The sequence below is a fragment of the Schistocerca nitens genome, chromosome 4 (genome assembly GCF_023898315.1).
Source record: "Schistocerca nitens isolate TAMUIC-IGC-003100 chromosome 4, iqSchNite1.1, whole genome shotgun sequence".
Taxonomy (NCBI): domain Eukaryota; kingdom Metazoa; phylum Arthropoda; class Insecta; order Orthoptera; family Acrididae; genus Schistocerca; species Schistocerca nitens.
In genome coordinates, this window is record NC_064617.1 from 680951486 (window position 1) to 681095664 (window position 144179).

The window sequence follows — 144179 nt, forward strand, 5'->3', positions numbered from 1 at the left end:
AATGTCACTCGATGCTCTGTCCCTACCACCCGTCCTAAACATCTGAGTGTCCCAGTCTATATCTGGTAAATTGAAATCTCCACCTAAGACTATAACATGCTGAGGAAATTTATGTGAAATGTATTCCAAATTTTCTCTCAGTTGTTCTGCCACTAACGCTGCTGAGTCGGGAGGTCGGTAAAAGGAGCCAATTATTAACCTAGCTCGGTTGTTGAGTGTAACCTCCACCCATAATAATTCACAGGAACTATCCACTTCTACTTCACTACAGGATAAACTACTACTAACAGCGACGAACACTCCACCACCGGTTGCATGCAATCTATCCTTCCTAAACACCGTCTGTACCTTTGTAAAAATTTCGGCAGAATTTATCTCTGGCTTAAGCCAGCTTTCTGTACCTATAACGATTTCAGCTTCGGTGCTTTCTATCAGCGCTTGAAGTTCCGGTACTTTACCAACGCAGCTTCGACAGCTGACAATTACAATACCGATTGCTGCTTGGTCCCCGCATGTCCTGACTTTGCCCCGCACCCGTTGAGGCTGTTGCCCTTTCTGTACTTGCCCAAGGCCATCTAACCTAAAAAACCGCCCAGCCCACGCCACACAACCCCTGCTACCCGTGTAGCCGCTTGTTGCGTGTAGTGGACTCCTGACCTATCCAGCGGAACCCGAAACCCCACCACCCTATGGCTCAAGTCGAGGAATCTGCAGCCCACATGGTCGCAGAACCGTCTCAACCTCTGATTCAGACCCTCCACTCGGCTCTGTACCAAAGGTCCGCAGTCAGTCCTGTCGACGACGCTGCAGATGGTGAGCTCTGCTTTCATCCCGCTAGCGAGACTGGCAGTCTTCACCAAATCATATAGCCGCCGGAAGCCAGAGAGGATTTCCTCCGATCCATAGCGACACACATCATTGGTGCCGACATGAGCGACCACCTGCAGATGGGTGCACCCTGTACCCTTCATGGCATCCGGAAGGACCCTTTCCACATCTGGAATGACTCCCCCCGGTATGCACACGGAGTGCACATTGGTTTTCTTCCCCTCTCTTGCTTCCATTTCCCTAAGGGGCCCCATTACGCGCCTGACGTTGGAGCTCCCAACTACCAGTAAGCCCACCCTCTGCGACCGCCCGGATCTTGCAGACTGAGGGGCAACCTCTGGAACAGGACAAGCAGCCATGTCAGGCCGAAGATCAGTATCAGCCTGAGACAGAGCCTGAAACCGGTTCGTCAGACAAACTGGAGAGGCCTTCCGTTCAGCCCTCCGGAATGTCTTTCGCCCCCGGCCACACCTTGAGACGACCTCCCACTCTACCACAGGTGGGGGATCAGCCTCAATGCGGGCAGTATCCCGGGCAACCACAGTCGTAGTCCGGTCGGGGGATGCGTGGGACGAGCTGGCCGTCCCCGACAAACCCCCATCCGGACCCCCACAGTGATGCCCATTGGCAACAGCCTCAAGCTGTGTGACCGAAGCCAACACTGCCTGAAGCTGGGAGCGAAGGGATGCCAACTCAGCCTGCATCCGAACACAGCAGTTGCAGTCCCTATCCATGCTAAAAACTGTTTTGCAAAGAACTTCTGAACTAATCTACAGAGAGCGCAAACAAATCGACAAAATTTAAACGGTTATTAAAATACAAGATTGCCTAGTAAATGCAGTAGTGCTGCTACTTGCGCACTGCTGACACACTGCTCGACAGCGGAAGGACACTACGCGATTTTACACTATTCAGATACTAAAACGCGATGCTACAACTCTCAAATACTATAATACGCCCGAAATTTATGAATTAAACAATGCAAGTACCAAAAACACGCAAAGAAATTAAGAATTAAACTATGTAACAAATGAGTGAGCTAGGAGTATACGACTTGCTGCTGCAGCTGCTTATCCAACAGCGGCAGGGAGCACACCTTAGAAATTCACACACATTTGAACATTTTTTTAGGGACCACGCTATCACGACCTAAACGTCGAATCCGTAAAACCGAACGTTTGTTTTCCGACCGACTCGCTTAGTAATAATTGTTGACATAGCTGAACGCCATTCTCTGCAAGAATCAGCCTTTAAGAAATTTCCAGTTTGGAAACGGAGTCAGTGTGGGAGCAAAAACGTAGAAGAACACTTCGGCATGAATACACTAAGTAGTTTCAAATTGTTGGTTTCGTCAGTTATTCAGCAGTAGACTAGTATGGAGTTCTCCATCAAACTAGTCTTCGGACTGAAGACCTTAACATCAACATGATGCAACCAAAAACACGTCCGCCTCACACTTCGCATTGTTGAGTAAAGATGTAAATGCAGTTTTTAAAAATAACGATTGATTCAAGGCCTCAGTAGAAAAACGTAATATTATGATTCCTGAAGTGAAATATTCACAATATGCATTTTGTAACTCTCCGATTTCTTGAAACAATTATTGTATACACTAACGCACAATAAAAAAGAATACTTGGGTAGAAAATCCAGTTTTTGCACGGAGTACTCACAGATATACAGTCTTGTATTGTAGATTGACTAGCGACCGCGGCCACGGGGAGAGGGCGCGCGGTTTGAGGCGCCATGTCACGAATCGGGCGGCCTCTCCTGCCGGAGGTTGGAGTCCTCTCTCGGCCATGGGTGTGTGTGTTGTCTTTAGCGTAAGTTAGTTTAAGCAGTAAGTCTAGGGACCGATGACCTCAGCAGTTTGGTCCCTTAGAAATTCACACACATTTGAACATTTTTTTAGGGACCACGCTATCACGACCTAAACGTCGAATCCGTAAAACCGAACGTTTGTTTTCCGACCGACTCGCTTAGTAATTATTGTTGATATAGCTGAACGCCATCCAACAGCATATTTTGTGCTGTTAATTAAATTTCAGCGCAGACGTGTTGCGGGTCTATGAGAGGATGAAGGGTCTTACCATAAGCTTGATCCAGCTCTTTGACTTGAAATATCAGGTGTACATCTGGTTTTTGTGATCCAATGACGGTGCACGTTCTGAGGATACATCCCTATAATAATGACCGTCATGGCTGAAATAAGTGACAGGCATAAATGTTAAGTAAGACTGAACTCAATAAAAACTGAATCAGACTGGGTACAGAGAAGCCAGTAACTTGGTTATAAAGGCAAAAATAAGACGAATACGAGAATAAAACGCTTCCTCGACGATGAAAGTAGTTTGTAAGTAAAACCAAATTCTAAAATTAATTTCTTGACAACGTGTGAAGGGGTTCTCACAAATTATGTTTCTATATTTCTACCGCTAGGTCTCAATGAGCACTATTGGAATATCATAGAAGATTTCTTATAAACATTACATTTTTTAAATTACAAGCCGGATTGTGCATTCCATGCGTAAAAACCTGATTTTTCACGTTAATAATAAGTTAGATGACGATCGGTTCGGCTTTAGGAAAGGTATAGGCATCAGTAAGGCAGTTCTGACGTTGTGGTTGATAATGGAAGCAAGACTGAAAAAAACAAGACACGTCCATAGGATATGTCGATGTGAAAAAAGTCTTCGACAATATAAAATGGTGCAGCATCTTCGACATTCTGAGAAAAACAGGGGTAATCTGTAAGGAAAGAAGGGTAATATTCAGTTTGTACAAGAACAAAGAGGGAACAATAAGAATGGAAGACCAAGAACGAAGCTCTCGGACTGAAAAGGGTGCAGGACAGGCATGCAGTCCTTCGCTCTTACTGTTCCAGATATACGTCGAGGAATCAATAACGGAAATAAAAAGTTCAAAAGTGGAATTAAAATTCAGGATGAAATGATAACAATGATAAGATTAGTTGATGACATTGCTATCCACAGTGAAAGTGAAGAAGAATTACAGGAGGTATTGAATAGAATGAACGTTCTAATGAGTATAGAATATGCACTGAAAGTAAACCGAAGAAAGACAAAAGTACAGAGAGGTAGCAGGATGAGAACATCGAAAAACTTATATCAGAATTGGTGGACACAAATTAGATGAAGTTAAGGTATTCTGCTGCCTAGGCAGCAACATAACCCAGACGAAGGAGCAAGGAGAACATAAAAAGCAGACTGGTACTGGGAAAGAGGACATTCTTGACCAAAAGAAATCTACTGGTCTCAAACATAGGCCTTTCTTTGAAGAAGCAATTTCTGAGAATGCACGTTTGCAGCACAGCATTGAATTTTCTACCTGTGGGGTGCGTTTGTTTACATTTTATGAATGAAATTTCTGTGACACTGCGCGTAAGGGCATGCTACAAGATTGGAGTACATCCAGCAAATAATTGAGGACGTAAGCTGCAAGTGCTACTTTGAGATGAAAAACTGGGCGCAAGAGAGGAATTTGGGGCAGGTCACATCAACCAGTCGGAAGACTAATAACTTGAAAAGTTGAAAGTAGCAGCAGCATTACGAAATAAATGTAGATAGGAAGAAATTAATGTACTTAATTTTAATTGTTTATAACAGTTAGCTTCAAAACATTGTAAGGTATGTTTACCTTATCAAAATCGTAATTATTAAATGAACTATGTAACCTGTGAAAAACATTAACAGCAGTGGAAAGATGAGGAAATTTTCATACAAACTGATATATGACAGATGTGTATAATACAAAATTCATAGTTTTAAATATGATCCGGGAATCGGAAGTGTGTGAGGTTGATTCACAACCGACCGAGAGCTTAAATAGCTGGCAGCCTTCTTGCTCAGAGCAGTTGATCCACCGGCTGATAATAATCGACCGCGATTATTATCAGTCTGTGGATCGATGCTTTCACGAGCAGTCGATCGGTAGTCGTCTTTCGGGAGAGTGCAGTAGACTTGAGCGACAGCAGATAGCGTCTAGAGTGTGACGAGATTTTTCTACGTGTTGAATTACGTGTTGCTAACAAACACTCTGTAATATCTTCAGTTGTGGGGAACTTTGAATATTTCACGTTAGACGAACTAGTCTGAGCCCTGAGACTTTACCGCGGCTATTTGCGTGTGATCTCAACTTGTAACTTTAACTAGATCGCTGTAGTGGCACATTAGCTTTAAACTCGTGCTGAACTTTGAGTTATCCTCCAAGATTTTTTCGGAAGTTTAAGTGATACGTACTGCGAGATACTACTCCGGTTTCGTTGAAGCGCTCGCTCAGACAATCATTAATTCAGTGCTAGATATCTGTTAACCTGTGTTAAATGTCAAAGAAAAATTAATGAACACAGTTTTGTTAGGTCATAAAATCACTTTGAGCAGTGAACATTCTTTTTCACCGCAAGTTCCTGCCTGTACATATTGTAACTTTGCTAGATTTTTAGGCTAAGTACAGCAGATGAATTGATTGGCCGCTAGACTTAGTGTAGCCTGCTTAGAATTCCGAACATGCATTTGGAGGCCCTATGAACAGTGACTTACAGCTGAATTTCAGTTTATCATTCGTCCAACTGCACTTGGGAGCTCACGAGATAAATTCTGCAGCACAGTTTCTTGGCAACAACAGATTTGTTTCCAAGCAACAACTTATCGACAGTGATATTATCCATGCAGTCGCAACATTTCATTCGACGAAGTTCTGAGCAGCAGCATCGTACAGGTTAGAGTTCGACTTTCACATTGCACGAGCAGCCATCAGAGACCTCACAGCGAACTCAGTATAAATTAGGACCGATGTTGCATGAAGATGGTCAGCCGAAACGCCCTGCTAAACTCGCAGGACAGGACAGGCAGTTTAGGTTGTGGAAAGGGGTCAAAATAAGCAGCTGTCAGTTACACTCGAAGAGACAACGTTTTATTTGATCAAACATTACAAGAGCCAAGAAAAATTTTAAAAACACACAGCTTTAGTTTTGGAATGCTGAATGCGCCATACAAACTCATGCCTTAAGGGCAAGACCACTTTAATTTAAAAACGGCTGAAAGCCAATAACTAAAAGCTCAATCAAAATCAGAAATTTAAAAGGCAAAGCCTTAACTTAAAACAGTTCCTTAATTAGGCTGAAGGCCCAGAGAACTGAAGAAAACAACTTAAATTCAAAATCGGCTGAATGCCCAACACTTAAAATTCAATAACATTTATTTTAAAAATGCCAAAGGTTTTACGTAAAACAGTTCTTAAATTAGGCTGATGGCCCAAACCATCTGACGCCTTAAAGGCAAAACAAATTTAATCTAAAAGTCGGCTAGAGGCCATACAAGTGCAAATAACAAGAACAAACAAGAAAAGGCAGTAAACCCAAGGGCGCTCAGAAGTTCCGAGTGTCGGCTTGAAATTCAAACTCGAACGTTCGCTTACGTGAGACAGGTAGTCGGCCCACCATTGTCGATCCGACGACAACCCAACCGACAAACAGTCAATGGACGCACCAACAAGATAACCTCCGCCTCACTCGACCAGCACACAACAGAGAGTTCAATGGAACAACTTAGAAGGTACTGGCGCCCACAAACAATTACACATTCAGCTGTCAAACTACACACCGTGGTGGACAGCGACAACACGATGAGGAAAATACACTGCCTAAATTTACGTCAATGGCCAGGGCAGGTAATCGGAACGATAACGGCCGCAAGGCAGAGGATTCCGGTGATGGACTTCAATTCAAATAGCCAAGTACAGTTAAACTCCACCGGAGGGTGGCTAAAATTTTCCAACTTCAAAACACATGTTGCTGCTCGCGGGAATATCCCAACAGCCGACAACGAACTCCTAAGGACACAATGTGAACAGTCGTGACTTGCTGGTAGATTAACTCAAAACTCAACTTCCACGTCCAGGATCGGTGAGCCACGAACCTCGTAGCAATGGGAACAGCACCACACACTACAACACCGCATAGAGGCCGCAAGCGCGCCCAGCCAAACTACACGCCGCGGAGATTTCCTCGCTGCTCCACGCCAACCTAACGACCAACCAACGGTCGTCCGTTCCAATCTCCCTCCATCGGACAGTTCATGTGTGTCGCCAGCGGTCGGCGAGCACTGGCTGTCATCGCCTCCCCGGCGCTCCGTCCCCGACTTCACTGCTGCTGCGTCCTGACTGCACTGCTGGAACGTCTCCAACTGACTGTCAGACACACGACGACCTGGAAATACTATCGGTCGCTCCAGAGATGGTACGACAGTGCCCTTAACGATACGCGTTGCTGCGCCGCTCATGGGCAAGTAAGGCAGGGAGTTAGTGACGCCAGTAAATATAATAAGAAAACGAGGCGGCAGTACCGTAATAGAGGATGACAAACAATAAATGGGATAAACGCAAGCCGTGCACAGCTCAAAGACCATTAGAAACTGTATAGTGGTACCTGAGCTACGAGCAGTGATCGTCCACTTTTGGTGTTGAAGGAACAATGAACAAAGTAGGACATGTCCAGCTCATCATTCATCCAATGCTGTTATCATCATTTATATGTTTCTGGTGGTTTTTTCCTGTAGGACAGCCCACGTGCACTTACTATTTGCGTTACGCAATAAGTCTACAAATTACTTGTTACCTACCAGCTCGAGTATCATACTGGTCCCCTATGGAGCATATGTCAGATGTAATGGGATTTCCCACATCTTATCGCCAACGTGTGTCCATCAACTCCCATGAAAAGTGGAAGTGTCTTGGAACACTGTCTCCCTAAAAAACATTAAATGCTTCCATGAAAGTCCCTGTGCACGAGTACAGGACTTCAACAAAAATGTACGGGACAAATTGCAGGACACATTCCTCACACATAGACGAAGATACGCTTTGTTTCCATAATACAACTCATTTTCTCCGGGTTTCAACGAGATCATGTATATTCTCACAACCGGGATGTAACGGCAGACGTCAGTGATCACACAACTGCTGAAGAAAGTCATCAGCAAAGATTTTATGTCAATCTTTGGGCCGGAATTGGACTGGACTGATTTGGGGGAAGAGACCAAACAGCGAGGTCATCGGTCACATTGGATTAGGGAAGGAAGTCGCCCGTGCCCTGTCAAAGGAACCATCTCGGCATTCACCTGAAGTGATTTAGGGAAATCATGGCAAACTTAAATAAGGATGGCCGGACGCGGGATTGAACCGTCGTCCTCCCGAATGCGAGTCCAGTGTACTAGCCACTGCGCCACCTCGCTCGGTGGAGGACATTGTTGGTGACTGTATGGTAGGGCCTCACGCCACCCAGGCTCAACGGACAGAGCTACCATAATTTCGTAGAGAATGCTTTGCGTGATATGTTAGCATGTTAGCAGATGAATCTTCAGCTGTGAGACAAAACTTGTACTTCGTGCACGATGGTGCATCTCCTCATTACGGTTTTAATGTCCGTCGGCTTCTAAATAACAGATTCGGCGACAGTAGGATCGATAGCGACGTGCCAGTTGCCTGGCCTCCATGCTCTCCGGACCTAAGCTCATTGGACTTTTATTTGTGGGTGCATTTGAAATATCTTGTCTATGGAACCCCAGTACAAGATGTTCAGAGTCTCCGTGCCCGTATTATGGAAGGCTGCGAAACCATACGCAATACTTTGGGGATACATCAGTGCAGATAAGTGTATTGAACATGCCGGCCCTTGTGGCCGAGCGGTTCTAGGCGCTTCAGTCTGAACCGCGCGACCGTTACGGTCGCAGGTTCGAATCCTGCATCGGGCACAAATGTGTGTGATGTCCTTAGGTTAGTTAGGTTTAAGTAGTTCTAAGTTCCAGGGGACTGATGACCTCAGATGTTAAGATGTCAAGTCCCGTAGTGGTCAGAGCCATTTGAACCATTTGTATTGAACATCTTCTGTGAAAGAGTCGCATCTGGTATGCTGAGGTGTTCTGTTCGCGTGTATTTCCCACGATTAAAGTTGGAGAAAATGAGTTGTAACTTGGAAACAAAGAGTTTCCAGACCCATGTTCATATAACATATTTCTTCGTCCACGTGTGAGAACTATGTGTTGCAATTTGTGCCGTATGTTTTGTTACACTCTGTAGAGCGCAAGCTACCTGTCCTAAACAATCTGTACATAGGGGCTTTTACCCCGGTTATTATGATACTAAACAGAGCATTGAAAGGCATAAGAAGAGGAGGACGGGTAGCCGAGAGCTTTAATGTTCTGCTTTCGGGTTCTGGGAGGCCAGCGTGCCCGGAAATAATCCTATTCAGGGATTAACAACAAAGGCTGGTAGGCTGATCAACCTGGATGTGGTTTTTCGGTGGTTCCCTACATCCAACTAGGTAAATGCCCTGACCAGCCTGGATGTGGTTTTAGGCTGTTTCCCACATCCAGCTAGGTAAACACCGGGTGGTTACCAACGTCCCACTTCAGATGTATACTACGCAAACGTTTGGAAAATGGTCTCTCAGTGAAACATGAGATTTCATATAGACACAGAGAGATGGGGTGCGCAAATTCCGTCCCGGGGGATGGAGGGGGTGGGGGAGGGGTAAGAGGATGTCTGGCCACCATCTGTCACATTTCTTCAACCCACATAACTATGCCGATTTCACAGAGAAAGCGAACAGGCAAAAAAGAAGAAGAAGAATTGCAACGCGTAATTCGAAACAAGGCACCTGGCGCAGACAAAATTTCCTCATAATTATTTAGGTCAATGGAGGAGTCACCGATGACGACACTGTTCCATCTGCTATTGAAAATATCAGAGATATGTCAAATAATGGTCTGAAGAAGAATGTAATAGATACAGTTCCAAATATGGCAGGTGCTGATAAGTGCAAATGGTTCAAATGGCTCTGAGCACTATGGGAGTTAACTGCTGCGGTCATCAGTCCCCTATAACTTAGAACTACTTAAACCTAACTAACCTAAGGACATCACACACATCCATACCCGAGGCAGGATTCGAACCTGCGACCGTAGCGGTCGCGTGGTTCCAGACTGTAGCGTTTAGAACCGCTCGGCCACTACGGCCGGCGCTGATAGGTGCATTTATCTAAAGATTTAATAAGTAGTAGTTACAGAATACTGAAGAGAATTATACGGGAAAATTGAAAGAGTGGTGGAAGCTGACGGCGGGGAAGATCAGTGTGGATCTTGGACAGATGTAGGAATAGGTGAGGCAATACTAACACTACGACTGATCTTAGGAGGAGGATAGGAGAAAATCAAACTTACGATTAAACCATTTCTACAGTTAACTAAAGCTTTTGACAATCCTGAGTGAAGCATTCTCGTCGACATTCTAAAGGGAATGAAAAGTAGTCAGCACGCGGGACGCTGACGTTTTCTACGAGATTTGTGACATCACAACTTGCCATTTCACGTTGAGGAACCGTTTCGTCACGTGAAACACTAAATAAGTTCTGCGTCTGCGATATTACGCCAATGTGTCAAGTAAAGTAGAAGCAGTAAGAAGCAAGATCGCTCCCTACGTCACAAGCAGAATGTGTGAGGCCCACAGAAGGCAAGACGCCATATTGTATTTGTCGTGTTCAATTGAATCGCAAATTCGGTGGGTTTTATGATACACCTTACATTTTATGTTACACTTTATGTTTTATGTTTCACCTTACATTGAATGTTACATGTTACACCTTACACTGAATGTCTCGAGAACGAATCGTTATTGGCAGGTTTGTTGTAATAAAACGACGGCAAACGTCACAATGGTGGTTAAAAATTTTTCATGTTTAGCTATTATCACGTTGCAACTCACATGTTATGAGAGCATGCCGTTTTAAGGCAGCGGCACAGTGAAGATTCATGAAAAACCTGTCTTCTTGTTAGGATTTGGTATTATTAAATGTAAATTAATGACATTTCAGCGATTAACGTTTATAAAAGACCGTAATATTGAATTTAAACACATATAACGAGGCTGTATCCTAGTGTAGTGGGTAGGATCACCACCTTCAGAGTAGAAGTGAAAACGACAGATGGTTCGAGTAATGCTGGACCAACTTCTTTTTTTCGCCTTCGCGTTTTCAAAAAGGTTGTTAGACTTTCTTACGAAATTAGTAGAAATAATTTCAGTAACACTTGATGTCATTTAAATATAATACGTTCTCTAACAACAGTGTGCCTTTTCGATTTGGTGGACTTTCATAACCTAATGTGCTTATTGACTGGGCAAGTACCTTTCCTTTTTGTCTTATTACCTGTTCACGGATATTACGGTTTTTATTTACGTATACCACAGGCAGAACAAAATGACTAGAGATAATGTAGGAATCTTATATGTATAAATTTTTGTGAACAAATTGTATGGTTTGAGAGCCAAATAATGCCGACAACTGCCTCTGGAGAGCGCTGAGAGTGCAAAAACATGTTAACCAGGTCATTCCGTGTGCCGACGGCGCTGTGTCACGTAACGCTGGATATCTCGTCTGCGTGCAAGTCAATGTTACCTGCGTTATTCCGTGTGCCGACGGCTAAAGTTTATGTCAATTCATACAGAAACCGTTCTGCAGTTGTACGAGGCAAAAGACATTGAAAGAGTAGTCGAGAAGGGAGTGGGGCAAGTTTGCGCTTTATCCCTGACGTCCTTCTGTCTGTACACTGAACAAGCTGTGTATGTGTGTGTGTGTGTGTGTTTGTGTGTGTGTGTGTGTGTGTGTGTGTAGTGTTTACGGGCGCTCAACTGCGAGGTCATCAGCACCCTTACTCAAATTAAAAGTAACAATTGTGAAGAAAAGTAATAAAATGTGGCCATACACGTTAAGACAACGGGAAAGAATAAAAGATGTTCTACAGGAGACTAAGACACAAGTAAAACAACAATGGCGTTAAAAGGATGACACAGGAAAATGTCACTGGCTGACTATTTACGTAAAATATCGGCTAGCCAGTCACCCCGTGAATATATTAGAACCATCTCTCTAAAATCTTAATAATAACGTTGGACAATGCACAGTACTTTAAAACTCGAACCTTATTGGTTTTCCTATTACCTAAAATAGACTGCAGATCCGTCGGCAAATCAGCCGCGACCCGCTGGTCCGAAAATAAAATGCAGTCTAATAAAATATGGCGCACAGTGATCTGTACGCCCCAAGCGCTACGCATTGGAGAGTCCTGTCGGCGGAGCATGAAGCCATGAGTCGTAGGGCTGTGGCATATGTGAAGGCGAGTCCTGTCGACGTGACTGGAAGGAGATATCCCGGGCCTAGTTGTGGGCTTTGCGAAACGGAGCCTATTGTCGGCCGCTTCCAGCCACTCATTCTCCCACCGACGCAAGACACTGGAGCTCAATAGCGAGGTTCAAATGTTCAAATGTGTGTGTGAATTTCTAAGGGACCAAACTGCTGAGGCCATCGGTCCCTAAACTTACACACTACTTAAACTAACTTATGCTAAGAACAACACACACACACACACACACACCCATGCCCGAGGGAGGACTCCAACAGCGAGGTCATGGCGTACAGGAGGATCGCACAGAAATACCTGAGGACCAAGACTCCCCCCTCCTCCCCCCCTCCTTGGCTGCTAGATCCGTCTTTCCCCACAATTCCCACGTGCCCTGGTACCCAGCAGAAAGACACCTCCTTCCCCAGCCGTTGTAGGTGGAGGAGGCTATCCTCGATAGTGTGGACTACTTTATGTGCTGGGTACAAACATTCCAGAGAGTGAAGAGCACTCAGAAAATTGGAACAGACAAGAAATTTAGCACTTGAAGAAAGTCTGATCTGTTCTACTGCCTACAAGATTGCATATTATTCTGCATCAAAGACAGTAAAGGGTTGAGGCAGTCGAACCTTGAGAACACAGTAGGGAAAACCATAGAGCAACCAACAGAATCCCCCTGTTTCTTCCCATCCGTAAAAACAGCGACATAGTCGTGGTGCTCAGATAAAATTTCAGAAAATATCGCATTAGAAACGGAAGCAGGAGTGCTATCTTCTACCGCAAATCTAAAATCACTCTGTGTCTCTCCAGTAACGAGGGCGGCAGACGGTTAAAACCCAGGATTTGGGGTCGTACTGTCTCTACACCAAGTGACTTCAGTATCCAGTACATGCTGCACGCGAAACAAAAACGGTATTGTGCCTCGTGGACGGTTGGAAAAAAGGCGCTCCAGAGGCGGACGAGCAATAGCATGGTGAGTGGGTGAAGTGGGAGCTGCGAGGAACTTACACGCTTGATCCATCATGAGGAACTGGCGCCGGAAGGTAAGTGGCGAAACAAGCTGTGAGGGAAACCAAACAGAAATTTGTAAAGCGAAATAAAATTGAGGAACAAGAAACAGAAACTTTGAAGTTTGCCGATGACATTGTAATTCTGCCAGAGACGGCAAAAGGCAGTGCCCTGAAAACAGGTTATAACATTATCAACAGTAAGACAAGTGTAATGGAATGTTGTCCAATTATATCAGGCAATGCTTAGGGAATTTGGTTAGGAAATGAAGCACTCGAAGTAGTAAAGTGGTTGTGGTATTTGGCAGCAAAATATGTAACGATCGTCCAAATGGAGAGGATACATACTGCAGACTCAAAATAGCACGAAAAGGTAAAATGCGGACTGTAAATAGCAATAAAACGAGGTTGACTAACATTTATTATAAAGTTAAGTGTGAGAATTTTTGTGAGAGTAGGCTTGTACATAAAGTACAACGAGAGAATACAGGTTTCTTAAATGTGATGCTACAGAAGAATGCTGTAGATTACACAGCAGACCGAATAACTAACGAAGTTTTTCTTTTTTTTTTTATCTATCTTGGTGCTATCTGGTACGTATTTATCTCCTATGTGAACCACTTCGTCCCAAAGTAGAAATCGCTTTCTAAGTTCTCAGCTATTTGCTGGATGTTTTCAATCTCTGACTTCCCCTGCAGTTTTTACCCTCTACAGTTTCCTTTAGCACCATAATGGAAATTATTACTTGATGTCTTAACACTTGCCGCATCAGCCTGTCCCTTTCCACACGTCTCTCTCCTTCACAGTTCTTTCACTGAGGATAGGAATGTCATCATCGAATTTCACCATTTGATAGCCTTTCACCCTGGATGTTTATCTCACTCCTGGGTCTTTTTTTTTTTTTTTTCAGTGATGGCTTCTTCGATGTACACTTTGAACAGTACGGGCCAATGATTCCTTGCGTTAGCTTTACCCTTTATAATGAGAGAATCTCGTTTGATTGTCAAGTTTCTTGTACATACTGTATATGACCCCTCTATCTCTTAAGCTTACACCCACTTTCCTGAGAATGTCGAGCATCTTGCATCATTTAACATTGTCGAACGCTTTTCCCAGGTACTGAAGCGAAGTGGGCACAAAATAAAGTTTTCGCACAATTTAACTAAAACAGGGGACTAGTTAACAGAATACATCCTGAGGCGTAAGAGATGAATGAGTTTCTTAATGTAGAGCAGAGAGTGGGTGTAAAACCTGTAGACTAACACCAAAAGTTGACTACAGTAAGTGGGATCAAATGGATGTAGGTTGCGGAAGTTAGGTGCGTCAACCGACCTTAGGACTCAAGACCGTGACAACAGTGTGTAAAACCAATGTAATCCCTGAATAAAACTTTTGTGTGGGAATATTGCCTCAAAGTGAACATCTTTCATTTTTCACTGTTCTGTTAGAAAAATTTATTGGTTATAAACTGTAGATAAAACTCAAGAAACTGCAAAAAGGTAAGAAATTAAGGAGATGGAACCTGGATAACTTGAAAGAACCAGGAGTTGTTGAGGGTTTCAGAGGGAGCATTAGGCAACGACTGACAAGAACATGGGAAAGGAATATAGTGAAAGACGAATGGCTAGCTTTGAGAGATGAAATGGTGAAGGCAGCAGAAGCTACAATAGGTAAAAAGAAAAGGTCTAGATGAAATCCTGAGATAACACAGGAGACGCCGAATTTAATTGATGAAAGGACAAAATATAAAAATGAAGTAAATGAAGGAGGCGAAAGGGAAAAACTAGATTGACAGGAAGTGCAAAATAGCTAAGCAGCGATGTCTAGAGGACAAATGAAAGGATTTAGAAGCATTTATCGCTCGGGGAAAGATTGATACCACCTACATGAAAATTAAAGGGGCCTTTGGAGAAAAGAGAAGCAAATATTTAAATATCAAGGGCTATGATGGGAAACCAGTCCTGAGCAAAGAAGGGAAAAATGAAAGGTAAAAAGAGTATATAGAGGGTGTAACCAGGGAAATTTACCCGAAATCATTGTTACAGAAATGGATGAGCACATAGATGAAGATGAGAAGGAAGTTGTGATACTGCGAAAAGAATCTGTACTGAAAGACCTAAGCCCATGCAAGGCTCCAGAAGTAGACGACATTACGTCACAGCTACTGATTGCCTTGGCAGAGCCAGCCATGACAGAGACATGTCAGAGACAGCTAAGGACTTGCAAGAACAGTTGAACGGAGTGGACACTGTCTTGAAAGGAGGATATAATATGAAGACCGACAAAACCAGAACAAGGATAACGGACTGTAGTGGGATCAAATCAGTTGATGCTGAGGAAATTAGAGTGGGAAATGAGACTCTGAAAGTAGAAGATGAGATTTGCTGTTTGGGCAGCCTATAACTCATGATGGCGGAAATAGAGAAGATGCAAGTTTAAAATTGGCAGTGGCAAGTAAAGCTTTTCCAAACAAGAAAAAATTGTTAACATTGAATATAGACTTATGTGTTAGGAAGACTTTTCTGAGAGTATTTGTAAAGAGTGTGGCCATGTATGGATGTGAAAAATAGGCTTAAACAGTTTAGACAAGAAAAGAATAACAGCTTTTGAAATGTCGTGCTACAGAAGACCGCTCAAAATTAGATAGGTAGAAAATATAACTAATGAGGAGGTACTCAGCATAACTGGAGAGAAAAGAAATTTGTGGCACAATCTGACTAGAAGAAGGGATCAGTTGATAGGACACATTATGAGACATCAACGATCACCAATTTAGCATTAGAGGGAAGTGTGGGGTAAAAATCATAGAGAGAGAGATCTAAAGATGAAAACGGTTTGCAGTTTCAGAAGGTTGCAGGATGTGGTAGTTACTCTGAGATGAAGAGGCTTGTTCAGTATATAGCGTGGTCCATTGATCGTGACCGGGCCATATATTTCACGAAGTAAGAGTCAAACGAAAAAACTTCAACGAACGAAAGTTGTCTAGCTTGAAGGGGGAAACCAGATGGCACTATGGTTGGCCCGCTAGATTGCGCTTCGCTGCCATAGGTCAAACGAATATCAACTGCGTTGTTTGAAATAGGAACCCCCGTTTTTTATTACACATTCGTGTAGTACGTCAAGAAATATGAATGTTTTAGTTGGACCACTTTTTTCGCTTTGTGATAGATGGCGCTGTAATAGTCACAAACATATGACTCACAATTTTAGACGAACAGTTGGTAACAGATAGGTTTTTTAAATTAAAATACAGTAAGTAGGTACGTTTGAACATTTTATTTCGGTTGTTCCAATGTGATGCATGTACCTTCGTGAACTTATCATTTCTGAGAACGCATGCTGTTACAGCATCGTGGATTTTCCGTTGCCCAATAGTGCATATTATGCCGGTTTACGTTACCGCTGCTGGTGAATGACGCTTCGTCGCTAAATAGAACGCGTGCAAAAAATCTGTCATCTTCCCGTAATTTCCTTGTGCCCAGTGGCAGAACTGTACACGAGGTTCAAAGTCGTCGCCATGCTATTTCTGGTGTATAGAAATATGGTACGGGTGCAATCGATGTTGATGTAGCATTCTAAAAAAAATGGTTCAAATGGCTCTGAGCACTACGCGACTTAACTTCTGAGGTCATCAGTACCCTAGAACTTAGAACTACTTAAACCTAACCAACCTAAGGACATCACACACATCCATGCCCGAGGCAGGATTCGAACCTGCGACCGTAGCTTTCGCTCGGTTCCAGACTGTAGCGCCTAGAACCGCACGGCCACTCCGATCTGGCGAACAAAAATGGCTCTGAGCACTATGGGACTTAACATCTTAGGTCATCAGTCCCGTAGAACTTAGAACTAGTTAAACCTAACTAACCTAAGGACATCACACACATCCATGCCCGAGGCAGGATTCGAGCTTGCGACCGTAGCAGTCGCGCGGTTCCGGACTGCGCGCCTAGAACCGCGAGACCACCGCGGCCGGCATCTGGCGAACAGTCTGGACTCTTGGATGATGTCGTCCTGGATACTGACAAGGGAACCTCCCCATCGCACCCCCCTCAGATTTAGTTATAAGTTGGCACAGTGGATAGGCCTTGAAAAACTGAACACAGATCAATCGAGAAAACAGGAAGAAGTTGTGTGGAACTATGAAAAAAATTAGTAAAATATACAAACTGAGTAGTCCATGCGCAACATAGGTAACATCAAGGAGAATGTGGGCTCAGGATCGCCGTGGACACGTGGTTAGCTTGAGTAACTGCGGAACGAGAGGGTCTTGGTTCAAGTCTTCCCTCGACTGAAAATTTTACTTTCTTTATTTTCGCAAAGTTATGATCTGTCCGTTCGTTCATTGACGTCTGTGTTCACTGTAATAAGTTTAGTGTGTGTGTTTTGCGACCGCACCGCAAAACCGTGCCATTAGTAAATGAAAGGACGTGCCTCTCCAATGGGAACCGAAAACATTTGATCGCAAAGTCATAGATCAACCGATTCCTCCACAGGAAAACAGATCTGATATATTCTATACGATACTGGTGACGGCATGTGCGTCACATGACAGGAATATGTTGTCGACCCACCTAACTTGTACAATTGGCGAATGGGTAAAAAGATTCTTCTACCTTGCCCGATTTAGGTTTTCTTGTGGATGTGATAATTACTCCCAAAAAAGTGATGAAAACATAAGAGTTTCTCACATAAACTGAAAATAAAAAATTAAACTTTTCACTCGAGGGAAGACTTGAACCTAGGACCTCTTGTTTCGTAGTTGCTCTCGCTAACCACGGGACCACGGCGCTCCTGTAGTCCCATTGCCCTTGATGTTGCCTATCTTCGCATGGACTACTAAGTTTGTATATTCTACTAATTTTTTTTCGTAGTTCCACACAATTTCTTCCTGTTTTCTCGATTGATACGTGTTCAGTTTTTCAAGGCCTATCCACTGTGCCAACTTATAACTAAATCTGAGGGGGGTGCGATGGGGAGGTTCCCTTGTGAGCAGCATACATAGCACACGCCCGTTGGGCATTTTGATCACAACAACCATACATCAACACGATATCGACCTTTTCCGCAATTGGTAAACGGTCCATTTTAACACGGGTAATGTATCGCGAAGCAAATACCGTCCGCACTGGCGGAATGTTACATGATACGACGTACTTATACGTTTGTGACTATTACAGCGCCATCTCTCACCAAGCGAAAAAGTGGTCCAACTAAAACATTCGTGTTTTTTGAGGTACTACACGAATATGTAATAAAAATGGTGGTTGCTATTAAAAAAAATGCAGTTGATATCCGTTTGAACTATGGCAGCGCCATCTAGCGGGCCAACCATAGCGCCATCTGGTTTCCCCCTTGAAGCTAGACGATTTTCGTTCTTTGTAGTTTTTTGATTTGATGCTTATTTCGTGAGATATTTGGCCCGGTGACTATCAATGGACCACCCTGTAGAGTAACATGGAGAGCTGCATCAACCAGTCTTCGTGCTGAAGACCAAATAACACATTATTAGAAAAATACTGCTGTATGTTTGGGTGGAAAATTCGTCAAGAATTTTGGCAGGAATATCGCCGAACAGCGAGTTTGAGCAGTGGCGTATCCAAAGCAGCAGTGGTGTGGCCCTGCCCGGCCCGTGCTGTAGGCAGATACGGCGGGCAGACGACACTTGGCGTGCGTTTCGCTGAGTGCGCAGGCGGCCCGGCCGCCGCCGCCGCCGCCGCCGCCGTGGCACACGAGTCGTTGGCCGGCGAGCGTTCACCCTCCCACGCGCCGCCGCAGCCTGCCTCCGCCGCTCTGGGAAGAGCAGGCTCGGGCGCCCACGCCGCCGTCTTCCTCGTTCCGCGCCACGAGCGCTCCGCCGGACGCGCGGCTCCCTGCACGCACTCTCACTTTCAGCGCGCGTCTCCGCGCACATACGTATTCCGCGCGCACAGCTGTTTACTGACCGTAACAACAACAAACGCAAATCGATATGACAGACGTAGGGGATCCAGTCAGAGTTAAACACAGCTTTGAAAGACTTGTGATCAAATGAGACAGGGAGCATATCTAAAGCTGTCGGCACACGGACCGTGCTGTCGAACCTTAACGCTGAGCGTGCCAAGTTCAGCGTGCTGCTGAACGCTCAGGAACGAAGCGACTTGTGCATACGGTACGTGGGCCCCAGCGTGGTATTCGCGATCGCAACGCACTCCGGCGGCAGTTGAGGGAAGTTTCTAGTTCGTAAATCACACTGTTTACTCAACGGGCGTGCGTAAAATTCCCACGTTAGCCCTATTGAGCCGCGCGGGATTAGCCGAGCGGTCTGAGGCGCTGCAGTCATGGACTGTGCGGCTGGTCCCGGCGGAGTTTCGAGTCCTCCCTCGCGCATGGGTGTGTGTGTGTTTGTCCTTAGGATATTTAGGTTAAGTAGTGTGTAAGCTTAGGGACTGATGACCTTAGCAGTTAAGTCCCACAAGATTTCAAACATATTTGAACATTTTTAGCCCTATTACAACGCACATTTCCTCCTTCGTTCACGAAAAGGGAAGTACCATTTCCAATCAATAAGGACACAGGCTTATAAAAGTTCCATTACAAACAGCGCGGTACAAATTTGGAATACTTCTCGGCATAAGATAAACATTATTTCATCATTCCCACATGTTAGTAAAACCCCAAGGTCAGTCTTACTTGATCACTGTTCCTACCCAGTAGCAGAATCTTTGTAACATGTGAATTACGAAGAGTAAAAGAAAAGTGAGCAAATTATCTTTGTACAAGTAGAGCAAACTGTCCTCAAAAATAAACCACCCTTCAAAATGGGGTGAACTTATATTTACATAAGATCAAATATTACAGTATATACCTATATTGAACTAATAATAAAGTATCAGAACCTAATAAAAACGCGAATGTGAGGAAAAAAAATTTGGAAGTGTCAAGACGCGAACCACCGCCCCAACCAACCACTCAATTCAGAATAGTGACGCTACTCATTACGATTTTTTTTTCGTTTTGTTCGTTGTTGATCGTTGTGTTTGGTGGTTGCGAACGTCACATGACATCCGTTCAAGTTCGTTTTTTGATCCTTCCACTCAGTTTTTTTTATTTTATTTTTTATTGTTATTACAGAGGCCAACCGGCTCAATTTTTTTTTGTTGTTGATCTTATTTTGTTCTACATTCTTCGTTGAATTTGTTCGTGGCGGACGTCCGAAGACACTCGTTCCGGTTGTTCGTTGATCCGTTCACTCAGTTTCTTTTTTATTACAGAGGGTAGTTAAACCCTGTGACCGAACACGCTGAGCTTACGTCCCGTCTTTATTTTTTTATTTTTTATTTTTTTTATCTGCTCGGGGCAGACGTCGCAAGACACCCGTTTCAGTTCGTCGTTGACCCATTAACTCAGTTTTTTTATTACAGAGGGCAGCTAACCCTCTGACCGAACACACTGAGTTACCGTGCCGGCTACGATAAATCAACAACCCACACATTGCATCTAATCATATTATGCTACCCCTTGCTGAAAACCTTAATCGTAGATATGTTACTAAATGAAATTTAATTATAACAAATTGTACCAAGAACAATGCGTTTTGGGTGGATATTCGGTGTGGTAGCTGCCTTCAAACAGCCTGCTCTCATAATACGCAAATTACAATAATTCTTTTGCCACGAATATGATGTTTCTCATTATTTTATTGGAACGAATCACACAGTTAACAACGGGTTTTCGTATGATTCTCAATTTGCTGGTGTTCAGAAACGGCATATATACATATAGGCTTGAACTGAATGCCAATATGGCGCCTCACAACACTGTACTGAGGGGAGACGGCGTGCGTGTGACGTAGGTGACGTTGTGCCATCTCATTGGTCAGCGCTCAGACGCACGCTCAGAATATCTGACATGGCAGATATTGCTCTGCTATTCCACGCTATGACGTCAGAAACTCGGCACGCTCAATGCTCGAATGCACGGTCCTTGTGCCGACGGCTTAACGTTCCTTGGGAATTATCAGTGATAAAATCACCAGTGGTAAAACGCCCGTATCGTAGCACAGAAAAGGCCAAGAATTTTTTTTTTTTTTAGATTGTGACAGAAAAGTGGGGAAACAGCTGCCACAATCCTCATTCTAGATACCTCAACAAAAATGTTAGTACTCGAACATATTTGTTCTCTTTTAACACTGAACATTCTGTATGCTTTTACCCAGTCCCTCTAGCAGTTTAGTCTTCGTACTCAGCCGGCCGCGGTGGATTCGCGGTTCTAGGCGCGCAGTCCGGAACCGTGCGACTGCTACGGTCGCAGGTTCGCATCCTGCCTCGGGCATGGATGTGTGTGATGTCCTTAGGTTAGTTAGGTTTAAGTAGTTCTAAGTTCTAGGGGACTGATGACCACAGCAGTTGAGTCCCATAGTGCTCAGAGCCATTTGAACCATTTCTTCGTACTCAGCATCTCCCTGTCACTGGCACTGTCTACATACACTTACGTCATGGGACACCTCCTAATATCGTGTCGGATTTCCTTTTGCCCGGAGTAGTGCAGCAATTCGACGTGGCATGGACTCAGCAATACTGAAGTGCACTGCAGAAAAAAATGTTCAAATGTGTGTGAAATGGTATGGAACTTAACTGCTAACGTCGTCAGTCCCTAAGCTTACACAGTACTTAACGTAAATTATCCTAAGGACAAAAACACACACAACCATGCTTGAGGAAGGACTCGAACCTCCGCCGGGACCAGCCGCACAGTGCATGACTGTAGCGCCCCAAACCACTCGGATAATCCCGCTCAGCGCACTGCAGAAATGTTGGGGTTTGCTACCTCTATAGCTGAATTGCGAAAGAGTTGCTGGTGCAAGATTTTGTGCACGAAATGGCCTCTTGACAGTGTCCAACATATTTCCGATGGGATTGTTGGGGAACTGGGTGGCCAAATGATTCGCTCGAACTGTCCAGAAGGTTCTTCAAACCAATCGCGAACAACTGTGGCCGGCGACATGGCGCATCGTAATCCATTAAATTCCATAGTTTTTTTTTAATCATGAAATCCACGAATGGCTGCGTAATCACTTCCAGTCGGGTTCATTTGGACCAGAAGACCCAGTCCATACCATATAAACACAGCCCAGTCGTCTAGGGTCCAACGGGTATGATCACGGGTCCAAGAGGGACGCTGCAGGCGATGTCGTGCTCTTAGTAAAAGCACTCGCGTTCGTCGTCTGCTGCCGTAGTCCATAAATACCATACTTCGCCGCATTGTACTTAAGGATACTCCATCGTACGTTCCACATCGATTTCTGCGGTTATTTCACGCAGTCTTTGTGGTGTCACCGCCAGACACCACACTTGCTAGGTGGTAGCTTTAAATCGGCCGCGGTCCATTAGTACATGTCGGACCCGCGTGTCGCCACTGACAGTGATCGCAGACCGAGCGCCACCACACGGCAGGTCTCGAGAGACTTACTAGCACTCGCCCCCGTTGTACGGACGACGTAGCTAGCGATGCACACTGACGAAGCCTCGCTCATTTGCAGAGCAGATAGTTAGAATAGCCTTCAGCTAACTCAATGCCTACGACCTAGCAAGGCGCCATTAGCATTACATAGCTTTTATCTAAAGAGTCTCACTTGTATCGTCAAGAGCGATGTACCACAAGGATGGATTAAAGTTAAGTATTCCAGGAGCTGCGTACTTTTCTTTATAGCATTCATTACGTATCCTGTTTCAGACCTATCTACTAGCCTGCGTGAGTTAACGCGTGCCTTTCGGCTACTTCAGAGTGGCGTGGCTGTCTTGTTACGCCACAACAGTGTTGCTTGTATGTTAGCACTGGCAACTCCTACAAAACGCCACTGCTCTCGATCGTTAAGCGAAGGCCGCCGGCCACTGCGTTGACCGTTGTAAGAGGCAATGCTTGAAATGAAATGTGGAGTTCTCGGCACACTCTTGTCACTGTGGATCTCGGAATACTGAATTTCCTAACGATTTCCGAAATGGAATGTCCCATGCGTTTAGCTCCAACTACAATTCCTCGTTCAAAGTCTGTTAATTCCCGTCGTGGGAGATAATGACATCGGAAACCTTTCCACAGGAATCACCTGAGATGAAATGACAGGCTCACCAATGCACTGCCCGTTTGTAGCTTGTGTACGCTATATTATGACCATCTCAATATGTGCGTATCGCTGTCCCATTTTTTTCCACTTCAGTGTATGTCTCTGTCCCACTGTCTCCTTTTCCTCCCATTGATTTACGACATATCCCACTGCCACTGACTACTCTCTCATTTACACTGTCTCCATTTATCTTTCTTTCCCACTGCCACTGTCACCACCACAAAAAAATGGTTCAAATGGCTCTGAGCACTATGGGACTCAACTGCTGTGGTCATAAGTCCCCTAGAACTTTGAACTACTTAAACCTAACTAACCTAAGGACAGCACACAACACCCAGCCATCACGAGGCAGAGAAAATCCCTGACCCCGCCGGGAATCGAACCCGGGAACCCGGGCGTGGGAAGCGAGAACGCTACCGCACGACCACGAGATGCGGGCTGTCACCACCACATCTCGGCGTCTCAAAACTTCTAGGAGGTCTAACTTAATTTTTTTCTCTATAATCACATGTTCAGAATTTCGGTCTAAAATGCGCCCTCACCTGTATCTACGAGTTAAACCTCGTTGGTCTGTTAGTGTGCAGATGCAAGACCTACGTGTGGTCTCCACTCACCTGTATTTTGTATTTCCACTGTCTCCTCTCTCTCTCTCTCTCTTTTTCTCCCACTGATTCTGTCTCCATCCATCTCTCTTTCTCTTTTACTACCACTGACCGTCAACATTTCCTGACGTTTAATACTCACTGCTATTGACTTCACCGTCTCCCTCTGTCCCTTTGATTGCCACTTTATCTCCCACCATCACTATGTCCTCTCTTCTCTCTCTTCCACCGTCGCTGCCTCTCTGCTACTCCTTCTCAAAACGTACAGACCGCCTGATTACCTGAGTGGTAACGTGTTTGCCTACCATGCAGCAGCCCCGGATTCGATTCCCGGCCTGATTGGACATTACCTCCGCTCATGCGCTGGGTGTTATATTGCCCTCATCACCGTCTCATCATCACCGATACGCAAGTCTCCTAACGTGACGTCACCTGAAATAAGACTGGCAACTCAGCGGCCGAACTTCCCCGGATGGGGCCTCCCGACTTACAATGCCACACATGTTCACGTGAGCATTTTTCCTCTGGTTCCCTTCTTTTGTCTACTGCACCAGGTTGTGCTACTTATACAAAACGAATGCTACAGGTAAGTAAAATTTTGACCGTTTATTTATACACTTAGACACACTTGTATACTTTGAAACTTAAAAGCTACAGATAAGTACGTATAAAAGAAGGCTAACATAAAGTCGTTTGCTTTACAATTTTTTCTGTATACTTGTTCATTAATCGCAATTCATTGAAAATGATACGTATCTTAAAAGAGTAAAAATTGTATTAAAAACATAATTCTGAATTTTCAGTCTTTCCAGTTTTACATAATTTTTAGAAGCCATTTTAAGTTATTTTCAGGCATATACACACCGTTTTTGGCCCGTTCTTTTGTCACTGCAGTTCCACTTAGCGTATTTTTGTTTAGGCATGAAGTTCTCATTGTTATAGAGAGACGGTGGTTCATAATGTTTAATTGGTGAAAACTGCTGCCTAGAAACATAGTTTGGTGGCCCCAGAACCCTTGCGATGACCCTGGAATCCTTGCCATGTTTTCACCACGTCAGTTAGAACTACATTTACGCCCCCAGACCGGATATCACGTGCATCTCTTTATATCAGTAACGGAATATCGGAAAAAGGTATCAATATTCCCCGAGAAATTCATCGTAAGATCATGTAAAAATTTCGCTGATTTTCCATGAGAAGAAATTATGCACCTGGCCGTCTTCCCAACTGAGACTTCAGGTATCCAAAAATCATATATCTTGGTAGTGGATATGCATTTTCGAAAACGAGAGAATTGAGTTTCCAGATGAATGTCTAACGAATGTACTCTTAAAATGTGAGCCACTTGCTACGATTAATTATTTAGAGAATTGCGGCCCAAGGTGTAATGACGGCAAAAACCGGTTTTCACAATTTTCTGTGTAGGTACGGTAACTTCGAACTTCTCTATCCTGGTAACGGATAATGATATCGAAAGAAGTTTCAACGTTCCCCGACAATATCATCTTAAGAACATATGGTAAAAAATTCGACTACCTGCCATGAATAGAAAAACCAGCCATCCCAACAACTGGTACTTTCTTCATGGCCAAATGTCGTATTTTTTCGGGGTTTTCTCAGGAACCCGCCCATGAACAAATTGTGCTTTTATAAGCCGCGTTATGTCTAACTTAGATCACAACTAATGCAAAAGAACCAACCGATTTTCTCAATTTGGCTTGGCTGGAGGAGGCGAGTAATGTTTAAATTTTGACCCTGACCTGTAGGCTAGCTACAGTACGCCCGTTCTTCCGACAGGTATACAAACGGTCGCTAGGCCAAAAGCTATCCACAGCACTTGGCCGCTTATCTCTGTGATCAATAGGTCCCGAGATATGACGCGTTTTCACGAGCCACTTTTTGGAACATTGGCACCGTTCACCGACCAATTGGAGAAGTGAAACCTAGACCACTACTCAATGCCATGAATCCTCTGCTGCAACTAGCTCGTTTGCCTGTTCAGAGACGAAGGAGCCTTGAGTCTTGATGGTGATAACTAGTTTCGGAAGAGACGTGGATTTTGGGAAGTGGAATGTACTGGATTATTACTGGTTGTCAAAGAAATAACTTTAAACACTTTATTTGACACTCAGCAGCCCAACATAAGTACAGCACTACTGAAAAGTTTAGCCGTTCTCTACCACGTCACTATTACTGCCCATAACTTTTAATGAATTTAATTTGATACCTTACATAGTGCACTAACCTTGGACTACGCAGATGCATGAGAAACTACTAAACCTCACTACACAACTGCCATCACATAAAACTAGCAAACTTCACATACACAAAAACCTTTTCATAATGAAAAATTTATTGAACTGATTTATCTGTCTTTTTTAAAATATGGAAGTTGAAAATATTTTTAAGAAATGAACTCAAAACAAACACATTTATTGTTACTATACAACAGAATATTCGATAATGATTTTTGTTACTGATAGGCTTATGCCCAATGTCAATACATACATATACATTCTGCCTTTAGCCTTAACTTATGCAATAAAAAATTAAAAAGCACTCCGTCTTCAGGACACGAGTGGCCACCGGGACCATCCGACCACCGTGTCATCCTCAATGGAGGATACGGATAGGAGGGGCGTGGGATCAGCACACCGCTCTCACGGTCGTTATGATGGTATTCTTGACCGAAGCCGAAACTATTCTGTCGAGTAGCTCCTCAATTGGCATCACGAGGCTGAGTGCACCCCGAAAAATGGCAACAGTGCATGGGGGCCTGGATGGTCACCCATCCAAGTGGCGACCACACCCGACAGCGCTTAACATCGGTGATCTCACGGGAACCGGTGTATCTACTGCGGCAAGGCAGTTGCCCAATAAAACATTAACGTGGCCTATTAATACCTACCGCCGGCCGGGGTGGCCGAGCGGTTCCAGGCGCTACAGTCTGGAACCGCGCGACCGCTACGCTCGCAGGTTCGAATCCTGCCTCGGGCATGGGTGTGTGTATTGTCCTTAGGTTAGTTAGGTTTAAGTAGTTCTAAGTTCTAGGGGACTGATGACCTAAGAATTAAGTCCCATAGTGCTCAGAGACATTTTTTATTAATATCTACCTTCCCTTTTCGATCGGTCAGGTTCCCGACGGTTCTAGTTTCGTTTCTCTCTGATCTTAGCATTAACGAGGCATAGTAGTGGAAAGAACCAATGTTCAGAGTAAGTCACCTTACTACCTGTTAATTATTATTAGATCGAGCGCCTTAATTCTTTGTCAGCTATGTTACTTTTATACGAAAACAAGCCCGTAATCCAATCAGTTATGTTCTCGAACGTCCATATTCCTACTAGCGTTGTGTAACAGCGATACGCTTGCTTTAAATCTTCAGAACGCCTTAAGAAAGATTCCCATGGTTAACATACCGTTTGATTACGCAGACTAGTCGATCACCGCTGCAGTGCTCATCATTCATGGTGGATGCATTCCGAATCCATGCACTGTAGCATAGACCGGTGACCACAGTCACTTCCAGACCTTCACCTCTCATGGACTACCCGTCTCTGTCTAACTCAGTGACTGTCCTCCACCTCTTAATCTGTCCAGCGATTGTATATTATGCAGTCATATTAATGTGGCCACCTGTCAAAAGCCTGAGTAACCACCTTTTGCTGCCGGACCGCTGTGACACGTGCAGAAAGGGAATCAATGACGTTCTGAAAGGTACCGAAAGAGATCTGGAGCCATGCCGAATTCCAGTGCCGCAGCTACCTGCGCTAGGTTTCTCGGTTGAGTATTCATGGCGCGAACAGCCTGATTGAGGAGGTCTCACAGATTCTCGATTGGATTTAAGTCCGGAGAATTTGTGGCCAGCGCATTACGCTAAACTAATCCTGATGCTCATCGAAGCCGCGCACGTACACTGCGAGCCGTGTCACACGTTGCGTTGTTCTGCTGGTAGATGCCATCGTGCCGGAGAACAACATACTGCACGTGGGGATGGACATGCTCTCCAAGGATAGATGCCTACTTGTATTGATTCGTTGTGGCTTCCAGAATTACGAAGTCTCCCAAGGAATGTGTTCCACCCTGGACCGTCCAGCGATTGTCGAAGAGTGTTTACTTTCAGACGTTTCACACCAAACACACCAACGACCATCTGTTCGATGGTGCATAAAACGTGGTTCACCCGGAAAGGCCACTTCTTGCCACTCAATGGACGTCCAGTTGCGATATTTAGGTGCAAATTCCAGCTTCCGTCGCCGGTGAACAGGAGTCAGCATGGGTGCATGACCCAGGCGTCTGCTGAGAAGACCCATATGCAGCAACGTTCGCTGAAAGGCCGTTGAAGAGCACGGTTGGTAGACATTTGGTTCATCTGGGCAGTGAGTTGCTCACGTCTATTCGGTCTTACACATCTCCGCAGGTGACGTTCACTCCTTTCATGTACGTCGTGGTGCACTATTGTTGTCTCGGTGCTGATTTTGGGTAGCGTCATTTTGCCCACTCTAACCATGACGGAGACCTAACAGTTTAGACACTGATGGTAGTCTCTTGTTTGGGCGGTCAGTTACTCAACAGTTGCACGCCTATTCGCCCACACACTTCTCTGCAGTCGGCGTTCACCCCTGCTATCTGCGACTGGTTGTGGACCGCAGTTGCGTCGGCGCCGGTTTTGGGTAGTGCCACTTTGCCGGGCACAATTTGTATCAACGGCAACACGTAAACAGTTTACAAACGGAAATTGTTCCATAACCATACAGAATTCGAATTGGCCGGCCGGGGTGGCCGAGCGGTTCTAGGCGCTACAGTCTGGAACCGCGCGACCGCTACGGTCGCAGGTTCGAATCCTGCCTCGGGGACGGATGTGTGTGATGTCCTTAGGTTAATTAGTTTTAAGTAGTTCTAAGTTCTAGGGGACTGATGACCTCGGAAGTTAAGTCCCATAGTGCTCAGAGCCATTTTTTTAGAATTCGAATTGCAATAAGCCTTTCATGATGATGATAAACAAGGACGTGTAGAGATACGTGAATTCATTATAGGCATGGAGATGTAAGATAACAAAAGTTCTTCACGTTTTGTGTTTAGAGAAGAGGCTATGTTCCTTTTAAGTGGAAAAGTGAACCATTGCAGCGTACTAACATGGGGAACGCAAAGGCCACATACCGTAGCCAAGCACGAGGGAACTTCTCCAAAGCTTTGTGTGATTTGTGACTTTCCCGAGAATCTATTTGTGGTCCGTACCTTTTTGCAGAAATGGCGGTTCCAGGAATCACGTACTCGGATATTTTACAGGTCTCAGTATTTTCACAATTGTTAGAACACGCCGAAAATTTTATTTGTCCACATGACGGAACACTATGCACTGCTCCGCATGTAAGAGCGGTTCTTAACATCGAGCTATCTCAGCATTGGATCGATCGTAATTGGCATACGGATCGCCGAAGGTCTCCTTATCTCAAGGTAACCTTTTCTTTTTTTTTTTTTTGTCAGACTGTAGAAGACTGTAATTACATGCACCCTTTTTCAACAACTTTGGTTGAAACGCGGTGCCGCATAGCGAATGCAACGAATGCACTAACTCAAGACATGCTCGCAAAAGTATGAGACGAGTGTGACTATCGTCTAGGTGTGTACCTTGGCCCTGGTCAAGGGTACCGTGACTATTTGTGAAAGGTAGGAAACAATTTTGATCCTAAAAGTAATCGTAAGAAATACCCCAACATTATACGTGCCTGCCTGTAACTGATATACTCTTCTCAACTGTGGTGGTTCTGCTCAAAATAAATAAAAAAATTTAACTCGAAGTTTCTATTTTCATTGGAGTAGAAGAAATCGATCGAATTTTTCGGAAATACGGTTTTGTATGGTAGCTTCCATTGTTTTGAAGTTCTTCTAGTACTCAAAAGATCTTAAATTCTCCTTGGATTTTTCCATTTCGGGTGTGATCCAGCCTCTTACAAGTGTTCCTTTCCTTCCAAACAATTTCTGCTGCTTGAATCCTGCTTCTGTCGCTAGCCTTTCGCAACCTTACTTTACTGCCATACAGAAAAGTTGCGAAAGCCATTACGTTGAAAAAGTCAACCGAGTCTCTGTATGGTAGGTTTTCCATATAGTTCAACTGACAGAGCCACACTCACCCGAGAAACGAATCACTTTCCTCTCGATATCTCGGTCGTATTCTTAATTGACACGCCGACTGAGTAATTAAAATCTGACATTTGTTAGAGGCAGAACCCATATTAGTATATTTTTTGATACAATTTATTTTCGCTTAAAGATCGTAGATTTAGTTTTAGGTTTCGAGGTGCCCCAGTTCCTCTTTTTTTTTCTTTTGTTTCTATGTTATGCTGAAGGTGGACTGCTTTTCGCATATTCAGAGGAGGCGATAGCAGCTTGGTCATCGACAAAACGTAAGGTATTAAGAGCATTATGCTTTTGGATCTGAAACCTGCTGGATTTGAAGAAAATCAGTTTTGTAGCCATCACCTGTACACATTCAACTTATGTATATGTTGTCAAGAAGAACTAGCAATCCTGCAGTAGTTGCACACTACAGAAACTACTCAAAATTACTAAGAAAAGTTATTAAAAAAACAAGGAATTTAGTGAAACGAGAGACGTCAGGTAAATCACTCCGTTTCCACATTACGACAACCATTGCACTCTTTCTGGCGTCCCCCCGACACGCTTTATATATCCTTCACTGCTAGTGCTGCCACCTGCCGTCTGTGAATGGTTATTGTTGCACCGCGTAGTTCCCGTGAAAATTATTTTTGTTGGTTACCTCAGCTCAGGGTCCATAAATCCTGAATATGGCTTGCAGGGTATATTGACCTTATGCAGCATAGAAGGTCCCTAGTGTAACTGATCCACGTGACAGCGTCAGGGAAAAGTTGAAAAAACCGGGGCTTGTATATGCCAGAAAATAGGCCGTGAAAGCCTACTTATTAAATTTTAGTAACCAAAATTGTGGAATATTACAATCGTCTACGTACCGCTTCGGTAGGGATCCCAAAAAAAAGATTCGACTAATTACGGCACGCTCATGGGCACTGATGCACAAATTCTTCTCGACTGTATAGGCAAATGAAACGAAGAAAAGGAATATTAGGATTTAACACGTTCTGTCGACATCACGGTCGATAAAGATGGAACACAAGCTCGGGTTACTAAAAGAAATCGACCATGCCCTTTTCAAAGGAACCATCCAGGCATTTGCTTGGAGCGGTTCAGGGAAACCTCGAGAAACCTAAATCTGGATGGCCGGATGGAGACTTCCACCGTCGTTCTCCCGAATGCGAGTCCAGTCTGCTAACCATTGCACCACGTCGCTCGGCGCGAATGAGAGGGAAAGGAACTCTTAAGCGAGGTACCGTGGAAAGAAACCTCTGATACGCACATCAGAGGTTTTATAGAGTATGGTTACAGCTGTAGCACCGAATAACGTCTTTGTAATGTAAATTATTTTTGGATTGGGTCGTTTGCCTCGCTTTAACTCGTAAGAAGACACGACTCTGACACGGCAGAACACAAGGAAAGCAAAGGAAAGACACGGATTTTTGTTCGATGGCTCTACGATGAATTCTAGTTAACAGAGGGGCTAACTGAGCCTCAAGCTGGGTATAGAGTGTGGTGGGCATTCCATCGGTTCCTGGGCTAGTCGCCAGTGGTGGCGTAGTATTTATTGCACGAAAGAATTCGACATACCTAGCGAGGTTATCACTTATTCCGAATGTGAATTAAGCAGGGGGAAGTTAAGCATTAAAGATCGGTCAAAAATGATAAACGGGTAGTTCTATTGACTGGTTTGATCAGGAGCTGTAGTGATAGAGCACTTCAGAGAGATCTTGCTAAATGCGCTACTCGCCATTAAAATGGCTGCACCACGAAGATGACGTGCTACAGACGCGAAATTTAACCGACAGGAAGAAAATGCTGTGATATGCAAATAATTAGCTTTTCAGAGCATTCAAACAAGATTGGCGCCGATGGCGACACCTACAACGTGCTGACATCAGGAAAGTTTCCAACCAATTTCTCATACTCAAACAGCAGTTGACCGGCGTTGTCTGGTGAAACGTTGTTGTGATGCCTCGTGTAAGGAGGAGAAATGCGTACCATCACGTTTCCGACTTTGATAAAGGTCGGATTGTAGCCTATCGCGATTGCGGTTTATCGTATCGCAACACTGCTGCTCTCGTTGGTCGAGATACAATGACTGATAGCAGAATATGGAATCGGTGGGTTCAGGAGGGTAATACGGAACGCCGTGCTGGATCCCAACGGCCTCGCATCACTAGCAGTCGAGATGACAGGAATCTTATTCGCATCGCTGTAACGGATCGTGCTGCCGCGTCTCGATCCCTGGGTCAACAGATGGGGACGTTTGCAAGACAACCACCATCTGCACGAACAGTTCGACGACGTTTACAGCAGCATAGACTATCAGCTCGGAGACCACGGCTGCGGTTACCCTTGACGCTGCATCACAGACAGGAGCGCCTGCGATGGTGTACTCAACGACGAACCTGGATGCACAAATGGAAAAACGTCATTTTTCGGATGAATCCAGGTTCTGTTTACAGCATCATGATGGTTGCATCCGTGTTTGGCGACATCGCGGTGAACGCACATTGGAAGCATGTATTCGTCATCACCCGGCGTGATAGTATGAGGTGCCATTGGTTACACGTCTCGGTCACCTCTTGTTCACACTGACGGCACTTTGAGTAGTGGACGTTACATTTCAGATGTGTTACGACCCGTGGCTCTACCCTTCACTCGATCCCTGCGAAACCCTACATTTCAGCACGATAATGTACGACCGCATGTTGCAGGTCCTGTACGGACCATTCTGGATACAAATAATGTTCGACTGCTGCCCTGGCCAGCACGTTCTTCAGATCTCTCACCAATTGAAAACGTCTGGTCAATGGTGGCCGAGCAACTGGCTCGTCACAATACGCCAGTCACTACTCTTGATGAACTGTGGTATTGTGTTGAAGCTGCATGGGCAGCTGTACCTGTACACGCCATCCAAGCTCTGTTTGACTCAATGCCCAGGCGTATCAAGGCCGTTATTACGGCCAGAGGTGGTTGTTCTGGGTACTGATTTCTCAGGGTCAATGCACCCAAATTGCGTGAAAATGTAATCACATGTCAGTTCTAGTATAATATATTTGTCCACTGAATACCCGTTTATCATCTACATTTCTTCTTGGTGTAGCAATTTTAATGGCCATTAGTGTATCATTAACAATCACAAATGTTGATTATTTACATTACTTAACTTTTCACAGTTGATGAGCTATTTTTTATGTTTAACTACAAACGAGTTGTTTCTCGAAAGTGATAACCTTCCTACCAATGTATTTGTGAAATTCATATTCGTAAATAAACATTGACGTACAAGGATTTCAGTAGCTACAACATTTAACGTAGATAAAATATACATCTAACAAGGCCGCAGTGTTACGTTAAATACAGAATAATATTTTCAAATTATGTTATAGCTACAGCCTAGACAATATTTTACATGTATGATACACATTATATTATTCTACAGTCCATCACGAGTAATATATTAACAACAGAAGAGATCACTTACACAGTAAGATTAGAAAATGAACAAATGTTTGCATACATTGATCAATACGTCCACGTTACTAAAAAATATCCTTTTCAGTTTCTGGCTTGGTTTCCTTCATTGGGTCACTGTCTGCAGTTGTGTTATGTTCTGAAATGCAGCTTCGTTTCCTGCTGTTACACGAAAAAGGGTGAAATTCTCCGCCAAATAAACATACGATTGTGTAGGCACATTCCTATTAGGTCAATGCAGTCTTCTCTGCTGTTGCTTTTTGGCAGCTTCTAAATAACCACCAACAATTCACTAGCTGACAAATGTATCATTATATCACATCATATGAGAAACAGCACCTAGCGTGTGTTTAAGAGAACAGTACCAAGTAAACTAAACAGTAACCCGCCCGGTTAGCCGCGCGGTCTAACGCACTGCTTTCCTGGCGGGAAGGCGTGCCGTTCCCCGGCACGAATCCGCGCGGTGGAGTAGTGTCGAGGACCGGTGTGCCGGCCAGTCTGTGGATGGTTTTTAAGGCGGTTTCCCATCTGCCTCGGTGAATGCGGGCTGGTTCCCCTTATTCTGCCTCAGTTACACTATGTCGGCGATTGCTGCGCAAACACTGTCTCCAGGTACGTGTACACGACAATTACCACCCAAACAGTTGGGGTTTCTCAAGTCTGGTGTGAGACGGGGGGGCATTCCACTTGGTGCCTGGTGCCGAACCCTGGGTTCGGTGTGGGGCGGCGGTGGGGTGACTGGACTGCTGTAGCCTGTTGTAGGGTTGTGAACCACTGAGGGCTACGGCGGGGACGAAGCCTCTCCGTCGTTTCTAGCTCCCCAGTTCAATACAATACAAACTAAACAACTAAATTAAACTTCAGTGGATGTTTGATTAAAACCATTTAAATTACGTTGAGCATATTTTACTTTTGATCCCAATAAAAGCGCTTTCTTACCTGAATATCAAGAAAGGTGGAGCAACAGCATACGTCTCACATTAATGTCAATATGCACTGCTACAATAGCTAGCCAATGCCAGTTCCCCTCGAAGATCAACCAGCACAGACAGACTTGGTATCTACTCTCATACGATACGTAATTTTGATCTAACTTAAGAGTGCCTGTTTGCGGTAAGGTCACTTCTGACTGAAATAACTTGTGCTGATTCAAATTGACACATTGATTTAGTACATTTCAGTTTCTGATCTCGACCACAAATCGTATCCAACTGTTCCTCTGTATTATTAATTTCGAATCCTACGCTTCACACGTTACGTGCACCTTGCCATACTTGACAAAATTTCTTTCGTTTATGATTTTTCCTTGATGGGTACCAGTGCGCCAGTATATGCACATGTGAAATGCATCTTGTGGGAAATAGGAAACAGAAGTGAAGCTACAGCTGAATAAATGATCGAATGTGCTGTCCTCAAGGCGTGTCACACTCCACTTTACGCTACGTGTCCCCATTAGCGACCTGTACTGTAAATCTCTGGGCTGACTGCGAACTCGTCCACCGTGTGCCGCAGTTAAGCTGTTAGTCTCGGCGTGAAGTTAACAGAGATCTAGCACATTATAATTTAATGTACGTACATAGAACTCTAACGTCAGTTAATTATGCTGCGACATTATGAAACACTAAAACAATTATAAAACTGCCTTTTTCTTCAAAACTGCAGCGATCCGCTTCAGGGCGACTCAAATGAGTTTACCTGCCATGAAGAAGATCGCTGGAAACACTGTCGGAACGTCCGTCTTGCAGTAGCTTTTTAGCGTTTCACAATAAGACGGTTTAGCACACAAAATATTTTTGTTCCAATTTTAAATTAAATTTTTTAAAGTTTGACTCTCAATAAATGCAGAACCCCGAGAAAACTCGTGGTAAGTTCACCACAAGTTCTAAAAAAAACCTTACAAAAAGTCAGCTACGTAATCCAGAGGACATTCCTTTCGAAATTAGACGAAGCGCTGAAGCGTGTGTGTGCTGTACACCGAGAGTGTTTCCTGAACAGATGCAGAAAAATACGGGTTTCATTTGTAAGTTCCAGGTGACAGGCAGTTACAGATACACAAATACACAAAATATTGGACGCAGTTAGCACCCGAAAGAATTTGTTTTTCACTTTAAAAAGTACAACTTATTGTATCTTCTTTGTTTGGTAAACGTTGGCATTTAAATGAGTTTCCGATGCTCCATAGCTGAAATTTTCTTTTGGTGAAATTTTAGGAATGATAGACGTAGACGAAATAAGCAAAGAAGAAACAAATACCTCAAATCATGAGTTTGAAATCAACGTGCACGATGCTTCAGTTTTCTCGACTTTCCTGTTGCAAGTGTTTTCCCAATTACTGATACATTGTCTGATATAAGGAATTATGAAATACAGATCGTGACGTTCACCATCCTGTTAATTAAGTGAATGAATTCAAAGAAATGATGCTGTGCAACTACTATTCAATTTCAAGAAGTGTGGGAACATGTCAGTCGCGAACTAAATGCAGATGAACTAACCCGCCGTGAAATTCTTGATAGAATGAGAGGACGGTTACACAGCTAGGGATCACGTATACTCCTGCAAAAATACTTCCAGAAATTGACATTTACCTGGTTGAGAAGCGATATGAACATAGGATGGTTCATTTCTGAGTGGTTTAGCTGAGAGGGTCTTTTCAGCATTAACATGTAGGTCTTAAAATCTTTATTAGCAGTCGACAGAATCTTCTACAGCGGTTGAAAACAGAACCTATGACCTGGTGATATAGACAAGTCCAATACAAAGAAAAAAAATTTGCTTCCTTGTGAACAAAACAATTTCACATTTTTAAACAAATACGAGGGTTGACCGAAAAGTAATGCCTCCACCTTCGTAACTCTTCAACAGTTGGCAGCATTGGTATGCGGCATGTACTGGCTTGTTCCGTAGCCTCTTCTCTACAGCTCCACATGGCGAGAAGCCTTAGCATTGAAGGCTTGTATTGTTAAAGTGTAAAGAACGGAACCCCGCGCAGACTGTCGGTCAATGCGATTTAAGCAACGTGCAGTCATTGAATTCCTGACAGCAGAAGGTGTCACCCCAGAGGAGGTTAATCAGAGAATGAAAGGAGTTTATGGTGATTGTGTTGATGTGAGTACTGTGCGTCGTTGGGCGAGTAAGTTTAAAGATGTTGAGGCGGGAACATCTGACCTGCGTGACAAACAAAGAGTTGGACGTCCTGTGACAGCAAGGACCAAGTTTCACAAGCAAAATGTTGACAGATTGATTCAGGACGATCGTCGTATCACTCGGGGAGAAATTGCAAGCACAATCGGCATTTCACAAGAACTTGTGCGTCACCTTATTGCTTTGCTTGGCTATCGGAAGATCTGTCCACGATGGGTACCCCGGATGCTGACTCCTGAAATGAAAGCGCACAAATTTGAAATTTGCTAGGAACTCCTCTCACGTTACGAGAATGAAGGTGACGCCTTTCCCCATTCAATTGTGACACCAGACGAAACGTGGGTGCACCACTACGACCCGGAGACGACACGTCGGTCTATGGAATACCGACACAAAGACTCGCCCCAAAAAAGAAATTCAAGACCCAGCCCTCAGCTGTATGGCCACAGTGTTCTGGGACGCAGAGGGTGTTATCCATGTTGATTTCCTTGATCGCGGAACAACAGTAAATTACATCACAACGATGCGAATTCTGAAACGACGGTTAACAAGGGTCCGAAAGGAAGAGGCAAATGTTTTCCTGCAGCATGGCAATGCCACCACAGCACAACTTCAGAGACTGAATCTCTCCACCGTACGGCATACTCCATACAGTCCAGATTTTGCACCGTCTGACTTCCATCTGTTCCCGATAATTAAATACGATCTGCGGGGACATCATTATGCTTCTGATGAAGACGTTGAGAGAACCATGGAACTGTGGTTGCGGAAACAGAGTGTCGACTTCTTCCGTGACGGCTTCAGAAAACTTGTTCATTGTTGGCAGAAATGTATCCGATTGGCTGGTGATTATGTGGAAAAGTGAATACTAGTAATTAAAGATCACATTATTTCTGCGTTTGATTTATTAAAATATTCCCATCTAAACCGAATTAAAGAAGGTGGAGGCATTACTTTTCATTCAACTCTCGTAATATTTTTATTGCTTACAGTTAAAATTTTTAATTCGTGCCTTTGCTCCCTTTCAGTGCCTAACGCACATGTGGGTATGAAATGTGTAGTAAATTTACGTCGGTGGAGTAAGCTGCGGTGTGTAAGAGGCAGACATCCTTTCCCATTTTTAATGTGGTGCAGCATACGGCAGTTTAATTACAGAAAAATTCATAGCACACCTTGTGGATCAATCGATCCCATCGTTTTTTGTAAATGACTTACTTCTATCAGAAGTTACAGAGCAAGTTGGGTGAACTGGCAGTCAAACGTAACAACTAACGTAGCATTTTGTGTCTAAGATTTTACGATGCGCGCGTTGACTCCATAAAGGAAAAAAAAATTACTGCACATGACTGCTGACATTCATATAGCTCACCAGCGTTAAAGATACGAAAGTGACGTTTCACACAACGAATAACCACTTTCTAGTTTGTAGGACTCTTAATATTCTACCTATTATATTTGTACGCTTGCAAGTCAGCTACTAGCCACAGTAAAGATACAGTCATTTACTTTAACTGTCCTTACAATATTTTCAGTGGTTAAACGGCTCATATACGTATATAACTGTTGCTGTGGGGTCTTCAGCCCGAAGACTGATTTGATGAGGCTTTTGCCCCAGTCCATCCTGTGCAAGTTTCCTCACCTCTACTTAACTACTGCAATCAACAGGGGGTGGATAATAGTATGGAAACACCAATAACACACCAGATTATCATGCATGGTACGGTGCAGGGAGCCCTTAGGCGTTCAAAACAGTTTCCAGTCGTCTCCGACTGGATAAATACCGGTCCTGTATGGTTTTTAAGGGAACCGTATACCATTCTTCGAGCAAAACAAGCGGAAAATTCAGGTAACGATGATGGAAGTGCGTAGCGATCACGCACACCCCACACTCCAAGTTAGAGTGCAAAGGCTCAATGATATTGAGATCTGGTGATTGTGGTAGCCAGGGGACATACAACAATTCATCCTCGCGTGCGCAGAACCAGTCCTGAAAGATGCGAAATGAGTGAACAGTGGCCCTGTCACCTTGGAAGACAGATATATAACTGCGGCACAAACTTTTCACAGTAGAATAGACCTGATCAGCCAAAACGGTCACTTAATCCTCGGCTGTAATGCGACCTTGTAATGTAACCATGGGCTCAAAAAATAACACGATACAGCTGCCCAAATGATCGTCGACCCCTGCAATGTTTCACTCTTAGGATGTGAACTTGGCCAAAAGTGAACAGTGTGAAACAAGACTCTTACGATCAAATGACTTTCTTCCATTGCTTCATAGCACACGTTTTATGGCTTCGGCATTATGTTTCCCTATAGCGGTGATTTGCATCACTCATGTTTATGGAATTCCACCTCGATCAGCAATTCCCTGCCTATGGAGCTCCCTTTGTGTTCTCTTGGTGGCGATAGGGTTCGCGAGTTTGACATCTACACTCATGCTCATAAATTAGAGATACTGCTGATACATGGTGAAACAACGCTCTGGTGGGCGGTGTCGCGGTATGACCATGCTGTGCATTTGACCTGCGGTCCTCGCACAATGCCGCTGGCAGCAGTCAACATATGCAGAGGTGTGTTGGTGCATATCAGAGTACGTGCAGCGAGTACGTGTGCAGGCGTTTTCAGACGTGCTAATGGTGACTGTGTGTTGAAAATGGCTCAAAGAACACATATTCATGACGTTATGAGGGGTAGAATACTAGGGCGACTGGAGGCTGGCCAAACGCAGCAGGTCGTAGCACGGGCCCTCCGTGTGCCACAAGTGTGATCTCAAGGTTATGGCAAGGATTCCAGCAGACAGGAAACGTGTCCAGGCGCTACAGTACGGGACGTCCACAGTGTACAACACCACAAGAAGACCGATATCTCACCATCAGAGCCCGTAGACTGCAGGTAGCCTTGCTCGGGACCTTACCGCAGCCACTGGAACAGTTGTCTCCAGACACACAGTCTACAGACGACTGAACAGACTTGGTTTATTCGCCCGGAGACCTGCAAGGTGCATTCCACTGACCCCTGGTCACAGGAGAGACTGTAAAGCCTGTTGTCAAGAACACAGTAGATGGTCAATGGAATATTGGTCCCAGGTTATTTTCACGGACGAGTCCAGGTATAGTCTGAACAGTGATTCTCGCAACTGGCGTGAACCAGGAACCAGATACCAACCCCTTAATATCCTTGAAAGGGGCCTGTATGGAGATCGTGGTTTGATGGTGTAGGGTGGGATTATGATTGGTGTACGTACACCCCACCATGTCTCTGACAGAGGAACTGTAACAGGTCAGGAGTATCAGGACGTCATTTTGCACATGTCTGCCTTTTCAGGGGTGCCTTGGGTCCCACCTTCCTCCTGATGGATGATAACGCACGGCCCACCGAGCTGCCATCGTGGAGGAGTACCTTGAAACAAAAGAATCAGGTGAATGGAGTGGTCTGCCTGTTCTCCAGACCTAAACTCCATCGAGCACGTCTGGGATGCTCTCGGTCCACGTATCGCTGCACGTCTTCAAACCCCTAGGACACTTCGGATCTCTGACAGGGATTGGTGCTAGAATGGGTGGCTATACCCGAGCAGCTGCTCGACCACCTGATCCAGAGTATGCCAACTCGTTGTGCGGCCTGTGCACGTATGCATGGTGGTCGTATCCCATATTGATGGCGTGCATGTCCAGGAAACAGTGGCATTTTGTAGCACATATGTTTTGGGTCGGTTTTCTCAACCTATCACCAATACCGTGGACATACAAATCTGTGTCATGTGTATTCCCTATGTTCCTATGCTATTAGCGCCAGTTTTGTGTAGTGCCACGTTGTGTGGCACCACATTCTGCAACTATCCTTAATTTATGAGCATGAGTGTAGTTCTGCAGTGACTTTTGCTGTTGTTGTCCTCTTCTTTTCCGCCACAATCCTCTTCAGTGGCGCCGGCCGGAATGGCCGTGCGGTTCTAGGCGCTACAGTCTGGAGCCGAGCGACCGCTACGTCGCAGGTTCGCATCCTGCCTCGGGCATGGATGTGTGTGATGTCCTTAGGTTAGTTAGGTTTAATTAGTTCTAAGTTCTAGGCGACTGATGACCTCAGAAGTTAAGTCGCATAGTGCTCAGAGCCATTTGAACCTCTTCAGTGCCCGTCAGAATAACACAGAACACATTTCTGTTCACGCTTTGGCTCAGGGGGTGATGTTTTTATGTTTTTCCTGTATGCTGTATAAATCATCGATACGGTGCCACCATTTCAGCTACCTAGATTGCGGAAGCACCCAACATACGAGCGCCAAAAATTTACCCAAGCACAACTCACTTGGGTCCGACATAATGCAATGATCAGAAAACTATTTTGATCACGTCTGACACTTGGAACGTAATTAGGATATTGCTCAAGTGCCGTTCCTCGTCAGATACAATAGATCAACCTCATGCTTGGCTAGTATCTGCATTTATGTTCACGCGTCCATTTCGCATGGTATTTCGGTATTTTTATCCAATCACTGTACTAAAATTTGAGAGTGGCTAATGTATTCCAACCCGCGTCTTCCTCTACAGTTTTACACCCCTCCAATAAACACACAAGCTCCGTGCGGAGTAGACGCGTGGTCTAGGGCGCCTTGTCACGATTCGCGCGGCTCCCCCTGTTGGAGGTTCGAGTCCTCCCTCAGGCATGGGTGTGTGTGGTGTACTTTGCGTCAGTTAGTTTAAGTTAGATTAAGTAGTGCGTAAATTTAGGAACTGATGACCTCAGCAGTTTGGTCCCATAGAAACTTACCACAGATTTCCAAAAATTTTCCGAACACACAAGCACATACACGCTTCCCTCCAGTACCGAAATAATAATTATTTATACTTTGATGCAGCATGGTGAGTTCTATCAACCGTTCTCTTGTCAGTCAAATTCCACAATAACACTCTTTTCTCTCTGACTCGATTCAGTGCATCTTCTAGAGCTTTTCTATGTACATAGCCAATTTTCAGCTTTCTTCTGTAGTACCATGTTTCAAAAGCTTCTATTCTCTTCTCGTCCGTACTCTTTATCATCCACGTTTCACTTTCTTATTAGGCTACATTCCAGGCAAGTTCTTTCAAAAACACTCTCTAAGACATTTTTACTGGAAATTAACATATTTTTCTCTTCAAGTAATTTTTTTTTTCAGTTACAACTCTGCGTTTAATGTCATTATTCCTGACATCGAAAATTATTTCCTTCCCTAAATATCTATACGCTCTGCTACTTTCAGGGTCTAATTACCGAATTTATCTAATTCGACTGGACCGAATTACATTACCTTCGTTTTACTCCTGTCATTCTTCATTTTATAATTTCTTTTCAAGACACTGCACATTCGATTCAGCTGATTTTCCTAGTCCTTTACTACCACTGAACAGTATTATGATGTTGAACTTTAACTCCGTTTCTAAATTTCTCCTTAGTTTCCTTTACTGCTTGTTCAGTGAATGGATGCAGAAGCCGGCCGCGGTGGTCTAGCGGTTCTAGGCGCTCAGTCAGGAACCGCGCGACTGCTACGGTCGCAGGTTCGAATCCTGCCTCGGGCATGGATGTGTGTGATGTCCTTAGGTTGGTTAGGTTTAAGTAGTTCTAAGTTCTAGGGGACTTATGACCACAGATGTTGAGTCCCATAGTGCTCAGAGCCATTTGAACCAGTTTTTTAGATGCAGAAACGTGGAGGATAAGCTAAAACCCCGTCTCGCTCCATTCTCTACTACTTCTCATGTCATAAGAGCTGCAGTCTGATTTCTGTACAACTTATAGATAACCTTTCGCTCCTGTATTTTATCCTTTATACCTTCACAGTGTCAAAGAGAATATTCTAATGAACGTTGTCAAAATCTTTCCGTAAACATACAAATGGACTTCAGTAATGAATCATGTAGCCTTTCTCAGAAGGAACAACGTGAAATAAGTAAGTACTACGGAATTGATTCTTACGGGTGTGATTTACTTTCACAGCGAAAGAATCACATAGCTCTGTGGCTACATAGTTATTTTGGAAACTTTGTTGTACGGAAAAAGAACTGTACAGCATCGAGACATATAGATCCATATTAAAGTGTATCACTCAATTCAGTTTCAATTTATTGCCACGAATTTCTGACTTGTTATATTGAAGCTCAAAACAGGTCTTATACACTCCTGGAAATTGAAATAAGAACACCGTGAATTCATTGTCCCAGGAAGGGGAAACTTTATTGACACATTCCTGGGGTCAGATACATCACATGATCACACTGACAGAACCACAGGCACATAGACACAGGCAACAGAGCATGCACAATGTCGGCACTAGTACAGTGTATATCCACCTTTCGCAGCAATGCAGGCTGCTAGTCTCCCATGGAGACGATCGTAGAGATGCTGGATGTAGTCCTGTGGAACGGCTTGCCATGCCATTTCCACCTGGCGCCTCAGTTGGACCAGCGTTCGTGCTGGACGTGCAGACCGCGTGAGACGACGCTTCATCCAGTCCCAAACATGCTCACTGGGGGACAGATCCGGAGATCTTGCTGGCCAGGGTAGTTGACTTACACCTTCTAGAGCACGTTAGGTGGCACGGGATACATGCGGACGTGCATTGTCCTGTTGGAACAGCAAGTTCCCTTGCCGGTCTAGGAATGGTAGAACGATGGGTTCGATGACGGTTTGGATGTACCGTGCACTATTCAGTGTCCCCTCGACGATCACCAGTGGTGTACGGCCAGTGTAGGAGATCGCTCCCCACACCATGATGCCGGGTGTTGGCCCTGTGTGCCTCGGTCGTATGCAGTCCTGATTGTGGCGCTCACCTGCACGGCGCCAAACACGCATACGACCATCATTGGCACCAAGGCAGAAGCGACTCTCATCGCTGAAGACGACACGTCTCCATTCGTCCCTCCATTCACGCCTGTCGCGACAATATATAAGTCATTGTATGTCAGCATGATTATTGAATATACACTCCTGGAAATGGAAAAAAGAACACATTGACACCGGTGTGTCAGACCCACCATACTTGCTCCGGACACTGCGAGAGGGCTGTACAAGCAATGATCACACGCACGGCACAGCGGACACACCAGGAACCGCGGTGTTGGCCGTCGAATGGCGCTAGCTGCGCAGCATTTGTGCACCGCCGCCGTCAGTGTCAGCCAGTTTGCCGTGGCATACGGAGCTGCATCGCAGTCTTTAACACTGGTAGCATGCCGCGACAGCGTGGACGTGAACCGTATGTGCAGTTGACGGACTTTGAGCGAGGGCGTATAGTGGGCATGCGGGAGGCCGGGTGGACGTACCGCCGAATTACTCAACACGTGGGGCGTGAGGTCTCCACAGTACATCGATGTTGTCGCCAGTGGTCGGCGGAAGGTGCACGTGCCCGTCGACCTGGGACCGGACCGCAGCGACGCACGGATGCACGCCAAGACCGTAGGATCCTACGCAGTGCCGTAGGGGACCGCACCGCCACTTCCCAGCAAATTAGGGACACTGTTGCTCCTGGGGTATCGGCGAGGACCATTCGCAACCGTCTCCATGAAGCTGGGCTACGGTCCCGCACACCGTTAGGCCGTCTTCCACTCACGCCCCAACATCGTGCAGCCCGCCTCCAGTGGTGTCGCGACAGGCGTGAATGGAGGGACGAATGGAGACGTGTCGTCTTCAGCGATGAGAGTCGCTTCTGCCTTGGTGCCAATGATGGTCGTATGCGTGTTTGGCGCCGTGCAGGTGAGCGCCACAATCAGGACTGCATACGACCGAGGCACACAGGGCCAACACCCGGCATCATGGTGTGGGGAGCGATCTCCTACACTGGCCGTACACCACTGGTGATCGTCGAGGGGACACTGAATAGTGCACGGTACATCCAAACCGTCATCGAACCCATCGTTCTACCATTCCTAGACCGGCAAGGGAACTTGCTGTTCCAACAGGACAATGCACGTCCGCATGTATCCCGTGCCACCTAACGTGCTCTAGAAGGTGTAAGTCAACTACCCTGGCCAGCAAGATCTCCGGATCTGTTCCCCATTGAGCATGTTTGGGACTGGATGAAGCGTCGTCTCACGCGGTCTGCACGTCCAGCACGAATGCTGGTCCAACTGAGGCGCCAGGTGGAAATGGCATGGCAAGCCGTTCCACAGGACTACATCCAGCATCTCTACGATCGTCTCCATGGGAGAATAGCAGCCTGCATTGCTGCGAAAGGTGGATATACACTGTACTAGTGCCGACATTGTGCATGCTCTGTTGCCTGTGTCTATGTGCCTGTGGTTCTGTCAGTGTGATCATGTGATGTATCTGACCCCAGGAATGTGTCAATAAAGTTTCCCCTTCCTGGGACAATGAATTCTCGGTGTTCTTTTTTCAATTTCCAGGAGTGTATTTTTTCCTGTCGAAATCATGTTTCGCTTCACAAGCACCGGAGTGAAATTACAGGAAAAGATTACAAGAACAATTTCAATAATACTTAAAGAAATTATTTCTAGAAGGTTGAAATAGTATAATGCAATAATAGTCATCAAATCAGAGCACAAAGACCGCACTGTAATTGTGAACACCAGTAGACTCTTGAGACATCCATGAGTTTGATGTAGCGCATATAATTCATGTCAGTTGAATTACATCGAATTGGGTGACTTCTCTTGATGATCTTTTATGGCATATTTTCACTGTCTTGTGTACGTGAATGAATTGTCATTAACTGTTTAATAATTTCAATGTAAATGCAACTGGCATATCCTTTTATGGATTCATAAAATTCAGTACTTTTGGTACATTTGAATACTTCGCACCGCATGACTGAAATGGCAATAAAGAAGAGGTAGAAATTGAATGTTTGTCATTGATGCCTAACATCACGGAAGTTCAGGGTTTGATTCCTGGTGGCCACCTTATGTTTATCTTTGATGGATAAGTCAAGGAAGACGTTCACTCAGCCTCGTGAAGTGAAATGAAAGGCTGTTTGAACTAAACAAACAGCGAAACGGACACGCATGCGGCCGAAATGGTTGTTGTTGTTGTGGTCTTCAGTCCTGAGACTGGTTTGATGCAGCTCTCCATGCTACTCTATCCTGTGCAAGCTTCTTCATCTCCCAGTACCCACTGCAACCTACATCCTTCTGAATCTGCTGGGCTCGTGGTCGTGCGGTAGCGTTCTCGCTTCCCGCGCCCGGGTTCGATTCCCGGCGGGGTCAGGGATTTTCTCTGCCTCGTGATGACTGGGTGTTGTGTGCTGTCTTTAGGTTAGTTAGGTGTAAGTAGTTCTCAGTTCTAGGGGACTGATGACCATAGATGTTCAGTCCCATAGTGCTCAGAGCCATTTGAACCATGTTTTTGAATCTGCTGGGTGTATTCATCTCTTGGTCTCCCTCTACGATTTTTACCTTCCACGCTACCCTCCAGTACTAAGTTGGTGATCCCTTGACGCCTCAGAACATGTTCTACCAACCGATCCCTACTTATAGTCAAGTTGTGCCACAAACTTCTCTTCTCCCCAATCCTATACAACACGTCCTCATTAGTTATGTGATCTACCCATCTAATCTTCAGCATTCTTCTGTAGCACCACACTTCGAAAGCTTCTATTCTCTTCTTGTCTAAACTATTTATCGTCCATGTTTCACTTCCATACATGGCTACACTCCATACAAATACTTTCAGAAACTACTTCCTGACATTTACTTTTTACAGTTGAATCACTGACAAAACGCGTCTGTTGTTCTGATGAATGTGTTTGCTTTTGTATGGAGCACAGTGTGGGGTCACTCACTCACACACACACACACACACACACACACACACACACACCGCCTTTAGAAGGCTGTGTCTGATACTAACATGTACGTAGAGCAATTGTCATAAAAGAGAACCGACTGTGTGGTAAACCCAAGAGGCAAGTGCACCGCCCTTTCATTCTAGCCACTAGTCACACAATCAGTAACAGAAGTAATCGCAGTACATTTTTGACATTTGATACCACTTTTTTACTTGAGAACCTTCCAAAATTTCCCCTCATTAATATCTCATAAATGAAGGACTTTCGGAAGCCGGCCGCGGTGGTCTAGCGGTTCTAGGCGCTCAGTCCGGAACCGCGGGACTGCTACGGTCGCAGGTTCGAATCCTGCCTCGGGCATGGATGTGTGTGATGTCCTTAGGTTAGTTAGGTTCAAGTAGTTCTAAGTTCTAGGGGACTGATGACCATAGATGTTAAGTCCCATAGTGCTCCGAGCCATTTGAACCATTTGAACTTTCGGCCATGTATTTATCCGTTTTTACCTTACTCTGGTATTTTGTCATACACCTTGTACATAAGTCTCACGTAGAATGTCAGGCTGATCAAAAGGGACACAAAGAGAGGGAATATGAAGGATCTGAAATTAATAATATCTACAGAACTAAAATATGTGGTACGGATGTGAGAAGCTACTATTGCAGATTAAATGTCAAGGAAACTATTCGTGCTGTGTAATGATGTATTTGACGCCGTCTGCACGATCTGTAAATAATAAGAAAAATCCTAAGACAGTCTCGAACTGGCTTTCCAAGTAAATTGTGCGATCATAAGAGTGAGCATGTGAGAGGTACTACACACTGTATATGCTGAATACTCATAGCTTAAGTGAATGAGCCATTTAGGAATGATTGGGTAAAAAAATGTGTGCTATAAAGGAGGGACTACAGAGAGAAAAAATTTATTTGTCGTGCTTGTGGTACAGTTGATATCTCTCTGCAGAGGTTCGTAGAATTTTATGGTGGCATTATTCACTTACATGTAGTTATAAATGGAGACGTTTAAACTATGGTGATGTGGAGCTGCTATATCCAGAGGCAGCTGTAGCAGCCTCGTGGGAGAAACAAATTCCGCCAACCAGATTTAACCAACATGATATCAAGAAACGATGTCACGTACGTACTTCACACACCAAGTTGCGTATCAATGGACTAAATCAAACTCCGATGAACGAGGAAAAAGAAAGAAAGAAAAGAGTAGGCGTGGTTTTTCCTCTCGGTATTTATTTCCTTTACTCTTATATTCGCTCGAAGAATCACAGCTGTAACTTTTAACGCAAACATACTGCAGTGGTCCACGCTATACATTCAGACATTTCACGAATTTCCCTATCGTCACTCGTATCGTATACAATATTTGAGTCTTGTCACGAGAACTGCAAGACTGGATCTTGCGTTAATAAATACATCAAAAAACGTTTTTCATCATCCCGGTTCCAAAAATGGTTCAAATGGCTCTGAGCACTATGGGACTTAACATCTGAGATCATCAGTCCCCTAGAACTTAGAACTACTTAAACCTAACTAACTTAAGGACTTCACACACATCCATACCGGAGGCAGGAACCTGTGACCGTAGCAGTCGCGCGGTTCCGGACTGAAGCGTCTAGAACCGCTCGGTCACCGCGGCCGGCTACCCCGGTTCCCTGAACTCCTGAAGATGGACATTGACTGTGGATATTGTATCACAGACACAGTCCCTTTGACTGTTCAGAGATGTCACGAAACCCACCCAAAGGTGTCAACAACCATGCTTGAGCAGCGCCTATTAGACTGAGGGGGTCCGACACACCAAGAAAGAGGTACACGGCTCGTGTTGTCTGTAGTTCAACCGTGCCTAGACGGTCAACGCCGCATTTCGATCGCATCCGCTTTTTTACTTTGTGCCAAGAAGGGCTCTCAACAAGGGAAGTGTCTAGGCGTCTCGGAGCGAACAGAAGCGATGTTGTTCAGAAAGGGAGGAGATACACAGAGACAGGAACTGTTGATGACATGCCTCGCTCAGGCCGCCCAAAGGGTACTGCTGAAGTGGATGACCGCTACCTACGGATTATGGCTCGGAGGAACCCTGACAGCAACGCCACCATGTTGAATAATGCTTTTCGTGCAGCCATAGGACGTCGTGTTACGACTCAAACTGTGTGCAGTAGGCTGCATCATGCGCAAATTCATCCCCGACGTCCATAGCGAGGTACAACTTTGCAACCACGACACCATGCAGCGCGATAGAGATGGGCCCAACAACATGCCGAATGGACTGCTCAGGATTGGCATCATGTTCTCTTCAGCGATGAGTGTCGCATATGCTTTCACCCAGAAAATCTTCGAAGACGTGTTTGGAGGCAACCCGGTCAGAATGAACGCTTTAGACACACTGTCCAGGGAGTGCAGTAATGTCGAGGTTCCCTGCTGTTTTGGTGTGGCATTATGTGAGGCCGACGCACGCCACTGCTGGTCATGGAAGGCTCCGTAACGGCTGTACGATACGTGAATGCCATCCTCTGACCGATAGTGCAACCATATCGGCAGTATACTGGCGAGGCATTCGTTTTCATGGACGGCAATTCGCGCCTCTATCGTGCACGTTTTGTAAATGACTTCCTTCAGGGTAACGACATCACTCAACGTGCCTGGGATAGACTGAAAATGGCTGTTTAGTGAAGACGTGACCCACCAACCACTCTGATGGGTCTATGCCGAATCGCCGTTGAGGAGTGGGATAATCTGGACCAACAGTACCTTGATGAAAATGTGGATAGTATGCCACGACGACATGCATCAATGCACGAGGACTGGGTGTTAGAGGTACCGGTGTGTACAGCAATCTGGACCACCACCTCCGCTGTGTGGTGGTACAACATGGAATGTGTGGTTTACATGAGCAAAAATAAATAAATAAATAAAAAATAAAAAAAATAAAAAATTGCTTACATGATGTTTTTGTTGATCTCTATTCCAATTTTCTGTACAGGTTCCGGAACTTTCGGAACCGAGGTGTTGCAAAACTTCTTTTGTTGTTTGTAGTAAAGTTTGTACGAATCCCTCAGTGCGTAAGTCCTACCCACATTAATCTGAATTTTTTTTTTTTTTTTTTTTGCAGACACCTTTTTGTGTTAGGGACTAAGGCCTTCCATCCCCGTCACAGTACGATCATTTATGAATGTAGTAAACTGTTAATAGCTCATACCTGGTCATGAATGCTCCTAAAGAGGACCGACGTTCTGCACGAGAAGATTTATACGTGATCGTGGGCGACACAAAGACTTGTAACGTTAGAGGCTGTGCGGTGTCTTTTCTTCCGTAATCAGAAGAGGTGGGAAGTAACGCGATGCAGCAGAGGCGCCAGTGAGTGGCTTCAACACGGCGGCTGTCACCTAGCGCTGGCCAGCCGCACTCACTTAGCACGTTACGCCCCCTGCACTGTGATTTGGCGGCAGGTGGGCTGCGGGCCACGGCACATGCAGTAGGCGCCGTATCCGTCTTGTTCACACGCGCTCATTGTCCGCCCGGCACACGCCCCTTCCCCGCTCGTCGTTTCGAGTCACCGCTCCTTTCCTTCCTTTTTATCTGCGCCTGTTGCTGTGGCGGGAGCAACGAACCCGTATTTTGGAGGCGCCGATACGGCCATTACAGGAAGCGGCGCCGAGACTGCGCCTGCGCAGTCCGGCACAGTCATAGCCACTTCCCAGCGCCGGGCGGCTCTCCGGCCTCCCTCCGCACACACACACACACACACACACACACACACACACCTGACGCGTGCTAAACTTGACAGCACAAAACTTTTCTGCGGAGATGAGTGACTCTCTGTGACTTTATGTTATTTCAAAGTAATGCCTTCCACGTACTGGGCTATGGCTAGTAAATGAGTATCTGGTCTGTTGCGTGTAAAAGAGTGGGAACAGAAAAGACCACCGTCGTGCATTTCTTTTGTAACGGGTCTGATTAGCGCAGGTCGCTGAAAATCTACCAGCAGACTGCCTGACCACAGAAAAGGTGCCACTGGATGCGTCTGCGTCGTTGACACACTATGTGATCAAAAATATCTGGACACCCCCAAAAACATACGTTTTCCGTATGAGGTGCACTGTGCTGCCACCTACTGCCAGGTAATCCATATCAGCCAACTCAGTAGTCATTAGACATCGTGAGAATGCAGAATGGGGCGCTCTGAGGAACTCACGGACTTTGAACGTGGTCAGGTGATAGGGTGTCACTTGTGTCATACGTCTGCACGCGAGATTTCAACACTTCTAAACATCCGTAGGTCCACTGTTTCCGATGTGATAGTGAAGTGGAAACGTGGAAGGACACATACATCACAAAAGCTTACGGGCTGAACATGTCTGTTGAATGACAGTTGAAGAGGGTCGTAATGTGTAATAGACAGACTTCTATCCACATCATCGCACAGGAATGCAAACTTCATCACGATCCACTGCAGGTACTATGACAGTTAGGCGGGAGATGAGAAAACTTGGATTTCAAGGTCGAGCGGCTGCTCATAAGCCACACATCACACCGGTAAATGCCAAACGACGCTTCGCTTGGTGTAAAGCGCGTAAAAATTGGACGACTGAACAATGGAAAAACATTGTGTGGAGTGAAGAATCACGGTACACAATGTGGCGATCCGATGGTAGTGTGTGGGTATGACGAATGCCCGGTGAACGTCATTTGCCAGCGTGTGTAGTGCCAAAAGTAAAATTCGGAGGCGGTGGTGTTATGGTGTGGTCGTGTTTTTCATGGAGGGGGCTGACACACCTATTGTTTGCGTGGCACTATCACAGCGCAGGCTTACATTGATGTTTTAAACAGCTTCTTGTTTCCCACTGTTGGAGAGCAATTCTGGGATGGCGACTGCATCCTTCAACACGATCGAGCACCTGTTCATAATGCACGGCCTGTGGCGGAGTGGCTACACGACAATAACATCCCTGTAATGGACTGACCTGCAGAGAGTCCTGAAAGGAATCCTATAGAACACCTTTGGGATGTTTTGGAACGCTGACTTCGTGCCAGGTCTCATCGACCGACATCGATACTTCTCCTCAGTGAAACACTCCGTGAAGAATAGGCTGCCATTCCCCAAGAAACCTTCCATCACCTAATTGAACGTATGCCTTCGAGAGTGGAAGCTGTCATCAAGATTAAGGGTGGACCAACACCATACTGAATTCCAGCATAATCGCGAACTTGCAAGTCATTTTCAGCGAGTAGTTCGGATACTTTTGATCACATAGTGTATCTACTTATTGTACGTTATCAGAGAAAATAGAAATGAATATTTTTGTACCTAAATTTTTGTGAGATTGTGCCCAACTCTCAAGTCTTTTTCATCTACTCCCATCATCGAATTAATTTATACTGCCAGACTGTATACAGCACAGTGGTTAGCACTAGAGCTCTGCATTTCGATGAAAACAACCGCTCGAGCATTTCCCATTTCGTGCCGCTGCGATACGGCTGTGGCCGTCTAATGCGCCATGTGGCCGGTTGTCCTCCACCTCTCGGTTATCGGTTGGACTGTCGAGCACTGCCGGCCGCTCGAGCGTACTCACAATCTCGGCCGGTGACAGTACAACCGCCGCGCGCTCTATAGTGCCGAATCGCATTAGAAACCGTGTGTAAACGCAGCTGACGACCTGGCTCTGAGCAGCGCAGACAGCGTTATGGACAAACCAAGTATACGTGGTAAACGTTCCATTCATGAAACGAAGAGAACTATTATGGAGAGAATGAGGAGCGGCTCATTAGTCCTGAAGAAGAAAGACATAGCGCAAGAGGAGGCGAAAAGTGAAGCTTGGAAGTCGTTTGCACTTGTAGTGGATCCTGTCACGCAGGCTTCTACTGGTTTCGTGCAATGTACCACATGTGATACCATACTTTCGTACCAGTCAAGCACAACAGGTATGATTCGGCACTGCAAAAGTAAATGCGGAGCAGAAGTCCACCGGCCACTTGCAGTACCAAGTAGCATAAATAAAGTTGTTGATAGGTTGGTCGATATGAGTGGAATAGATTTGCTACCGTTAAATACTTGTAGTAAGATGGCTTCAAGAATTATTCGCAGGAGCTCATCAATGTTGGCGCCACTTACGGCAAAGTCAGTATAGAAGATGTTCTTCCACACCCTACCAGTGTATCGCGGCATATTAAAGAAAAGGCAGACAAAATATGGGTGACAATGGTGCCCAAGCTAATATGTGCCTTAGGAACAAAATGTGCGCTTTAGACGCTGATCTGTGGTCTGATAACTACAAGAAGAGAAATGTTTTGACTGTGACGTCGCATTATGTGAATGATGAGTGGCAGCTAGAAACGCTTGTTTTGATAACAGCCGAGTTTCCGGACGTACCTAAGACAGGAGAGAACATACGGCACGAAATCGAAGAGCGGATGCTTGAGTTAGGAATTAACAAGAAATGTTACTTTGTCACCGACCAAGGAGCTAATATGAATAAGGCACTTGAATCTTACGACCGTTTGCCTTGCTTTGATCACTGCTTGATGACTGCGCTTCGTCACACATTTCAAGAGACGTTTTTAGAAGACGAAGCCCCTGAAATACTGTCGTGTCTACTATCAGCAGGAGCTATAGTAGGCTATTTGAAGAGATCAGGTCACTCGGGGCGTCTGCGGCACTCTGTGAAGCAAGAAGCTGTAACTCGGTGGAACAGTGTACTGTTAATGCTCAATTCCGTCATAAGTCAAATCGACGATATTCGAGATCTACTAGAATCCCGGGGGCAATCGACACCCTTAGAAACCTTCCAATAAGGATTCGTACGAGACGTTGTCGCTTTTCTAACCCCCTTTAAAGAAGCGAGTTTGGACTTGGAAACTCCAAAGGTAACAACGCTGGAACGTGTGCTGCCGTGGTACAAGAGTCAGTTATATCATTGTGAACCAATAGACAGTGACAACGAGGTAAGAAAACTTTCTATAGGTTACGGTCCTTTATACAACTGTTGAATTATCAGAGTGCAGTTATGTATATTGGGTTTCCTTTTCAGCTCATGGCGAAAATAAAAAGGAGAGCAGCATACTTCATCACAGAGAAGTGCAAAATTGAGGCTATCCATTACGTTGCCACGGTTCTATGGCCATCACGGCGTCATTTGAAGAAACTCACAGCAGACGAAAAGCAAGCCGCGTATTCTGAAGTTCGACGAATGTACTCGGAACTGCCCGTAAATGGTAAGGTTCATTCACAGAAACCAATTAGTAAACGAATGGTTATATGTCTAATCTGCCATCTTTCGTTAGATCAACATTTATTACGACTACAATGTGATATTCGGGAAAGGTGTCGCAGCTTAAACATTCCACAATGCGTTTTGCTGTAATTTGTGCGATATATATATAAAATATCACCGTAAATATAGTCGTTTAGTAACCAGTAATTCTAACTACGGTGTATACATATTGGAAGGTGACAGGAATATCTTACGGATGTTTTCATTCGTGTTTAGAGTCCATTCAAGCAAACAGTGACCAAGTTATTCCCATGAAAAAGTCCAAGATGGATTGGAGTTCGGATGAAGACGACGAAGATGGACACACAGTTACTACCAATGAACTCGACAGGTACCTCTCGCTCTCCAAATCCGACTGTAGCTGTGCCGAAGGACAAATTTTGCAGTGGTGGAAAACGAACGCGGGGTTATTTCCAAGGCTGTCGGTAGTAGCCAGAAGAGTTCTCTGTATTCCTGCCACCAGTGCTGCCAGCGAGAGAAATTGTAGCCAGGCCGGTCACCTGCTGTCCAGCAAAAGATCGTGCCTGGTATAAGACAAGGTAGATCTCTTATTGACCCATCACAATTACGTAAGTATTCACAACATACCACGTAATCAAGAGGAAGGAAACATTCCTCAAACTCTATAAATGTATGGTTCCACTTTCATTGACTTCACAGGAAGAAGTTCAAACCGCCAGCTGTAGTAATAGCTCCAGGAACACAAATGACGCCTGTGTATCAGGGAGCACCAATGACGAAAAACGAATTGTATAGTCATGATTCACCTGTAACGTTATTTACAGGTCATAATTTGTTCAGAAATTAACGTTTGTGCAACAAAATTTCCTCAGTATTACTTTTAACTCCGTCATTCCTTCCCGATCCTGCATTCAATGTTAGTACAACGTATACGTGGACGAGTTTGGAGATAGGCTACACATAGTCCATGATTAGACTACTGTGTTCCCGTTTATCCACCGAACGGAGCAAAATACTAAATAAAGACATTACAGTTTTTAACGTTACAATTACTGGAATACATGATAACCTCAAAGGCGAAACTCCAGTAGTCTTCAACATATTAACAAACATCAAATATGACATATACAAGTGTATTTCTTAGGTCATAGAACTGGTAGTAAACAACGAAAGACATTTGTAGAAGAAATAAGTGAGTGGCTAATGTGAAGCGGTGGCCTCTGATCTGAAGGAGTGTGACGTAGCGCCGCTCGCTGGCACTGAGTCCACCGGTTACTGGCGACCGGCCGAGGGTTTGGTGCACTCGGCCGAGCGCTGGCAATCGGCTGCCCACAGCCGGCGGAAGAGGACGCTCGGCCGCGTACTCCCGAGAGCCAGAGGGGCGAGCGGGACTCGCCGGTAAAAATCGGAGATAATGCAGACCTCTAGTTAGCACACTGTATCCGCTTTCACAAGGTCGGTGGTTCAAACCCACGTCCGGCCATCCAGACTAAGGTTTTCTGTGATTTATCTAAATCGCTCCAGGCGTATGCCGATATGGTTCCCTTGAAAGGGCACGGCCGATTTCCTACCCCGTCCTTGACATCATCCGAGCTTGTGTTCCGCCTCTTATGACCTTGATGTCGACGGGACCTTAAATCCAGTCTTCCTTCCTTCCTTCTTAGAGTGTGTAGCGCACGAGCAGTACTTCAGTATATGTGAAGAGGAAGACGCAATTCTCAACCATTTTCAGAAAAACTGAGTCTGAAAATTTTAGGTGTTTCTGTATACTCGCACTTTGCATGGTCGCTAAAATTGAAGGCGTCCGCAGCCGAGCCAATAAGCGCATAATTTCGTAAGCGCGAAGTATTTATATCGAATCGCGATGCTGGTGCTCTTTTTCGTTTCCATATAATTCTAGCAAAGGGTTTGTTATGATTATTCAGTGTCAGTTTCTAATCAATCATTTATTATTTTCATAATCTTCATTCAGTAAAAAGGAGAAAAAAGTTGGAAGTAGATTGGACATAAGGAAAAGGATACACTAGAACTTTCATACAGATCACTATGATAATTTTATTTATATTATTGTACCTACATTTGAGACAAACATAGTGACTTTAATTGAATCAGCTGTGGGTTCTTGGTGGAACATAGTAAATTAACTAAACATGCACTGTTTTTTGCTTGTTTCACACATTTTATTATGGTTACTGCACAACCCAGGCTTCGGGTTATAAGCCTATTTTCAAACACATTACTGATTCCAAAGATGATAAAGCAGAGATGAACATGACCATAAGGCAAAGATAAAGTCTCTACTTCTTAATGTATCGATCCCGGGCTTTATGTAAAATTATTTCAATGGTCATTTAAAAAAAAATTACATATGGAATTACACCATTCGGCAATTACACTAACATGGCTTAACATATCTAGGAATAAAGTTATGCATCAGACTAGAACTTTTTATCTACGGAATGGGGCCCAAGGTCTTACTTCTATCTAGGAGTTGAAATATCTTCTAAAAGAGATGAATAATTGAATTGGGTTAGCTCATTTAATAATGGATGTGGGGTTCACACATCGGTTTTTTTAATTTCTAAAATTTCTAACTGGCTGACTTTTTCCCCGTTTTCCTCTGCATGTAAGACATCTACACCTATTACGTATTTATGGTTTTTGTCAAGACAATGTTGCACAATGGCCGGATAAAGCTTCTTCAAACTCCGTCTTCTATGATGATGTCAACGCCTGGTGGAAACTGACGTCCCAGTCTGTCCAGTGTAGCAAGATTGAGACTCCTGGCATATGATGTTATAAATCCCACTTTTTGTGATGGCTGGTTAGTTGTCTTTTGCATTGAACAATAACTACCTGTTGTCTGAGGGATACAGAAAAGCACAGAGAAACCCTTTGGCTTCAAAATTTTACGTATCGTGTTTGACGTTTTCCCTATAAAAGGAAAACTGCACCATTTCTTTGCCAGCTTGTCTGTGTTGTTCATTGGGGACATTAGACACCTGGCATGCTTCTTCATATTTTTACTTGGAATTTAGTCTAGGATGTTGAGGTCAAATTCATTACTTGTAGCTATTGTTTGTATTGTATTAAGTTCCTGGTCAAAGCCCTCGCGGGACATGGGGATAGAAAGGAGACGATGGATCATGTGGTGCAGATTGGGAAGTGAGTTGCGCAACAGTTGCACGTCTATTCCGCCTTCTGATAATAACTTCTCTTCTTGTTCTGAAAGGGTTAATGGGTGTAAATTCACAATTCTGTCTGTAATCTGAATCTGCGTTTTTGGGGTTAGGGTTCTGTCATTCGGTGATAATAACTGTTCTGACTTCTTCTTTTGACACAAAAACGAATTATAAATGATATCAGAAACTGTTTCTCTCAGAGTATTGTCCAACCACATAAATTAACATGAATGTAGCATGTGAGTAAGTGCATATGTACTAGTTTCAGGTGCATACTAACATTATCACGAATTCTGTACCAATTAGACACTGTTTAGTTTTTCCGCTGCCTTCTTCACATGTCTCGTGGAAGCTGAGTACTCTTTGATACTGATGATAGCGTATTTTTGTGTTATTTCGTAATTTAGGCACTGCTTATTAAACCAAACATGTTGCTGTGACATTGCCTTCTTGGTTAGCAATCGTCTCTAAAGCACAATTGACGTTGCTTCGCTTGCATTCTATATCATTTTAATTGAATCAACTGTGGGTTCTTGGTGAAGCATTGTAAACTGGTGAAATATCGTAAATAAACTAAACAAACCCTGTTTTTTACCTTGTTTGACAAATTTTACTATGGTTACTGCACAACCTAAATTTCTGGTTATAAGCCCGTTTTCAAGTTCATTATTGATTCCAAAGATGATAAAGAAAGATATACATGATGATATGTCAAAGATAAACATCTCAGTTCCTTAATGTATCGATCCTTAATGTAAAATTACTTCAATGACCGTTTTTAAACAAATTTCATATGGAATTATACATTTCAGTAACCATAATAAAATTTGTGGAAGAAGGCAAAAAACAGTGTTTGTTTAGTTAATTAACAAACAGAATGTGTACAATGTGTAGCCTATGGAGCCTAGCACGAATCAGTGTGATACTGATCGTGGAAAAATGGATAAAATTATTTTGGCAGTACGCAGTACAGGAAATGAACGCCGAATTTTTCCGTTTGCTTGGTTTTTTCATTGTGTCTATCGCTGATAGACGGTTTCAGTCATCACACGGTTTTGCAGGGTACAACGCATAACAAAGCATATTACCGGATATTGGTGCAGACAAATGAAGGCGTACGATTGATGAAATCTTTACGCAGACTTCTCTAGAAGGTATCTTTCTATTCTGTTTGATGATGTACGCGCAATTTTGTAGCCGTTTTATAAGGTTCTTCACGTGCCTGTAAAAAACAAACTTCAGAAGGTTGCACCTGCGGAGTGCTTTTTCGAGGAATTACTTCAATACTACACGCTGGCGGACCATCTCCATTTTGAAGGGTATACGTCGGAACGAAAAACAAAAATACTACCAGCAGCGAGATACCACAGAGACACCGGGGCATTATGAAATTTAGCGCCTACTCTCTCGGCTCCGTATGATTGAATTCTAACGACTATAAAAAAGAACATAAGCAAGCCTAAAATTTTCAGATTCGACTTTCTCGAAAACGGTTGAGAGTTTCGCCTTCCTGTTTACATATGTTGAAATTCTAGTCGTGTTCTACACACCCTGTCAACAAGAATCATATCGCTGAGAGGAAAATCGTACCGTCGCTTGTAAGCTGTTTGCGACACTGAAAGTGCTATATTTTGTTACGACAGAAAGTATTGTCGTGTGTGTGTGTGTGTGTGTGTGTGTGTGTGTGTAGTGAGAGAAATTACTTCTGAAGAATGTAATGAAGTTGATTAACAGGATTTTTTTAGTATATACAATGAGTGAAAGAAGTGTCTGAAGTTACTTAAAAACGTATTAGAGAAGAAGTCGGAAGGCTATTATTTAACTTCTGTGGAGAAATGATTTACCGTAAACTGACATGAACACTGAAATAATTTTGCAGCGATTAAAGCTGTTTCAACCAAAGACTGGTAGTGCTAGTCTTAGTTGTACATTGTTCCCTGTTCACTTTGACGGAGATACATGCGAATTTCACAATACGTAACAAAATTTTATAAGCCCTATTTCAGTAGTAATATGTCGGCTAATTTACGCGATCTACAGAATATCCCGGGAGAAACAACATCAGAGAAAAGCTTGAAGTTTTCATAGCTGCACAAAACTCAGTCTGAGGAAAAGAAAATTTTTAAGGCCAAGTAGCGTTCTCCTCCTGTTTTCTTAATTCTGCGAGGCCTAAGAAGGAAAAGGAACCTGTAAGGACGTGTCAAGAGAAACACAGATACAGATATGAAGAAAATTTGCGGAAAATATATCTCCAAATGGTGATCACTTCGAACAAACGTACTGAACACAAGAAGGGCGTATGAATCAACTTCCACTGCATTTACTCGCTCAGTGCTACTGCATTGCGCGGGGGCCTGACGGCAACCTAGAACGAGACATTACAACACACATGAGTGACCTGCGACGCAGTTCGTCTCTCTTCGCTGTCCACAAGACACAGAATGGCTGTACAACTCTTAGTGCACGAAATTTTAAAACCGCGCAAATTTCGCTGCAAAGCAAAAGTTTCATTCTGAGTAAATTAAATCAATTTTCAGCACAGAAAAGACTATTGTATACTAGTCCCAAACTGAAAGTGCACTGTGGCTACAAGTCTCGAGAATGTACTTCGTGCGACGTCAGACTGCACATCCTGTGGTATGTAAGCAGAGGCACAATGTGCCATACTCGCACGCTTCTTTTCTGCCAGAATGAAGCAATGGAGAACAGTCGTTGAGTACCAGAGGGAACTTGGTGTCTGGGCCGATAAGTACGAGCATTCCGTCACACTAATTTCACGGAAGTTGCAAACGCCAAGATTCGTAGTAGTGATGTCATTATGAAGTAGAACTAAGAAATAACATGTAGCCAGTAGATAGTGTGTTCCTTGACTTTCTAAAGACATTCGATAAAGCTTCGCACTGTCGCCTAACGAATAAAATACTAGCGTCCGGAACAGCAGACCAGGTGTGTGACTAGGTTGAAAAATCCTAGGAGACAGAATAGGGTATGCCGTTTTTAACGGAGAAAAATCTTTAGATGTAAAAAGAACTTCGGGATTTCCCAAATGGAGTGTTGTAGGAGCACTAGTTGAGCGCCGGCCGCTTCGCTTCGCATGGTTTCTGGTTTTCTTTATTCGATTTTTTATGTTGTTTACAAGCTGCAACACCTTCTAGACTTTTCACAGCTAATTAAGGTCACATAAGAATAGTGTTTTCCGAATGTCCTACTGACCGAAATGCGATTCTGCTAGCTGGAGTCCAAGGTTTTGTTAACATGACTTCGTGTTGTTACGGTGATATTTCCATAGAAATTTTCATCTCATACGACATATTTCTTTACATCTATCCGAGAAGTGAAATACCAGTTTTCATAGATTTAGAGCCGCGCGGTTAGAGGCACCATGTCACGAACTGCGCGGCCCCTCCGCCATAGGTTCGGGTCCTCCCTCGGGCATGGATGTGTATGTATTGTCCTTAGCGTAAGTTACTTTAAGTAGTGTATAAGTCTAGGGACCGATGACCTCAGCAGTTTGGTCCTATAGGAATTCACACACACACAGATTTAGCTTTATAGGGTTTGTAATGTAACGAAATATATACTTAAAAATTTTCATCCCCTATTTCATCCTCTCAGGGGTTCTGTTTCCAAAAAACAGTGAAACACGTCATTTTTTTACTTCTAACACAGACAATAAATACATGTTTTCATAAATCTAGCTTTGAAAATGCTTTCATAATGAAATTATTTCATAAAACTTTTCGTCCTCTATTTCACTCCTTTACGGGGTTGATTTTCCAAAAACAATAAGTATTTTTTTAAATTTTTAACCGAGAAGTGAAATACCAGTTTTCATAGACGTAGCTTTAAAAATGGTTTGGTAATTCTTTAACAACGGTTTATTTTCAAAAAAACTTGCACTTCTACTTTATCCGTTTAGTGGTTGAATTACTAAAACTACTGAAACACGTATTTTAATTTGTAATTGATAAGCCAAATACCAATTTTCGTAGTTCTAGCTCAAAAATTGTCTTAAAAGCAACATATTTTCAAAAAGTATTTCATCCCTTATTTTACATCATTTGAATGGAATTTCGAACTATCTCTTCTTAAGCGATGCCAACAGTGTGAGATCAACAGCGTCTCCAAATTGCAAGTTTCTTTAAGTATTTTGGGTGGACGATGATGAGACAGTGAATCATTCTGGCCCTATTTCACCCCCTTCACTTTTCGAACAGCAGACATAGAATGTTAAGCTGTCGTGACACAGCTCGTGCATTTCCTTGAAGTTCACGCATTGCGTCCAACATCGTCAGCGATGGCAACAGTAACTTCTTCAACAATTTGCGGCGCATTTGGCCTTCGACCTCTCCCAGGAGCAAGCACAATCATTGACCGACCATTAAAACTGCGTAACCACCACCACCAGATTTCAACGCTCTCACGAGGAAATTGAAATGTGCTTATTTCAGCGGTTTGTTCATTATTTCTCTTCCGAATGTCATTCATTACAAACGTTTCTACAAAGCTTCATTGCTATACAATCACTTGTTTTTCATAAGGGCCATCTCAAGTAGCTAAAGTTTAATTACAACCACCTTTTATATAAACGACTTTGTGGATAACAACGCAAGTTCCATGAGGCTTTTAGCGTATGATGCTGTTAAACAGAGATGAGCTGCAACGATAGAAAATTGTATCGACAGGCCGGAAGAAATGTAAAAGATCGAATCTTTGTGTAGGAATTGGCAGTTGGTCCTCAGCATACACAAATGTAACATATTACCCATACACAGGCAGAATGATGACTACAAATAAAGCACCAGAAGCAGTCACATCCAAAAATATCTGGGAATATACATACGGAGTGATTTCAAATGGAACGACTACCGCATAAAATTAATAGCAGATAAAACAGATCCCGGACAGAAATTCATCGGAAGAACCCTCAGCAATTGTGATGTCTCCACGAAGAAGATAGCTTGCCGAAACATCGTTCGTCTAATACTTGAATGTTGCTAGTCAGCCTGGGATCCATAGTAAACAGGACTGACAGAGGGAATAGAGAAGATCCAAGGCACAGATACACGTTTCGTCGCAGGCTCAGTCAGTACGCGCGAAAGCAAGACGAAAATGATCTTTCAGCTACAATGGCAGAACTTGAAGAGAGTCGTGCATCGCGGTGTGGTTTACTGCTAAAATTCCGACAGCGTACTTCCCTGGAAAAGTCGGCCAGTGTATTTCTTCCTCCTACGTCACAAAAAGTCAATGATTGCAGAATTGGAGACTCTGGTGCACACCGAGGCCCACCAACTATCGTTCTTACCACGACTGGGGCAGGAAAGAGGAATGATACTACAGAAACTATCTCACGCCACGCACTATAAGGTAACTTGAGGAACACACATGGATCCAGTCACATTAATGCGACCACCGCCTATGTTCGACATCAACATGCAATAACCACCCGCAAACGGCAGGTGGCAACACTAGCAGTGGAGGATAAATAAAGCGAGATTTATTCGACGTTCAAAACGCCATGATCATTAGGTGTCGAGCTATTGGTGGAAGCATTTCCGAAACTTCCAAATCTGTAAACGATTAGGGTTCCGTCACTGTTACAGTGGGCAAAATGACGCTACCCAAAATCAGCACTGAGGCAACAGTAGTGCACCACAACATAGGTGACAGGGGTGAACGTCACCTGCGGAGATGTGTAAGGCGGAATAGACGTGCAACTGTTGCGCAACTCACTTCCCAGATGAACCAAGAGACTACCAACCGTGCCGGCCAGAGTGACCGAGCGGTTCTAGGCTCTTCAGTCTGGAACCGCGCGACCGCTACGGTCGCAGGTTCGCATCCTGCCTCGGGCATGGATGTGTGTGATGTACTTAGGATAGTTAGGTTTAAGTAGTTCTAAGTTCTAGGGGACTGATGACCTCAGATGTTGAGTCCCATAGTGCTCAGACCCATTTGAACCATTTTTTTCTTCACCCCAATGCCGCAGCTGCACGTCCACTAAGTGGCGTTTTCAGATGAACAACGTTTTATGCTCCATCGGACAGATGGCATGTTTTACGAACACGCACTAGGCCGAAAATACATTATACTTGGCCCAGACGTTCCCACGTACATGCCTACACAGGCCCGACACAGGCCAGACGTGATAGACATAGCCCTCATCAAGAGCATCACATGCACACTCAGCCTTATGGCTAAAAACTTTCTGGACTCATGCCACATGCCTGTAATATTACATACGGAAGAAACACTGCACGACACAGAACCACGAAAGATACTGCACTACAAGAGCGCAAGTTGGACACTGTTCAAGGAAACGCTTGATAGTCGTATTCTGGACAACCACGAAATTAACAACACGCAACAAATTGATGAGGCTGTGGAGGCTCTTACTACTACCGTCCAAGACGCAGTGACTGACGCCATTCTATGCACAACACCAAAACAACACTTGACGGCCCTGCCTCAGGAAATCCTGGGCCTTATTTCAATGAGGAACTGCCTCAGGAGATGCTGGCAGCGTACCAGGGGCCCGTTCTATAAATTGCGTGTGAACAGAGTCCAGGGTATAATGGGTATGATAAGGGACAAAATACAAACATTCCGAAACGAACAGTGGGGACAGAAACTCGGAAGGCTAGATACCACACGTTCTGGCGTGTGGAAGCCAGACCCTTCACCAGGGAGAAACATTATATTCCCACTCTACAAGGACCAGGCGGCCCAGATTAATCTGCGACAGAGAAGGTAGAGCTTATGGCCACAACATCTGCAGCGTCTTTCATGCCGAATATCACTCCTTCAGATCCAGTATTCACACTTGAAACGGACCACGAAGTTACACGACTGGTAGCCCAGCCCTCGCGCGACAAAATTAGACGCACTAGTACAAACGAATTTACATGGGCTATCGAGCATACCAACGCTAGGAAAGCATCTGGGCCTGAAGGCATTCAAAACAGTGTCCTCCAGGAGTTCATGGATAGAGCCGTAGAATACCTTGCAGACATAACGAATGCCATCCTAAAACACCAACACTTTCCTGACTTTTGGAAGGCGGCCAAGGTCCTGATGTTCAGGAAGCCAGGGAAAGATCACTCCCGCCCACAAAATTGCCGACCCATGAGCCAGCTGTGTTCGGTCAGCGAGATTGTTGAGAAGGTAATACTAAAACACATCACTAGGCACTGCATCGCCAATGACACCATAAGACCGGAGAAAGTCGGCTTTAGGAAAAACCACTCAACAAATTAACAACTCCTCTGCGTAGTCGAACATATAACACACGGCAACAACATGAACAGAGGCACAGGGGCCGTCTTCCTGGTCATCGAAAAAGCTTTCGACCGTCTTTGACACAACGGCCTTATACGCAAACTAAGCGAAGCTGGTTTCCTGGACGGACTCGTACGTCTGATACACTCATATCTCACGAACAGATGTTTCAACACTGACGCCCACGGCAAACAATCGACACAACACGGTATCCAAGCTGGAGTACTCCAAGGAAGCATCCTAGGGCCCACCTTGTTCAACCTGTACATTAATGACTTCTCAGCAACACAAAACACGACGTTAGCAATCTACGTGGATGACACAGCAATCCTTGCGCAAGATTTGAAACCGTAGAACATTAATTCACGAATACAGACGGCACTCAGAACTGCCGAGCATTGGTTGGAACGATGGCATATTAAAGTGAACGTCAACAAGTGCGAAGCAGTTCTGTTCACACGCAGACCGAAACTAGTGCGCAAACATCAACGCTGTAGACAGATAACACTACACACACGCCCAATACGTTCCCGAGAGAAAATCAGATATCTTGGTGTCTGGCGGGACCACATCGAATACGTTGCCAACAGAGCGCACGCGAGCCTCAAACTACCCAATGCTCATCAGGGAAAGTACACTGAATAGGAGGGTGTCGAGGCCCATATTCATGACACTGATTAGACCTCTGATGACGTACGTAGCTTCCGTCTGGGGATATGCAGCTCATGCACGCCAGCGCCGCCTGCAGATCATACAGAAGAAAGTGCTACGCATCATTAGCAACGCTACACGCTACACAGGCACCGTGGATCCTCACAATGAATACCACCTTGAAACCCTCAAGGAAATATGCAAGAAACATGCCACACGATTATACAGGAACTCTAGAACCTCGAACAATCCTTTCATCCTTACTCTGGGAAACTGTGATCACAGCCATAGGTGGGAGCATAAGCGTTCAAAGCCGGCCGGAATGACCGAGCGGTTCTAGGCGCTACAGTCTGGAACCGCGCGACCACTACGGTTGCAGGTTTCAATCCTGCTTCGGCATGGACGTGTGTGATGCCCTTAGGTTAGTTAGGTTTAAGTAGTTCTAAGTTCTATGGGACTGATAACCTCAGAAGTTAAGTCCAATAGTGCTCAGAGCCATTTGAAACCATAAGCGTTCAAAAACAATACTAGTTAGGGCATAACCACCTATGGCAAGCTAACATACACCAACTAGCGACAAACGTCGGCGAGCCCCTGCATATTAGCAATGTTGACTGGATATGCGAGCTGCTAATAAAGCCTTGCTACAACAAGGAAGCCGGCCGCTGGTGGCCGAGCGGTTCTGGCGCTACAGTCTGGAACCGCGCGACCGCTACGGTCGCAGGTTCGAATCCTGCCTCGGGCATGGATGTGTGTGTTGTCCTTAGGTTAGTTAGGTTTAAGTAGTTCTAAGTTCTAGGGGACTTATGACCTCAGCAGTTGTGTCCCATAGCGCTCAGAGCCATTTTACAACAAGGAAACCGATGAGCTCGGACACTGACGCTCAAACAAATCGCCAACAGCACCCTACACTGTGCATCTGATATATGACCTGTTGTTGTTGTGGTCTTCAGTCCTGAGACTGGTTTGATGCAGCTCTCCATGCCACTCTATCCTGTGCAAGCCTGAATCTGCTTAGTGTATTGATCTCTTGGTCTCCCTCTACGATTTTTACCCACTACGCTGCCCTCCAATGCTAAATTTGTGATCCCTTGATGCCTCAAAACATGTCCTACCAACCGATCCCTTCTTCTAGTCAAGTTGTGCCACAAACTTCTCTTCTCCCCAATCCTATTCAATACCTCCTCATTAGTTACGTGATCTACCCACCTTATCTTCAGCATTCTTCTGTAGCACCACATTTCGAAAGCTTCTATTCTCTTCTTGTTCAAACTATTTATCGTCCATGTTTCACTTCCATACATGGCTACACTCCATACAAATACTTTCAGAAACGACTTCCTGACACTTAAATCTATACTCGATGTTGACAAATTTCTCTTCTTCAGAAACGATTTCCTTGCCATTGCCAGTCTACATTTTATATCCTCTCTACTTCGACCATCATCAGTTATTTTACTCCCTAAATAGCAAAACTCCTTTACTACTTTAAGTGTCTCATTTCCTAATCTAATCCCCTCAGCATCACCCGATTTAATTTGACTACATTCCATTACCCTCGTTTTGCTTTTGTTGATGTTCATCTTATATCCTCCTTTCAAGACACTGTCCATTCCGTTCAACTGCTCTTCCAAGTCCTTTGCTGTCTCTGACAGAATTACAATGTCATCGGCGAACCTCAAAGTTTTTACTTCTTCTCCATGAAGTTTAATACCTACTCCGAATTTTTCTTTTGTTTCCTTTACTGCTTTCTCAATATACAGATTGAATAACATCGGGGAGAGGCTACAACCCTGTCTCACTCCTTTCCCAACCACTGCTTCCGTTTCATGCCCCTCGACTCTTATAACTGCCATCTGGTTTCTGTACAAATTGTAAATAGCCTTTCGCTCCTTGTATTTTACCCCTGCCACCTTCAGAATTTGAAAGAGGGTATTCCAGTTAACGTTGTCAAAAGCTTTCTCTAAGTCTACAAATGCTAGAAACGTAGGTTTGCCTTTTCTTAATCTTTCTTCTAAGATAAGTTGTAAGGTTAGTATTGCCTCACGTGTTCCAACATTTCTACGGAATCCGAACTGATCTTCCCCGAGGTCCGCTTCTACCAGTTTTTCCATTCGTCTGTAAAGAATTCGCGTTAGTATTTTGCAGCTGTGACTTATTAAACTGATAGTTCGGGAATTTTCACATCTGTCAACACCTGCTTTCTTTGGGATTGGAATTATTATATTCTTCTTGAAGTCTGTGGGTATTTCGCCTGTCTCATACATCTTGCTCACCAGATGGTAGAGTTTTGTCAGGACTGGCTCTCCCAAGGCCATCAGTAGATCTAATGGAATGTTGTCTACTCCCGGGGCCTTGTTTCGACTCAGGTCTTTCAGTGCTCTGTCAAACTCTTCACGCAGTATCTTATCTCCCATTCCATCTTCATCTACATCCTCTTCCATTTCCATAATATTGTCCTCAAGTACATCGCCCTTGTATAAACCCTCTATATACTCCTTCCACCTTTCTGCCTTCCCTTCTTTGCCTAGAACTGGGTTGCCATCTGAGCTCTTGATATTGATACAAGTGGTTCTCTTCTCTCCAAAGGTCTGTTTAATTTTCCTGTAGGCAGTATCCATCTTACCCCTAGTGAGACAAGCCTCTACATCCTTACATTTGTCCTCTAGCCATCTCTGCTTAGCCATTTTGCACTTCCTGTCGATCTCATTTTTGAGACGTATGTATTCCTTTTTGCCTGCTTCATTTACTGCATTTTTATATTTTCTCCTTTCATCAATTAAATTCAATATTTCTTCTGTTACCCAAGGATTTCTATTAGCCCTCGTCTTTTTACCTACTTGATCCTCTGCTGCCTTCACTACTTCATCCCTCAGAGCTACCCCTTCTTCTTCTACTGTATTTCTTTCCCCCATTCCTGTCAATTGTTCCCTTATGCTCTCCCTGAAACTCTCTTCAACCTCTGGTTCTTTCAGTTTATCCAGGTCCCATCTCCTTAAATTCCCACCTTTTTGCAGTTTCTTCAGTTTCAATCTGCAGTTCATAACCAATAGATTGTGGTCAGAATCCACATCTGCCCCTGGAAATGTCTTACAATTTAAAAACCTGGTTCCTAAATCTCTGTCTTACCATTATATAATCTATCTGATACCTTTTAGTATCTCCAGGATTCTTCCAGGTATACAACCTTCTTTTGTGATTCTTGAACCAAGTGTTAGCTATGATTAAGTTATGCTCTGTGCAAAATTCTACAAGGCGGCTTCCTCTTTCATTTCTTCCCCCCAATCCATATTCACCTATGTTTCCTTCTCTCCCTTTTCCTACTGACGAATTCCAGTCACCCATGACTATTAAATTTTCGTCTCCCTTCACTACCTGAATAATTTCTTTTATCTCGTCATACATTTCATCAATTTCTTCATCATCTGCAGAGCTAGTTGGCATATAAACCTGTACTACTGTAGTAGGCATGGGCTTTGTGTCCATCTTGGCCACAATAATGCGTTCACTATGCTGTTTGTAGTAGCTAACCCGCACTCCTATTTTTTTATTCATTATTAAACCTACTCCTGCATTACCCCTATTTGATTTTGTATTTATAACCCTGTAATCACCTGACCAAAAGTCTTGTTCCTCCTGCCACCGAACTTCACTAATTCCCACTATATCTAACTTTAACCTATCCATTTCCCTTTTTAAATTTTCTAACCTACCTGCCCGATTAAGGGATCTGACATTCCACGCTCCGATCCGTAGAATGCCAGTTTTCTTTCTCCTGATAACGACGTCCTCTTGAGTAGTCACCGCCCGGAGATCCGAATGGGGGACTATTTTACCTCCGGAATATTTTACCCAAGAGGACGCCATCATCATTTAATCATACAGTAAAGCTGCATGTCCTCGGGAAAAATTACGGCTGTAGTTTCCCCTTGCTTTCAGCCGTTCGCAGTACCAGCACAGCAAGGCCGTTTTGGTTAATGTTACAAGGCCAGATCAGTCAATCATCCAGACTGTTGCCCCTGCAACTACTGAAAAGGCTGCTGCCCCTCTTCAGGAACCACATGTTTGTCTGGCCTCTCAACAGATACCCCTCCGTTGTGGTTGCACCTACGGTACGGCCATCTGTATCGCTGAGGCACGCAAGCCTCCCCACCAACGGCAAGGTCCATGGTTCATGGGGGAAGATCTATCGGACACAAAACGATGATGGACGTAACTGTTACAGGTATGCTGACGCTGACAGAGAAATCAACACCGGCAGCAAGCGGCGGCCACCGAGCAACAGCACCGTACAACGTTAAAGGTATCGACCTGCATGATACCCACTACTAACAAAGCCTACCCTTGCATGACCTATCGCAGGCAGCAAGACATCCGCTACTGCTCTTACTACCCGACCTAACTATCGCAGAGGTTTTTTTCCCTTAGCCTTGGCACTTTTTTCCCTTCTGCACTGTAAACCGCTACCCTTCTTTCGACTTTCGACCCAATCTATCACTAGATGAGCGAGTATTAATGGTTAACCTTAACCAGACGTATGCAAACGTCGCAGTACCCACATCCTGCGACACCTCACTTTAGTGAAAACTAACCCTTATGCAGATATAGCAGTAGACCTTTTGAGTTGGCCGTTATGCCGGTGTGGGCGTGGAGGGGCTCCACTTCATTAAAAAAAGATGGGATGTTCGGAGTGAAACGTCTGAAATCAAACCCTCTGCGACAATCACTCGATGTTTCCAGGCTGGAAGTCATTCCCTAGGTATATCGTCATCCTGGAAGCCACAACAGGTTAACACAAGTAGGCAGGCATCTATGCCTGGGGACCACGTACATACCTATATGCAGCATGTTTTTCCTCGACACGGTGGCATCTACCAGCAGGACAATGCAACGTACCACACGGCTCATAGTGTACGTGCGCGGATTCGAAGAGCACTAGGATGAATTTATCGTACTCCCTCGGTCACCAAACTCTCCGGATTTAAACCCAATCGAGAATCTGTGGGATCACATCAATCGCCATGGATGCTCAACTGAGAAACCTGGCGCAGCTGGTTACGGCACTGGAATTCGGCATGGCTCCAGATCTCTTTCGGTACTTTTCAGAACCTCATTGATTCCCTTCCTGCGCGTTTCACAGCGGTACGGCTGCAAAAGGTGGTTATTCAGGCTTCTGACAGGTGGTCACATTAATGTGAGTGGACAGTAAACTCATACACGGAGATGTAGTCGAATGTTTGTGAACGTTAGGGAATTTCCATAGTTTTTACTGTCAGAAATCTCACTTCCTACTTTCGTTGTATAGATATATTGACAACCGGTTGGAAGTAGATGAGATAGCCACATACACAGTGTCACGTTACGCGGTCAGCGCCGACAGTTGGCACCAGTTTTGATGATTTTGCGAATTGTAGGCCTGTGGCTGTGTAATATGACTCTGTCCGTAACGAAAGTCTGCCTGTTGCTGTATAGTTAAGTCTGTAGATGTGTAATAGATAAGACATCGGAATACGGCTGCTGTTGGCGGGTGTGATTATTCCAGATACATAATTTAACACTTACGAACGGTAAGAGCCAGCAGGGTTACAAATAAACAAGAGAGAGGTGGGGGGGGGGGGGGGGGGAATCGGTACTAGATTCATATAAATAGATATATCCCTTAGATAATTACGTGTTTTAAATGAATCTTCAAGCACATGAAAGTAGGTAAAGGTTCTAATACGTAATCTATGATCTTGCAACTTCCAAACACTGGTATCAAGAACAATGTCGATCATTTTTGCCTATTATCGATATTGATATCCACAAAATACCAGCGCCATGGATTACACGATTTTATTTCAATAATACAAATGTGACATAAAGTCACGCAGGAAGCAGGAGACCATTTATCATTAGTTCCTCATTCGGACTGACTGGCTCGCAATGGTAAAAGTCAAACATCAAGCAATGAATGACTTCATTGCTTGTCTGCGAATATTTCTCTCAGATCAATTTGAAACGCCATATCTACGTGCTGCAATCGCTCCTGTATATCTAATGATGGATAAATTCCAAAACGCGCCATACGAGCAATAAAGTCGTTCATTGCCTGATGTTTGACTTTAGCATTGCGGCGCAGTCAGAGTAAATGCAGAACTGCTGATTGTTTCTTTAATATCAAGTTTGACGTCGGATAACGCATGATAAAATAAATATGTTTTTCGTTTAATATAGCAACAAATTAACAGTTTTCCGATTTCTCCTTTACTTGTGTTGTGAAACTTTGCTTCTTGCCAAGTCTCATTATTATATGACTCTGAGCACTATGGGACTCAACATCTTAGGTCATAAGTCCCCTAGAACTTAGAACTACTTAAACCTAACTAACCTAAGGACATCACACACACCCATGCCCGAGGCAGGATTCGAACCTGCGACCGTAGCAGTCCCGCGGTTCCGGACTGCAGCGCCAGAACCGCTAGACCACCGCGGCCGGCCTCATTATTATAGTTCAAGGGAAAGTACCCTACAGGTTTTGATGAGTGAGTTTGGCAGTATCACGTTATATGACAACGCCGTATCTTTTGACTGCTTTGACTTAAAGTCTTCAATTTTATAGACCGCCAAGAGATCGTGGGCTTTAGAATGTGACATAAATTTCAGCTTAATCCGCCTCCCTACTCCAAAGAAAAAAGGTTTTTAACAGTCGGATAGACACACAGACAGACAGACACACAACAAAACGATTCTATAAGGGTTCCGTTTCTTCTGATTGAGGTATGGAACCCTAAAAAATAATTTAAGTTCGTAAGTTTCCGCTTTTAGTGTCAATATGAATAAAATGCTTTTGGATGTCAGGCTGCGTCGTTACGGAGCGCTAAAATAACTACACAACCGACGTTTCTTCGCAGTAATTACCTTCAGAGCCATTGAAGAACTGGGTTATGGGGATTGTTTTCCCTGTGTATACCGATGTCACATTCCGCTATGTCACTGTACCGCTAGAAGACAAGAGACTGTGGAGGGTTGGCTGCATGTTGGGTTAGTGCCTGCTACGTAACAGAGAACCGACACCTTTTACCCAAGGCCAGCGTTTTCCTGCAGCAACACGTCAATACTCCCAGGTAGTTCTCTTGTGGTCGCTTGTTTATGCTGTTGAACGTGAATATCGTGGAGCTACTGCATGGTGAATGCACGCAGCCCGTTGAACTGGAATTGCTGGCTGCCAGGTCATCAATAATAACATGTAACCAGCCTCCCTGTTCATGCTGTTTTTTTTGGGAGGGGGGGGGAGGAGGGGAGGATTTATGACTTGAATAGCCTCACTTATTTTCCGCAGCTTCACGTATGGCTGCCAAGAAAGTACACGAGAGTCTTGAAAACTGATAGATCGACAGTAGTTCTGAAGGTGTTCCACTATTGCTGATTTGCACTGTTGTCACAGTCTTATGCAGCTCTCGTTCCCCGACACGCTGGTGCTGACTGGTCTCCTGGTTTCACTAACATAACCTTTACCGCATTCACATTCATGTTCCCCAACGCCTACAGCGTGGAGGCTATCTACTGAATCCTTAGTAGGCCTTGATAATTGAAGCCGCTCTGGTATGTAGGCTTAATTTTTCATAGCATCTTGGCTACCTGATCACTGACACATCTCCCGAAAGGTAAGCGAATAACATGAACATCACCTCCAGCACCCGAATGACGAAGAGGTACGTTCTTATCTAGGGTTTTATTTCTGTTATTATTATTATATAATAACTTTTTTATTATTATTATTCTAGATATGATGGTACCTTTTCGTTAGAAATACAGCGTCAGAGGCAGCTGACCATGTAGCGAACCGGCAGTTTTCCCTTTAGTGCATGAAATTCGATAGCTATCTTTGCATAAATGCTTTGAGGCAGAAATACTAACTGTACAGATGAATTTACCATAATTGGCGCATATTATACTAAAATGACAACAATAATGAGATACCTCCCAATATCGTGTCGGAACTCTTTTTTCCCGGCGCAGTGCAGCAATTCGACTCGGCATGGACTCAACAAGTCCTTGGAAGTCCCCTGCAGAATTAAAGCGCGAAGCTGCCTCTATAGCCGCCCCTACCGGTTCATGATTTTGTGCACAAACAGATCTCTAGATTAAGTCCCATAAATGTTTGATGGGATTCATGTCGGGTGATTTGGGCGGCCCAATCATTCGCTCGAACTGTCCAGAATGTTCCTCAAACCAATCACGAACAATTTTGGCCTGATGACATCACATCGTTGTTTGGGCACATGAGGCCCATGAGTGACTGAAAATGGTCGTCAAGTGAAGGCCGTCGGCCACAATGTTGTCCGTGATGAGAGATAATTCCTTAAATGTGGCATTCCCGGCACACTCTTGGTACTGTGGATCGCGGAATATTGAATTCCTTAACGGTTTCCGAGAGGGAATGTCCGATGCCTGTAGCTCCAACTACCATTCCGCATACAAAGTGTGTTAATTCCCGTGGTGAGGCCATAATGCACTGCCCGTTTGCATCTTGTGTAGTGGTACTACCGCCATCTTTATATCTGCATATCGATATCCCGTGACTTTTGTCACCTCACTGTATGCGGGGATGTGACAGACTGCGTTATTTGGATCGAGATTGGTATTATATTGAGAATAGACAGTAGGGAACCGGCAGTGACGTCACGCTAAATACAGGGGGTAGACACCCATTATATGGAAACACATTACCATTCCTAACACGGCGTAGGAAACCGTTGGCACCAAAAACGTATTCCAGTTGACTCGGAATGGGTAAATACTGGTCCTGTATGGCTTTAAAATGAATCCTATACCATTCTTCCTGCAACATTGAGAAAAGTACAGGGAACGATGATTTCGGTGGATAGCGATCGCGTGTACTTCTCACCAAAGCAGACCACAAAGGCTCAATAGCATGGAGTTCTGGAGACTGTCGTGGCCAGGGAAGATCATTCTCCTGCTCACAAAACCAGACCTAGACGATGCGAGCTGTGCGAACAGGATGCCTGTCAACTTGGATCGCAGCGTCATCATTGGAGAACTAATATACTTGGCGTAGGATCTGACCAGCCGAAATGGTCATAATCCTAGGCAGTAACGTGGCCTTGCAAACTGGGGCCCGCGAAATACGAGGTCGAGTCAAATGAAAACCTTACACATTTTTTAAAATATTATTTATTGTGCAGAAGTGGTACAAAGCTGTATCACTTTTCAACGTAATCTCCCCCAAGCTCAATGCAAGTCCTCCAGCGCTTACAAAGTGTATAAATTCCTTTAGAAAAAATTCTTTTGGTAGTCCACGCAATCACTCATGCACCGCGTGGCCTACCTTTTCATCAGAACGGAACTTCTTTCCTCCCATTGCGTGTTTGAGTGGTCGAACAATATGGAACTCACTTGAGGCAAGGTCTGGGAATATGGTGGATGAGGAAGAAAAAATGCAGGTCTGTGATTGTGGAAACTGCTGTACGGGCAGTGTGGGGCCTTGCATTGTCATGTTGCAAAAGGACACCTGCTAACAGCAATCCACTTCGCTTTGATTTGATGGCAGGCCGCAGATGATTTTTTAGGAGTTCTGTGTATGATGCACTGGTGACAGTGGTCCCTCTAGGCATGTAATGCTCCAAAATGACGCATTTTTCGTCCCAAAAGAGAGTCAGCATAACCTCCCCTGCTGATGGTTCTGTTCGAAATTTCTTTGCTTTTGGTGATGCGGAATGGCGCCATTCCTTGTTCGCTCTCTTCGTTTCCAGTTGGTGGAAGTGAACCCAGGTTTCGCCCCAGTAAGGATTCTTGCAAGGAAGCCATCACCTTCTCTTTCAAAGCGCCGAAGAACTTCTTCACAAGCATCAACACGTCGTTCTCTCATTTCAGGAGTCAGCTGCCGTGGCACCCATCTTGCAGACACTTTGTGAATCTGGAGCACATCAAGTACAATGTGTGGTTCAAAATGGATCAAATTGCTCTGAGCACTATGCGACTTAACTTCTGAGGCCATCAGTCGCCTAGAACTTAGAACTAATTAAACCTAACTAACCTAAGGACATCACACACATCCATGCCCGAGGCAGGATTCGAACCTGCGACCGTAGCGGTCGCTCGGATCCAGACTGTAGCGCCTAGAACCGCACGGCCACTCCGGCCGGCCACAATGTGTGGTGCTGACCCATGACTAATTTGTAAACATGCTGCAATGTCATTCAGAGTCACTCGGTGGTTTTCCTTCACTATGGTTTCAACTGCTGCAATGTTCTGTGGAGTCACAACTCGTGCCTGACCAGGACGAGGAGCATCTTAAACTGAAGTCACACATTTTGCGAACTTGCTACTCCATTCGTAGACTTGCTGCTGTGACAAACATGCATCACATTACTGAACCTTCATTCGTCGACGAATTTCTGTAAGTTTCACACCTTCACTCCGCAAAATGCTAATAACAGAATGCTGTTCTTCCCTGGTGCAAGTCGCAAGTGGTGCGGCCATCTTTATACTGTTACTGCGACGGTATGTGCACATCTGCACTATTCTGCCACCTACAGGCCATTCTGCACGCTGTTTGTAGCACGCTTACCAACTTACAGGATGTTGTTGTTGTGGTCTTCAGTCCTGAGACTGGTTTGATATAGCTCTCCAAGCTACTCTATCCTGTGCAAGCTTCTACATCTGCCAGTACCTACTACAACCTACATCCTTCTGAATCTGTTTAGTGTATTCATCTCTTGGTCTCCCTCTACGATTTTTACCCTCCACGCTGCTCTCCAATTCTAAATTGGTGATCCCTTGATGCCTCAGAACATGTCCTACCAACCGATCCCTTCTTCTAGTTAAGTTGTGCCACAAACTTCTCTTCTCCCCAATCCTATTCAATACCTCCTCATTAGTTATATGATCTACCCATGTAATCTTCAGCATTCTTCTGTAGCACCACATTCGAAAGCTTCTATTCTCTTCTTGTCCAAACTAGTTATCGTCCATGTTTCACTTCCATACATGGCTACACACTTCTCTTCTTCAGAAACGCTTTCCTTGCCATTGCCAGTCTACATTTGATATCCTCTCTTCTTCGACCATCATCAGTTATTTTGCTCCCCAAATAGCGAAACTCATTTACTACTTTAAGTGTCTCATTTCCTAATCTAATTCCCTCAGCATCACTCGACTTAATTCGACTACATTCCATTATCCTCGTTTTGCGTTTGTTGATGTTCATCTTATACCCTCCTTTCATGACACTGTCCATTCCGTTCAACTGCTCTTCCAAGTCCTTTGCTGTCTCCGACAGAATTAGAATGTCATCGGCGAACCTCAAAGTTTTTATTTCTTCTCCATGGATTTTAATTCCTACTCCGAATTTTTCTTTTGTTTCCTTCACTGCTTGCTCAATGTGTAGATTGAATAACATCGGGGAGAGGCTACAACCCTGTCTCACTCCCTTCCCAATCACTGCTCCCCTTTCATGTCCTTCCACTCATATAACTGCCATCTGGTGTGTGTATAAATTGTAAACAGCCCTTCGCTCCCTGTGTTTTACCCCTGCCACCTTCAGAATTTGAAAGAGTATTCCAGTCAACATTGTCAAAAGCTGTCTCTATGTCTACAAGTGCTAGAAACGTGGGTTTGCCTTTCCTTAACCTAGCTTCTAAGATAAGTCGTAGGGTCAGTATTGCCTCACGTGTTCCAATATTTCTACGGAATCCAAACTGATCTTCCCCGAGGTTAGCTTCTACCAGTTTTTCCATTCGTCTGTAGGATAACGGAACGAAATTTCGATTTGTAAGTACAAATTTAAGATTTTCATTTGACTCACCCTCGTACCATGATATGGCTGCCCAAATCATCATGGAACCCCTCCACGTTTCACTCTTCGTAGCATGAAATCTGCATCCTAGGCTTTGAAATAGTGTGAAACGGGACTCATCCAACCAAAGGACTTTCTTCTAATGTTCGTTAGTACACGTTTACGGCTTCGGCACCACGCTTTTCCTGTAACGGTTATTTGTATCAATGATCATGGAATTCCAGCTCGCCCTGTAATTCTCAGCTTATGGAGCTCTCTTCTAGTGTAGACAGGGTTTGCGAGTGCGTCGTTCTTTTCTGTAGTGAATTTTGCAGCTCTTATCTCTCGTTACAGTCCTACTCAATGACCGTATGTCTCCGACTCGATCACTCAACGCACACTTTGGACGGCGTTGTGACTTGCCGGATGACATTTCTCTGTTTTTCCTCAATGCGGTATAGAGGATTTTGATTGTAAACTTAGTTAATTAAGAAAAATTTGTTGCTCATGGCAAGTCCAATGGACTCACCATCGCTGCCAAATTTTTGCCCCCCCCCCCCCCCCCCCCCCCCAGTGGAGGGTTATGAAAGACGTATGCGTCGCCAGCGATGGGCGAGGCATGGCAGAGTCTCTGACCAGAGTTGTTGCTTGTCGCGAGTCGGCGTCAGTCGGCTTTAGTAGTCAGTCGGCTTTAGTCTTCTGTCCGTGCTAGTAGTCGGTAGGAGTCTGCACTTGCATGCGCGGTCAGGACTCTGAAGGATGAGTATTGTTGTAGAAGGTAAAGAAGCAGCCTAGCGCATATCTAGTAATGTATATTAATTGTCATGTAATTTTGTTCAAAAAAATGCCCCAATAATAATTTTTACAATATAAAGTAACTTTTTTAAAGAAAAGCATTCATTTCAATTTAAAGAATATTTCCAATGCATGATCATTCCTTCTAAGAATCAGAAAAAAATATACGCCAGCATTGCACGAAGCTGTGTCGAAAAATTTCTACATAAGAGCAGATATATTTGCAGTTTTTATTGAGGTAAGAACTTTTTGCTTTTTTATTCAGAATACAGGGCCGAAGGGCAGCGCTGCTGTCCTCATAAAATTTACCAGGTTACTAAATTTTGTTATTATTTCCGGGTTTACGAATTGAATTTTGAGGTTACATTAAATGTGAATGCATTTCAGCATAGAGATCATAAATGGGAACTAATTTTGTTCAGAGGTTACAATAGTTTAAAAAAATTCATTTATTATTATTTTTGTGGGAACGTTACACCAGGTTCGTGGTTTCCTAATTAAATATATTTTGAGCGGAGTTTACGCTTGGTTCATGGTCCATTTTCATTATTATTTTTCTGCGGGGAGGTTACAATATAAATCAGCAAGCAGCTACACGGAAGCTAAAGCGAAATGGGTGAACGTAAAATGTGCAGAAGTCGACAGATTCAGCAAAAAGAAGAGCCAAAATAACTTTTGATGAGTTTATGAAATAATGATTCCAGATCGATACTGCTTTAATACACACGTCAAAAAAAGTTTTGCTACGCACCGGTTTCCAGAAATAATGAAGACAGACGTTGACTGTGGATACTGTATCAAAAACACAGTCTTGACTGTTCAGAGATGTCACTAAACCCGCCCAAAGATATAAAGAACCATGCATGAGCACGGGAGAGGGTCCGACAGCCGATCAGCCAGTCATTCCACCAGGAAGGAGGTACACTACTCGTGTTGTCTGTAGCTCAACCATGCCTAGAGGGCCAGCACCGCGGTTCGACCACGTCCACATTGTTACTTTATACCAGAAGGGCTCTCAACAAGGGATGTGTCCAGGCGTCTCGGAGTGAACCAAAGCGATGTTGTTCGGACATGGACGAGATACAGAGAGACAGGAACTGTCTATGACATGCCTCGCCCAGGCCGCCCAAGGGCTGCTACTGCCGTGTATGACCCCTACATACGGATTATGGCACGGAGGAACCCTGACAGCAACGACAACTTGTTGAATAATGCTTTTCGTGAAGCCACCGGAGATCGTGTAATGACTCGAACTATGCGCAGTGGGCTGCATGATACGCAGCGTCACTCCCGACGTCCGTGGCGAGGTCCATCTTTGCAACCACAACACCATGCAGCGCGGTACAAATGGGCCCAACAACATGCCGAATGGTCCGTTCAGCATTGGCATCACGTACTCTTCACCGATGAGTATCGTATATGCCTTCAACCAGACAATCGTCGGAGACGTGTTTAGAGGTAACTCGGTCAGGCTGAACGCCTTAGACACACTGTCCAGCGAGTGCAGCAATGTCGAGGTTCCCTGCTGTTTTGGGGTAGCATTATGTGGGCCCCGACTTGTGCCGCTGTTTGTTATGGAAGGTGCCGTAACGGCTATACGATACGTGAATGCCATCCTCCGACCGATAGTACAAAAATATCGGCAGCATATTGGCGAGGCATTCGTCATCATGGACAACAATTCGCGCTCCCATCGTGCACATCTTGTGAATGACTTTCTTCAGCATAACCGCATCGCTCGACTAGAGTGTCCATCATGTTCTCCAGACATTAACCCTATCAAACATGCCTGGGATAGATTGAAAAGGGCTGTTTATGGACGACGTGACCCACCAACCACTCTGAGGGATCTACGCCAAATCGCCGATGAGGAGGGGACAATCTGGACCAACAGTGCCTTGATGAACTTGTGGATAGTGTGCCACGACGGATACAGGCACGCATCAATGCTAGAGGACGTGCTACTGGGTATTAGAAGTACCGATGTGTACAGCAATGTGGACCAACACCTCTGAAGGTCTCGCTGTATGGTTGTACATCACTCAATGTGTGGTTTTCAGGAGCAATAAAAAGGGCGGAAATGATGTTTATGTTGATCTCTATTCCAGTTTTCCGTACAGGTTCCGGAACTCTCGGAACCGAGGCGATGCAAAACGTTTTTGATGTGTGTTTTGTGCTGTCAAGTGTGACATTTCTCGTGGGTCATGCCCATTTTCAAGCTCCTTTGGCTGACCATGAAGACGTACAGGAGTTGTACAGGAATAGGGAAACCCAGAGATAATTGCATACTTGAACATAAATGCAGATTCTAGCCAAGCCTGCAGGTGGCGCTGTTGTATTTGACCACACACGACACGTTGCCGCAACTAGACTGCGCCAGTCGTCGTGAGAACAGCCTCCTGTGTGTAGTTGTGGGTGTTTGCCGGAGCCAAGTGACTTAAAACGCGGGCAACTTATTGGTGCTCAGATGGTGGGTGCTTCCGTAACAAAATTAGCAGAACTGTTTAGTGTTTCAAGAGGCACCGCATCGAAGAGGATAGACAGGACAAACGGATATTGCAGTAATTTCTGGTAATTAGGTCAGAAGGTGAAGGACATTAAGTCACATAGTAGTCTTCATTGAGAATTACACTAGTCTAACAACTGATTTGAGTAATTGGTGGCACTCATCGCCCAGTTACTGAACATTTCTGTACCATGTATGAAGTATTACAGAATAATGTTCACAAGTAATCTGTTTACAGAGAACATTGGCACTCATTGACCATTTACAAACCATCAGAAATCATCATTCAAAACAGGAGCTAATGAATGGCATAGTATTAACATAATTCACTTAGTTATAGTAATCATTGGCACTCATTGGCCAGCTACAAAACATATATCAAGTATTGAATAGTACAAAACATTTTTCATCATTCAAGTGACACACGACATATTTAAAATAATTATTGGCACTCATTGGCTAGTTACAAAACATATAGCAAGTATTGAATAGTGCAAAACATTTTTCATCATTCAAGTGACATACGACATATTTAAAATAATTATTGGCATTCATTAACCAGTTACAAAACATATAGCAAGTATTGAATAGTACAAAACATTTTTCATCATTCAAGTGACATACGACATATTTAAAATAATTATTGGCATTCATTGACCAGTTACAAACCATCAGAAGTCATCATTCAAAACAGGAGCTAATGAATGGCATAGCATTAACATAATTCACTTAGTTATAGTAATCATTGGCACTCATTAGCCAGTTACCAAGTATTCGTATATTTTTATAAAACCTTATTCAGTATTATTCAGAAGTTATCATTCAAATTGAGAGTCAATTATTGGCATAGCATTTATAGAGTATAACAAAATATTATTTACAGAAATTATGGGCATAGTATTTATGCATTATTACAAAGCATCATTCAGTATTACTCAGAACTGATCACTCCAGTGACATAGGACATATTGAAAATGTAACATACTGTAACTATTATTCAAGGTCTGTGACTAGAAAACATTATTCAGTATTACTCAGAATTCTCTCCCTTTCTTTTGTGCTAGCAATGCATTGCGTTGAGATCGATAATTAATTACTGGGGCATAACAATATTTGCTTTTGAGTTATTGCTGCAAATGAATATGTGTAACGTCATTCGTCATGAGTCAGCTGTAGCAAGGTTATGAAACAAATTGAGTATATGTGATCACATTTATGAATGACACAGGTTTAATGGCCAACTGCTTATATCACATTAATTTCATGAATAATTTCTCCTGCAAAAAATACAAAATGGATTATTAAACTGAAAGAAGAAACGCATATTATGCTGAAAAGTAGTGAACTTCGAATTAACAAGAAGTGAAATGTGTATAAAATATATATGTTCTCTAGCTGTCCTTTCCAAAACCTTCAGTCATCATACCATGCGACATAAGACATACTGTCAAAACGAACTGCCACAAATACTTAAATAACTACATAGCATAAATACATAAACTTCAACATTATCCTCATCTGCAAAGAAAACCTTCATTATCCATATCATCATAACTCCATTATTATCATCACCTGTAAAGAAAAACTTCATTATCCATATTAGCATATTCTTCATCATTATTCATCACCATTCATTATCATCTGCAAAAAAGTCATTTCATTATTCATTATACAACTATTCCATATTCCTAGCATATTTCATCACTAAAACTAAGATGTGTAGTTCTGTCTGACAGCCTGCATCAATCGCCTCGTATTCTGAAAGAAAAAATTAGTTAACACTGCTATTCTACGATGTGTATAGTATATTCTTGTTAATGCTTGTTAATTCTGATCCATTTACTCTTCGTGACGAGGTATTGCATCTTCTTTCGTTCATTCTACGATGTGTATAGTATATTCTTGTTAATGCTTGTTAATTCTGATCCATTTACTCTTCGTGACGAGGTATTGCATCTTCTTTCGTTCATTCCGAAGGTGAAATTCCCATTTCTGTTTAATTTATTTCTTTTACACGTTATTGCTTTCTGAAAATGATGAACAAAGATTAATGTCTTGCATTTAAATCATATACCCACTAAATAAAAACTGGTTTATAGTAACATAACTGAGCATACAGCATAGCATGACAGAAAACGTAATATGTCAAAAACATAGACAGTGTGCAGGTGCAAAAATGTACACAGAGTATCACAATGTAGCAGCAATAAAAAATAAATATAAAAATAGGCACGATGTTGAGATATCATAAGGCAAAAATGTCAAAGTCAACTGGTGTTTGTTATATCTTAAATATTTGATAGTGCATACAAACAAAACAGGAAAACAATCATACATACATGAAAAATGGAAAATATGCACGGTCTGATATATGACAAGAAATGTGACCTTCTTTGTGTTCAGCTTATATGTTGTGTAGTTAATAGAGGCGAGAATTGAAGACTTTAATGGAAAGTGAATTTAATAAAATTAATATGTCACTAGATAGAATTGCATAATTATTCATAAAATACGTAAGTTTATCTGGAAAAATGTGCACGGTTTGATGTGTAACGACAAGAAAAGCGACCTGCTAACCTTACCTTACCGGGCACTTGCCAAGAAAAAATACGACAATCATCAGTAAGTAATCACATAAATATAATTGCATAAGTGGTCATAAAATGTGTAAGTTCATCTGGAAAAATATGCACGGTCTGATGTGTAACGACAAGAAAAGCGACCTGCTAACATTACCTTGCCGGGCATTTGCCTAGAAAAAATACGATAATCATCAGTAAGTCTTCATGTCAATATATTTGCAGAAGTGGTGATAAAAAGAAATTAGGAAATGGCATTACAGTGTGATAAATCATAAAGTATGTTCATTCAATAAAAGGTTTCACGTTGGAGACGTGGTGGTTCCCTTTGGTTTTTCTGGTTCTCAAAGTTTCGACGTGTACTACATTGGGGTGAGGAATGCTGCGAATTCGATATGGACCTGCGTATAGAAGCTCAAATTTACTGCATCTACTCTTTCCTTTGTTGGATAAATAATGTGTACGTACTAATATCTTCTGTCCAATGTGAAAGTCACGGCGTATACAAACCTGTTTTTGCTGTCTTCTCCGGCGCTCTGCGGCACGTATGATGTTGTTCAGCGCAATGGCAATTATTTCATGGTGTCGTAGTCGACGAGATGTAGGAAAGGTTACTAATTCTTTAATTTTGTTAGGTGGTTCAACATTTTTCAGTATAACAGACGGAGATAGCATAGTAGATTCATTTGGTATGGAATTAATTACATCCTGGAATGAGAGTATGTGTGTGTCCCAATCAATATGTCTTTTATGGCAGTATATTCTACACAGTTTACCAATTTCTTTCATTAATCGTTCACAAGGGTTCGAAGAAGCATGGTACCTGGATATATAGATCGGAGAAATGTTTCTAGCTCGTAACATACGTGACCATATAGCAGATCGAAACTCCGATCCATTGTCGGAAATTACTTTCAACACATGCCCTACATGAAATAGAAAATGTTTTACAAATGCTTTCCAAACAGTTTTAGCAGTAGCTTTGCGTAACGGAGTGAAGGAAACAAATTTTGAAGTGAGTTCACAGCTACAAAGATGTAGCAAAAACCTCTATTAGTTCTAGGAATCGGACCAAAAATGTCTACAGCGGCCATGTGTCTCAGTTTAACAGGTACAATGGGATGTAATTGAGGAATATGTGAAGTCGTGTCTGATTTAGCTTTCTGGCAGATTTTACATGACGCTAAAACTCGTCGAATACGTTTCTCCATGTTGGTAAAATAACAGTTCTGTCTCAGTATAAGAAAACATTTTCTGGCTCCGTAATGTGCGTAACTTAAATGAGTATACCAGGTTAATTTGTTAACAAGTTCGTCAGGAATGCATAATAACCAATTGTTGCTGTCAGGGCGAGAGCGGCGAAACAGAATATTATTGCATACAGTGTAATAGTTTCTAATGGTAGCATTATTCCTATCTTGCCAAAGGTGTTTAATTTCTTTCCACACGTTGTCTTTACTCTGCTCTTGTGCTATGTCTTGTAATGACGACGAAATGAAGTTTTCAGATGCAACTTGTTGAATGTACATCACGCTGAAATTTGCTTTGCAGAAGTTGGTTGCGATGTCTTGCTGATCGTTGCTGAGAGAACGGGATAGTGCGTCTGCTACAATATTTTGTGTGCCGGGAATGTGAACAATTGTAAAATTAAATTCCTGCATATAAAGTTTCCATCTACTTAATCTGTCGTGTGTAAATTTAGCCGAAAGTAAAAACTGTATCGCTCTATGGTCTGTGTAAACGGTAGTATGTCTTCCATAAAGAAAATGCCTAACTCTGGTAAATGCCCATACAACACATAATGTTTCAAGTTCTGTAACAGAATAATTTCGTTCAGCAGGTGACAGAATGCGACTTGCAAAAGCGATGTTTTTAATTACTGTACAACCATCTTCTTCAATTTCCTGAAAAATATGTACGCCTAAAGCGGTGTTAGAACTGTCGGTGGCAATGGAAAAGTTTCTAGTAAGATCTGGGTGTGATAGAAGTGGTGCATTCAACAAGGCATGTTTCAAATAACATTTTCGTGAACAAGATTCTGTGTATCTGAAATATTGCTTACGTCACTGGAAGATGCAACCTGTACTGTATCTAGTCAAATTCTTTATGACGTGCTATTATTTTCGGGAGGATGCTGTGGCATTTCCACTATTTGTACTGTTCTGTTATTTCTTCCTGACGTATTACGTTCGGGATGATATCTACTGTATGGTTCATTCATGATAATATGTTGTTGCGGATGATTCTGCTGCTGGTAAGACCGACTGTTATTAAATGTACGCTGAAAATTGTGCTCATTATTTTTACATCTGTCATGATAGTCATTTCCATACGGTGTATTGCGATAGGAATTGAAATAGTGTGTTGTCTGTACGTACTGATTTCCTTGTTGCTGTGCAGTACTATTTGTTGGAGCTGATGCTATACGTGCACGCGGCGAAACATCAAAGCTTGGTTGACCTTGTGCTTTACATTGTTGGTTAGGTATGCTACCCGGTTGGTTTTGTTGCTGTTGCGGAGAAAAACCTCTATTGTTACTAAAATGTGGTTCCTGTTGCTGAAAATTTTGACGATTGCTGAAAATGCTGTACATACTGGTGATTAAAATTTTCTCTGATATTTAAATTACGCTGGTAGTTGTCATTTCGGGAGTGTCTAATGAAAAATTGTCACTTTCGGTAAAACTTGTCTTATCGGGTTCTCTTTACTCATTCTCAATCCTAGATAGAGCGATAGTTGAAGAGCTGTTTTAATAGATATAAAGGATAGTAGAAGAGAAGGCAGCAGTGCAGAAAACTAAAGATGAAATAGCACTACTACGGCTCGGGGCCCTGTGCACGCTACGGCACATATTCATTAAAGCGTAATGAATCCCCTGAGGTTAATTACGCGCTACAAATAAATTTTAGCTTCTGCGTTACAGGCAATGCCGGTAAAAAATCAAAAGCAAATTGTTGCATCCATGCCAATTCTAGTTTCTGCATTACAGGCCAAGCTGGTGAAAGTACAAAAATAAATCGACGTATCCAGTTCAAAGCGTGTATCTGTGCTGTGTCATTTTTAAATACTTTAAATTTTCTCACGGATAGAAAATGCTTGTAATCAAAATTATCGTCTCGGAATGCTTGAACAGGTTCAGGATTGTATGAAAATCTATTTGTCTGTGACTGTTCGGAATCTAACTCACGTACTCTCTGTAAATTACCTAAATTATACTGGCTGTGTGAGTGTGACAAATGTTCGGAATGTGCCGCATGCTGTGACGTGTTATTGACTGAAATGTTTTTTATCTCTGTCACCTCTTGCTGTAAAGTCGACAATTTTCTACGTAATGTATTATTGGACGAATCTATCTCACTGATCGTCTGCTGTAAATTTTGGAACTCAGGTGTTTGATTAAACGAAATCGGTGAAGTATCGTCTGATTTGCTGTCATTATTACATTCGATAACGTCAATACGACTGGCCAATTCATCATATTTTTCAGTCAGTATTTTTACCTGATCATCGTTTTTAGTGTCACAAGTATTAATTTGTTTTTGTATTTTACGTGTGGTTTCGTTCAATTTTTTAACGTCTGCTTTGATGGCATCGGAATCCTGTATTAGTTCTAATTGTTCAAGTTTGTCGGTCACTGTCTGAAAGTCTACTGTGTGTGTATCTGTTTTTGATTTGAGATCGGAAATTTCATCACGCAATTCGGCGTTCAACTGTTTGATTGTATTAATTTCGTCTGATACAGTAGCAATATTGTTGTCTACGTATGTTTTTGCTTTCGTAAATAATTTGCGTTTATCTTCCTGTCTCTGTGCGGTAATTGTTTCCATGACCTGTCGTTTTACTTTATTTTGTTCCTGTATGAATTTACGGTAACGCGTTTCACTGTTTTGTAGGTGATGATTAAAACGTTCGTCAATTTGGCTGTTCTGTTGGTCGAATTTCGCGTCTACTTTTGCATCCAGTGTGCGCGATAGTTCTGCTGACATTAATTTAAACTCGTCGCGTAACTGTGTTGCGTTTTCAGAGCATTGTTTACCGACTGCACTAATTTCGTCTCTAAGTGATTCTGTTGTAGCTGCTTGCATATTCCTTAATTCTTGAGCAACAGATCTAATTTATTCACTACTTTTCCTAGCACAAGCCTTAATTTCCTCACGTAATTGTTCTTTAGTATCATGACATTGCGCAGCAACGGCTGTAATCTGTTCGCTAAGCTGTCTGGAATTGTTGTCTAATTTTTCATGAAGGGTGTCATGTTTTTCATTAAGTTGTTTGTTCTGTTCACTAAGTTGTTTGAAGTTTTCATTAAGGTTGTCTTGTTTTTCATTAAGTTATTTGAAATTTTCGTTAAGGTTGTCTTGTTTTTCATTAAGTTGTTTGAAATTTTCATTCTTAAACTGTAGCAATACTGCCATAATTTGATCGAAGCCAAAATTAGCAACTCTATTTTCTATGCTGTGTGCTGGTGTATCTGCATTTGTCACGTTTTCTGTAACCATTTGGTCATTCTGTGATTCTCGAAAAGGTTTCTCAGTCGGATGTGCACTGTTAGTCACTACCTCAGAATCAAATAAATCTGTCCTACTTTGAGTATACTGTTCATTTTCGTTAGAAAAATTTGTCTGTTCATTACGTAAATTTTGCAAACCGGGTGTGTCGAGCTGGGCAGCGTTCATTGTAACAGAACGTACCGCGTCATCAATTGTCGTTAAATTAACAGACGACACAATTGAATTTGTTTGCTCATCACTTGGATAAAAATCAATACTAGTGGTCAGTACGCACTGATTGTAAATGGAGGATTGTCATCATTACACTAAGTGTCGCAAGTACTATCGGTCAAATTATTTGAGTCGGCTATTTCACTCATTACACATTGCGATGTACTGCTAACAGTTTTTCGCGGCATTTTTACACAAATCAAAATTATTCACAAATGAAACAAAGACAATGCAAAATGCCACAAACACAATTACAACAAAGAGCAACAAATTGCCGATGATCTGTGAAAGAAAGAGTGACAAATTAGTAAATGCGTTGCGCCAGATGCAAACTACATTTAACTAAATAAGAGCAGATATATGACTACTTCTCAGAAGATTCACAAAGAAATACGATCCTGGCCGGACGTCGCCAAGTGTAACCTCCCCGCAGAAAAATAATAATGAAAATGGACCATGAACCAAGCGTAAACTCCGCACAAAATATATTTAATTAGGAAATCACGAACCTGGTGTAACGTTCCCACAAAAATAATAATAAATGAATTTTTTTAAACTATTGTAACCTCTGAACAAAATTAGTTCCCATTTATGATCTCTATGCTGAAATGCATTCACATTTAATGTAACCTCAAAATTCAATTCGTAAACCCGGAAATAATAACAAAATTTAGTAACCTGGTAAATTTTATGAGGACAGCAGCGCTGCCCTTCGGCCCTGTATTCTGAATAAAAAAGCAAAAAAATTCTTACCTCAATAAAAAAAGCAAATATATCTGCTCATATGTAGAAATTTTTCGACACAGCTTCGTGCAATGCTGCCGTATATTTTTTTCTGATTCTTAGAAGGAATGATCATGCATTAGAAACATTCTTTAAATTGAAATGAATGCTTTTCTTTAAAAAAGTTACTTTATATTGTAAAAATTATTATTAGGGCATTTTTTTGAACAAAATTACATGACAATTAATATACATTACTAGATATGCGCTAGGCTGCTTCTTTACCTTCTACAACAATACCCATCCTCCAGAGTCCTGACCGCGCATGCAAGCGCAGACTCCTACCGACTACTAGCACGGACAGAAGACTAAAGCCGATTGACTACTAAAGCCGACTGACGCCGACTCGCGACAAGCAACAACTCTGGTCAGAGACTCTGCCATGCCTCGCCCATCGCCGGCGACGCATACGTCTTTCAATATTAGTGTACTCCTGGACATTTTTAATTTCGTTCCATCGTCCGTTAATTGAAACTCGAGGACTGCCACCTTACTGCGGTGAGAAGGTTAGCGCGTCCCATTACGCCCTGAGAGCCATGTTGGCGAGAGCTGAACCTCCTGACAGTGTCACCCAAACCAGGCAGGTCGAAGTGCTGGGACCATACGAAGAGTACATAACGAGATCCCTGCAGACTTCATATTAGACGGCCTCCAGGAGGTCTCAGACATAGGGCAGGAAAGGCTCTTAGACATGGTGAAGTCAACCTTCCTATCGGAAATAGCACCGAAGAAAAATTAAACAGCTGCTGCCTTGCAATTAGATGATTTGCTTACGAAAGGCTAAAATGTTGTCAAGTCATGTGTCCAAAAGGTGGCACCCCCACCACCCTGACTACGGGGTGGCTTCCCGTACCATGGATTTGAATTTACTCATAATCTTCAAAGAAACCACATGGGTGGGTTAAATAGAAGACAACCCAAGCAAGAAAACACAAATGATTTGGAATAGTGGAAAAGCCCAACATTGCGACTTGCAATGGGAGAAGCCTACAGAACTATATAAAGAGCTGAAACAAAGAAACATTAATATTGCAACCATTTCAGAAATAAAGAAAAAGCTGAGAGCAACTGTAGATTTAGATGAATACCGAATGATCTACAGCGGTGTAGGAAGTGACAAAAGGGCTAGTAGTGGAGTAGCTATATTAGTAGATAATACATTGAAATCTAAAATCAAAGATTGTAGTTACGTAAATGGCAGAGTCATGGCACCGACAATCACAATAAATCCAGGGCATCTGACAGCGATTGGTATGTATGCTCCTGAAGATGGAAAAAGAAGGGGATGAAGCATTTTATGAAACCCTACAAAGAGAAGTAGACAAATACAATAAAACGGACCACCTATTAGTCTGCGGAAATTTAAATGTCGCCATAGTAAATAATCCAGTACCTCTTGCAGTGGGAACTTTTGGCGAACAACACATAAAAGATAACGGACCTTTTTTAATACATTTTGCCTCAAGTAATGGACAGAAAATTATTAATTCTCTTTTTAGGAAGACAGACGTACATAAGTACGCCTGCAGTATGAGGGGACTGAGATCAATAATAGATTACGTGATAGCTGACAGTAAAATATGCAAGCAAGTTCACTATTTTCATGTTTTAAGAGGTAGTGACATTTACTCGGACCTAACAGCAGTAAAGAAGATGGACAAGGAGACAAAGAGAGTTGAGACAGGAACCTGAAAGAAGGCTTTAAGGTCTATCTATTACAGGATGACAGCATACAACATCTATACCAAAACAGTCTGAGTCATTGCCTAAACCAGACAGACACAAGTGACAGTTTAAAAACCTAATGCAAAACGTAAATCTATATGTCGAATAGGCCGCAAATGACTCATTAGGAAAAAAGAATAAGAAAAGAAGTAAAGAGGGGCTTAGAGCACGAAACGATATCAAATATATTTACAGGTGTGACCGAGCGGTTCTAGGCGCTTCAGTCTGGACCCGCGCGACCGCTATGGTCGCAGGTTCGAATCCTGCCGCGGGCATGGATGTGTGTGATGTCCTTGGGTTATTTAGGTTTAAGTATTTCTAGGTTCTAGGAGACTAATGACCTCAGATGTTAAGTCCAATAGTGCTCAGAACCATTTGAACCATATGAGCCATAAACGCAAAGTTACCAAAATAAGGGGGATTATTTTTAAAGCATAGACTTCTTCATTTATACATATGTGTTGACGAAGACGACAAACCCTAAAACAATGTACAAATTGCAGATGTCATATCAATCCTTAAAGAAAGGTAAACGAAATGAATTCAATAATTACCGTAGTATATCAATGGTGGACACAATCTATAACATTTACGCCAATATACTAAATCAACGTCTACAAATTATTGCCGAAAATGTATTATCGCAAGAACAAAATAGTTTCAGAAAAGCAGGCTCCTGTTAAAATGATGTTTCCACTCGTAAACAATAGGGAAACACACATCGCATTTATAGGCTTAGAGAGAGCCTTACGTAGGAAAATCTTATGGAACATATTATACAAGAATGGATATTCTCAGCAAATAATAAATGTTATAGAAAGCGTATATAGACTTAAAAAATAAGAATAGAGACTAACCGTGCTATATTAGAAGAAATATCGACAAACCAAGAGGTTCGAGGAGCGTGTAGTTATCGCCCACACTATATATATATATATATATATATATATATATATATATATATATATATATATATATATACTGACGATATGGCTGAAACATGGACCCAAAAAATTGATCCGGGCTTTAGAGTGTCACATGATATATTTTTTAATACTATGTTTTTGCAGACTACTTTGTAATAGTACATGATAGCGAAACTTCGCTACAAAAGAAGTTCATGCACTGACTGAGCCTAATCTCTAAAGAATGTGATATGAAAATATCCATTCCTAAAACAAAGGTGCTGCCTTTCAAAGGGACAAAATTGTTGATGTCTGAGATCATAATAGGAAGCAAAACTACTGAACAAGTTAGTCACTTACTTACCTGGAAAATATTATAAACCACTCAACATTACCAACAAACTGCAAAAATATCAAATTATGTGCGGGACAATCAATAGAATATTGAGAAATAAAGTGAGAAAAGACACACAAATCAACTTTTGTAAGATAGTGTCCGCCCACACATTCCTGTTTCGAAGTGAAATTTGGACAACTGCTAAAAAGCAAGAAAGTACTATCCAAGTGGGAGAAATGAAATTTCTGAGAGGAGTTAAGGGCTGTACAAGATTAGATAGACTGAGAAACGAAAGACATAAGAACAGGGCTTGGCATATATACTATGAATGAGAAGATAAATTCTAATCAGCAAAGCTGGGTAGAACATCTACAAAGAATTCCAGATTCAAGATTACCAAAGCAAGCTTTAAATTTCAGCCCCTTAGGTATAAGACCAATAGGAAGACCAAGAAAAAGATGGCTGGATACACAGAAGACGGAACAGGCCTATTCCCTAATAATGATGAAAGAAGAAGAGGAACTGAAGCAGTTTGCTGTCAACGAATGTTGCAGTCACAAAATACTATTGGCATCAAACGTAAATGCGGAGGAAGGCAGCCCCATACCAGCTAAACCAGTTGCTGTTATTGAGGTGGGTTGCTTGTTCGCAGCAACTATACAGCCGTACTATGGACAAGCAGGTTTAGCAAAAATATGACAAAACAGAAAGCAACACAAATGAGGAACTATTTAAAATGATTTTAGTAACAGAAACGGTAAAGTAAATATCTTGAATGTGTAGTTGATGCGTAGCAATGTTGTTAAGATTTCATTTTCACTCATACAACTTTTAACATTGCTCCATTCCTGAATCCAGGGAACGAAAGCTACGCTCACTTGTAAAACGTCTAGCGGGCTCGTCTGGGATGTAAGTGTAGATAAATCCTGATGCTGTCTTTTGGCACTGCATTGATACTGTCCAACTACCTGTTGATATACATTGTCTGAGTACATTTATATTCGCCTTTGGCCGATGAGTGTTCACTTTTTAAGGAATATCTATTCCTTCTCAACTGACTGCCTACTAAGCATTCGTTACTGCAGTAACTACAGTTTTAGAGAACTTTAAAAACACGCCGTTGTTCCTCAGTGCTTCAACACACCACTTTCTTATGCATTGATTCAAACTGACTATTTCTGTCAACTTCACTCTATCTTCCTAATTAGTAATTTGTGATCTCAGTCTTTATATACTTTTGGGCATCCTTTGAAATCCTATAGCTGATTTCGGAATCTCTCTACATGTCGCGAACCAGTCGCAAACTTCTTGTGTTTGCGGGCCTTTCCCAAGTACACTTTTTCCTCTTGTTATTCTTTAACAGTGTACTTGCTACTAACTGACGTATCCTACAGCGAATAATTTTCTTGTGTTAACGACAAGAGCTTCAATCGTGAACAGAGGATTACCACTGAAGCCACTCTTATACTACCATAAGCCATGATTTTAAATAATTTCGTTAATATTTTTTATAATTGTGTATTATTTTAGAATAACCATTTCAAAAGAATAAGCAGTGCACTAAGAACTTCTTGATGTAAGAAGTTATAGTTACGTCAACTTTTGTTTCGTGTAAATCTGTAAATCGTCAAGACAATAGCGTCGCGCTGTCATTCTGTCATTTTGTCCCAGCTAATCTTGTCTCATGTTGTCTGTATTGTGTTATCTCGTGTGAACGCTTACAACTTATAATTGTGAAAATATATAGAGTGAAAGTGTTTAAAATTTTACTGTCGGAAGTACTTTCCACTGTCTCTGAAAGTAATTATCTTTGTGAGAGGGAAAAGTTTTATTAAGATATTATAAAGAACTGACAACTTTTTAGGTGACGTAAGGGAAGTGAGATAGGGAGTTTCAGTGGACATTAATTAATTCAAAGCTAAATCTGTGAGAGCTTTAATTATTTTCGATCACTGCGCAGCGCAGTGATCGTCATTTTTTCATCAAATCGAACGAAAGTTAACATAAGCATATGATCTTTGAGATCTTTGACTGCCAGCATTAATGAACATTGACGTTATAATAACTCGCAAAAATTACTTTTGACGTGAATTTTATTCACTTGCAAGAGTGTAAAAATTAATGTGGACTGGACTTGCTTTAAGATTATCGTCTTTACTCATTGATTAATCCATCGAAGAGAGAAAGATACCACGAAACATTCAGTTTCACTACAAACTCTGTTTTACGACGAATTTTGAAGACAGTAAATTGTGGCGCCTAGAGGTCAGAAGGAAACCAACATTAACGACGACTAACCAATAACAACTAATCAAAGAATATCAAGATTACGAAATCCGCCACACTATACTGTCTTGCTTCTCAGTATGAACAAGTCTCGTTACTCACTCGCCCCCAGATGATACTTTGTAGAAGGCACCTACACACGAACGCCGAAGAAAGGTCTGTGTAATAGCCGTGGTCTCCTCCGGGATGACTTTACTGGCAGGGACATCGTAAATGTGTGGCCTCCAGAGGTCACATGTATATTCAACTCCGCCTCACGACCTCTGTTTCAAATACCTTCTAGAACAATCAACGGAAGCAGAGTGAAGGAAATGTGCGTTTTGTACTCTGTAGCAACAAAGATTTAGAGGTGCCTACAGCGCATAAACACATCGATGTGTGTGAGCTTTACTCCCAGTCATTCTTAGAATCTCGACATTATTATTAGCTTTTGTTGGTGGCGGTTCGCTTATTATCGCGTCTCGACAGAAGTCGCAATCAACCGGAGGTATGAAGTACAGATAACTAAGTGATTTAACTACAGTCGTCAGAACGTGTGGTACATAATAGCCTTTACCTACTCATATAATCTTAACATACACATTTTCTGGGTCTTGACATATGTCGCACTTTGAAGGTGACAGCTCATAAAATAGTTTTCGCGTTAATGATTTGTCGCTCGCTTTTAGAGCCCACCCACAAACAGTGCAGACGTGACGAGCTGTAAATGGTCGTCCGTGTAATCACGGCTGCAAGTGAAATGTATTACGATCTTCACCCCGTGGTATTCGACGAACAGTACTTTGTTCCAAGAAACTGTTAGCCAGAAGATAAACACACCGGACTTGAAGTTATCCCCAGGAGACATCACGCTAACACCGTTTACCACCGCCTCTAGTCTTGATAACGGCTCCAGTTCGGCGCGGAAGAGGCTGCACAAGTTTGTTCAGGTATGCCATATCCCGCTATAGCCGCTCCTCGATTATCAGATGCCGTGAAGCTACCAAACTGCGGGGATACAGACAGTTATATTTTACTCGCTTTTCGAAATACACTGCTTCTCATAAATGGTGATTCGACTCACAATCAAAATCAGCTATTCGAGTCAAAATTACAAAGAACTTTGCAGCATGAGCCGAGTTATCAGTATGACGTTGACCCCATTTGGGCTGGATGCATGCACTGATTAGATTGGGGAGGGAGTCATGAAGTCGCTGTTTTCTGTCCTGAGACCAGCTGTCCCACAACTGCTGTAGCTGGTCCTTTAAATCCTCGATGTTGGCACTGGGACGCTCTTGACGTCCGAGTTGGTACTGAACATGTTCCATTGAGAGATCTTACTGGCCAGGGAGTACCTCACGGAGACAGTTCATAAAGACATGTGTCATTTGTGGATGAGCATTCAAAAATGTTTCAAATGGCTCCGTTCACTATGGGACTTAACATCTGAGGTCATCAGTCCCCTAGAACTTAGAACTACTTAAACCTAACTAACCTAAGGACATCACACACATCCATGCCCGAGGCAGGATTCGTACCTGCGACCGTAGCGGTCGCGCGGTTCCAGACTGGAGGGCCTAGAACCGCACGGCCAGACCGGTCGGCTGGACGAGCATTGTCCTGCTGAATAAGGGCACTACGATTCCGTCGTATGAGTGGTAGACATGACGATTCAGGGTCCAGAAGGAACACGCTCTGTCTCCCCAAAACTGTGTCGCCGCCTTACTCGCCGAGGACGTTTATACAGTGTAGAGCAGAAACGCGTTTCATCGCTTAACGCAGTGTGACGTCACTGACAAGCAGTCCATGTGTTCCAGTTACGGCACCACTCAAAAAGCAGCCGTTTGTGTTGCTGCTTGCGCATGGGACAATAATTCCACAGGGGCTGCTGCTAGTTTCCGACCAATGGTGCAGGACGACATATAATGTTTCAGGGAGCTTATCAAGTTTCTCTGGTTGAAGACGCAGAATTGACCAGGAATGGTATGCTTGGTGCACAATACCGAAATTCTCCCTTTTGCTGATCCGACTTGGCCGACTGGCACCACAACGACGAGTTTGCCTGCCTTCACATTCCGCTGCGTCCCACATCAGGCCGGTGTCACATCCGAATCCCCACAAAGCTGGATATTACACGACTTGACCAAACCCACAGTGAGTCCCCTTCCAATCTCTGTCAGATGCTGATAAAACTGTCTCACATGAGTGCACCCATCTCCGTGCCCTTCATAGTGCTAACTCAATATCCGGCACTGTTGATGGCCCTTATGCGCAATCGAGGCACACTAATGAGACAGCCGCCCATGTTGGACTTCAACGTGAAATAACCACTCACAGATGCCAGGTGGCAACACTAGCAGTGGAGGGAATATAAACCATGTGGAGGGGGGCGGGACGCGGAAAACAGTATAATCGCTGTCATGATGAGGAAAAGGAGCAATTTACCTATACCAGAATGAGATTTTCACTCTGCAGCGGAGTGTGCGCTGATATGAAACTTCCTGGCAGATTGAAACTGTGTGACCGACCGAGACTCGAACTCAGGACTTTTGCCTTTTGCGGGCAAGTGCTCTACCAACTGAGCTACCGAAGCACGACTCACGCCCGGTACTCACAGCTTCACTTCTGCCAGTACCTCGTCTCCTACCTTCCAAACTTCACAGAAGCTCTCCTGCGAACCTTGTAGAACTAGCACTCCTGAAAGAAAGGATACTGCGGAGACATGGCTTAGCCGCAGCCTGGGGGATGTTTCCAGAATGAGATTTTCACTCTGCAGCGGAGTGTGCGCTGATATGAAACTTCCTGGCAGATTAAAACTGTGTGACCGACCGAGACTCGAACTCAGGACTTTTGCCTTTTGCGGGCAAGTGCTCTACCAACTGTGCTACCGAAGCACGACTCACGCCCGGTACTCACAGCTTCACTTCTGCCAGTACCTCGTCTCCTACCTTCCAAACTTTACAGAAGCTCTCCTGCGAAACGTGTAGAACTAGCACTCCTGAAAGAAAGGATACTGCGGAGACATGGCTTAGTCACAGCCTGGGGGATGTTTCCAGAATGAGATTTTCACTCTGCAGCGGAGTGTGCGCTGATATGAAACTTCCTGGCAGATTAAAACTGTGTGCCCGTCCGAAACTCGATCTCGGGACCTTTGCCTTTCGTGGGCAAGTGCTCTACCAACTGAGCTACCGAAGCACGACTCACGCCCGGTACTCACAGCTTCACTTCTGCCAGTACCTCGTCTCCTACCTTCCAAACTTTACAGAGGCTCTCCTGCGAACCTTGCAGAACTTCATATCAGCGCACACTCCGCTGCAGAGTGAAAATCTCATTCTGGAGACATCCCCCAGGCTGTGGCTAAGCCATGTCTCCGTAATATCCTTTCTTTCAGGAGTGCTAGTTCTGCAAGGTTCGCAGGAGAGCTTCTGTAAAGTTTGGAAGTTAGGAGACGAGGTACTGGCAGAAGTAAAGCTGTGAGTACCGGGCGTGAGTCGTGCTTCGGTAGCTCAGTTGGTAGAGCACTTGCCCGCGAAAGGCAAAGGTCCCAATTTACCTAATGTCCAAAAGGGCGTGATCATTTTCGGGGCAAAGGGTGGAAGCATTTCCAAAACGGCTGAGGTTGTACACTCTTTGCTTGCCGCCGTGGTTAAGGTATATCGTGCATGGCTGAAGGGCGTTATCCAATGCCGGCGCCGGGGCAACTGTGGTACAGCACGGGCCACGGATGGCAAGGGTGAACAACGGCTGCGGAGTGTGTATGGGCGAATACACGTGCAACAGTTGAGCAACTTACTGCCCAGATGAAGCCAGGGGCTACCAACCGTGTTTCCTCAATGACCGTTAGGTGAACACTGCTCCATATGGGCCACCGCACCATGTGTGTGTTACATGCATACATGCCCACTTCTGTTTACCGGCGACGGAGACAGGAATCTGCACGGCAATTCCGGAAATGGAGGTCCACTGAGTGGCACCAGGTGGCTTTTTGAGATGAATTTTGACAGAGGGTCGCATTAACGTGAATGGGCAGTGTATATCCTACAGCGCCTGGTAACATAGCAACACTAAACACGAACAACATTATTGCATTCTGATGGCCGTTCAACCTGTCACAGAGAATTGCAACTCAGTCATTTATGCACCCTCCTACATTGTTTACGTGTACGATGTTATTCATATCCGACTATGCTTTCTTTTTAATAGGCATTGTAGGCCCAGATATATTACTCTCTGAATATGATCAGGTGATTTAGCGGGCCGGTCGATTGATTGAGTATTCATTAAGCTGGGAACGTATGCGTGCAAAGCCTTGTCGTCTTGGAAGGTGAGATTGTCCACGGCATGATCACCAACAAGATGTAGGAGAAAGGACGTTACTTTCCCACGGGAAAATGGTGAAATAAACTTCCTAGGTCATATTCGCAGTAAGAAGACTCAGTGTGCCCAAGTTATGGTATGACAGACATCCGCAAAATATCACAATACTACCACCGGTACCTCTGCCTCCACCCCCCCTCCCCCTCCCCCACTAACCATCTGCATATTGTGGATTAAACTTCTCATTGGGCTGCTGGTTTACTCAACATTTGCATCATTTAAAAATGGGCAAAATCGTTTCTCTTCGGGGCAGACTGCACACCTCCAGTCAGCCACTCCCGGCACTGTCTTGCCCACTGAATACGTGCAGCTATGAGCGTTGGAATTTTGCTCATTACCAGACTCTAACTCTCCAATGTATGCTGTTACTTTCGAAATACTCACCCGGAAACAAGATGGACGCGCAGCCATTCCTGACGCGTATGAGACTGACTGTCTCTGACGATGCGTGACACATACCTCTGGTACTTGTCGCATAAGATCACTTCACGACCGTGGTTCTTACGAAGTGTTTCATGGGTTCTTGTGTTACACCGTTCCTTGTGGGTACACTGGATGCATCATATATTGAAAAACTTCATTGATAGTACAGTCATTGGCAAATCCACATCGGTCCATTTAGGCTGATCCCGCTGATGCCTTGTAAATGACTGCTACACACACACTAGTACAGCGTCCGTGAGTTATGTCGGCAGTGAAGAGCCACATGCGTCCCTCCATAGCGATCTGTGTGCCCTTCTGATAATGTGGATAAAATTAAGGGGCTAATATTACGTGCAGTTAGCTTATGTACGTACGTGCAGCCTTCTGCGTACGGAAGGAAGACAGATTAGCATTTAACATCTCTTCCCTTACGTGGTCATTGGATAATGATCACATATCTGGACAGGAAAGCACGAAAAATCTGAATCAGGATGATAGGAAAGGTATTTGAATTCCGCTCTGCCAGACTGCGAACCCACTTCTATTAATCACTGTTATTTTCGTAAGGACTGAAAGAAGTGAAAGTGTTAATGAGTTTCTTTTCCGTGTACCCGCAGTCCAGTCAACAACAGTATTCGCCGACGGGGCGCTGTGATCAAGTTGCGTCTCTCACTCAAGAGAAGCGAAACTGAAATTCCCGTCCAGTCACTTTTACGTCAGGCAAGCCATGGTTTGCCAAAGTAGAGGAATCCGAATGCTAGCGTGGTTTCATTGATACGGCCACTGCCTTTCTTAATATATGGCCAATCCAATTTCTTTTTCTTCTCTTTATTACACCTAGTAGCTGTCTTTTCTCTACCACTCTTCTCAGTACCTCTTCATTTTTTACTCTGTCCATCCAACTTATTCTTTCCAGCCTCCGCCATGTCCAGATCTCAAAAGCCTCCAGCCTTTCTAATGACCTCGACTTGTACCACTCAGGACACTCCTGCGCCATCTAGCATCTAATGAAATACATGTAACTCATCGCGGAAATTACTCTGCACACGGCCGAGCGAGGAGCTCTGTAGTTGAAACACTGGTCTCACATTGGAGAGGAACAGGGTTCAGTTCTCCGTCCGGTTACCCAGAAGTAAATTTTCCTTCGTGTCTCTAAATCGTCGAAGGGAAATGCCCGGATGATTCCTGAGAAAAGGGCACGGTCAGCTTCCTTTCCCAAACTCAGCTTAAACCTAATCTTCCATATTGCGGAAATAATCTAGCCTCTACAATAGTTCAGCATTTACCTTTGAAAGAGGCACTTGGTTTACAGTAGTTGAGTATCTGCGGTGTTCCTCCCATGATGATGCAGCAGTGAAAACCACGTTCTTCATAACCTTGTACCTTTGTTTGTAGTTTTATTTACAATTCTCAACCCTAAAGGCTGTTTGATTTCCACCATAGTTTAATAGAAATTTCCCACGTAAAGCGAATGTCAGTATTTGCATGAACTTAGCTTCTCTGAAAAGTCTTGGCCCAGTTTACACATCGAGCCGAAGTCACAGAGAAAAAGCGAAAAAATAAGAAATCTCACGAAACAGTGCGATCACTTTTTTCATTGTAGCTTGTTGCCCCTTTTGTCTTAATAAAGATAAGTTGTTCATTCAAATTTCGAACATTTTCAGATCAATTGTAGTTTCAGACCAACTCATCAGTTCTATGAGCTTTGCGTAGCTTTCACAGGTCACTAATCACTGAATAATGACTTATGGAAGTTGAGCTCAGCACGTAGAACTGACTGGTTGGTCTGCAACTACAGCTGATCTGAAAATATTCGAACCATTATTAAAACAACGGTGACAGGGGATTACAATAAAAAATATTATAATAATAATCAGTGTCAGTGCGGTCACTAATTTTGCATTATGTCTATGACAGGAATCAGAAGACCCCCATACGGTACCACAGCCTAATTCCTCCTGTCTTTACATAACCTAAACCATTAGAAGCCCGAACGTCTTACAGATAGTAAAATCTAGTACAGCAACAGAGATCCCGCCAGTAAATAATCGGATTTGGAATGGAGCGGTGACAGAGCAGGGCATACGGCAGCCAGTGAATCATGAAGCACAGTTGTGCTACTGCTCTTTCGCTGTTGACAGTAGAGCAGGAATGTTAAGTAACCTTAAAACAGGCTAGTGGCTCGTCAAATGGATAAGATACTCCTCGCAAGGTCTGTTTAAAAGAAGTGAGCCGGTTGTTCAATTTCTTACTCAAACTGTACTATAGTTACTTTAACTACGTCTAGACATTCAAGCGATATCAGAGCAGAAGACGAAGATACATTTCTGCACTTCAAGAGTTTCAAGTAATAAGATCTGCAAAGCTTGACAGCACCTGCGAGGACAACTATGCAGCTCTGAGCGTAAACGCAACTCCATAATTCCTGCGAAGATTAATGAGATACAACACAGCTGACGTAACTTAGGAGAGAGAGGTCAGACAGATGTGGTTTGATGTCAAACTCGAGACTCGCGATAATAGAAAAGTGCTCATTATCTGCAAAAGTATCACCTGGAGTCGGTTCAGCAGTCGACAGACAGCGCCAGGAAACCAGCTGCTCTAAAATTACAGCTAGTACCTGATGAAGATTAAATAATACGTGCGTAACATGATTTGTAGCTGCTGTGCTCGTCTAGACCTCGTATCTGTTGACGTCAGTCTCAACACGGCAGCAATGCGCGAGCATCCCAATGTGTCAGACGGAAACTTCAGTGTTTTAAATAAGTTCTCTCGGACAGGCTCAAGTACACCGGCAGTACGACCATCGATACGTGGGAACAACAAATCACATGGTAACCAGGCATCTCGAGTCAATATGAGGCTATCAAGGTCGTACTTACAATGGACTTCCCCTAGATCCAAGCGACAACACAGCATATGAGTATTTGTTTTGCACTATCTATCCTCCGACACCGGTTTTCTCTATTACGTAATTGCATATTTATTACATGCTTGCATGTCGTGTTGCACAAACTTTGATGAATGACAGCAATTGATGAATTAGGTGGAAAGCGGCTTGAAAACAGCGCAGGCTTTTCCCGTGTGACAGTACAACAAATTGAGATCGTGGTCGTACTCGGCTAGATGAAGACGTATAAAGCACTCGGCTTTCCCGGAAAGTGAGTTCGCCGAAACGGCGCGACGTTCTGATGAGTGTCACTCCCCTTATCTTCTGGCGGACTGATGGGAGCGACACTCATTGAAAAGTGGCGCAATTCTCGTTCTAAGTGGTTTGCTTAGCTACACCAAAGAGTGTTAGCCTATGTACGCGAGTTCCGCACAGTTATTTGATGAAATAGAGACAGCTATTATAAAAGACTTTTTCTCGACGCAGTACTGACGGCATTCGATTACCTCCACGCTGCAGAAGTCTATGAAGTGACGTGTATGTAGGCGAAATTGGAAGGATGATAAACGAGTGTATCAAAGAACACGAACACCACTCGCGATTAATACAGTGTGTGAGATATGCGGAAGCGAATCACCAGGAGAAATGCGGCCAGACATAAAGGAGATGGACAGAAATAACGAAGCAACAAAAATGGTTGAAATGGCTCTAAGCACTATGGGACTTAACATCAGAGGTCATCAGTCCCCTAGACTGAGAACTACTTAAACCTAACAAACCTAAGGACTTCACACACATCCATGCCTGAGGCAGGATTCAAACCTGCAACCATAGCAGCAGCACGGTTCAGAACTGAAGTGCCTAGAACCGCTCGGTCACAGCAGCCTGCGTCCAGCAGCGTCAATAGATTAAAATTACTCGAGCTTTCGGCCAAGCACTCGTTGGCCATTGTCAGGAGGTATGAGTGCCTTCCTTATATACACTAGCTGTCGGCTGTGACGTCACTGGTGCTTGCGGCATCGCCCTATAAGAGCACACGTTGACTCGGCGTTCGAGGTGCCCGCTTCAGCCACGCGACCGCTGGATCCCACGCCGTGCTTAGCTGTAGGCCACCTTGTCTATTTAGTGTGTTGTCGTTGATTTATATTTCAATGACTCCTTTAATTACACAATCCAACAAGCCGTTAGTACGAGCCACGATGGATGTTTCGTCAAATTGTATCCAGTATCCGTTTTCTAAAGCGTGCTCAGCGATAGCAGATTTGTCGGGGTAGCGTAGGAGTAAAAAAAACGATCACCGGTTAAAATTTGATGACATATCAGTCGTGGCTCGCAACCAACGGCTGCCTGTGAATCACATGACAGGCAGCTACAATTCTGGCAACTAATTCCATCTCCATATCCACTGGCGCAGCGTCACAGCTTAGGTTCCCCATACACAAGGTACTCGTCATTGATTTCTGCAAAACTGTACCGGTGCTGCTCCATCGTATTGTACTGTATGTCTCTGAATAGCATGGACTAATGCGTGGGTATGTCGTTGATTCGTTGCACGTTCTGTCATGGGACAATGTAAATGCGATACAACAGAGCCACCTTACGGACCAGTGTAGGGAGCAAAACCTGCGTCATGATTTTCTAGTAATCAGGCTCGTCCTCCATGTTTCCTTGCAGGAAGTAAAGAATGTACATGTTAAGTAGACAGCTCAGTACGTGTAAACTTGTGCGCACGTTAGTTGTAAATAAGCTGGAAAACAGTGGTTCTAGACAAAGCGGTAGACTAGTTTACATATCTCCCTAAGCTGGCTTCTCCGACCCCATGTTCCCTACGTCTTATTGTTCAGTGAAGCATTCTCTATGTCCTGTTACATTTTTGCACGCTCTTACGGAAACCCCGTGTGTAATAGGCTCGTCCGCGAATAACCTCACGTTGCTTCAGACGTTATTTACTAGGTAATTTCTTTACTGATGAGCGGAAAACCAGAGCATTACAGATATTCGTAGGAGCTTGCAGAATGTCTACGGGGACCTGGAAGTGAAACAAAACGGAGAGTTGTTGAGTGAGGCATCTGTCATCATCGCATAAAGGTCGCGTAAACCTCTCCGATCTCCCGCTAGTCGGTGGACACTCTCATTCGAGGTGATCGACGGATCACAATCAGGCACCTCGCTGCGCAACTGAACGTCTCTATTGGTAGTGGTGACACACCCGTCCACCAATTGGGGTATTCAGAAGCGTGTGCCTGCTGGGTTCCCCGCAGCCTAACGAGGGACCGTCTGTGCAGGATTTACTGCGCGTAAAGAGACTGATCGTGGCAATTTTTTGTCCAACGTAGATACAGGCGATGAAACAAGGGTTCATCACTTCTAAAACTTCTAAACGGAAACAAAACTATCGCCTCGCTTCCGAACAAAAAGTTCAAAGGCGGTAGAAAAAAATGGTTCAAATGGCTCTGAGCACTATGGGACTTAACATCTTATGTCATCAGTCCCCTAAAACTTAGAACTACTTAAACCTAACTAACCTAAGGACATCACACACATCCAAGCCCGAGGCAGGATTCGAACCTGCGACCGTAACAGTCCCGCGGTTCCAGACTGCAGCGACTAGAACCGCACGGCCACCGCCGCCGGCAAAGCCGGTAGAGTCACCGCGACAGTCTTCTGAAGGGTTACTTCGTTTGATGTCATCCCTGATAGTGCAACAATCAGCTTGGAGTGTATTGTGCTACCCTCAGAAAATTGAAGAAACGACTGCAGTATGCTCGTCGCCACAAAAATCCAAACAAACTTCTTTTTCTCCATGACAACACAAGGCTTCGCAGAAGTCTACACACGCGAGAGGAGTTCCCAAAACTTCATTGGACTGTTCTTCCTCATCCACCATACAGCCCGGATCTCGCAGCCTCCAACTTCCATCTGTTTGACACAACGAGGAATTAACTGCGTGGGAAGCCGTACATGGATGATGGGGAGGTTACTGATGCTGGTTTCGACGTCGACCAGTGGAGTGCTACTGTGCGGGCGTACAGGCTGTAACGTCCTTCGGATCTTCGGTCTTGGTTAACAAAAAAAATGGCTCAAATGGCTCTGAGCACTATGGGACTTAACAGCTATGGTCATCAGTCCCCTAGAACTTAGAACTACTTAAACCTAACCAACCTAAGGACATCACACAACACCCAGCCATCACGAGGCAGAGAAAATCCCTGACCCCGCCGGGAATGGAACCCGGGAACCCGGGCGTGGGAAGCGAGAACGCTACCGCACGACCACGAGATGCGGGCGGTCTTGGCTAACACTCAGCGGTAGAGCAATGAGATTGTTATTTCTTATGTATCGGTATCGACGTTACAAACAGAACATTGATGAACTGAACTCGCGACTTGTGCGAGATATTTACTTCACCAAATGTCGTAATTAAATCGTTTGTAATCGATGGTTTAGCAGTTGCTATTTAAATATTAATGATAAGTTCAAATTAGTTCCAGCGACACCAGAATCCCTATAGACTGGTTGTAATCTCAAATCTACAATCAGTCGTAACAGTGTTATTAATTCCTAACGTCAAGGAGTTTCTATATAAGCGCAGAGCGCTTAAGTCAAATAATATCGCAGCACGTTATCTCTAGAATAATATTGTAAAACTTGAATGATAAATGCGTGAATTGACACGATATGCTGGTTTATTACACAATATTAGTCACTTCCTAACAGAGCCGTGAGGAAGAAGCTTTCCCAGGTGTTGGAGGAAATCATAAATTATATGCTTTGTAACTATCGCCAAGTTCGATAGTCCATGGAATTTGGAACTTGTTTTGGGGAAATCTTTGGGAATTTTGAAGCTAATTTTTTATTATCATTTCTCGTCCGAGGAAGTGGCATTTCAAGGCCCTCCTACTAAGATGGCGCAATGCCGTCGCATGAACGGAGATTATTTTCAAAATAGGTTTTGTAGCCATAAGAGTGGGGGACAGTATGTTGTACTGGACTCCTAAATGAAACCAAGCTGCTTCCAAAAAAAGAAAAACACAAAAAAAAAAACGCTCAGTGTGCCGAATGATAGGCGAAATTTTCGAGTGTCGTACAGACCCAGCGAGCTATCAGACGACATTACATCGATAGCTATGCCCCATTACATCGAGACATTGTTAAATAGTGCAACATATTCTTGCAAAATGGACAGCGGAAGCCTGATACAGGCGGAAGGCAGCATGACAGAGAAGGAGGAAATTATTCGATACGCTATGACTCAGAGTCCACGAAAGTCACTCCTCCGCTTATCGGCTGAGCTGAACACACCATACGCACCACGTCATAGGATAGTTAGACGGTACCTAAATACGTCACCATGTCGTATTCAGTGCAAGCAAGCAGTGACACAGCTGTTACGCTCTTTAAGCACGACTCCATTTTGTTTTGATGATGGGTCAGCGGCAGGAGGAAGCAGACGATGAAAGTTCAAATCAATAGACATTCACGAACGAAATCAAATTTAGTCGTCAAGTCAATACGCATAACTGCTTCATTTGGGAAACCGAGAATTCACGTGTCAAATAACTATCTCGAAAGAGCCAGCCCTAAAGTGAATCTGTGGTGCAGAGAGACCCATGAGAAAGTCTTCCACCTGTGCGACGAGACCCTTAGTACCGTCGATTACCTTGAAACGATCGAGCAATATGTGGTCCCGTAATTACAGCAAGATGAGATACCGGTTACCATACATATCAATATTACGGTGCACCTCCGCATTGGGTTCACATAGTGTGGGAATAATTAAACCAGATATTCAACGGTCGCTGATACGGCCGCGATGGACCTATCCCATGGTCCCCTAACAGCTCCGAGCTAACCTGTGCAGATCTTCTTTTGTGTGGGGCTACGTCAGGCCAACAGTGTGTGCACAAAGACCACAGAAACCGGCCGACCTATGGAGGCAGATTACAGCTGCCGTCCATCAAATCACCCCAGAAATGCTGTGCGCCACGTGGCGCAAACTGGACGCGACGTATGATATGGCCGCATTAGGTACTGTCGACATGTTAAGTACTAATGTGTTGTGACACAAACTCCAGACTCTCATACAAATTTATCTAATGTTAACAAGCAATAAGTTTGAATAGTTTCTTCTATGAAGTGTTTTACTTTTTTGAAAAATATAATATTCTTACTAAAGAAGTTTTGTTAAATATATTGATATATCGAAGAGTCCACCTCAGTTCCGCAAATTTTCTGGTCTTCAGCAGGTTTCGGCTAAATTAATCTAGCCTTCTTCAGAAGCATAAAATTACTATAACCTGTCAGAGTAAGGCACCGTCAACATTAAAATTAAAACCTATAGTACCTTAATACCATGTCGAATTAAAACTTTTAAGAAGGCTGTTTAGGTTTTTATGTTGGTAACGCCACGTAGCGCTCTGTACGAAAAGCACTGACTGTGCTGTGTGCAGTCTATGGCTGGTAAGGCACCGTCAACATTAAAATTAAAACCTATAGTACCTTAATACCATGTCGAATTAAAACTTTTAAGAAGGCTGTTTAGGTTTTTATGTTGGTAACGCCACGCAGCGCTCTGTATGAAAATCACTGACTGTGCTGTGTGCAGTCTATGGCTGGTTTGCATTGTTGGAATTCTTGCTATTGTAGTGTTTGGCAGTTGGATGTGAACAGTGCGTAGCGTTGCGCAGTTGGAGGTGAGCCGCCAGCAGTGGTGGAAGTGGGGAGAGAGATGGCAGAATTTTGAGAGCGGACGATCTGGACGTGTGTCCATCAGAAAGAGTAAATTTGTAATACTGTGCCGGCCGGTGTGGCCGTGCGGTTAAAGGCGCTTCAGTCTGGAACCGCATGACCGATACGGTCGCAGGTTCGAATCCTGCCTCGGGCATGGATGTGTGTGATGTCCTTAGGTTAGTTAGGTTTAATTAGTTCTAAGTTCTAGGCGACTCATGACCTCAGAAGTTAAGTCGCATAGTGCTCAGAGCCATTTGAACCATTTTTTTTGTAATACTGTATATCACGAACTGATATATATGTGATGACTTTTGAATATTATTAAGGTAAATACATTGTTTGTTCTCTGTCAAAACCTTTCATTTGCTATCTATGCCTATCAGTAGTTAGTGCCTTCAGTAGTTAGAATCTTTTATTAAGCTGGCAGTATTGGCGCTCGCTGTATTGCAGTAGTTCGAGTAACGAAGATTTTTGTGAGGTAAGTAAGTGATTCATGAAAGGTATAGGTTATTGTTAGTCAGGGCCATTCTTTTGTAGGGAATATTGAAAGTCAGATTGCGTTGCGCTAAAAATATCGTGTGTCAGTTTAGTGTTGATCAGAATAAGTAAAGAGAGAAATGTTTGAGTACATTCAGTTCTGCACAGCTGCTTGAAAATCAAATAACGTAAGAGGTTTATCAGCACAGTAATTCATAAATTTTCCTAAGGGGAGGTTTCAAACTTCTTAACTGAAGTCTAGCCGCGGCATCTCTTCAGCAAGCGGTCAGTTGGCAGCGGCAGCTACGTTGGCACTCAGCTGTAGGTTTTAATTTCAATGTTGACTGTGCCTTACTCCGGCATGTTATAGTAATTTCATGCTTCTGAAAAAGGCTACATTAATTTAGCCGATACCTGGTAAAGACCAGAAAATTTGCGCAACTGAGGCGGACTTTAATAGATTAGACTATCACAGTTGCTGACGGGGCTGCAATATGCTGGAAATTCTTAGAAGTTTTATTTGCCCAGATCGCAATAAATACGTGTGTTGACAACTAGCTTCGCCATTTTAAATTTCCATCTGCATTGTGATAGTCAGTGAGTTGCATTGTCATCTAGTCATAAGCATGTTTGGGAGCATCTGTAAAATAAGTAAAAACTCTGCCTCCGAACAGGCCCGGGAAGGCCCAACGGTACCGACCGGCCGCCGTGTCGTCCTCCGCCCACAGGCGTCACTGGATGCGGATATGAAGGGGCATGTGGTCAGCACACTGCTCTCCCGGCCGTATTTCAGTTTACGAGACCGGAGCCGCCACTTCTCAATCAAGTAGCTCCTCAGTTTGCTTCACAACGGCCGAGTGCATCCAGCTTGCCAACAGCGCTCGGCAGACCGGATGGTTACCTATCCAAGTGTTGGACCAGCCAGACAGCGCTTAACTCCGGTGATCTGACGGGAACCGGTGTTACCACTGCAGCAAGACCGTTGGTTAAGTAAAAACAATTATGGAAAATCCAACGTCACGATTATAAACAGAACATGCCTGTGGTGCACGTACCTCGCCGAAGAAGATGCACCAGTGTAACGTCGCATATCGTATTACAATGAAACCATACTTGTGGTAAACAGTGACAATATTTGCTGACAAAATACATTTTGTTCAGAGGGTATTGTTTGCTGCGTCTGAACTGTTGACGGCACACTGCAGTGGAATGGTCAAACGGACTGCACGTTTTTACGGGGTACCACCAGATGGGAGCAGTGTATTACACAGTAACTTGGAGAAATAATACATACTCGTTTTTCGTGTTTGTGTAATGCTTACAGAGATGACTTTAAAGTTTAAGAAAATTTCGATTTTAAAATGTAGGAAATGCTAGTACCACTCAATTGCGATAGCCATACCGTTTTGGAGCAATGTACATACGATCCAAAGTATGCAGAAAGTCTATCGAACAACCTAGAAACATTTCACAAAATTCTACGATGAAAAGGAAGAAATTAGGGGGACTAAACTGGTGGCAACAAAGAACCTGTCAGGAGGCGGTCTGCCTCACTCGTTGACGCAACACTGTCTTACATTTCAGCAAAACAAATGCAAATGTTTACAGTGTTTGTACATACATCAGCAGTGTGGCGGTAAAATACAGGGTTCATGCTTTTTGAAAGCATATGTATATAAATATATACGGAAAACACCTGTGATCCATACCTGCAAACCGAAAGCAACAGACTACACCTCCAGTACTTGAAATAGTCAGCGAATAGCAGTTTCAGTCAGCAAAAAATATATGTTTATAAGCAATATAGGTAAAATTTATTCACAACAAGAAGGCCCATGCATCCTGAAAAAGGCCAAGTGCGTTTACCTTAAGAATACAACGGAAGGGAGAAGGGGACGGTGGCACATTGGTAGAATCAAGGACAGTGTTGTAAGGTGGCTCATCTCGAGCACAGCTGAAAGTATCCAAGAGATACACAGAACAACGGCAAATCAACAGTCGTAAGTGACATTTCTGAAATACGTATCAGCGTTCTCGCTACTGTCATAGTGGAGCCCAAAGACCGCTTGTAATATAAAAACCCGGTTCTGATACCGATTACCTCATGCTTCTTAAGTAATATGAAGGACACTAGATGTAAAAAGCTGCGTACTAATCGTAATGTGTTGCACACTGAGATGACAAGTCATGGGATAGCGATATTCACACATACAGATGGCGGCAGTATCGCGAATACAAGGCACATAAGATCAGTGCATTGACAGAGCTGTCATTTGTAATGAAGTGATCAATGTGAAACACTTTCCGATGTGATTATGGCTGCAAGACGGGAATTAACAGACTTTCATTGCGGAATGGGAGCTAGACGCATGGAACACTCCATTTCGGAAATCGTTAGGGAATTCAGTATTCCGAGATCCACAGTGTGAAGACAGTGCCGAGAATACATCTGGCATGACTTCTCACAGTGGATAACGAACGCAGTGGGACGGCTTCCTTGGACGACCGACAGCAGCGCCGTTTGTGTGGAGTGTAAGTGCTAACAGAGAAGCAACACAACGTGAAATTGTAAGTAGGTTCTTTATGTGTTTGTATGTTGGCAGCGCTGAGTAGCGCTCAGCCTTAACAACTCTGACAGGGCTGTGCGCACTTTGCAGAGACTCCGTGGCTGGTCGGACTGACAGTTGGAAGTTAACAGTCTGCGGTGATAGCTGTTGGAGGTGAATCGCCAGCAGTGATGGAAGTTGGAGGTGAACAGCCAGTAGTGATGGAGATTGGAAGTGAGTAGTTAGCATTGATGGAGGTTATAGGTTTGAAGTGTTAGGGAAAGCGGACGATGTGGACGTGTTCGACTTGGGGGGGGGGGGGGGGTGCTTTGGGGAAGGAGAGCAGACAGCGAGGTCATCGGTCTCAGCAGATTAGGGAAGAACGGGGAAGGCAGTAGGCCATGCCCTTTGAAAGGAACCATCCCGGCATTCGCCTGGAGCAATTTAGGGGAATCACGGAAATCTAGGTTCTAGGCGCTTCAGTTTGGAACCGCGCGACCGCTACGGTCGCAGGTTCGAATCCTGCCTCGGGCATGGGTGTGTGTGATGTCCTTAGGTTAGTTAGGTTTAAGTAGTTCTAAGTTCTAGGGGACTGATGACCATAGAAGTTAAGTCCCTTAGTGCTCAGAGCCATTTGAACCATTTTTCTATGCGCCTATTCTTCCTTGCAAATTGGTTAATTACGTAGTCAACAGGACAATCAATGTCAGGGTGAGTGTTCAACAGAGCTAAGCCATTAAGCCGATCCTCCTTCATTGTCGACCTGAGCCATGGGTTGGGTTGGGTTTTTTGGGGGAGGCGACCAAACAGCGAGTTCATCGGTCTCATCGGATTAGGGAAGGATGGGAAAGGAAGTCGGCCGTGCCCTTTCGAGGAAACCATCGTCATTTGCCTGGAGCGATTCAGGGAAATCACGGAAAACCTAAATCAGGATGGACGGACGCGGGATTGAACCGTCGTCCTCCCGAATGCGAGTCCAGTGTGCTAACCACTGCGCCACCTCGCTCGATCCCTGAACCATGTCTTCATAAGCCGCAGTGTTGAAAAACTTCTTTCTACTGTAGCACTATATGCAGGTAGACAAGCAAATACTTTGTACATGGTGTGCAAAGTAGGATAGTCAGATCTAGGACGAACAGACAATGCTGGAATAACAGAATCACGATCATTAAGGGCGTTTTTGCTCGTTTGCTTGTACTGAAGAGTCGAGTCGACTGACGAAAGAAACGAAGGAGTAGTGTGCGGTCTGGCTGGCGGGGCGGGGGCAGCGCTGGTAGCAATGCAGGCGGCCCCGCAAGGGGGGGGGGGGGGGGGGGGCGTGCCACTGGTGCACTGGTGGCAGCAGACGACCGACGTGAGTGCCTCTGCTAACAGCACATCGCCTGCAGCGTCTTTCCTGGACTTGTGACCATATCAGTTGGAAACTAAACGACCGGAAAACTGTGGCTTTGTCAGATGAGTCCCAATTTGAATTGGTAGAAACTGATGGTTGAGTTCGAGAATGGCACAGACCTCACGAAGCCAAGGACAGAAGCTGTCAAGAATGTACGGTGCAAGCTGGTGGTGGAATGGACGAGGTCCTCCGGTCCAGCTGAACTGATCATTGCCTAGAAATGATTATGTCTGGCTAATTGGAGACCTGCAAGTTTTCATGGACTTCTTGTTCCACAACAAAGGTATGGATGACAGTGCACCATGTCATCGGGCCACAGTTATTTATGACTCGTTTGAAGATCAGAGCCCACGAAGCCACGGAGCCGCGCGGGATTAGCCGAGCGGTCTAGGGCGCTGCAGTCATGATCTGTGTGGCTGGTCCCGGCAGAGGTTCGAGTCCTCCCTCGGGCATGGGTGTGTGTGTTTGTCCTTAGGATAATTTAGGTTAAGTAGCGTGTAAGCTTAGGGACTGATAACCTTAGCAGTTAAATCCCATAAGATTTCACACGCATTTGAACATTTTGAAGCCACGGACCAGGGCTGTCAACAAGGTACTGTGTAAGGTGGTGCTAATCCATAATGATATGGGCCGTGTTTACATGGAATGGGTCCTCTGATCGACTGAACCCATCATTCACAAGTATGGTTAAACTCGGCTGGTTGGATACCATTTACAGCCATCAGAGGGTTTCATGTTCCCGAACAACGATGGAATTTGATGGATGACACACACTGGGCACAGTTATTCGCGATTGGTTTGAAGGACATTCCGGATATTTCGAGTGAATCATTTGGCTACCCAGACAGCCCGACGTGAATCCCATGGAACATTTTTGGGACATGATCGAGAGACTGTAGGGGACTTCCAACGACTTGAGTCCATGCCACGCTGAGCTGCTACTGTAAGCGACACGATATTAGACTTCCGTCACCTTAGTGTACGTAACGTGGCTGTTGAAATACACATGACTCGTAACCTCAGGAACACACTCCTGTGGCGTCGCTGCATAGAGACGTTTGTAGTCTACCCAAATGTGTGTCACCTCACGTCTACCCGCCCGGCTCCAGACGAATCCCCGTAATCTGTTCTGCAGCAAGTTCGGAAATCCTTGGCCGGTGAGGTTGTAATGGAAAGCGGTTTCGAGAGCCCCCTGGCGTGAGTGCAGCACAACGGCGTCAGAGGCCGACCGCCCACCCGTCCGTCGGCAGACGCGCGGATGTCGGCGTCGAGTTGAGCGGCGGCGGCGACGCCAAGGCCGCGGGGACGCACGCTCGGCGCCCGGCGCTCAGCTGACATTTCATTCCGAGGCTCCACTCGCCACGGGCGCCTCCGCGTGCGATCGACGGCGATACGTCGACCGTTCCCCGCGCCGTAATAACAGGTTGCGCCTGCGCACGCCGCTTAATTCTCGATCGCCTATTAGGGACCATACATCATTACGCCCGTTTCCCTGACGGGTGCGAATTTGTTATTATCGCACACTGGCTTTCGACAGAGCCAATCGATGGTGAGAAAGAGGCACCCGTTCGCTGTCGAAGTCGACAACGAGACGTATGTGTCCTTAAGAAAGGCAACAGATACTCTGGGCGAAGGCCGTGGTACGTCTCATTCGATTATGAAATCGATTGTGAACGTCAAGTACTACGCTCTCCATTAGAATAATAGTATTATTTGCAGCACATCTCAGAGTTCAATCTTTTGCACTCTTTATCTCAATCTCTCCTCAACGACGCATATTAAAGGGTACTGCGGGCACCACTATAGTACTCTCGCCTTCTCTTCTCCATCCACATATGGAGCACGGCGAGGAGAACAACAACAGTGAACACTCACAGCGTCCTTCTATCTACATCTACATGCATACTCTGCAAATCCCATTTGAGTGCCTGGCAGAGGGTTCATTGAACCACCTTAACAATTCTCTATTATTCAAATCTCGTATTGCGCGCGGAAAGAATGAACACCTATATCTTTCAGTACGAGCTCCGATTTCCCTTATTTTATCGTGGTGATCGTCCCGCCTTATGCAGGTCGGTGTCAACAAAATATTTTCACATTCGGAGGAGAAAGTTGGTGATTGGAATTTCGTGAGGAGATTCCGTCGCAACGAAAAACGCCTTTCTTTTAATGATTTCCAGCCCAAATCTTGTATCACTTCTGTGACTCTCTCTCCCATATTTCGCGATAATACAAAACATGCTGCCTTTCTTTGAACTTTTTCGATGTACTCCGTCAGTCCTGCCTGGTAAGGATCCCACACCGCGCAGCAGTATTCTAAAAGAGGACGGACAAGCGTGGTGTAGGCAGTCTTCTTAGTGGGTCTGTTACATTTTCTAAGTGTCCTGCCAATAAAACGTAGCCTTTGGTTAGTCTTCCCCACAACATTTTCTATGTGTTCTTTCCAATTTAAGTTGTTTGTAATTGTAATACCTAGGTATTTAGTTGAATTTACGGCTTTTAGATTAGACTGATTTATCGTGTAACAGAAGTTTAACGAGTTCCTTTTAGCACTCATGTGGATGACCTCACTCTTTTCGTTATTTAGGGTCAACTATCACGTTTCGCACCATTCAGATATTTTTTCTAAATCTTTTTGCAGTTTGTTTTGATCTTCTGATGACTTTATTAGTCGATGAATGACAGCGTCATCTACAAACAACCGAATACGGCTGCTCAGATTGTCTCCCAAATCGTTTATATCGGTAAGGAACAACAAAGGGCCTATGAAACTACCTTGGGGAACGCCTGAAATAACTTCGATTTATAGTCTGAACAATTATGTATTTTATGTGATCTCAGTACTAAGAATAACGGAGCTAAAAACTCTCTTCCCGAACAGGACATGAAGACCCAAAGGTAGCGACCGGCCGCCATGTCATCCTCAGGCCACAGGCGTCACTGGATGCGGATATAGAGGGCATGTAGTCACGACACCGCTCTCCCGGCCGTATGTCAGTTTCCGAGACCTGAGCCGCTACTTCTCAATCAAGTAGCTCCTCAAAAAAAAATGGTTCAAATGGCTCTGAGCACTATGGGACTCAACTGCTGTGGTCATAAGTCCCCTAGAACTTAGAACTAATTAAACCTAACTAACCAAAGGACATCACACACATCCATGCCCGAGGCAGGATTCGAACCTGCGACCGTAGCAGTCGCACGGTTCCGGACTGCGCGCCTAGAACCGCGAGACCACCGCGGCCGGCAAGTAGCTCCTCAATTTGCCTCACAGGGGCTGAGTGCGTCCCGCTTGCCAACAGCGTACGGTAGATCAGATGGTCACCCAATCAAGTGCTAGCCCAGCCAGACAGCGCTTAACTTCGGTGATCTGACGGGAACCGTTGTTACCACTGCGGAAAGGCCGTTGGCAAACGGAGCTAAAGCCTACTGAAAATATAATTCTGATAAATAATCCCTAATACATTGCTTTTTAATTGCTTATGACGCACTATAGGTCAAACTCATTATTCGAACATAGCCGTAATCGAAAGTGAAATTTTAAGTTATCTCTTATCGAAAATCTGTAAATTATCAATTGAAATAAAAATTATTTACTAGTACTAACAGGGAGTAAGATTTCAGTACGTTATTTACTGGAAAAGGACCGTGCACCTGATGGCGTAGTAATGTTGCACTTCCAAGACACTCTACCAGCGTTGTTAGTTATAAAATAGGCAAAATTAATATGTTCTATTCGAATTTACTTAGATACTTGACATGGAGGGTTTCTACGGTAGTGCTGAAGTTATAACAAATGAAACATTTAATGTATATATTTTAAATTAATCCATCTATGGACCGTTTTTTTACGTAACGCCCATAGATCAGCTCAAAACAATGCCAAAGACAGAAATGAAAACAAATGAGCAACACGAAAGCTAACTTTTATTGTCATTTGAGCTGGTATCCACTGTCCACAAAATGTTGCCTCTCCTTGGAAAAATAAAATGTCCCTTCACATTGGTATCAAAATTAACACCTTTCTTTTCCTCTTTTTTCTGCACCATTTCTCCTTAAGCTCGTAGAAAACGTTCGTGTATACTTTATTTACCCATGATTTTAGTTCATACACATGTTATTCGCGATTTTGGTACGGAAGTGACGCTACACCCTTCTTATGACTTCGACTTGTTAGTTATTCATCGCGGTGACTTCTACGAGACGTACACCACTAGTCGTCAACATTGCAACACAATGAAGTAGCTTGCAATAAAATGTTACATATAGTGGCGGTCAGCATTTCAGAACAACCGCATGTGGCTGGAATAAGTAGCGCCATCTACGTTGTATGCATAAGGAAACTTTAAATAGCGAGTTACTAATTCAGAAGTAGCATTTGAATTTTTCTTCTTTGTAACTACGAGGTGCATTCAAGTTCTAAGGCCTCCGCTTTTTTTTTCTAATTAACTACTCACCCGAAATCGATGAAACTGGAGTTACGACTCGACGTACACATTTTTCACAACGCTGACGCCATGATTCCATGGCAGCGGCGAAGGCTTCTTTAGGAGTCTGTTTTGACCACTGGAAAATCGCTGAGGCAATAGCAGCACGGCTGGTGAATGTGCGGCCACGGAGAGTGTCTTTCATTGTTGGAAAAAGCCAAAAGTCACTAGGAGCCAGGTCAGGTGAGTAGGGAGCATGAGGTATCACTTCAAAGTTGTTATCACGAAGGAACTGTTGCATAACGTTCGCTCGATGTGCGGGTGCGTTGTCTTGGTGAAACAGCACACGCGCAGCCCTTCCCGGACGTTTTTGTTGCAGTGCAGGAAGGAATTTGTTCTTCAAAACATTTTCGTAGGATGCACCTGTTACCGTAGTGCCCTTTGGAAAGCAATGGGTAAGGATTACGCCCTCGCTGTCGCAGAACATGGACACCATCATTTTTTTCAGCACTGGCGGTTACCCGAAATTTTTTTGGTGGCAGTGAATCTGTGTGCTTCCATTGAGCTAACTGGCGCTTTGTTTCTGGATTGAAAAATGGCATCTACGTCTCATCCATTGTCACAATCGACGAAAAGAAAGTCCCATTCATGCTGTCGTTGCGCGTCAACATTGCTAGGCAACATGCCACACGGGCAGCCGTGTGGTCGTCCGTCAGCATTCGTGGCACCCACCTGGATGACACTTTTCGCAATTTCAGGTCGTCATGCAGGATTGTGTGCACAGAACCCACAGAAATGCCAACTCTGGAGGCGATCTGTTCAACAGTCATTCGGCGATCCCCCAAAACAATTCTCTCCACTTTCTCGATCATGTCGTCAGACCGGCTTGTGCGAGCCCGAGGTTGTTTCGGTTTGTTGTCACACGATGTTCTGCCTTCATTAAACTGTCGCACCCACGAACGCACTTTCGACACATCCATAACTCCATCACCACATGTCTCCTTCAACTGTCGATGAATTTCAATTGCTTTCACACCACGCAAATTCAGAAAACGAATGATTGCACGCTGTTCAAGTAAGGAAAACGTCGCCATTTTAAGTATTTAAAACTGTGGTGTCACCGCCAGACACCACACTTGCTAGGTGGTAGCCTTTAAATCGGCCGCGGTCCGTTAGTATACGTCGGACCCGCGTGTCGCCACTGTCAGTGATTTCAGACCGAGCGCCACCACACGGCAGGTCTAAAGAGGCGTCCTAGCACTCGCCCCAGTTGTACAGCCGACTTTGCTAGGAAAGGTTCACTGACAAATACGATCTCATTGCCGAGACGATAGTTAGCATAGCCTTCAGCTACGTCATTTGCTAAGACCTAGCAAGGCGCCATTACCAGGTTATATTGAGATTATAAATTATGTATCATCAAGAGCGATGTTCTCCAATTGTGGATTAAAGTTAAGTATTCCAAGATCTTCGTACTTTATTTGCAATTCTCAAGACATTGTCCTGTTCCAGACCTCACGCCAGTCTGCGTGAGCTTAAACGCGTGCCTTTCGGCTACCTCCGAGTGGCTTGGCTGTCATGCCAAGACACTACAAAAACAGTTCTCATTCTCGCCACTGGCGGTAAAATTCCATCTCTGGGACGTATTGACAATGAACGCGGCCTCATTTTAAAGCAATGCACATGTTTCTATCTCTTTCCAGTCCGGAGAAAAAAAATCGGAGGCCTTAGAACTTGAATGCACCTCGTATTGCAGTATGCCGGCGTATAAAGGAGAAACGGAATTCATCAGCGGCAGGATCGTGGGCTGTTTAGAATTCAGTTTATCGTATTGCTGCTCGAATTGGTCAGAATCTGAAAGGTGAAGGAGGGCCATGCTCAATGCAGTGCAGAACCTGAATGGCATCAAGCGACTAGTGCTTGAGAGGACATTGTTTGTTCGTCAGTGAAGGACCCCACGACGCACCACGCCTTGAAATGGGTTCGTTTGAAGAAAATTAGTCCAGGTCACATTTTTTTCGCTTGCTGCAGCCATTTTGTGACGCACGATCTAATTTCTCACCATAGGTCGTATGCCCTCTTAGCCGCTGTGACTGATTGCAGACACTGAAGGATCTGGTACCTAGTACATTAGCATCCACAACCCCCGCAGCCACAAATAACGTCGCCTGCGTCCCGCTTCATGCAGTCGGCGCATACTTGTATCCCTTTTGTTTCCTGTCTTTCATTTCTTTGTAACTGTCTGCGGCTTTGTTTACGCTCAGTCATACTGAAAATGAGCAAATAGGAAATTTGAAATGAATGCTCTTATCTTGTGAAGGAGAAGATAGATGACAGGCAAGAGTGCGACTTCCTTCCGCGTGGAAACATAAACTCTCGTACCAGTAGAAGTGCGCCCAACTGCAACCGAGAACACAGGAGTGCCGCCGTGTCCTTACGCAGACAGGCCAAGCGGTCTAAGGCGCTGCAGTCATGAACTGTGCGGCTGCTCTCGGCGGAGGTTTGAGTCCTTCCTCGGTCATTGGTCCGTGTGATTGTCCTTAGGATAATTTAGGTAAAGTAGTGTGTAAGCCTAGGGACTGATCACCTTAGCAGTTGAGTCCCGTAAGATTTCACACACATTAGATAGATTAGACATTACTCAGACAGGTGCTTGTTCTACAGCCACGTTGGAGGTATCCACCTATGGAGGGTCCGAAGATGACGAGCGGCGCCAGATTGCGTTCAGCATCTTTATACAGCCCCGAGGCATAAGTACCATGTTTCGTTCTTATAGCTGATATTTTGGACACCAGGCTTTAGTATTCTGAGCTAGTGGCTGTGTCCTGCTTTTGATGTTTCTGTGACGTCTTTAACAAGATAACACAAGACCGCATATTGCCTGTACATCTACATCTACATCTACATGGCTACTCTGCAATTCACACTTAAGTGCTTAGCAGACGCTTCATGAAACCATTTTCTTACTACTTCTCTACCATTACACTCTCGAATGGCGAGTGGGAAAAAGGAACACCTAAATCTTTCTGTTCTAGCTTTGAAATCTCTTATTTTATTACGATGATCATTTCTCCCTACGTAGGTGGATGTCAACAAAATATTAACGCATTCAGAAGAGAAAGTTGGTGATAGAAATTTCGTACATAGATCTCGCCGCAAAGAAAACCGCCTTTGTTTCAGTGACTGCCACCCCAACTCGCGTATCATAACAGTGGTACTCTCACCCCTATTGCGCGATAACTCGAAACGAGCTGCCCTTCTTTGCACTTTTTCGATGTCCTCCGTCAATCCTACCTGGTAAGGATCCCATATCGCGCAGCAACATTCCAGCAGAGGAAGGACAAGTGTAATGTAGGCTGTCTCTTTAGTGGGTTTGTCGCATCCTTTGTTTTGTCAATAAAGCACAGTCTTTGTTTCGTCTTCCCCACAATATTATCTGTGTGGTCTTTACAATTTCAGTTGCTCGTAATTGTAATTACTAGGTATTTAGTCGAGTTGACAGCCCTTAGATTTGTGCGATTTATCGTATACCCAAAATTTATCGTATTTCTTTTAATACCCGAGAAGATGACCGAGCAATTTTCTTTGTTTAGTGCCAATTGCCACTTTTTGCACCATACAGGAATTTTCTCTAGATCATATTGTAATTGGAATTGATCGTCTGATCATTTTACTAGACAGTAAATTACAGCGTCATCTGCAAACAATCTAAGGGGGCTGATCCGATTATCAGCTAGATCATTTATATAAATCAGGAACAGCAGAGGGCCTATGACACTACCTTGCGGAACGCCAGATATCAGTTCTGTTCTACTCGATGATTTACCGTCTGTCACTGCGAACTGTGACCTCTCTTAGAGGAAATCACGAATCCAGTCACACAACTAAGACGATACTCCATATGCAGGCAATTTCATTAATAGTCGCCTGTGAGGAACGGTATCAAGAGCCTTCTGGAAATCTAGGAATATGGAATCGATCTGAGATCCCTTGTCGACAGCACTCATTACTTCATGGGAATAAAGAGCTAGCTGCGTTACACAAGAACGATATTTTCTGAATCCGTGTTGGTTATGTATCGATAAGTCATTTTCTCCAAGGTGGTTCATAATGTTCGAGTACAGTATATGCTCCGAAATCCTACTGCAAATTGAAGTCATTGATATGGGTCTGTAATTCAATGGGTTACTCCTATTTCCTTTCTTGAATATTGATGTGACCTGTCCTACTTTGCAGTCTTTAGGAACAGACCTTTCGTCAAGTGAGCGGTTTTATATGATTGCTAAGAAAGGCGCCATTGTGTCTGCATACTCTGAGAGGAACCTGATTGGTATACCATCTGGACCGGAAGACTTGCATTTTTAAGTGATTTGATTTGTTTCGCAATACCTAAGATATCTATTTTATGTCACTCACGCTAACAGCTGGTCTGGTTTCGAATTCTGAAATATTTTCTTCGTCTTCTTTCGTGAAGGAATAACGGAAAACTGTATTTAGTAACACCGCTTTAGTGGCACCATCATCGGTAACATTTCGATCGCTATCGCGCAGCATTGACGTCCTGAACTTCGTGGATAAAGAGGGTGTTCGACATTTGCCCTGACTAACAAGTTCTCTAGACCTCTCACCCACTGAAAACATCTTGCCATGGGCTGTGGAGAGACTGGCGGCTTGCCACTCTTCTGCCACTACAACTGAAGAACTATGGCATGGAAATGATACAGTGTGGAATGAAGTATCTGTGTCTCTCAAACGAACTCAGTTTAATTCGGCGCCCAGCCTAGTTAGCACCTTTCGTACTACCAGAGAAGCAACGCTGTGCACTAATTTAGCGCCCTGTATACCCTCGAATCACCTAAACATTTAATTCTATATTGTTCTGTCTCTGCTGTATACAAACAGTACGTAAAATATCATTATTTTTATCTTTCCTGTTGTTACAGTTTTAATGGGCAGTGGTGTGGGAAAAAGAAATATTTTGTGAGACACTTCTTGGTACGTACACTATCGGAACTTTAACAGCAGGCAACACTGTGATGCCCACTGCCTGTCTTGTAGCGTCAGATACAGTAGACTATGGACTGTCTCCGTGGCACTTCGAACTGTTCCACCTCCCTAGTAAGGCTCCCCCCTTGACGTGCGGTACTCAAGAATGCTTTCCAGCGTTGAATTACATCAATCTTATCCTGGCATACGGGTTTTATGAAGTTGTTCCATTGCCTGTCATTCCATACGTTCACTCCTAGATATTTTACGGTTGTCAGTATTTCCAGTGTTTGATTGCTAATAGGGCAATCGAATAATAACAAGCCTGTCTTCATATTTATGCGCAGTATATTACATTTATTTATGTTGATGGTCAAGTGTGAGTCCTTGGACTAAGCGCCGATGCTCTACAGGTGTTCCATGTCCCTATATTCTTCTGGCATTGCGACTTTCCTGTGTTCAACAGCACCCTACGTCAACTTCCTCGCGGAGCATCCAGCTTTACCCACCAGAGAAGTGACACGTTCTGCGTATAGTGACAGCCTTATAACACTGTCTTGGAGTACTCTCAAAATTTATGTTTTCCTTCAGGAAGTCAGGGAATACAACAATCTTGGCGCGGGTATGTACTCTAAAACGTAGGCTACTCCGGATCTCATGGACGAACAGCGCGATCTGTTTTCTGAATTCAAGTTGATTCCTATACAAACATTTCCGTTCTTCGAAAAGGCCGTAATACTAGAAAATTAAATTTGTTTCATAATTCCTTAACTGAAGTCAGCGACATAACGCTACAGTTTTGTCCGTCTGTCTGAAGACTCTTCCAGAAAACTGAAAAAACGGGACTAATGCGTAATCATGTGGAACATCAAATGGAACAAAAAAGTAATCGATGTGTTCAAAGAAACTAGTTTTCCCACTTAAATGTTTCTATTGATTATTCAAAGAAAAATACGTTCGTTATTACGTCTGTTTCATTTAACAAGACATCCTACATGTTATTATTTTTAAATACGACTAAATTAATTTGAATCGAAACTAAAGTAAACGAACTAAACGATTCATACTATTTTTATTATTATTATTTAATTATTATAGTACTGCTATTGCTATATCATTCGAAATGTTTTATGATTGGGCAAGATTTTAACTAGCAACAATACAGTAAGAACAGTACTCGTGACATATTCAGAAATCAAACGTATTGTGCAAGATGAATTAATTCAGATCATGCAAAGAACAACAGAGCGAGAACTAAACGCATATCTGCGGTAGAAAAAAAAGTAGGCAAAATAACTATGACAGATGAGGGGAAAAAAAAAGAATATTAATAATATCCTAAAACAGCAGAAAGACGAAAAGAAAAGTCTATAGAAAAGTTAAAAATGAGAAAGGCATTGTGCTACCTCACTTTGCAGCGAGAAGGATGTTTAGAATACACAGGGAAGGAAGTCACAGTTCGAAATAAACAAGCTGAACGGCAGAGCGAGGACCCAGCTTGGCCCTTCCAATATACGTATAGAGCTAAGGACGCACAACTAGCTCTGGCCTCGTATTTTCAATGTTGTTGTTGTTGTTGTTGTTGTTGTTGTCTTCAATCCTGAGACTGGTTCGATGCAGCTCTCCATTCTCCTCTATCCTGGGCAAGCTTCTTCACCTCCCAGTACCTACTGCAGCCTACATCCTTCTGAATCTGCTTAGTGTATTCATCTCTTGGCCTCCCTCTACGATTTTTACCCTCCACGCTGCCCTCCATTAGTAAATTGGTGATCCCTCGATGTCTCAGAATATGTCCTACCAACCGATCCCTTCTTCTAGTCAAATTGTGCCGCAAGCTCCTCTTTTCCCCAATTCTATTCAAAAATGGCTCTGAGCACTATGCGACTTAACTTCTGGGGTCATCAGTCCCCTAGAACTTAGAACTACTTAAACCTGACTAACCTAAGGACTTCACACACATCCATGCCCGAGGCAGGATTCGAACCTGCGACCCTAGAGGTAGAGCACTTGCCCGCGAAAGGCAAAGGTCCCGAGTTCGAGTCTCGGTCGGGCACACAGTTTTAATCTGCCAGTAAGTTTCATATCAGCGCACACTCCGCTGCAGAGTGAAAATCTCATTCCAGTATTAAAATGATTTGAGAGTCTGAAGTGGCAATGTGAGTAAATAATATTATCTATGAACAAAACAAATTAATGCTGCCGGTGCTTGTACTATGGAGCTATTGCCACTAACACTGATAATAATAATAACAATAATAAAAGTAATAATGCCAATAAAAACAGAAATGATAGTGGCAGATAGGAGAAGAATTTATAGGCGTACAGAATACAAAATTTTCTGATAAAGGGATTTCTGGGGAAAGCAAATTTAAGGAGGCGGCACGAGCTATGAATACTGGGAAAAGGGGAAGCACTGGTTGGTAAAAAGCATGCACAAGGGTAACGAGTGCATATCGGGGCAATGGTAACCTCTATTGTTGCTTCATTAGACGTGTCATTAATTGTCTTCTGAAGCTGGAGATGTTATTCAGTACTATGTTATAATGCGATAGTTTAATCCAGAGTCGGATACCTGCTACTGAGAATGACCTCGAGAAGGTGGCCGATCTATGGAGCGACACCTAAAGGATTTTGATCTGATGGAAGCAGGTGTTTTTGTCATGTTGTTCAGACAAGAGCGTTAAGGTTGAAGAGAGATAGGATAGTGTTCGTTGATAAGACAGAAGACAGAGAGTATGGCAGGTTCTGCGCTTGCCTGCATGCAGGCAGGACAACTGAGCGTATTGTGGTGAAATATGACCAAAGAAAGGACCATCACAGATATAACGCACACATAACCAGTTCTAGATGCCGCAGGATACCACCACCCCTCATCAGTGATTGGCAGTTCATGTGTTTGTACATGTCTTTTTTTCGGGTCAAGAGGGAAAAACTCTTTCCGTTTTGTAGAGCCTGGAGACAAGCTGATGCCTACTTGCACATAGCAGTTACATGATCAGTCCAATTTAGGTTTCCATCTATATTCTTTGCCGAAGGAGAGAAATTTATATTTGTCCCGTATAACGATGCTAGGGATTCCCGATATTTGGCGCTAATAAAAATAGTACCGCTTGGACTTTAGATGGGTTGAGCTTTAAACCTATATCCTGCGCCCCTTTGATTGTGCACACAATTCTCTATTGAGATTCTCGGTAGCTATCTTCAGGTTTATTGGTTTTGCCCTTGCATACAACTGGAGGCCATCAGTGTGGACATGATATCTGCAGAGGGACAAAACTGATGACACATCCACATCATTTACGTACAATGAGTGACATAAAAGTAGATATCTTACGTGTTGCGAAACAACTCAAATCACTTAAGAAAGGCAAGTCTTCCGGTCCAGATGGTATACCAATCAGGTTCCTTTCAGAATATGTGGATACAATAGCGCCTTTCTTATCAATCATATACAACCACTCACTTGACGAAAGGTCTGTTCCTAAAGATTGGAAAGTAGCGCAGGTCACACCAATATTCAAGAAAGGAAATAGGAGTAATCCATTGAATTACAGACCCATATCAATGACCTCAACTTTCAGTAGGATTTTGGAGCATATACTGTACTCGAACATTATGATTCACCTTGAAGAAAATGACTTATCGATACATAACCAACACGAGTTCAGAAAATATCGTCCTTGTGCAAAGCAGCTAGCTCTTTATTCCCATGAAGTAATGAGTGCTGCCGACAAGGGATCTCAGATCGACTCCATATTCCTAGATTTCCAGAAGGCTTTTGATACCGTTCCTCACAAGCGACTATTAATCAAATTGCGTGCATATGGAGTATCGTCTTAGTTGTGTGACTGGATTCGTGATTTCCTCTCAGAGAGGTCACAGTTCGTAGTGATAGACGGTAAATCATCGAGTAGAACAGAACTGATATCTGGCGTTCTGCAAGGTAGTGTCATAGGCCCTCTGCTGTTCCTGATTTATATAAATAGTCTAGGTGATAATCTGAGCAGCCCCCTTGGATTGCAGATGACGCTGTAATTTACCGTCTAGTAAAATGATCAGACGATCAATTCCAATTACAAAATGATCTAGAGACAATTTCTGTATGATGCAAAAAGTGTCGACTGGCACTAAATAAATAAAAGTGTGAGATCATACACATGGGTACTAAAAGAAATATGATAAATTTTGGATATACGATAAATCGCACAAATCCAAGGGCTGTCAGTTCGACTAAATACCTAGGAATCACAATTACGAGCAACTTCAATTGGAAAAACCACATAGGAGATATTGTGGGGAAAGCGAAACAAAGACTGCCCTTTGTTGGCAGAACACTTAGAAGATGCGACAAACCCACTAAAGAGACAGCCTACATTACACTTGTCCGTCCTCTGCTGGAATATTGCTGCGCGGTGTGGGATCCTTAACAGGTCGGATTGGCGGAGGACATGGAAAAAGTGCAAAGAAGGGCAGCTCGTTCCGTGTTATCGCGCAATAGGGGTGAGAGTGTCAATGTTATGATACGCGAGTTGGGGTGGCAGTCACTGAAACAAAGGTGGTCTTCTTTCCAGCGAGATCTATTTACGAAATTTCAATCACCAAATTTCTCTTCTGAGTGCGAAAATACACTCCTGGAAATGGAAAAAAGAACACATTGACACCGGTGTGTCAGACCCACCATACTTGCTCCGGACACTGCGAGAGGGCTGTACAAGCAATGATCACACGCACGGCACAGCGGACACACCAGGAACTGCGGTGTTGGCCGTCGAATGGCGCTAGCTGCGCAGCATTTGTGCACCGCCGCCGTCAGTGTCAGCCAGTTTGCCGTGGCATACGGAGCTCCATCGCAGTCTTTAACACTGGTAGCATGCCGCGACAGCGTGGACGTGAACCGTATGTGCAGTTGACGGACTTTGAGCGAGGGCGTATAGTGGGCATGCGGGAGGCCGGGTGGACGTACCGCCGAATTGCTCAACACGTGGGGCGTGAGGTCTCCACAGTACATCGATGTTGTCGCCAGTGGTCGGCGGAAGGTGCACGTGCCCGTCGACCTGGGACCGGACCGCAGCGATGCACGGATGCACGCCAAGACCCAAGGATCCTACGCAGTGCCGTAGGGGACCGCACCGCCACTTCCCAGCAAATTAGGGACACTGTTGCTCCTGGGGTATCGGCGAGGACCATTCGCAACCGTCTCCATGAAGCTGGGCTACGGTCCCGCACACCGTTAGGCCGTCTTCCGCTCACGCCCCAACATCGTGCAGCCCGCCTCCAGTGGTGTCGCGACAGGCGTGAATGGAGGGACGAATGGAGACGTGTCGTCTTCAGCGATGAGAGTTGCTTCTGCCTTGGTGCCAATGATGGTCGTATGCGTGTTTGGCGCCGTGCAGGTGAGCGCCACAATCAGGACTGCATACGACTGAGGCACACAGGGCCAACACCCGGCATCATGGTGTGGGGAGCGATCTCCTACACTGGCCGTACACCACTGGTGATCGTCGAGGGGACACTGAATAGTGCACGGTACATCCAAACCGTCATCGAACCCATCGTTCTACCATTCCTAGACCGGCAAGGGAACTTGCTGTTCCAACAGGACAATGCACGTCCGCATGTATCCCGTGCCACCCAACGTGCTCTAGAAGGTGTAAGTCAACTACCCTGGCCAGCAAGATCTCCGGATCTGTCCCCCATTGAGCATGTTTGGGACTGGATGAAGCGTCGTCTCACGCGGTCTGCACGTCCAGCACGAACGCTGGTCCAACTGAGGCGCCAGGTGGAAATGGCATGGCAAGCCGTTCCACAGGACTACATCCAGCATCTCTACGATCGTCTCCATGGGAGAATAGCAGCCTGCATTTCTGCGAAAGGTGGATATACACTGTACTAGTGCCGACATTGAGCATGCTCTGTTGCCTGTGTCTATGTGCCTGTGGTTCTGTCAGTGTGATCATGTGATGTATCTGACCCCAGGAATGTGTCAATAAAGTTTCCCCTTCCTGGGACAATGAATTCACGGTGTTCTTATTTCAATTTCCAGGAGTGTATTTTGTTGACATCCACCTACGTAGGGAGAAATGATCATCATAATAAAATAAAAGATTTCAAAGCTAGAACAGAAAGATTTAGGTGTTCCTTTTTCCCACGCGCCATTCGAGAGTGAAATAGTAGAGAAGTAGTATGAAAATGGTTCGATGAACCGTCTGCCAGGCACTTAAGTGTGAATTACAGAGTAACCATGTAGATGTAGTTGTACAATGACAAGATAATAGGACCTTATACCGCACCCTGGGGACGCCTGATACGACCTGCTTCCACTGTGACTTTATGGCACCGGTCAGGCGGCATTCCAGTCGAGACGTCAGGTACGAGCGAAACCATTGCACTGCATTTGGCGAGAAACTGAGGCCGCTAAGTTTTATAAGCAAAATGTCGAAGTCGACAGTGTCAAAAGCTTTACTGCATTCTAAAAAGTTTATGATAGCTGCCTCTTGTGTATATATGGCTAGTTCTGCCAGTAAGCTTTATGGCTCTCGGGACAACAGATAACACAATTAGAACGGACTACGTAAATGTAAATGTCGAAAAATTCAGTTCTAAAGTTTCTTGTAACTGTGGGGATGAAAACTAGCAACTGTTCAAGAAATATTCAAATATCTACGAGGTGCGTCGAATGGCCAGAAAAAACTACGAAATCGCCAGTTCTAAAATATATTCCGAAATTCACACACTTACACTTTCTGCTCATTTTTCTACATTCACTATATTGCATTCTAAGAAATTTTTTTAAAGTAGAACAAACTTTTCTAACCCGTAGCGTAGAATTCCGTGGATAGAATACAAGTCTATATAGAATCTGTTTTGAGCGTGCTAATACCTCTTGAGTCTTGATAAACATAATCTCTTGATGTGACAATATGTGTGTAATGAGGGAAGGCTAAAGGGAGAGGAAGTGGATTTTCTACAAATTTCCGCCGGAAGCGCCAAATCGTCTGTATAATGACAACGAAACAACGACAATCTGTGGATGCATAGAAGCGTTCAAGATGTTATAGGTAAACGCAGTTCACGTTGAAAGTTATGAACAGCATTCTAAAGTATTTGACAGCACAACGTAGTACAACGTCGCTGTAATTGCCGTTTCGTCAATGATCTATTGTTTATAAAGCCCCGAGAGCCTGCTCAATAGAAACTTTTGGAAAGAGACTCGGTATCACATTTTAGAAAAACAACGTGTATGTATATCTTTCCCATCCCATATGTGGGTATGTACATGCCTGCCCTGCATTAATGTCGAAGAATTTTCAGACAGTGCGGCACCGTTGTCTTTTGTTTGTCTCTCCTCTTCTAGTCTACATCCCATGGCTTGGAGTCAACGGATCCAAGACTGTACTTTTAACTTTGGTGTACCCCAGCGCGTTGCCAAGGATATTCGTTGTTTTGTAGGATTCAGGAAAGAAATTTTGCCTTGCTGTGGCTTAAAATATCTGACCTGTCTTTCGCAGCTCATGTATCCGGGTCATAAACGCGGTAGTGACCCTTGCAGCCAACCTTCTCAGGCAAGTACTTCTCTTTCCCATAGTCTTCAGCACCAATCATTAAAATACTTAGTCTGCCTTATAGGGTGTTGTAACCATTTCCATTTCATGATTATGTTTCTCTGTTTCATTATTTTAGCCTGCTTTGCAGAACTGCGTGTTCGAATGTCGATACTGTTTAGCAAGAGTCGTATTTTGTCAGAATTCAAGTTCATCTGTTTTGTAATGATTCTTGTTCCGACACCTGTTGGTAATGATACTTGCAGAGCGGGATCCTTCAAGTACTGTTCATCCGTCTAATTCACAAACTGCCGTACAGTTGATCATAGAAGCAGCAGGCTTCACCCACAACAGGCTATTTTTCCCCTATTCTCTTGCATGATGGAAATTGTTGCCTCCTTTTACGTATGCGGTAGCGCGCACAGTACAGTTTTCGAGACATTGTTTGCTATGGAAAACAGTATCGAACCTACACACATCAGAAAAAGTTTTGCATCACCTCGGTTCCGAGAGTTCTCGAACCTGTACGGAAAACTGGAATAGAGATCAACACAAACAGCATTTCCGCCCTTTTTATTGCTCATGAAAACCACACAGTGCATGTTGTACCACCATACAGCGAGACCTTCAGAGGTGGTGGTCCACATTGTTGTATACACCGGTACCTCTAATACCCAGTAGCGTGTTCTTTTGCATTGATGCATGCCTGTATTCGTTGTGGCATACTATTCACAAGTTCATCAAGGCACTGTTCGTCCAGTTTGTCCCACTCCTCAACGGCAATTCGGCGTAGATCTCTCAGACTGGTTGGTGGGTCACGTCGTCCATAAGCAGCCCTTTTCAATCTATCCCGGGCATGTTTGATAGGGTTCATGTCTAAAGAACATGCTGGCCACTCTAGTCGAGCGATGTGGTTATTCTGAAGGAAGTCATTCACAAGATGCGCACGATGGGGGCGCGAATTGTCGTCCATGAACACGAATGCCTCGCCAATATCCTGACGATATGTTTGCACTATAGGTCGGAGGATGGCATTCACGTATCGTACAGCCGTTACGGCGCCTTCCATGACCACCAGCGGCTTACGTCGGTCCCACATAATGCCACCCCAAACTAGCAGGGAACCTCCACCTTGTTGCACTCGCTGGACAGTGTGTGTGAGGCGTTCAATCTGACCGGGTTGCCTCCAAACACGCCTCCGGCGACTGTATGGTTGAAGGCATTTTCGACACTCATCGGGGAAGAGAACGTGAAGCCAATTCTGAGCGGTCCATTCGGCATGTTGCTGGGCCCATCTGTACCGCGATGCATGGTGACTTGGACCTTGCCATGGGCGTCGGGAGTGAAGATGCGCATCATACAGCATACTGCGGACAGTTTGAGTAGTAACACGACTGCACGAAAAGCATTATTCAACATGGTGGCGTTGCTGACAGGGTTCCTCCTAGCCATAATCCTTAGGTTGCGGTCATCCACTGCCCTTGGGTGGCCTGATCGAGGCATGTCATCGACCGTTGCTGTCTCTCTGTATCTCCTCCATGTCCGAACAACATCGCTTTGGTTCGCTCCGAGACGCATGGACGCTACCTTTGTTGAGAGCCCTTCCTGGCACAAAGTAACAATGCGGACGCCATCGAACCGCAGTATTGACCGTCTACGCTTGGTTGAACTACAGTCGTGTACCTCCTTTCTGGTGGAATGACGAACTGATCGGCTGTCGGACACCGTTCGTCCAATAGGCGCTTCTCAAGCATTGTTGTTTACATTTTTCGGCGTTTTTAGTGACATCTCTGAACAGTCAAAGGGGAATATGTCTGTGATACAATACAAAGAGCTTGACGGTATGAGGTCACTTATCAGTCAGACGTTGCATCCCTCTAGCCTAGACGCACGCTCTAATTCGTTAGGGAATGTGTCATAAAACCGCCGGCCGGAGTGGCCGTGCGGTTCTAGGCGCTCCAGTCCGGAGACGCGCTGCTGCTACGGTCGCAGGTTCGAATCCTGCCTCGGGCATGGGTGTATGTGATGTCAGGTTAGTTAGGTTTAAGTAGTTCTAAGTTCTAGGGGACTGATGACCACAGCAGTTGAGTCCCATAGTGCTCAGAGCCATTTTGAACCATTTTTTGTGTCATAAAACCAGTGTATTCTCTCTTAGGGCAAACAGGCCCAAGACTGTTATAACTGGTCCTAGCTATCCAAGATGCTGGCACTGGGACGTCTTGACGTCCAAGCTGGTCCTAATCATGCTATGTCGCGGACAGATGGATTTCTTGCTGGCCAGAGAGTAGCGCAGTATCATGCGAACACTTTGTAGACGCATGTGCCATGTGTGGACGACAGAAAAAAAAAAACACCGTCCGAACACTCCTTGAAGTCCCAATGGTCACTCTCAACCCCTAGGCGTCATCAGATGGGAATACAGAGGGCCGTGTGGTTAGCACACCGCTGTCTCGGCCATTGTCAGTTTTCCTGATCGTTGTCTCTACTTCCCAGCCAAGTAGCTCCTGAACTGCCCTCTCAAGGGCTGAGTGCATCCCGGTTGCCGACAGCACTTGGCAGACCCGGACAGTGACCCACCAATTGCTAGCCAAGAGCAACAGCGCCTTGCTGTGGTGATCTGGCGGGAACCGGTGTTTGCGGCAAGGCCGTTGGCGTGGACGAGCATAGGCCTAGTCCTGTTGCAAAATGGGACCACGATACAGTCGCATGAGAGATAACACAAGAGGACTCAGGATGTTCGTGACGTACTGCTGTGCCATCCCCTCAGCCACTACGACCCATGACTTGATCTTATGGCTCCCCACATGACGACATCATGAATTAACACCGGTGTGCCTCACCGAAATACCTCTTCTCAGGTTGCCGCCATGCTCGCCTACAATCGCCATCCGAGGTAGGGCAGAACTGTGGTTCATCACTGAACATAATACCACTCGATTCATCAGCAAACTGTGCTTCCTAATTATGGTACCACTAAAGGCAGCCAGTTTTGCTATGGTGTTAACGAAACCCTTTGCATGAGACAGTAATTTCCCAGTCCGGTAACTGATGCTTTCAGACCAAAGGTGCAGAATGACACATAATGTCGCACGGGGACCATTTTTTGTTCTTGGATGGTAGTCACATATGTGAAACACGACATGGTTGGTGTGCAATACGGCGCTCGTCCATTATGGTGGTCATACGTTGTCAGTTGGAACCTTGACGACGAATATGCATGCCTCACTTTCCTATGCAACACATCGGGTCACTCTCTCAGAATCCGCCACAAATCTGGTTACTCCACGACTCGACCAGCCGGCCAAATGGAGATCCACAAGGAGGCTCCTTTCAAATTCTGCCAGTTGGTGATACCACTGTCTCATACGAGTATGTGGCTTATGCATGGCTTTCACAATGATCAATCAACAGCTAACGCTGTTCACGCCCCTTATAAATTCTACAAGGCCTGGAAACAGAGCTAAACAAGAGTAATACTAATGCACTGGTGTCCGTTGTATTGCTACGGAGAATCACATCACTAAATCATTTTGACATCTGCCCCCCCCCCCCCTTCCTCACCATGGCGTGTAAGTGTACGATGTATTCTGGGTGCTTCACTTTTCAGTCAGTTTGATGTAATTATCAATTTTTTTACGATTATTGTTTCTTTTGCTATTTTTGTTTTAATTCTTCCCCACTTGAACTGATTTCTGAAGTCATCAATTATGATAGTACCTTTCCTCTGACCCTTCACGTCGATTAACTTCATTCTGGGTTAAGGAGGTAGGGTACTTCCCCTTAGGTCACCTTTGAACATGTCCGATCATGGACGTGTCTTCACTTTCTTATTCCTTGAGATTTCTTCTATGTATAAATCACGACCTTTGTGTGCAGATTACGAGCACAGGTGACAGATTTCTGTGTACTATATCGTACGTGCCTAACAGAACCACCACGTGCCAAGCTCCCAGTGTATGTATCTCTGAAGTAACAATGAATTGCACTCCTGTTAGTTTGTGTTATAACAAGGGCATCTGGTGTAATAAATTTGCAGTGTAGATAGTCATTATGAAATCCAGGTCTCATCCTTTTTCGTGTATTTTAGTTAGATTGCGGAACAGTTGAGTTAATTCATTTCTTTAATCTGGATCAGCAATACTGTGACACTGCTGGTCTCCATTCAATTCATTACTACCTGCTCCTTCTGTGCTAGCGTTTTCCGCCTCGCTATCCTAATCCGTAATTTCGTTATACAATTCCTCTATAGAAGCCATCAAGTCACTTTTCGGCCTTTAATCATTTTTTTAAAAAAATAAGAAAGTATTCTCCTTTCAATACAGGTTAAAGACATCCATGAGTTAATGTAATCTACCAAGAACTCACTCTTTGTGTGCCATGTTAAAACTATCTTAGTCATCCGTGCAGAACCTATTTACTCGAAATGTTGGAGATTTGGTGAATTCGAATAGTGCTATTTAGACTTGCTGTTTAGACTATACATTGGCGAAAGGAACCTATGTTTCGCCACGAGTTACAGTGTGCTCAGTCGCACTGAGAAATTGAGCACTAGCCGTAGTTCAAACATGGAAGACAGTACTTACATTTGTAGAAGTTTTATTTTGAGAAACCATCAATAAATATGAAAAACTGTCGTTACTGTTTTCTTAGCCTTTCGCTGATGAGCAACTGCACAAAATTTTCAAGCCGCGTCAACTGAGATAAAAACAGCGTTTATCGCCATCGTTCACTTTACTTTTTCACATTGAAATTTCTCCCGCCTTTTCATTATGTCGTTTCCCATCTTCTATTATGTCAATCTCTAGGTCTTTTCTTATCACGAGGAATCCAACATGGAATTTCCTTAGTCCATCTCCTCGAAGACAGATAACAGACATAAACAAAGAAGCAGAACAAACGTGGATTCAAAAATATCTTATTTCAACGGGCGGTAACGAAAAGACACGTTTCTAGCCGTGGACGAAAAATTTCATGATGATAATATTCCACAACTGTAATTAACTGTTGATTTCCTAAATGGTTCAAATGGCTCTGAGCACTATGGGACTTAACATCTGAGGTCAACAGTCCCCTAGAACTTAGAACTACTTAAACCTAACTAACCTAAGGACATCACACACATCCATGCCCGAGGCAGGATTCGAACCGGCGACCATAGCGGTCGCGCGGTTCCAGACTGTAGCGCCTAGAACCGCTCGGCCACCCCGGTCGGCTGTTAATTTCCACTTTTGTCTACAAAATCGTTATTTTAGTGTGATATCAGGCTTATTTTAACTAATATTTCCTTTTCAACTGCATATCGTGTCACTACATTCTGTTTGCCCACGATATACGTCTATGAATCTACATGATCTTGAAATCGATTGTACGTGAGTTGATCATCAAAATAAACTTTGACACAGCTACGTGTATAAACAGACAGTGTTACAGAAATTAACTGAAACAGCCCACTTACCAATGTATATCATGATGGCGGTAATTATTTGTTAGTACTGACGTGTTTCTTTTTTGACTATGAGAAGAAACTCATGAAAAGAAGTACGGTACATTCTTGCTCAAGCTCTTCCATCCCTTAACCTTGGACATCATCTACATCATCTGTTGCGCTACAGTCACATACGAGGGAAGATCGGAAAGTAACCCACAATAATTTCATCACTAAAAAATTTACAAGGTAACAAAACAGCAATATCACAAATGAACTTACATCTTTCACTTACTTTTCTACATAGTCACTAACGTCCTCAGCACATTTCTCCCATCGTAGTATCAGCTTCAATATGCCCTGTTCGCACACATCCGTTTGATTGGAGTATAGCCATATGCGGATTGCTGATTTCACTTCTGCATCTGTCGCAAAGCGTTGGCCGGCCAGGAATTTCTTCATGGGGACCAAACAAATGAAAGTCTGACGGGGCAATGTACGGACTGTACAGTGGATGCTGGAGCGCCTCCCACCCAATTTTGGCGATTTTCTCACGAACATCAGCAGTCAAATGGGGGCGAGCATTTTCATGAAAAAGTTTGATACGGCCAGCATTAATGTTGCGAACAATGTCGTACACCGCACGATAGGAAATGATGAACTGCTGCGGTAATGTTCGTAGTTGCACACGCAGGTCGTTCAAAATTGCTGCCTCAATGGCTCGAAATTCGGCGAGGGATGCAGCTGTTAACAGCCGCCCGGAGCGTCGAGAATCACTAAGGTTTACACGGCCCTCTTGAAAGAATGCACACCACCTGGTTCAAAAATGGCTCTGAGCACTATGGGACTCAACTGCTGAGGTCATTAGTCCCCTAGAACTTAGAACTAGTTAAACATAACTAACCTAAGGACATCACAAACATCCATGCCTGAGGCAGGATTCGAACCTGCGACCGTAGCGGTCTTGCGGTTCCAGACTGCAGCGCCTTTAACCGCACGGCCACTTCGGCCGGCACACCACCTGGAGACATTGGTATGGTCCATACAATCGTACCTATATACGTCCGCACGTCCTTGTGTATTTTACTCGTTTATCCCCTTCAGCCAGCAAATATCGATTTCACTGTTCTTCACAAGTTGCAGACAGTGACGTGCACGCCATATTTGTTTCGTAGTTCAGGCTTCTCTCACTGGAGCTACATACGAAAACAAAATACCTTCTGTAGTACAAACGTCAAACTATATCGTCGTGAAATTTCAACATTCCAGCTGCAGTACCAGTGGAGAAAAAAATTATTGTCCGTTACTTTCCTATCCTCCCATGTAGATTCTAGACATTATATGTTCATCCGTATCATCGAAATTTATCGGCTCTGCAGCTGATAGTAGACTGGGTGTAGGATCTGGTAACAGCACACATATTAGAATTATAGTAATAAAATAGCCGCTGAATGCTTGAATCGTGGTTGGATGTACTCTAAACTAATGATTTGCAGAACATTTGGTACACGCAACTGGCAAACCACTTGCAGCCATGTATCATTCTGACTCCGTTCAGACAAGTGGTAAAACCTGTATTCTTGTACGGGCAGTATTCTGTGACACTAAATGAGACTCCTGCGGCATTTCTCACTATCTGCCAGAGGTGAAAGAAAAAAAGATCTGCTGGTATATTATATGCAACTGTTCTTGACTACAGCATCATGTTTTTTTTATATAAAAATTGCAATACATCGAACTGCGACCACACCCAGCCGCTCTTTCATGTTTACCTTCGCTGAGCTTACATGAACGCTTTCCATAACTTGTTGTTCCCCCGAAAGTTCGTTATGTATTCGGACTTAAAAAATGGTTGAAATGGCCCTGAGCACTACGGGACTTAATTTCTGTGGTCATTAGTCCCGTAGAAATTAGAACTACTTAAACCTAACTAACCTAAGGAGACCACACACATCCATGCCCGAGGCAGGATTCGAACCTGCGACCGTAGCGGTCGCGCGGTTCCAGACTGTAGCGCCTAGAACCGATTGTCCACCCTGGCCGGCATTCGGACTTATTGTGGACTCTATTCAGTCAGGTTCCAGAAATGAAGAACTGTGCTTGCGACAAATAATGGTTCTTCTTTTTTTGTATGTCTGGCCTCGTCGAATCCATCGTTTTCTGGATCACTAGGCTCAAACGAAGTGCTCGGTTAAAAAGGATGTAAGACAGGGATGTAGTCTTTTGCCCCTAGTGTTCAATCCATACATCGAAAAAGCGGTGGCGGTAATAAAAGGAAGGTTCAAGAGTAGGATTAAAATTCAGGGTGGAAAGATATTAATGACAAAACTCGCTGATGACGTTGGTGTCCTCAGTGAATGTGATGGAGAATGCAGGATCAGTTGGATGGAATGAATTGTCTAATCAGTACAGAATGTGGATTGAGAGTAAACCGGAAGAAACCGGAGGTAATGAGATGTTGCAGAAATCAGAATATTGAGAAACTTAACATTAAAATTCGGGATAACGAAATAGACGAATGAATTCTACTACCCTGGAAGCAAAAACCCATGACCGACCAAGCAAAGAGGACATAGAAAGCAGACTAGCACAAGCAAAGAGGACATTCCTAGACAAGAGAAGTATACTGGTATCTACATCTACATCTACATAGATACTCCGCAAGCGACGGTACGGTGCGTGGTGGAGGATACTCTTTACCACTACTTGTCTCCTTTCCTGTCCCAATCGTAAACAGAGGAAAATAAGTGTCTATATGACATCGTATGAGCCCAAATTTCTGTCATCTTCGTGGTCCCTACGCATAATGTATGTTGGCGCCAGAAGATTCATTCGGCACTCAGCTTCAAATGCCGGTTCTCTAAATTTTCTCAATAGTGTTTCTCGAAAAGAACGTCGCCTTCCCTCCACGGACTCCCATCTGAATTCCCGAAACATCTCCGTAACACGTGTTGTTCGTACCTACCAGTAACAAATCTAGCAGCCCGCCTCGCCTCTGAATTGCTTCAATGTCCCTCTTTTAATCCGACCAGGTACGGATTCCAAATACTCGATCAGCACTCGACAATAGGTCGCACAAGCGTGCTATATGCAGTCTCCTCTACAGATGAACCACTCTTTCCTAAACTTCTCCCAGTAAACCGAAGTAAACCATTCGTCATCCCTACCACAGTCCTCAAATGCTTGTTTCATTTCATATCGCTTTGCAAAGTTACGCCCAGAGATTTAAACGACGTGACTGTGTCAAGCAGTACACCACTAATGCTGTATCCCAACAGTACAGGTTTGTTCTTCCCACGCGTCCGCATTAACTTACATTTTCCTACATTTACAGCTAGCTGCTATTCATCACACTAACTAGAAATTTGTCTGAGTCATCTTGTAACTTCCTACAGTGAAAATTTCGACACGTTACCGTACACCACACCATCATCAGCAAACAACCGCAGATTGCTGCCCGCCCCGTCCGCCAAGTCATTTATGTACACAGAGAAGAACAGCGATCCTATCACACTTCCTTGGGGCAGTGCTGACGATACCATTGTCTCTGATGGAGATTCGCCCTCGAGGACAACGTACTTGGTTCTATCGCTTAACAAGCCTTTGAGTCACTCACATATTGCTCGTACCTACATTTATTGGGGTCCCGTGTCAAACGCTTTCCGGAAATCTAGGAATATGGAGTCTGCCCGTTGCCCTTCATTCACAATTCGCAGTACATCCTGTGAGAAAAGGGCAAGCTGAGTTTTGCACGAGCGATACTTTCTAAAACCACGCTGATTAATGGACATAAGCTTCGCAGTTTCAAGAAAATTCATTTCATTCGAACTATGTTCAAGGATTCTGCAACAAACCTAAGTTAAGGGGAGGTTTACTATCTTTGGCCCGAAAAAAGCATGTTCTTAGAAGAAATTTTTCTCTGGATGTGTTATAGATATCAATGTCACATTTGGTCAAAATGTTAATTGATATTTTCTCTATAAACTGGAATTTTTTCGACCGGAAACGTTGAAGAGCAAAGGCGAAAGTGCCGTCGGAACGAAACAAAATTTCAATGTTGACCTCCACGCGTGGTACGTCACAGGTCAGCCGTCTGGTCTGAAATCAAAATTGAGTTGACGTTAGCGAAGTATATAAAATTCTTTAGGAGTTGTACCTCGCTCAAGTTGTTTGGACCATAGGAAACAAAATAGCGGCCATTTGAAAAAAAATAGGGTTTTTTCAACGGTTTTTCGACTTCGTCGGCCAAGTAAAAATATTTATAGTTGATGAATCGGAATAAAAGCGGTACACCTCCTAGAGAATTTAGTTAGTTCCGTCGGAAACAAAGAATCATGCCAATCGGTTCAGTAGATTTGAAGTTACCATACCGCGCGATAAAAAAAAGTAATTTCGAGAAAAACGCGTTTGAAGTTTTGACTACATATGCAATATTACGCAACTTACGTTCAGTCTGCTATTCCGGGTCCATAAACTAGTCCTTCATCTTCCTCATAGAGGGCGTTCTGCTCGATCTGGGTCACCCTGCGCTGCTCCAGAACCGCTCGTACGGCCGGTGACAAGCGGTTTTCGGGCGCTTGAATCCGGTGGTTGTTCGAAAGCTTGGCGAACTGCGTCGAATAGAGCCCCAGGGTGACGTCCATCGTTGCCATATTCTTCAGAATTGCTGAATACCTTTCGTTGAAGCTACTCACTGCCAGGAAAGTCGCAATCTCCACAGTCTTCGCACCAGAATGGAAATTCTTGGGGGCTAACTTCCAAACACACGCTTTCAAACTTACATTTGAATTTTGTGTGTTTCGTCCCAAGCACCGGTATAACATCCTCCGAAAGGGCCTCATAGATCGGATGAATCACTTTTTGAACTTCTTTGGAGAACGACTGGTCGTGTTGATATTCGTCCAGATGTCCGGTAGCCTCTGCAATGCTCCACTTGCACCAACTAGTTTCCCCAGCCGGACAATTTTGGTGTTGTGGGTCGTCATCCGTCGAACACTTGTGGAAATATGTTGCCTAAATGGACTTCTTCATCCGTTCCACCGAACTGAAATGTCGTCGGATTGCCAAGCCGTAGTACGTCGTAGGCTCCTTGATCACTTTATCAGTTTTAGTCATGAGCAAGCACACAGAGTGATTTTTCGCGTCTACAAAGTCGAAATTCCCGATAAAAACTGGTGTGTGAAAAAGAGCGATTTCAGGCAGGTGCATTTTGTTGTTCAATCGCGAATAACAAACATTTCCATTCCGTATTCGGAAAAATCGTTTCTGGAGTGGATTCTAAACACTTTCATCGATCCAAAAATGCAATTAAAAATCGATTTTTTTAACCAAAAGATAGTAAACCTCCCCTTAACGATAGTGGTCTGTAATTTTGCGGGTCCGTTCTCCTACCCTTCTTCTATACAGGGATCACCTGCGATTTTTCCAGTCGCTTGGGACTTTGTGCTGGGCGAGAAATTCGCGATAAATACAAAGGAGCCAATGCCGTAGTGTACTCTTTGTAAAACCGAACTGGAATTCCAACCGCACCGGATATCAAACATTGGACTTAAATTTAGGAAGGAAGTTCTGAGAATGTACGTTTGGGGCACAGCATTGTATGGATAGTGGAAAAACCCGAATAAAAAAGAATCGAAGCGTTGGAGATGTGGTGCTAGAGAAGAGTGTTGAAAATCTGGTAGATTGATAATGTAAGAAATGTGGAGATTCTGCGCAGAATCGACGAAGGAAGAAACATATGGGGAATGCTGACAAGAAGAAGGGACAGAACGGTAGGACATGTGTTAAGGCATCAGGGAATAACCTCCGTGGTACTAGAGGGAACTGCAGGGGAAGACAGAGATTTGAACGCATCCAATAAATAATAAAGGACGTAGGGCACAAATGCTATTCTGAGACGAAGGTTTTGACGGAGGAGACACATTCGAGGCGGGCCACATCACACCATTCACGAGACTGATGGAAAAATAGAAAAAGGTCTGTGACATCGAGAAGCCAGTCTTACAAACGTTGCGGACTCTTCTTGATGTCGGTATGTTTCTCCCCAGGGAAAAAATTATATTAGTTGCGCAAGGGTGTATTTAAACAAGTTATTCCTACAGCTAGAGAGGAATCTGAGAAAATGTTGCTCATAATTAAATTTAGTGTTAAAATTATAATGCAGTAACGTTACTTCATAATTTACATACTGCGCTTGTACTTGTAATACACGCAAAAAATAAATTTGTATTTATATAAAGATTGATCTGATGTCTTTTCGAGTCTGGATCAAGATTTGGGATAAAAATGCAGCGGTTAACGCTGAGTCATCTGCTATTAAATCACTTACAGGTCGAGTAGTGATTGAAAAGAAAACAGAAACTGCATTGTAAAGTTGTAAGATTTTTTATGAGACTTGATCAAGTTGTAACATACACGAGATAAATTTAGTTACAGTGCGACGAGAGGAAATTATTCCTCTAACAGTTATAAACAATATCTATCCGACATATGAAGAAACAGTGAAATAAAACGATGATAAATATTAATTATTTATATAATATTTTATGATGTAATTTGACATATCGATGTGTATCATACAAAGACAATGATAATTATAAATTCCTTTTATGATCTGCGTTTGTCTTCCTTTGTTTTTACCTTTTGTAGGTCGGCTTTTGCAGGCTGCGGACGCAAGACGCATTTCAAACTGCGGTCTGTTAAGAAATTGTAATTATTTGTTAATTATTACTTGAGAATAGAGTTCATTATTATTATAAATATGACTGAATAATTATTTGTAACTTTAATTCCTCTCTCAATAAGCATTATCTGTGTTAGTTATTTCTTTCCGCTGCAAGGAGCGCAGCCATTGATGATAGCGATTTCTATCGCATTTTTATCTGTGTTTCTTACGAAAGTATCGAAGGTTTGCTTGATGAAAATTAGTCTAAATAGTGCACAATATGAAAGTAAAGTTTAATAAGCATTTCAAATACTTATCCTGTTAAAAGGAAATTTGCTCCAACAATAGAAAGTCTCTGTCAATTGTCTGCCGCCATCTTAACACGTTCGCTGCGGCTGACGCTTATAAGCGTTTCCGCGATCAACACGCCAGAGCGGCTGACGCTCATAAGCGTTTCCGCGATCAACACGCCAGAGCGGCTGACGCTCATAAGCGTTGCCGCGATCAGCAAGCCAGTGCGGGTAACACTTATAAGCGGTGCGCTCGCTAGCTGAGTTCTCACTAGGGGAGGTCGCCAACTGGGACACGCCGATTTCGTCCGAATTGTTTCTAGAAAGAGGTGGGACTCCACATAACGTGCCCGAAATATTTCGCCTGAGTTGGCCATAGGAAAGGAGAACATGCTCTCGAAAGTTGTTCCGATAGCACTATAGGAGGCTATAACCTATTTAGCGCTCTGTTCGTCGTTATTGGCGTAGAGTAATGGTCAAGCGCATTGCTCACGAAACAGGCGACTTGGGATCAATCCCAGGTCCGTCCTGATTTTTTTTCTCATTTTTATTTTACTTCGTATCTTCAGAGTGTTCGGTTATTTACGGTAGATGTATATTTCTATCGTCAAGTCAAAAATCTAATTAAAAGATTACAAAGTGCCCCTGAATAACTCCAACAACAGCGAGAGGTATCATCAAGAGAAGATGCAATTAAAATACATTCGACCGTGCTGCATCAATTCAGTGCTCTTGTGGACACCCCTATGATCTAGTACGCTTGGTTTGCATCCAAACTATTAGAGGAAACACCTTAGTTTTAAAACTTGAATTAAGTGTGCTTTCCAATGAAGCATGTTGCAGAGAAATGTAACTGCTCAAACAATGCCTTCATAAAATGTGCCTAGAGTGAAACATATATGTTTCACATGTTTCTATGATATATCACCATAAAAATGGCAAAACTTCTACTGTCGTAATGAATAAAAAGTAGCGCACGTAATCACAAGAATCTTTAAAATCTTTATTTTCATTAAAACTTTCGCCTAGTTATATAAATATACTACTTGAATGTGTTTAAATTCTACGGTAAATAGTTGAAAAATCTGACGAAACCAAGGAAAATAAGAATGAAAACAATTGAAAAAAATTAGGAAGCACCTGGGATTGATTCCAGGTCGACTGTTTCGTGAGCAATGCGCTTGACCATTACGCTACGCCGTCAACATGTTCGCTGCGGCTGACGCATATAAGCGGCGCGTTCACTAGCAGAGTTCTCAGTTTAGTTTGTTCGGCTGTGCACTCGTGTTAGTTCAAGTAACCAACGACATATCACGTAACGTGTTCCTGTCTGCAGTTGTGTGTTTTCGTTTTTTGTCGTCTGTGTTGTGCATTGTTTGCAATGGCGGCGACTGAACCGACACCGGGGCCTTCGAACGCGAAAAAGTGTAGGAAGAGTGACCAATATACTGACCATGAGTTACTACGTGTGTTAGAAGATAGTGATGTAGAGTTCAGAGAGGACGAACCAGATGAGGGTGACTGGCATTTGGAGACTGCAGAAACAGACCACAGTGATGACAGTGTGGAAGCAGAACTGTCCAGTATGTTTCGTGACAGTTCGGAATCGGACGATACGGGCGACGATGATGAGGAAATCGCCGACGATAAAGAACCAGCGCTCGCAGAGGTAAGCAAACCAGGTGTTACGTGGCATGAAGAACCACATGGGATGCAGTATCACCCGTTTACGAAAGCAGAATGTTTGCTGATGAAGCCTGCTGGCAATACGCCAATGGATTTCTTTAGGCTACTGGTTACAGATGACATACTGCAGCTCATAGTTGACGAAACAAATGATAACGCACGGAATATATTTGCGAGCGCAAATACACAAGAGGGCTCTAGAATTAGTAATTGGAAACCCGTAAGTATAGAAGAAATACTTGTCTTCCTGGGGATTTCATTACATATGGGTAATGTCAAATGTGCCCGACTACAAGACTACTGGAAGAGGGATCCGCTGTTCGAAAATAAAGGAATAACGATGAGTATGAGCAGAGACAGATATTTGCTGATCTTACGCGCATTGCATTTTGCAAAAAATCCAGAGTCAGGAGAACCGAAACCAAATGATCGACTGTATAAGATACGCCCTATATTGAATTATTTCAACAACAAAATGTGTAATGTGTATTATCCAGGTAGGGATCTCTCTTTAGATGAATCAATGATTCTTTGGAGGGGACGATTGTCATTTAGACAATACATAAAAAACAAAAGAAATAAGTATGGCATCAAATTGTACATGCTAAATAACCCAGACGGCTTCATCAATAAATGCGCTGTGTACACGGGGATGCGTGGTGATATGGGGGGAAAAGGGCATGCTGAAAAGATAGTATTGCATTTGTTAGAAGAGAAGGTGAATGTTGGCCATCACATTTACATGGACAATTTTTACAACAGCTTTGCCTTAGCTAAAACCCTGTTGAATGCAAAAACACATTGCACCGGGACACTAAGGGTAAATAGGAAAAATACCCCTAAAGACGTGGTATGCGCCAAGCTGGGGAAAGGGGACACCATAGCACGATATTCGGACGGGGTAATGATCGGCAAATGGAAGGATAGACGAGAGGTCTCCTATATATCCACAGAATACCCCAATACAATGGAACGTGTGCAGAATGCACGCCAGCAAATAGTCGCGAAACCACTGCCAATTATCAGATATAATAGTTGTATGTCTGGGACCGATAGGCAGGACCAGATGTTGTCTTATTATTTATGTGAACGAAAGACAATCCGCTGGCCAAAGAAACTATTCTTCCATGTAGTTGACATGCTAATGTTCAATGCACATTACCTATATAATAAATACTCAGGGCATAATATGACTTTGTATGATTATAGAATACAAATAATAAAGGGACTACTTCCACCAATGGACGTTACAAAAGGTGTGCGTAACAAATGTAAAGACACACATGTTGTGCAAAAGCGGGACGCAACGGAAGGGACGAAGCAAGTTATGCGGAAGCGATGTAAAACGTGCGCGGCACGGGGCAAGCGTACGGATACACCATACGTGTGTATAACGTGTCCAAACCAACCTGGATTCTGTTTGAACTGCTGCACAATTACACATCCATAATGTAATGGGACGTCGTATCTACAGAGGAAGATCTGTTTGTGTTTGATTTGTAAAGTGTTTGTTTTATTTGATAGCCATGTAAATATAGTTACATTGGTTGCTCAGAATATGATGTTTCTGTACAGTACCGTATGTGGACTTATTTGTGGTTTGCTATAAAAACATCACCTCTACACCTTGAAAACGTATTTGTTACTAGCTGCAGTGCCCGGCGTTGCCCGGGTGTGTATTCATTCCTGTCTTATTTTAGTCCATCTGCTTCTTCTCTCTCTGTCCATCGCCTCCTGTTCTATCGCTATCTATTTTCCATTCATCTCAGTTCCGTTTTCACACAGGTCAATCTTCATGACATAATATTTCCTGTACTATGTGTCCCACAAGAATATAATTTTCCATGTTCCCCGGGAAGAATATTAGGAAACTGCAAAATGAGTTGCGAATGGAGTTGGTATTACAGACGTAATACATTACAACCACATGCATAGTGGGACGGATTTTCGTGCGTTTCATAGCTTTGACGTCATATCTCCTGTACTACGTGTCATACTATGATATAATTTCAAAGCTACATTTAGTGGTATATATGCATATCCTCTGCAAAATTCGTCGCGAATAGCTTTAGTAGTAATGACATAATAAATAGAAATCACAAACCTGATGTTGCGGTTATTCAGGAACAGAATTGTTTATGACGTCATATCTCCTGAACTATATATCGTAAGTAGTTTTTGCTACCATAGCAAATGATTCATTACCTTAGAGAAGATTTGTACCAAATTTGATTGAAATCGGTGTACTAGTTTAGGAGCAGATGTGGAATATCGTCACATGATGCGGCCGTTTTTGACGAATTACATTGTTCATGACGTCATATCTCCTGACGTATGTGTCGTATGTGGTTCTTACCCCT

The 144179-nt window shown here is 43.8% G+C and overlaps 1 protein-coding gene across 1 annotated transcript; it reads right to left on the reverse strand.

Moving 5' to 3' along the window:
• Window positions 1–18570: 18570 nt before the first annotated feature.
• On the reverse strand, window positions 18571–112141 carry LOC126252499 (uncharacterized). The gene is made up of 2 exons (XM_049953394.1): window positions 112040–112141; window positions 18571–18897 (listed from the first exon to the last, which is right to left on the reverse strand). The coding sequence occupies exons 1-2, from the start codon at window positions 112139–112141 to the stop codon at window positions 18571–18573; spliced, it is 429 nt and encodes a 142-aa protein (XP_049809351.1).
• Between the last annotated feature and the right edge of the window lie 32038 nt (window positions 112142–144179).

Bases quoted from the DNA above. Each gene is read 5' to 3' on its own strand.
- LOC126252499 (XM_049953394.1), bottom strand. From the start codon at position 112,141: ATGTCAGCTGAGCGCCGGGCGCCGAGCGTGCGTCCCCGCGGCCTTGGC. The intron at 18,898-112,039 runs GTGGGCGGTCGG...GAGTGCGTGCAG, and splicing joins GCGCGTCTGCCGACGGACGG to GGAGCCGCGCGTCCGGCGGA.